The sequence below is a fragment of the Pseudorca crassidens genome, chromosome 4 (genome assembly GCF_039906515.1).
Source record: "Pseudorca crassidens isolate mPseCra1 chromosome 4, mPseCra1.hap1, whole genome shotgun sequence".
NCBI classification, from domain to species: Eukaryota; Metazoa; Chordata; class Mammalia; order Artiodactyla; family Delphinidae; genus Pseudorca; species Pseudorca crassidens.
The window spans coordinates 145,624,993-145,746,888 of record NC_090299.1 but is presented as its reverse complement, the minus strand read 5'-3'; the positions used below and the strand labels follow the sequence as shown (position 1 = coordinate 145,746,888).

General features: G+C 38.0%; 1 protein-coding gene and 1 pseudogene across 1 annotated transcript; one reads left to right on the top strand and one right to left on the bottom strand.

The window, feature by feature from the left end:
- Positions 1-348: 348 nt before the first annotated feature.
- On the top strand, positions 349-67,340 carry MMRN1 (multimerin 1). The gene is made up of 8 exons (XM_067736964.1): positions 349-1,153; positions 24,054-24,173; positions 26,846-26,952; positions 38,375-38,476; positions 39,805-39,978; positions 49,265-51,250; positions 64,823-64,975; positions 66,199-67,340. The coding sequence occupies exons 1-8, from the start codon at positions 567-569 to the stop codon at positions 66,618-66,620; spliced, it is 3,651 nt and encodes a 1,216-aa protein (XP_067593065.1). The 5' UTR covers positions 349-566; the 3' UTR covers positions 66,621-67,340.
- On the bottom strand, positions 44,756-45,417 carry LOC137223281 (ras-related protein Rab-5B pseudogene; annotated as a pseudogene).
- Positions 67,341-121,896: the final 54,556 nt, after the last annotated feature.

Below are 121,896 nucleotides of genomic sequence, written 5' to 3'. Positions count from 1 at the left end.
TGTGTGAAAGAGCAGAGATGTTGCAGATGAGTTTTTGTGTACATGCGTATATGTCCTTGAACAAAATGTGGCTCTCTGGATGGGGCACAGTGGAAAGGAAGCACCACAAAACTTTTTCTCAAGTTCCCTGTATAGTAGAAAAAAAATGTTAAACTCCTTGATTCAGCCCATCCAAACAAAATTCCATTATCAACGTGAAATTTCTCTTCAAAATCAGCAACACATGAAATATGAGTGAACCTAGGAAAGTTACTTCATGTTTCTCTCATGGGTTTTCCTGATAATAATTGCCTGTGTTTTTCCATTTACCCTTAGCCTCGTCAGACACCCTTCACTGCTTCCATAGATCATCCTCCCAGAGGTCACAGATCCCACAGAACCTACAGAAACAGGAAATCAAACTTCCTGAGTCCACTGCAAAACACAGAAACCTGTTTCCTCTACACATCTCAAATTGGCAAAGCTCTGTCTTAGCAGATTCAGTGTGGAAGCAGCCATCGAAGAGGCTAGAAGGACTTTATCCCCCTCCCGATTTCACACGAGCTTTCTAGCTTCAAACTACTGAAATGAAAGGAGCAAGGCTATTCATCCTCCTTTCTAGTTTATGGAGTGGGGGGATTGGGCGTAACAACACTACACATACTTGGACTACACCCGAGGATGAGAACTCCTGGAACTCCCAGACCTCTGCTCCAGCTCCTCTAAGCAAAATACAAAGTCTTCAGGTGCTGCCAACCACCCAGATCACATCAGTGGAGATGGCCACAGCTCCCGAGGCAAGCACTTCCGAGGAGAGTCTTCTGAAATCGACATTGCTTCCCTCAGAGACAAGTGCATCTCCCGAGCGTGTGAGAAACCAAACTCTCACACCCACAGGGAAGACAGAAGTGGTACTGAAGTTACAAACTCTTGCCCTCCCGACCAAATCGAGCATCAGGTTCAGTCCTAAAGCAGAGTCAGTGGTCCTTTCCAACTCCACCCTGAAATTTCTTCAGAGCTTTGCCAGAAAGTCGAATGAACAAGCCATTTCTCTAAACTCGGTTAGAGGCGTTGGAAATCGATCCCCACGGGAAACGTACCTCAGCAGAGGTGACAGCCCTGGAAGCCAAAGAACCAGCTACCAAAAATCAAGCTTTGAAACAACTAGAGGAAAGTAAGAAACATTCTTTTTTTTTCTTTCTAACTATAAGGTTTATAAGATTGCAAGCTAACAGTTGTCTCACTTCCAGAAAAGGATTTCATGTCCAAGATGAAACCAGATCATATTTCAGTTAGGTGAGGTAATTAAGTGTTACCTTATCTAAAAGGGAAAAGATGAACAAACAAAACGCAGCAATTTATTGTAATTGAAGTGGTCGAAGTTACTAATAGAGGTACTTTAACTGGGGATAGTCGGTAACAAACAGTGTAACCTCACAGTGACTGTTAGTTAATTCAGATCAAGGGTATGTTGGTTGTGCTCAGAACTACAGACACAACATGAAAGAAAAAATGTCATTACAGTTAAGGTGTGAACAGATTTAAAAACTGAAACAGCCTGCGCTGTGGAAAGCTCAAACTAAGCAGAGCTAGGCTGGAATCCTGGCTCCAGTACTGTCTAGATCCTTGACTTGAGCGAGTCAATTGATGTCCCTGAATCTCAGTTTCTTCATTTGTAAAAGACAGATATGGTATAAGGAGTACAGATAAAAATACCAACTTTGCAGGGTTATCATGCAAGATTCAAATTAATGAGATGTGCTTAGACAGACGCTTCTCACAGAATAGGTACTCAACAAGTCATCTTTTACTAGGACCATTATACTGAATTATGCCATCATTATGAATGGGTTGACTAGAAAGGCCAATTTTTCAAATTGATTTTGATTTAAAATGAGAGAAAATTCAATTTGAATTGTTGAAGCAAAATAATAAGACAAAGCTTAAAGAAGTATCATTAAAGAAGTCTTTCAAAAGGACCAAAAAACAAAAACAAAACCCTGGAAAATGCGCGTCAATGTTCTATTCATTTAATGTTCAAAGTTAAACGCCTGACTATAAAATAATTCAAGTTAATAATAGCAACTAACACCTGCTATGAAAGGCATTGTGTTAACACTGTTGTTGATATAAACATGAGACACTGGGAAGTATATAAGCCAATAGATTTGTATTTATGTATTCTTTATTATTCAAATCCATTTTTCACTGTATTTCAAAGGTTATGGCATTTTTTAAAACATGAAAGTAAATTTGATTTTATAAAAACTTATTAACATGGTGGAATTTGGAACATGCCAATTTACTGTAAAAACAAATGCTACAGATTACAAAATGTTCAACTTAGGATAGATAGACTGTCTAAAACAGACATTTTAACAGATATAAATTAAACTTTCTCATGTTTAGGAACAACAGAATGTGGTCTATTAAGTAAAAAATGTAATTTATTGAGAGTCTTTTCTGAGTCATGTATAATATCATTTCTATTAATCATATTTTGTTAGACTGTGATTTAATTTTTTAAACCAATTATATAGAAGTCTTAGGCACTCATAGGAAATGCTTTGAACCTTTTAGAGATGTTATTATAAAGGGATTTTTCAATAGACTAGTAAATATAACCAAAAGAAGGGAACAGTTGAAAGTAAAATACCAATTAAATTTTACATAGCATATAGAAAGTGGCATATGGTTGTTTCATAATTAGAACTAGTAATTGATAATTTGATGAATACTAGTTTTTAAATAAATGCTAGTTGCTTTATCCAAAGACCTCACTGTCAAAGCTTATGAACCCTTACTTATTTGATGACTGTTTATACATTGCTGGTCTCGGGGGAAACAGAATTTTTCAAATAAAAATAATTCCTGCTCCCAAGGAATGTGTTATATAAAAAGCAAGCACCAACATATCTCAGATTTTTAAAAATTCATTATATGTTAGGAGGAAACAAGATATTAAAGGTGTAACTTGCTGAGCCGAACTCCATCCCATGCATTTTCCAATGAAAAGAATCTTAAATTATTTCTAGAGAAAAGAACTAACTGTACTTAGAGATCTACATCCTGAGGTCCTACAGAGCTAAGGTTCTCTTTGGTAATACTTTTCTTTTCTTTTATAAATTTATTTCTTTATTTATTTTTGGCTGCATTGGGTCTTCATTGCTGCGTGTGGGCTTTCTCTAGTTGCGGCGAGCGGGGGCTACTCTTTGTTGCGGTGTGCGGGCTTCTCATTGCGGTGGCTTCTCTTGTTGCGGAGCACGGGCTCTAGGCACGCGGGCTTCAGTAGTTGTGTCACGTGGGCTCAGCAGTTGTGGCTCGCGGGCTCTAGAGCGCAGGCTCAGTAGTTGTGGCGCACAGGCTTAGCTGCTCCATGGCATGTGGGATCTTCCCAGACCAGGGCTCGAACCCGTGTCCCCTGCGTTGGCAGGCGGATTCCTAACCACTGCGCCACCAGGGAAGTCCCGGTAATACTTTTCATTAAGTATTCATTCATTAAGTAATACTTCATTAAGTCCCAGATTTCTTACTCATTAGCCATGCAATTGATAATGGTATTAGAGAAAACTTAGGTCCATCTATTATGGCCACAGTGCTGATGCAAATAAGCCTTGGTAAGGTCAAAAGAGGTCTTTCATATTTTCGTTTGATTAGCAAATAATGATAATAGCAAACACTTTATGGCATTTTTCCTAGTACTGTACTATTCTGAGTGTGTGTGTGTGTGTGTGTATATATATGTATACACACACACACACTCACATATTTTCAATCCTTTAATCATAACCATAATTCCATGAAGAAGATTCTGTTACTATTTCATTATAGAGAGGTTAAGAAAATTAACTAGGGTCACTTAGCTAGTAAATCCCAGGACAAAAATTCAAACCCAGGCTGGCTGGCTTCAGAGACGTAGCTCTCAATCCGTACATTATACTCCTTCAGCAAATACAGTCTATTATCCCAACTGGGAAAATACGAGTGGCCAGTTTATTTCCCCACTTCTCAGGCTTCGGAGGCTATTCTTTGCCTCCAGAATAAATTCCAGATTTCATTCCCAGTCGGTCATACGTCATCCTTGATCTGGCTCCTGCCTACTTCCCCAGCCTCACCTTCTGTGACTTTCTGGCCATGAAAATTTGTAGTTTTCTAGTCCACAATACGCTGTTTGTTAAACCTACCTTTGTTCCCTGTTTGTCCCTCTGGCTAGCATGGTCTTCTTTGCCCATCACCTACTTCTTTTACACCTGATAATAATACCTCCAGGAAGCTTTCTCAGGCTCAGTTATGTGGCCCCTCTAACTGCTCATATAGCTCTCTTTGAATTCTTCTATCATCGCACTTACAATGTTATAATTACAGTGAACTTGTGATCTCCTTGAGTTTAGGGACATATTTCCAGTGCTAGTAAGGTGTTTGGTTTACAATAAGTACACAGTATTTAACAAACTGAATGTAAAGTTTATGGATCTATATGTGAATATATAGATGAATCCTTCCCAAAGAAATATTTCTGTATAATAAAACCTTGTTGACTTGGGATAAACTCATCTCAGGTTTGGGGTTTTTTTTCCTTACTATTTTTGGAATTTTATAGTGGTTCTATGTAAAAGGAATACTTGAATACTTCTGTCAATAGAATTTTTCTGGCATATTTTTGTCTCATCTTGTACTTTCCCTTATCTTACCACCACAGGAACTCCTGGCTACACCAGAGCTGTGGTTTCCTGTCTGGAACAGTGGGTGTTGGTCAGTGACCAAGCACTTTGAAACAGGCAGGATAAAAAGAAGAAACTGGGATTAATGCATTTAGGTATTGAACCAGTATTTGCTGAGGACCTAATATGTGCCCAGCATTGTGCTTGTGCTGAGGGTAAAACAGTGAAGACTAACTCCCACCTGTTCTGTCCTCACGGAATCTGCAGTCCAGTGGGAAAAGGGCATGGGGAAGAAAAACAGTACATCACAAATGCTGATGTTGAATCAAAATGGTGATGAACAAACATTCTGAACGAAGTTTATGAGAGAACGTAACAGGATGAGTGGTCTACCTGGAGGCTATGAGCTTTCCCTGAGAGGATAGTAGGTGAAACGAGATATTGGCATTAACTGCCTACCTAACTTCTCTCACAATCCCAACCCCTGCACACACGTACTTGAATCTTCATCTCAGTGAACGGCTAGTTCCATAACTAGAAACCTTGGCTATACCCTTTATACTTTTTCTCTCCCGACCTTTATATAATCAATCAACAAGTCTTGGTGTTCCCTCCAATATACCCCAAATCTGCTAGCTTCTCTCCACCTTCACCACACCATGTTATTCTTAGCCACCATTATCTACTACTTAGTCTCTTAACTTGTCCATGTTTCCACTCTTGCCTCCACACAAGTGTGAGATCTTTCAAACTTTTTTTTTATTGAATACATTGGACATAGAACACTGTATACATTTAAGGTATTTAAACTTTAATTCAGGTTAATGCGTTTCATTGGATGTAAGACTTCATCTATTGTGATGTGATTTTATGTACTAATCAGAAAGTATGACATTATTTAAAGTTTTCAGATTTATCTTATTTATCTTATTTTATATCACTTTTGCCTCCTTGAAATGAAGATATAAATGAAACTGGTTAAGACATTTCTAAGGCAATGACAAAAACTACTGTCTGACTAGTAGTGACTAAAATATATCATTGATTTCAAAATATATTCCTGATTTCAGAGATGTTTTAAAACCTGTGAAATTTAGTATTTTGCTCACATGCTCAAAATCACTTAGTAGCTTTCCAATACATTTAGAATAAAATCCTAAATCCTCACCATGCACACAGGGTCCTGCTTGACATGACCCCTGCCTATCTTTATGATCTCATTTTCTACCATGCTCCAAGCTCAATCCTCTCAATCTCGTCCAGCCACACTGCCCTTCCTCCTGGTTACTGACCATGCCAAGTTAATACATATCTCAAGGAAACTCCTGTTTGCTCTTGAGAGAATGCTCTTCCCTCAGCATTTAGACAAAAGACTCCTTTTCTTATGCAATTTGAGCTTTAATGGCCCTCCCTCAAGTAGACCTTCTCTGACCACCGAATGGAAAGTTGCCATCCTTATCTTATCACCCTTATTGTTTCTTCAGAGCATTTATTTGAAATTATTGGGTCTATTTATGCAGACAGTTGTGTATTTTATATTTTTCCACAAAATACATTCTGTGAAAATAGGACCCTTGACCTTCTTACTTATTATTATTCTATTCACTGCCAACAATAGTGCCATGCACATAGAGAGAGCTCCACAAAACTCTGTGGAATGACTGATTATTGGATGGATTTGGAGTTCACAGCGGAGATAAACACTAGAAATATAAGTCTGGGAAATATGAGAACTATAGAAATATGGATGCTCAATTGAAGAGTTTTTCTTTCTTTCTTTAACGAAAGGGAGGAGGGAGAGGGCAGAAATCAGAGCTCTTCCAGAGAGTTTCCCACTTACTTGTTTGTCATTGTATTGATTTTGCATATAGAATGGCCATAAATATGGTAAAATGTTAATGAAAGGGCCAGAAGGGAAAAGTTGAATATGAAACAAGATGAATCCTATGTTTGCTGAGTTTATTGACTTTATTTATTTTAGAATTTCACTTGTTTATTCTTTCTATAAGCTATGTAACTTGCTTTATGTACAAATAGGTGGCTCAAGTTAAATGGATTCTGATTTCTAATATGTCTAACATGATAAACTCTACAAGTCTTTTATTAAACCACTTGTAAATAGAAAATTTAAATTTTAAAATTTAATGGTTTAAAATTACAAAAACTAACCATTAAATTAATTCTGCTGCCTATCGTAATATGCATTTTTCTGCTTAATTCTGTAAATTATGAGGTTTTACATGTGAAAAATCTGGTCAATTAAATTCAGATGCCACCTTAGTCCATTCAGGCTGTTATAACAAAATGAGCGACTGGGTTCCTTATAAACAACAGAAATTTATTTCTCACAGTTCCGGAAGCTGGAAACCCAGGAACAGGTTACCAGCATGGCCTTTTTCAGATTCCCGACTTCTCATTGTACTCCTACATTGTGGAAGGCATGAGGGATCTCTCTAGGGCCACTTTTATAAGGGCACTAATCCCTTATACCTAACCACCTCCCCAAATCCCCATCTCTCAATATTATCATAATGGGAATTTGGATGTCAACAAATGAATTTTGGGCTTCCCTGGTGGTGCAGTGGTTGAGAGTCTGCCTGCCGATGCAGGGGACACGGGTTCGTGCCCCGGTCTGGGAAGATCCCACATGCCGCGGAGCGGCTGGGCCCGTGAGCCATGGCCGCTGAGCCTGCGCTTCCGGAGCCTGTGCTCCGCAACGGGAGAGGCCACAACAGTGAGAGGCCCGCGTACCGCAAACAAAAACAAAAACAAAAACAAAACAAATGAATTTTGGGGGGACACAAACATTCAGTCTTTATCATGTATAGTTTGCAAAGTTCTTATCAGTGGCCTAGTAGCATCCAAGGGGATTATTCTCACATGCTGTTAAATTCTAAAAAGAAACACACCATTATATTAAAGAGTAGTTTTTATGTCCTTGAGAAATTAAACGTATCTACTACATTACTGCCAGTGAAAATACTAAAGTATATTCAGTACCTCAGTTTTTTTCTCATTAATCGTTTCCTTTTTTATTTCTTTGATATTTCTACTCACTAAATTGCCGCTGAATATACACACACATATTGTATGATACATGCCAGAATTTATACCGTCTAGGTGATTAAACAAGAAACATTTGTACACCTTCTGTTTCTTTAAATACCAAAATATTAATTTAAAAATGTGTTATTTCAGGAAATGCTAAAAGAGTCAGTTTACAGGAACAACTGGTTTAAGTATAGAATTAAGCATCACAGCACCTATTAGCTTGCCTTTCCCGAGGCTCTGTGGTCTGCACACTGGGAAAGTCTGACACCTACTGGAATAGAATTTACAATGTCCCTGAATACGCTGAAGTAACAGGATGGGGAAAAGAAACAAAAAAATAAAGTTAGGTAAAAGAAAACAAATTTGTGAAAAAAGTTTAATTAAGGTACCTTTAAGAATTGTTTCTTAGGTATAATATATGTATTTTTATATCTAATTCAGTGTACCTCTTAAAAATGTACTGTCATTGGCTTTAAAACTTTGAAAATAGGTTGGATCCAAAAAGCAAACTCCATGCACATCCCGAGAGGGGGACACACTCAGCTCATTCTCCTAAAATTTTACACTGAGAAATTATTAGTAGTATTATTATTGTATGTACACAATGATTTGTGACTCTGAGGTACTATACGGCATATATCATTAAAAACTCAATTACATACTACACTGTGCCCACCGTGGAAGGCAAATCAGTGCCTGACCAAAGATTTTCATTGCAAAAGTTGGTATATAAAAGGGGTTTCATCTTAAAACCTAAATTAACCAGAAAATTAAAGTATCAGATATTCCCCATAATCTGAGCTTTTCATGATTGCCTCTCAAGATTTGTTTCAAATATTTACATGATTCTTTTATAAAACTAATACTTCTATCCCAGTTTATATATTATATAGACTTTTGAAAAAGGATGGACTATATAAAGGTATTTACACTAAAATAAAATGAACCACAATATTTTTTTAATTTGAAAATAGTAATTTTCTTAAGGCGATTCGTATCAAGATGGACTTATCTTTTGGACTAATAGCCAAAACTAAATATAAAAAGTCTAATGCTTTATTTGTGTGTGATTTACATATTAAGAATCTTTTTACTAAATCTAAATGCTTACTTCCAATTTCTGTTAATATTTCTTTCACACTGGGTATATTTCCTTTCTCATTTATGACTGATGAACTACCTGTAAATCCTGGTCTCTCATAATAATTAATAATTTCATCTTTTCTTTTTAGTTTGATTGAAAAAAATAAAGATTCCTATAAAGATTCCATAACATTTAGGAAGTATTTTTGTTCATAACTACTTAAGACTATAAAGACATTTAGAATATATTTCTTCTGAAAGCTAAGCCTCATCATATGAATTGAACATCACCAATAATAGTCTTCTGTCATGGTTTTCTGGAACTTATTATTGACCTGATATACATAAGCAATTATGGTTAAGATGAATTTATCAGGTCATTACAGAAACAAGAAAGGAGCAACCTCTACTTGTGTACGAGGCCAGAAACAAAATGGGAGATATATACATACATATATATAGCTATATAGGTATCTATTCCCTTCATAAAAAATCCTACTGAGCTCTCTGAATCATCTAGGCATTACCAGCAGCAGCAAGTGTTTTACATATATTAAGTCATTTAATCTCACAACAATCCTGTGAGATAGGTAGGTAATATTATTATATTCATTGTATCGATGAGGAAGCCACACTGAACAAACAAGCTAATGGCTAATAAGTTGTTTCATTTTCTCTTGTTCCTCGTTGAATCCCTAAGTGCATCTCAATAACGGGATGACAGGAAACAAAGTCAAAATGTCCTTAAATACATCATCTCCCCAAGCAGAAAATCTTCTCCAACTTCCAAGAGAAAATCACATATCATTGGCTAGTTTATGGAGGGGATGTTGCTGGTTCACCTTGATTTCTAGTGAATAGCCTCAGGACTTGGTATTTTCATGCTATGGTGTCAATTCAAATCACAGGTTATGAATATAAATGTTTAAACATTGTCTTCTACGAACAGGATAACAAGCAATTTATTAATCTGTGTTCGAAGGACTAGTATAAATAAATAACATTAATTCTTAGATTGATATCTTCTATTTCTTAAGGAAAATACTTGTCATGGTCATTATTTAAATGAATCCTTTGTTGCTTCAGTCCACTCTCAATTCAGGATAAGAATGGATATGTTTGGACCAGGGTTTGGTCAGGGTACACTTCAAATGGCAAATGACCAATTAATGAAATCTTTGTTTTTAATTTAGTGTTTTCACGGCTCCTTGGAAGACCGGATTTCTAAAATGTTTCAACCAAAAGTACAGTGATTGTTTACTTACAATGCTTTTCTTAGTTCATTATCCACAAGACTTCAAGTTGTCTCTGTCAAAATAGAAACCTTTGCTCCCTTTTGTAAGTTCTGCAAGCCAGGCTCACGTTCATAAATAACAAAAGATGTCTGCTTTTTCTTCAAACAAACATTTTACCTATTAACTTGGAAAATCCAAAGGATCAATACAAGCTTTTTTCAGTACATGTTGCCGCACAAAAGCAACCATTAAAGAGAATCCCAAATGCAATCTGCTGTTTGGAGTGTTCGGACCCCACGGAAAGCTCAATACTTCAAAGAAACCGCTCTCCGTCGGCCATAATCACTCTGGAAAGGTACAAAGGATCTCTAGATTTAAGCAAAATACTTGTCTGGGATCATTACATTTGCTTTTATACTGGCCTGTCACCATTTCACCATGCTGAATTTTCTGTTTTTAAACTTATATTTTCAGATTATTTCGTTTTAAATTTATATTTACATTTTTAACATCTCTTGATGAGCTTATTTCATCGGTGGCATAAACCTAATTACAAGTCACACCAGGGGCTCTGGCTGTGGCTTGTTCTTCCAATTTACACTGGATCAAAGATTGCTGGGCCCCTGGCAATCTGCTTTTCTGCCTACTCAACTATTTTAGTCATGAAATGGTTTCACTATTTAGGGTTTTAAACAATCTCTGCAGGTGACACTGATTTATTCTCACAAACAATATCTTTCTGTTTGTCTGTCTGTCTTTCTAACAACCATCTCTTTTCTTTTTTTTTCAGTATCCAGGGTATGCAGGGACGGTGGTATTTTTTTCCTGCCTCGCCCCGTGCCCTCCATAGTCATTCAGCCAGTGCTCACGTGACAGACAATGTGTGCTTCTGATGAAGTTAGACATTCTCTGTAATTAGGATAATCAGTGGATTTGCAGGAGAAATCTATTTTTAAAATATCCCTTTATCATGGTGTCTTTATTAATTTTAAAATTTTTATTTCCTGTTTTTGCCATACTTAGTTTCACATTATTTTGCCAAGTGTCACCACGCTTGAACAAAATGTACCAACGTGTCTTTTCATGCCTTTACGGAGCTGAATTTTCAAACTTCTCATTCAAGAGAACCTTGCACAATAAGCTGTACAGTGCTCAATTTATCTGCCTTAGACAGATGAATGGCTGAGTCAGCTTTATTTGTAGAGGAGCATGTGGTCCAAAGAGGCCTAAATATTCCAAAGCAGATGTTTACTAACTTTAGTGACTCTACTCTGGGGAAAAATGTGTTCCTTCTTTGTTTTTCAACATTTAGGTTGACTTTTGCATTATTTTAATTATAATAATAATTATTATTTTAAGCAGCATAGAGTTCTTATGTTCTACTGATTTAGTGGCGTACATCTCATATTAATTTGAACTCATAGTGATTTGATTTTACAGTCATGTAGCATTTCCTTTAGTACTAGATTTTGTAAATCATTTCTGCCTCTACCCTCGATAAAAAACCTCAGAAAACAAATGAGAGGGAAGAATATAAATTTAACATAACAAGGTACATATTCACAATAGGGAAAAAATGACAGAAACGGAAAAGTAAAGAGAAAAAAATCATGCTATAATCCAATCATTCAATCTATAGTTATTAAGAACTTTCTATAGTTTAGTATAGGATGTTTTATAATAAAATAACTGGTATTACAACCAGAAACGAGGCTGATTTTTGTTTTCCTAAACAGTATCTATATGATTTTGGATGGCTTCTACCAGAATGTCATCTAAAAATAGGTATTTTAATAAAGGCTGTTTTTGTCTGATCATGGCATTTTTGTGGCAAATGCTATTAAAGTTTCTCAGCTTCACTGGAGCATGGTCAATTCATATTCCTCTACTATATGTTGAAGACAGTAAGCATACATGGATGGATATAAACAAAGGTTTTTAGAAACGGGCTTGAGAAAGTTATGGCTACAATATGGTCTAATTGATAAGACATGTGGATCAGAACAGCAATTCAGCTAAATCTTTCTGTAAGGCAGGATTTATTTGTTATTCTTAATCATATCATTTAAAATTGTGCTATATTTGATACAAAATTGATGTATTATAATACCTAATTTTACCATATGTATCCCTCACAGTGTATCATTCACTTTTATTTTTTAGCTTTATGTAAGAAAAAAGCATTGTATGGTATTATTTCTGTAACTTGCTTGTATCACACAAGTTTATTATAAGTTATATTTGGGTTATTGAATAGTACAGTTCATTTGTTTAACTGGTGAATAATACCTATGTGTAAATATTTCAATGTATTTCTCCATTCTATGGTAAATGGACATTTAAACTACTTTTAGGTTTTGATAGTTATGAATAATGCTTGCTACTATAAATACTCAACATGATTCCTGGAACACATGTGCAAGAGTTTCTCTAAAGTATATATCTAGAAGTGTAACTGCTGGGTCAGTATACGTATGTTCATCATTACATGATATCAACACATTGTTTTTCAAAGTGGTTCTACCATATATTTCTACGAACAGTATATATGAGATTCCAGTTCTCTATATCCTCTGAACACGTGAGATTGTCAAATTCTCAAAATTTGCTTATTTGGCGACATACACCAAGAGCCTGGAAAGGCCTTTCCTAGCCTTCATGAATTGGGCCTGGTGTCAACCAGCAGCTTTACCAGAAACTCGAGGTCTGTGTGATGCAGCAATGTTGGCTGCACCTGGAAAACCCTTGAGTTCACGGGAGATGAAGGAAGGCACATCTGGGGACTCCAAGCCCACTTCTTCCTTTATAGGAAGCACCTTGGCACACTAGAGGCTTGCCCCCTCAAAGGCTTTCCCCCTTAGTGCTAGTTCTGAGGGGTTAGCCAGCCCCTCTGAGAATGGAGGTTTGGAGAGAGAGAGCACGTGTGTGAGCACGAGACTCCTAGGTCACAGCTCGGTCAATATCCCAGATTTCAAACGCAAGAGCTGAGAACAGTCTATGGGTCGCAAATCTCTAGAAAAGGACCTTCCCTCACTCCCCTCAAAAAGCGGAGGGAGGGGCTTCCCTGGTGGCGCAGTGGTTGAGAGTCCGCCTGCCGATGCAGGGGACACGGGTTCGTGCCCCGGTCCGGGAAGATCTCACGTGCCGCTGAGCGGCTGGGCCCGTGAGCCATGGCCGCCGAGCCTGCGCGTCTGGAGCCTGTGCTCCACAACGGGAGAGGCCACAGCAGTGAGAGGCCCGCGTACAGCAAAAAAAAAAAAAAAAGCAGAAGGAAATCAAACAGCCTCAAGAGGCGTGAGAGAGAAAGCAAGAACCTGAGGGTTTAAGAACCCATTCCATCTTCTAGTTCGGTTTCTGGAAAGAAGCAAGCCAATATAGCAGGGACTATCTACAACTTGGCTATAAGAATTCCCTGAGAAGCCACTGAGGACCAAGTCTCCAAGACGACTGACTAGCTTGGACCTGAGGATTCACTTAGGGAACCCTGGAAAGCTTTCCATTGGAGATGGTTGTCAGAACTGTAGCCTACATGCATGCTTCCCAGCTGCCAAGGAATCCGTCCAAGCAGCTCCAAGACTGTAGCCAGTTTGGTCAGAGGATCCTAGTGTTTCTCCCCCATGTGCTGAGGTGGACTTGCCTACCGCAGAGGAGCCTAGGAAAGTCCAGCCTCTGTTTCGCTCACCACCCTGAAAAACGTACCCAATAGGGAGGAGGGTGGAAGAGGTGACTGTATCCCCTTGAAGAAAGTGAAGTGGGGAGTCTGCCCGAGACTCAGAGCTGAATTTGACAGAGGATATAGGCTGAAATAATCAAGGCCTCACTTCTTTCTGAGCATGCCGGGGTTTAATCTTCATGGGAGAAGATCAAAACATTTTACGTCCCCAGCAGAGATCACAGACGAGCTAATCTAGACGTCTGGGCAATTTCCAGGTAGAATGCATTTAGGCCTCCACGTAGCCCATGGTATTTAGCACCACCAATGTTTGTTCCTCCTGGAAGTTTCCTTTTAACATACATATTTACACACTTAAAAGCAGTTCAATGCCTGCTAGCTTGGCTCATACCAAAGAGGGTTAAAACTCTCACTGAGGAACAACCCAAATGTGTCCAATTGTATAAAGGCCTCTTCCCTTGCAAGAAACAGGGAGACAGCTGGTTGCCTCCCATTTTTCCTCTTTTGCAAAAGAAGTCTTAATTGTAAGTTCGTGTTGTTCGTAATTCGAAGACCCATTCTCAGGCCATTTTCCCCCTGACTCTAGCCGATGTTGGAGCTAGGCAGTGTTACAAAAGAAAGTCGTTTTCTTCTTTTTCGTAACTCCAGTATACCACACACAGTAGGAAGTCATATAGAATTAAGAACATAATACGTTACCATTTATAGAATAAAAGCACATAGCTAAAAGAGCCACATTACCAGAAAGGACAGGTACAAACTTACTGATACGAGTTCTATATCCAGTTTATTCTTAGATATTATCTCCATTAGAAAACATTATCTCCATCTTCAAAATACTTCAGCCCTCTCCAGCCACTCTCAGATGTGTTTAATACGTAAGAGAATTCTTAGTGAGATTGTTGAAAATAGCTCTTATCAAGTTTTGTTTGTGTTTTGGAAGATTTTTTTGCTTTGCTTTACAGTCAGCTAAATGTAGGCCAAGTCTGACCACCATATTTATTATTTAAACTGCAAGTAATTATACACAATTCCTCTTTGTCCTGTTACTGCCTTAACAATCTCAACCTTCCTTAAATCCCTATTTGTCTAATAACATTGTCCCACCTGTTTTGTTTCTTTAGTGTCTGCCTTTCATTAACTCACTCTAAAGACACAGGTGTGCTTTTTATTCCATGCTGGCCACCAATTTGGAAATAGACGATTTTTCTCTTAGCTCCCATTTCACTAATTTTACTTCTTACATTTCCTATTTATTTTTACTGTGCTTACTCCTTAGACTGACTGGTATGATCACGTCTCTTCTTTTCCCTTCCCGTTAAATTAGCAGGTATATCGTCGACATACCCCATTTTGGAAGGGCTTTTCCTCAGGATGACCAGAGCAAAATGACACCAAGGAGGCGTCTTGGGTGGAAATTCCTCTAACCCAGGCACAGAACATGTTCTGCAGTGGAGAGTTTTCCTGATTTACAGTCCCTCATTTCTCCTTTACCCTCTCACACAACATGGTAATCAGGGCAGGTTCCATTAAGGACACACACCTGTATCTATACCTCCAGGCGATCATATTAGGCATGGGTGAAAAACCAACCCCTGCGTAAAGGCAAGATTTCTAGTCAGGGAGCAATATCTTACCGCCTGATTCAGAGGACCCCCACTAATATCAGGTTTAATATTTTGCTACAGTCATCCGCGAGCCAACCCCTCTTAACCAATCCTAACAAAATAGACATAGACAAACATGGACACAGAAATCCAAAGTCTTAGGACTCCATCCTTTGAGTACCTCAGCAGCTGTAACCTTTTATATTGTCTCCCTCCCTTCTCACAATCCTGAGAAGGTTATTAGACAACTTTACGTGCTGGCACGTTTTAACGATGTTACTCACCCAAAAGACGTCTGATCCAGGTGCGGTTTCTTCTCCCAAAAGTGAAAGTAGCACCAAGGAGCCTGGAGAGCAGCAGCGGGAAGCAGCAATGTGACAGCTGACCCTCTAGACGAGTTTGGTCTGGGTGACCGCTCAGGGTGGGTGACGAGGGCCTGCACTCTGCCAGGGGCCGTGGTGCCTTTGGCAGGTAGTCATGAGATTTACATCCCTTTGTGGTGACCAACACTGCTACCGAGCAAGGGCTCCTTGCCCAATGCGCACAGAAGCCAATACCAAGGCACCGGCTTTGGAGAAAATAAAAGCTCTACTGCGAGATCGACCGGCAAGGAAACAGGAAGCAAGGCTCTCGCATCTGTCTGCGAGATCGACCTGCAAGGAAACAGGAAGCAAGGCTCTCGCATGTGTCTTCTCCATCCAGGGCTCGGGGTGAAGTTTAGGGGGATTAGGGAAGTTTCAAACTTGGAAGCTCATTGGCTAGGCTTGAATTAGTCCATATAAGCTCCCACTGTTGCCGGGAGCCAGGTTTTCCTTGTTGAAGAACTTCTCATTTCATAAAAGCCTCAACATGTCTATTCTTTGAGTTCCATAGACTGAAGATTCTCGGCTCTGGGGTTATACTGCACACGTGGGTTCCTGTCTTGCACACGCCCAGGGCTGTCTGTAAAATAACTCAAGGTTTGATTAATCAACATCCTCTTTAAGGATGCAAAACCAGTTTAAGCTGGTCAATGTTTTACATGCTGTTAAATTTAACAAGAACAATGTTATTTTTCCTATTATAAACAGTATCTCTCTTAAATTTGTTGTTAGCACATCAAACTATAACTGATCTTAACTGTATGGCTAAACTTTTGTATTAATTATAAAACATTTTATATTGATCTTCACTAAATTGATGAACTCATTCATTATAATCATTTACATATAGACTCCTTTATATTTTCTTTCTTCACAATCATGTCACCTGCTGCTAATAAGTTATTTTTTCCTCATTTTAGATCCTTACATCATTTATTTATTTATTTATTTATTTTCATCTTACTGCACATTGTTCAGTGGAAGTAACAGATCTACGTCTGAGTCACTACCTCAGTCTAATATTGATATCTGCATAAGGGCAATTTTGGATTTTGACTTAGCTTATAGCTAAACAATAGAGATTCTGGTTTTAGCTCTGATTTATTCTTAATTTACTTTTATCTTACAGTGGTTTTTTTAAAATATCTTTACTGGAGTATAATTACTGTACAATGGTGTGTTAGTTTCTGCTCTATAACAAAGTGAATCAGCTATACACATATACACGTTCCCATATCTCTTCCCTCTTGCGTCTCCCTCCCTCCCACCCTCCCTATCCCACCCCTCTAGGTGGTCACAAACCACCGAGCTGATCTCCCTGTGCTATGTGGCTGCTTCCCACTAGCTATCTATTTTACGTTTGGTAGTTTATATATGTCCATGCCACTCTCTCACTTTGTCACAGCTTACCCTTCCCCCTCCCCATATCCTCAAGTCCATGCTGTAGTAGGTCTGTGTCTTTATTCCCATCTTACCCCTAGGTTCTTCATCACCTTTTTTTTTTCTTAGGTTCCATATATATATGTTAGCATATGGTATTTGTTTTTCTCCTTCTGACTTATTTCACTCTGTATGACAGACACTAGGTCCATCCACCTCACTACAAATAACTCAATTTCATTTCTTTTTATGGCTGAGTAATATTCTATTGTATATATGTGCCACATCTTCTATATCCATTCATCTGTTGATGGACGCTTAGGTTGCTTCCATGTACGGGCTATTGTAAATAGAGCTGCAATGAACATTTTGGTACATGACTCTTTTTGAATTATGGTTTTCTCAGGGTATATGCCCAGTAGTGGGATTGCTGGGTCGTATGGTAGTTCTATTTTTAGTTTTTTAAGAAACCTCCATACTGTTCTCCATAGTGGCTGTATCAATTTACATTCCCACCAACAGAGCAAGAGGGCTCCCTTTTCTCCACACCCTCTCCAGCATTTATAGTTTCTAGATTTTGTGATGATGGCCATTCTGACCACTGTGAGATGGTATCTCATTGTAGTTTCGATTTGCATTTGTCTAATGATTAATGATGTTGAGCATCTTTTCATGTGTTTGTTGGCAATCTGCATATCTTCTTCGGAGAAATGTCTATTTAGGTCTTCTGCCCATTTTTGGATTGGTTTGTTTGTTTTTTTGTCATTGAGCTGCTTGTAAATTTGGCGGATTAATCCTTTGTCAGTTGCTTCATTTGCAAATATTTTCTCCCATTCTAAGGGCTGTCTTTTGGTCTTGTTTATGGTTTCCTTTGCTGTGCAAAAGCTATTAAGTTTCATTAGGTCCCATTGTTTATTTTTGTTTTTATTTCCATTCCTCTAGGAGGTTGGTCAAAAAGGATCTTGCTGTGATTTATGTCATACAGTGTTCTGCCAACGTTTTCCTATAAGAGTTCGATAGTGTCTGGCCTTACATTTAGGTCTTTAATCCATTTTGAGTTTATTTTTGTGTATGGTTAGGGAGTGTTCTAATTTCATACTTTTACATGTACCTGTCCAGTTTTCCCAGCACCACTTATTGAAGAGGCTGTCTTTTCTCCATTGTATATTCTTGCCTCCTTTATCAAAGATAAGGTGACCATATGTGCGTGGGTTTATCTCTCGGCTTTCTATCCTGTTCCATTGATCTATATTTCTGTTTTTGTGCCAGTACCATACTGTCTTGATTACTATAGCTTTGTAGTATAGTCTGAAGTCAGGGAGCCTGATTCCTCCAGCTCTATTTTTCATTCTCCAGATTGCTTTGGCTATTCTGGGTCTTTTGTGTTTCTACACAAATTGTGAAATTTTTTGTTCCAGTTCTGTGAAAAATGCCATTGGTAGCTTCATAGGGATTGCATTGAATCTGTAGATTGCTTTGGGTGGTAGAGTCATTTTCACAATGTAGATTCTTCCAATCCAAGAATATGGTATATCTCTCCAACAATCTGTATCATCTTTAATTTCTTTCATCAGTGTCTTACAATTTTCTGCATACAGGTTTTGTCTCCTTAGGTAGGTTTATTCCTAGATATTTTACTCTTTTTGTTGCAGTGGTAAATGGGAGTGTTTTCTTAATTTCACTTTCAGATTTTTCATCATTAGTGTATAGAAATGCCAGAGATTTCTGTGCATTAATTTTGTATCCTGCTACTTTACCAAATTCATTGATTAGCTCTAGTAGTTTTCTGGTAGCATCTTTAGGATTCTCTATGTAGAGTATCATGTCATCTGCAAACAGTGACAGCTTTATTTCATCTTTTCTGATTTGGATTCCTTTTATTTCTTTTTCTTCTCTGATTGCTGTGGCTAAAATTTCCAAAACTATGTGGAATAAGAGTGATGAGAGTGGGCAACCTTGTCTTTTCATGATCTTAGTGGAGTTTCAGTTTTTCACCATTGAGGTTTACGTTGGCTGTGGGTTTGTCATATATGGCCTTTATTATGTTGAGGAAAGTTCCCTCTATGCCTACTTTCTGCAGGGTTTTTATCATAAATGAGTGTTGAATTTTGTCAAAAGCTTTCTCCGCATCTATTGAGATGATCATATGGTTTTTCTCCTTCAATTTGTTTATATGGTGTATCACGTTGATTGATTTGCATATATTGAAGAATCCTTGCATTCCTGGAATAAACCCCACTTGATCATGGTGCATGATCCTTTTAATCTGCTGTTGGATTCTGTTTGCTAGTATTTTGTTGAGGATTTGTGCATCTATGTTCATCAGTGATATTGGCCTGTAGTTTTCTTTCTTTGTGACATCTTTGTCTGGTTTTGGTATCAGGGTGATGGTGGCCTCGTAGAATGAGTTTGGGAGTGTTCCTCCCTCTGCTATATTTCGGAAGAGTTTGAGAAGGAAAGGTGTTAGCTCTTCTCTAAATGTTTGATAGAATTTGCCTGTGAAGCCATCTGGTCCTGGGCTTTTGTTTGTTGGAAGATTTTTAATCACAGTTTCAATTTCAGTGCTTGTGATTGGTCTGTTCATATTTTCTATTTCTTCCTGGTTCAGTCTCGGCAGGTTTTGCATTTCTAAGAATTTGTCCATTTCTTCCAGGTTGTCCATTTTATTGGGATAGAGTTGCTTATAGTAATCTCTCATGATCCTTCGTATTTCTGCGATGTCAGTTGTTACTTCTCCTTTTTCATTTCTAATTCTATTGATTTGAGTCTTCTCCCTTTTTTTCTTCATGAGTCTGGCTAATGGTTTATTAATTTTGTTTATCTTCTCAAAGAACCAGCTTTTAGTTTTATTGAACTTTGCTATCGTTTCCTTCATTTCTTTTTCATTTATTTCTGATATGATCTTTATGATTTTTTTCCTTCTGCTAACTTTGGGGTTTTTTTGTTGTTCTTTCTCTAATTGCTTTAGGTGCAAGTTTAGGTTCTTTATTTGAGATGTTTCCTGTTTCATAAGGTAGGATTGTATTGCTATAAACTTCCCTCTTAGAACTGCTTTTGCTGCACCTCATAGGTTTTGGGTCATCGTGTCTCCATTGTCATTTGTTTCTAGGTATTTTTTGATTTCTTCAGTGATCACTTCGTTATTAAGTAGTGTATTGTTTAGCCTCCATGTGTTTGTCTTTTTTACAGATCTTTTTCTGTAATTGATATCTAGTCTCATAGTGTTGTGGTCTGAAAAGATACTTGATACAAGTTCAATTTTCTTAAATTTACCAAGGCTTGATTTGTGACCCAAGATAGGATCTATCCTGGAGAATTTTCCATGAGCACTTGAGAAAAATGAGTATTCTGTTGTTTTGGGATGCCATGTCCTATACATATCAATTATGTCCATCTTGTTTAATGTATCATTTAAAGCTTGTGTTTCCTTATTTATTTTCATTTTGGATGATCTGTCCATTGGTGAAAGTGGGGTGTTAAAGTCCCCTACTATGTTTGTGTTACTGTCAATTTCCCCTTTTACGGCTGTTAGTATTTGCCTTATGTATTGAGGTGCTCCTATGTTGGGTGCATAAATATTTACAATTGTTATATCTTCTTCTTGGATCGATCCCTTGATCATTATGTAGTGTCCTTCTTTGTCTCTTGTAATAGTCTTTATTTTAAAGTCTATTTTGTCTCACATGAGAATAGCTACTCCAGCTTTCTTTTGATTTCCATTTGCATGGAATATATTTTTCCATCCTCTCACTTTCAGTCTGTATGTGTCCCTAGGTCTGAAGTGAGTCTCTTGTAGACAGCATATATACGGGTCTTGTTTTTGTATCAATTCAGCCAGTCTGTGTCTTTTGGTGGGAGCATTCAATCCATTTACATTTAAGGTAATTATCGATATGTATGTTCCTATTTCCATTTTCTTAATTGTTTTGGGTTTGTTATTGTAGATCTTTTCCTTCTCTTGTTTTTCTTGCCTAGAGAAGTTCCTTTAGCATTTGTTGTAAAGCTGGTTTGGTGGTGCTGAACTGTCTCAGCTTTTGCTTGTCTGTAAAGGTTTTAATTTCTCCATCAAATCTGAATGAGATCCTTGCTGGGTAATCTTGGTTGTAGGTTTTTCTCCTTCATCACTTTAAATATGTCCTGCCAGTTCCTTCTGGCTTGCAGAGTTTCTGCTGAAAGATCAGCTGTTAGCCTTATGGGGATTCCCTTGTGTGTTATTTGTTGTTTTTCCCTTGCTGCTTTTAATGTTTTCTTTGTATTTAATTTTTGATAGTTTGATTAATATGTGTCGTGGCATGTTTCTCCTTGGATTTATCTTGTATGGGACTCTCTGTGCTTCCTAGACTTGATTAACTGTTTCCTTTCCCATATTAGGGAAGTTTTCAACTATAACCTCTTCAAATATTTTTTCAGTCCCTTTCTTTTACTTTTCTTCTTCTGGGACCCCTATAATTCGAATGTTGGTGCATTTGATGTTGTCCCAGAGGTCTCTGAGACTGTCCTCAGTTCTTTTCATCCTTTTTTTTTATTCTGTTCTGCAGTAGTTATTTCTACTATTTTATTTTCCAGGTCACTTATCCGTTCTTCTGCCTCAGTTATTCTGCTATTGATCCCTTCTAGAGTATTTTTAATTTCATTTATTGTGTTGTTCATTATTGCTTGTTTCCTCTTTAGTTCTTCTAGGTCCTTGTTAAATGTTTCTTGCATTTTCTGTATTCTATTTCCAAGATTTTGGATCATCTTTACTATCACTATTCTGAATTCTTTTTCAGGTAGACTGCCTATTTCCTCTTCATTTGTTAGGTCTGGTGGGTTTTTACCTTGCTCCTTCATCTGCCGTGTGTTTTTCTGTCTTCTCATTTTGCTTATCTTACTGTGTTTGGGGTGTCCTTTTCACAGGCTGCAGGTTCGTAATTCCCGTTGTTTTTGGTGTCTGCCCTCAGTGGCTAAGGTTGGTTCAGTGGGTTGTGTAGCCTTCCTGGTGGAGGGGACTAGTGCCTGTGTTCTGGTGGATGAGGCCCTATCTTGTCTTTCTGGTGGGCAGGTCCACGTCTGGCGGTGTGTTTTGGGGTGTCTGTGGGCTTATTATGATTTTAGGCAGCCTCTCTGCTAATGGGTGGGGTTGTGTTCCTGTCTTGCTAGTTGTTTGGCATAGGGTGTCCAGCACTGTAGCTTTCTGGTCGTTGAGTGAAGCTGGGTGCTGGTGTTGAGATGGAGATCTCTGGGAGATTTTTGCCATTTGATATTACATGGAGCTGGGAGGTCTCTTGTGGACCAGTGTCCTGAAGTTGGCTCTCCCTCTTCAGAGGCACAGCACTGACTCCTGGCTGCAGCACCAAGAGCCTTTCATCCACACAGCTCAGAATAAAAGGGAGAAAAAATAGAAAGAAAGAAAGAGAAAAAAATAAAATAAAGTAAGATAAGATAAAATAAAATTATTAAAATAAAAAATTATTAAGAAAAAAAAAATTTTAAGTAAAAAAAAAGAAAACGGATGGACAGAACCCTAGGACAAATGGCGAAAGCAAAGCTATACAGACAATATCTCACACAGAAGCATACACATACACACTCACAAAAAGAGGAAAAAATAATATATCTTGCTCCCAAAGTCCACCTCCTCAATTTGGGATGATTCGTTGTCTATTCAGGTATTCCACACATGCAGGTACATCAAGTTGAATGTGGAGATTTAATCCGCTGCTCCTGAGGCTGCTGGGAGAGATTTCCCTTTCTCTTCTTTGTTCTCACAGCTCCCAGGGGCTCAGCTTTGGATTTGGCCCCACCTCTGCATGTAGGTCGCTGGAGGGCGTCTGTTCTTCTGCTCAGACAGGACAGGGTTAAGGGAGCCGCTGATTCGGGGGCTCTGGCTCACTCAGGCCGGCAGGGGAGGGAGGGGCACAGAGTGCTGGGTGGGCCTGCGGCGGCAGAGGCCAGCATGACATTGCACCAGCATGAGGCGCGCCGTGCGTTCTCCCGGAGGAGTTGCCCCTGGATCCCGGGACCCTGGCAGTGGCGGGCTGCACAGGCTCCCGGAAGGGGTGTGTGGATAGTGACCTGTGCTCGCACACAGGCCCCTTGGTGGTGGCAGCAGCAGCCTTAGCGTCTCATGCCCGTCTCTGGGGTCCACGCTGATAGCCGCGGCTCGCGCCCGTCTCTGGAGCTCCTTTAAGCAGCGCTCTTAATCCCCTCTCCTCGCGCACCAGGAAACAAAGAGGCAGGAAAAAGTCTCTTGCCTCTTTGGCAGGTCCAGACTTTTCCCCGGACTCCCTCCCGGCTAGCCGTGGCGCACTAACCCCCCTCAGGCTGTGTTCACGCCGCCAACCCCAGCCCTCTCCCTGCGCTCCAACCGAAGCCCGAGCCTCAGCTCCCAACCCCGCCCGCCCCGGCGGGGGAGCAGACAAGCCTCTCGGGCTCATGAGTGCCGGTCGGCACCGATCCTCTGTGCGGGAATCTCTCCGCTTTGCCCTCCACACTCCTGTCTGTGGCTGTGCTCTCCTCCGCGGCTCCGAAGCTTCCCCCCTCCGCCACCCGCAGTCTCCGCCCGCGAAGGGGCTCCTAGTGTGTGGAGACCTTTCCTCCTTCACAGCTCCCTCCCACTGGTGCAGGTCCCATCCCTAGCTTTGTCTCTGTTTATTCTTTTTTCTTTTGCCCTACCCAGGTACGCGGGGAGTTTCTTGCCTTTTGGGAGGTCTGAGGTCTTCTGCCAGCGTTCAGTAGGTGTTCTATAGGAGCAGTTCCACGTGTAGATGTATTTCTGATGTATCTGTGGGGAGGAAGGTGATATCCGCGTCTTACTCTTCCGCCATTTTCTCAAATCTCCCCTTACAGTGTTTCTTTACTGTCCATCAGTACAGTAATGAAGTAACATATGTTTTCTGTCATTTCTAGATATTTTAAAGCCAGATATCAAGTTTTCAATGTATCTGATACACAGTACTGACAGTATAGGTCTATGCAAATAACTTTGATGAAAAGAATTCTTTCTGACAATTTTTTTCTAACAAAAATGATCTCTTCCTTAGGAACTGGTGTGCTTATGTACATACCAGATTATCTCCAACAGTGATACTGGACAACCAAGTCACTTATGTTCCAGCTGGTAGAGGGCCCTGTGGCTGGACCAGTGGATCCTGTCCTCAGAGGTATGTAATATTTTTTGAAAATACCTACTTCTTGTACCATAATCATGTGTGGCCTGGAATATATAGAGAAAGTTAATCATCCCAGGTACACGTTAAGTATAGGAGGGTCAGGGTAGGGTCATCACATTAAACTGGAAGTATGATCTTAAATAAGTTAAAATGCAGAAACTAATTATACTTGCCTCATGTGGGTGTTTTTAGAATATGTGAGATAAATGGAGTAATATGTTTAGCCTAGTACCTGGTACTCTGTGAGTCTTCAGTGAATGTTAACTCATGTGTCTTTCTATTTTTACTATTACTATTACTTTTATTCTATGACCTGATCAACAATCCTGCCCTTTAATTCCATTAAATTCATACACAGTTTTAAAGGGCTATTGATAATTTCCCTTTCATACTAGGCCAAAGAGAAGTCCATAACTTTGCAAGCCACTAATTGCTATTATGCATGGTAAAGCAGCTAAGTAGGGCCTTTCTTCTTGTGTCTATTGTAATGACTTATTTAGGGGGTTTTGTTTTAATTATGTAATTGTCCTAAAATGTGGGGCTGAGTAATTGATAAATTCTCTGAATTCATACAGTCACAGTAGCTCAGCTGGGGGTGTTTCAGGAATGCCTGCAATAAAAACTAAAATTGTCATTCAGGCCATGATGGCTAATGTTATACAAATAGTCATACAAATAACTCAGGCAGTGAATCTGACACGTTGGCAATCTGGAACAGTGTGCAATAAGGATACATAAAATCAAGGTGTTTCGTAGTCCCTAAAGAAATAGCTAGGGCTCATGGTCCAGAGAACTAAGCATATCTTAGGGATTTGGGAGAGCTGAGCTCCAGTTCTGTTTCTGGCATTTACTCCCTTTGTGACAATTTCCTAGTCAACCTGAGATACAAAGAATGCACTGTTAATTCTTTAGTAATGAAACTATTACCACAGTAACCCCCATCATACTGCCCTTCTGAGTTCAAGGTGAGCTCTTTTCTCTCTTTAAACAAACTAGGAATAGGTATCTTTATTCTCATTTCTTATCTTTCTCTGCATTTGAATGGTTCTCTCCATTCACTCACTATTTCAGTGCATATGCACTGTTTGTCACTTTTTCTTTCTGTCTGAGCCACATACACCAGCAATCCGGTTTGCCAAAGCAGGAACATTGAGTCCAATAATAATGCAACTAACTGCTTGAGTTCACCCTAATAAACTCTAAAGAATCCTTTCCAAGCTACCTTACTTCCTGTTTAGCACTAGCTGTTGGACTAGATATGATATTTCACTGAACAGAGTTATTGGCTGAGTATAATTTACAGAAATAAACACAGATGAATGATTAGCCTACTTTCAGAGATGGAAGGAGTCTTACAGCTCATTTTAAAATTGAGGAATAATTTCACACATAATTAATTGCCCATCAGGTTATAGCAGAAACTAAAACCCAGTCTGTTATAATACATAATCCATGAGAGTGACTACTGTGGTCGCCCCATAGTCATACATAACAAACTCTAGAGAATAACAGGAGAGGCTAACCCATGCAGAGTGGATTAAAATCCTAGCTCGATAACTTTTAGAGGTGGGACTTGCAGCAAGTATTCCATCTCTCTGTTCCTCAGGTTCCTCATCAGCACGTCAAGATAATAATAATACTTTCCTCATAGAACTAATATGAGGACTAAACAAGATAATACATACCCATTTCACAGAATCATTTGATAGATATTAGCTAAATGTTGAAGTCATGGGGATAAGGCTAATATGGCCAAATTGGATTTATGATTTACATTTACATACATAACGCCTGCAGTTTAGGGCCATTCACTACTTACATTGATTGTTAATTTGAAATGTTATAGTTTCTTTATTTCCCTTTCATGGTTTCTTCTCAAAAACAACATTTTCTCATGCTAGATCCTCTTCCCTTCCTCACCTCCCTCGCAGAGAAATACTAGATGAGAGAAATAATAGATGGTACAATTTAAAAACTTGAGATATGAGAAAGTACAGGTTGAAGTCACAGTGGAATATCTAATTTGTTTTGAGTTATTTGATATTGATCTGGAGGAAAACACATCCTTTTAACTATAATGATTTAAGAAATAAGAACTAAAAAAATTATTCCCATAAACTTTTTAAAAATTAGAATTACAATAAGTTTTAACATTGGTTTAGTGAAAAGCATTACCAAGGGAAAAGTTATAGAGTCTTTAGAAAACATAATGATAGGTATGAATTTAAAATACCAAAAAGTATAAACCTTAATGCTTTTTGTAATGTACTTAAGGAAATCTAAGTTTGACAATAATATTGATGATGAAGATTATTATAATAAGAACAGATAACACTTACTGAATGCTTATTTTTTAAAAATATTTACTTATTTATTTGGTTGCATGGGGTCTTAGCTGTGGCAGGTGGGCTCCTTAGTTGTGGCACGTGGGCTCCTTAGTTGTGGCATGCAAACTCTTAACTGCAGCATGCATGTGGGATCTGCTGACCAGGGATCGAAACTGTGCCCCCTGCATTGGGAATGTAGAGTCTTATCCACTGCACCACCAGGGAAGTCCCTGAATGTTTATTATATTCCAGGTATCATCCCAAACACTTTTATTCCAATTGATAATTTAATGTGAGACAAATAATCTGTTTTCTCCCAACTGCTCTCCTCTCTAGATCTCAGAAGATATCAAATCCTGTGTACAGGATGCAACATAAAATTGTTACCTCATTAGAATGGAAGTGCTGTCCTGGATTCAGTGGACCAAAATGTCAGTTAGAAGGTATATTCTAATCTTAATTTCTTAATAACAATGAGAAGCATAAAACTTCTAAAGAATAAGCAACTGATTCCAGTGAAGAAAAGAGTTACAATTTATCTTTTGAACAAAGTTAATTAACATGTAGCCAAACTATCAAGACTGTTACTTTCTTCGAGCTTCCTAATTTAGTAGCTGTGATATCTCATAAGCTGTCCTTTAACTTCTCTCATCATTTTTATGTTGGTTTCACAGGATGAATAATTGGAGACCTGACTATATACCTTACTGTTTCTTAGCTATATGGCATAGACACATGCCTTGTTAAAATATCAGAAATCCTAATTGTATATGTTTAAGTAAACTGTCGTTAGAAGTGACCTTATGTAAAAATAAGATTACCCTCTAGTTTTGTTCCAGTTCAGTTATTGGAAATAATATCGTCTATAAATGAAATTCAGTTGTAAAGAATATACCGATATGACATGAATAATCCTGCTTTTTAAAAAATCTCCTAATGGAGCCATTTTTTCAACAGATTTTAAGGATTTTCTGGTGGCAAAAGGCTGATCAAGTACATGGTAACCTGCTGTGGCGTAGCATCCATGTGGCTGTTATTTTGCTTTGGGCTTTAAACAGGTTCCCTGTGAAACATAAGATAGGGCCTCCGCATACATATTTTAAATGAATGAATATTACAAGGAAGGCTATTAGCGGTAGTGGGGAATTCAATCAGCAGTGTAAGAGACTGTGATTAAAAATTAATGTAAGTGTGGAGAAACCATTATGATTCACATTTTACAAAAAGAAAGTTGTAATATAAAAGCTCTAGAAAACCTGCAGTTTAGTTAAGGATATTATATATGGTTCTTCTAGCCCATTCGTTGAGAATCTATAGGCAAATTTCACTGTAACGCTATTTATTCTGGATATGGCCTTAATTTCAAAGATGTTATAAAAATTTAATACATTTCCAGAGTACAGCATGAATATGTACTTCATTTATAACCAGGTAAAATAAAGTTTTAAACAAAATATCATCTATACCGAAAATATTTGCGAACAAGATACTTTACCATATTGTAAAAAAGAAAAACTCCAAATATGATCCTGCTTTCAAAGGATTTCTAATTTCCATGAGGTGCACAGATATACTCACAGCGGTAAAACCTATTTGTTTATAGTCTGTGTATGTCAGACGGTTAAGAGTATTTAGAATTATATTTCTAAAGTCTAAGATTAATTTTTATATTTCTCTCCTTATGAAAAAGGATTTTAATTCCATGATCATTTCTTAAATATTCAGTGTTTGTTCACAATATACCCTTCTAGAAATTTCGAATGTCGTTCCACACCCTATCGTACATAAGAGATAGGAAGCAAAGTCTGTATGTCAAAGAATGTCATGGTGTCCAGCTGATGAGGACTGTGTTGTTTCATGCTTCTTCCTTTTATACCTGCTAATCGATTATTAATCACTATGATGGACTGTATATGCCTAGGAGGGAAAAACATAGAATTCCATCATTATAAATATACACACAAGAGACGAGACGAGTTGACAGTTTTGAATACCTGCTACGTACTATTTTTCCCTTTTTTAGAAAAGTATTATATGAAATATTTAAATGGAATTCAAACAGTTTAGCTTTGATTGCTTACTAACACCTCATGTTCTAATGGATGCAACCTGTGGATATCTTTAATAATGGATTCACAAATCGTTATCTTGAATCCCCATTAACAAAAATGTCCCAGAACAGTTCTATGACTCTCTGTCACAATACTGTAACTAGAATTACTCATAATTCAGGTATGTGCTGATAAGCTGCTGTGGGAAGGACTTCTTTCTATTGAAATCTATGGTAGGAATAATTTTCTGATGGCAGATATGCCCATTGTGTCATTTTGTCACACAATCAACTCTAATACAACTGTGATTCCAAAAGAACCGACTGTTGCTCCCTACGGCATCCTGACCATCCTCATCTTCCCTTTTATTGAAGTACATAAAAGCTGTTGAATTCTTTATTACTGCAGTTGATGCACTGGTAGTATCAAGAACTACTGAGTCCCTTTGTCCCTTGAGCCATTCTTCATTATCTCATCTATCCTTGGAGCAGGGGGTGGGGAGGTGCACATATTTTCCTTCTGATTCCTACCCAATTATGTGCCAAGGTCCCCCTCCCCTTTTCATCACACTTTATATATGTGCCAACAGTCTTTTATTCTTATGTGGCAGAGAAAATTGTCAGGTTTCCTTTGACAGCACTCTCCACACTGTCTCATATGACAAGCAGCTCCAAATATGGCAAGAATAATCAGTGTGACTGATCCATTCTTTAAAGCTCTTCAGAGCCCTCAAGGGTTTGGAAAACCTGGTTATGTAGCTACCGTGATAATTACTTCAGTGCTAGTCCTTTACAACAAGAGGAAATTATTTTATTCACAGAAAATCTGTAAACTATTACATGAATTTCACAACTCCCTGTTTCCCCAACAAGTTTCCTCCCCACAACAAAATTCATTTCATAATAGAAAAAGTAACCATTTTAATTTCAATTGCAGTAGGGAGGTCTTTTTAAATATACAAAAAAATCGGTAGATGAGGAATAAAATGGAATTGCTGGCAACTGTGCTTTTGTTTATTTCTCCTCCTTCACTTTCTACCCTCTCTTTTTCTTTTTCTGTCTCTCTCTCTCTCTCCATAGACCCATCCCCGACCTGTTCGGAAAGGATGTTGTGATTCAAAATTCGGGTCCAAAGAATTTGAAAAAGAACAGATCCATGTACATGTATAAATGAATCACTTTGCTGTACACCTGACACTAACACAACATTGTTAATCACCTATACTCCAATATAAAATAAAGAGTTAAAAAAGAATCCGTGGGGCAATTATTCCGTTGTCTTATTCTCCAATATGCTGTTTCTAATATTACTAACCCTCCACAGATGCTCTTTTTGCTGCAACTCAGATAATCAAAATTCTGGTAATAAGTTCTAGATCAGTTTATTAAAAATATTAGTCATACTGTCAAGAAGAAACTAAGTTTTAAGAAGTCTAAGTGAATAGAGTTTTGCTGGGAGAAAAAGGAGCATTAAGTCCAATGGCAAAGTAACACTTTTTATATATTTTACATTTGTTATATCTTTTTGAGGGTCAACGAGTTTGTCTCAGAAAGGGAGCTAGATTTGTGATATGATATGCGAGAAAGATTTTTGAAATGTCAGTAACAACATACTTTTTAAGCCAATTTTATAAAAATTGCAATAATTTGCTTTTCCAGTAGATGTCTCTAAAATGTTCTCAAGTAGTCATTGCTCTAATGACACAAAGTACAGGAATTTAAGTTCAAAAAATGTTAGATCAGAGAGGAGGAAAAAAAAAACTTCTTTGCAAATCTGTTTTTTAAAAATCTACTCAGCATATGGTATTTGTTTTTCTCTTTCTGACTTACTTCACACTGTATGACAGACTCTCGGTCCATCCACCTCACTACAAATAACTCAGTTTCGTTTCTTTTTATGGCGGAGTAATATTCCATTGTATATATGTGCCACATGGGAAGCATCCGCATAGCACAGGGGGATCAGCTCAGTGCTCTGTGACCACCTAGAGGGGTGGGATAGGGAGGGTGGGAGGGAGATGCAAGAGGGAGGAGATATGGGGATATATGTCTATGTATAGCTGATTCACTTTGTTATACAGCAGAAACTAACACAACATTGTAAAGCGATTATACTCCAATAAAGATGTTAAAAAATAAAAAAACAAAGTCCAGTCAGCTTTAATCAGATCCTCTATGTAGGGAAAAGATATTTCATAAAATTGTGCTTTATAAAATCTATCACAGTTATTATGAATGTTAAAAAATGCAATTATGCAGTAATTGGAATAAACTAACCCTGCCATATGTTATGAATATATAAAAATATTTCATTTCACAAGTGTGCACTAATTCAATAAATTATGTAAGAGCTATTGTAAGTAACAATATAAATATGGGGCTTCTCTAGTAAGATTATTTTAAATATTACTCCAATTACTATGCCATAAAAGTTATAATATTTAAAACAGAAAAAACCCTGTATTTCTTATATTTTTGTATATCTGGTTCTCCTCGGTGGTGATTAATGCTTTCCTCTTTGAAAAAGAACATTACCTCCTGTAAGCATCTTTGCTCAATAAAATTATGATACATTTAGTCAAAAAACACCAGGGACCTTTGTTGCATAAAACTGCATTCTACTGTCTAACTACTAAATCTCGGTAAATCTTTACATATGTACTGAACATCGTCATGCAAGCATTCAGTTGATATCAAAGAATCAGCTGGAAACCCGTCTTGTCAAGCCACACAGGAAAGTTTGTTTCTAAGGCAGAGAGAGCAAGCTTCCTCATTACTGAGTTGCCATTAATGACTTCCACGATATGCCTCAAAGGCCTGGAAGGAAACAAAAAAACACCTCACAAATAATACCTGTCTAATTAAAAAAAAAGAAAGAAAGAAAAAGCACCTAATAAGAAAACGGTTGCTCTTGACACTTGCTGACCTTGCTTCTCTAAGTCCTTGATCCACCAAGATCAGAGTTTCTAGTGCAAGGGAAAAAGAGTAATTGTATTGGGAGAAGAGAAAAAAGAAATCCAATGTTTAAAATATATTGAATTTTTTTTAAAATGAGAAGTACATAAAGATCTCTGGAAATTATTTGACTTAAATAAATGCCCTTCTGTCTCAGCTCCAATACCTTAGAAAGGATCAAAAAAGAAGAGACAGAAATTTGGGCCCTGTGGAACAAAGTAAAGGTCTGTGCTTAAGTGCAAGATAAGATACATTGCCTGGAAAACCTAGAATCGTGGCAGTCCTGTGGTAGAGAATACGTGGGGAAGACAGAAAGATTGCTAAATGAAAAAATAAAAGAGCATCGATCAACCAGGAATTTTATCACAGGAGAGTAACTGACTCCGCTGTCAGAGATCCTATCAGTGCTTCTCCACCAGCTAAATACTGAGAAATAAATTGGGATGAATGCAAGTATTGAACTCCAGTCAACAAACAGAGCTAAGAAAAGATAACAAACTATTGAATTTGCTAAACAGGTATTTCAGGTTTTCACAGACCCCATCCAATGAATTCCAGAGAAAAGAGGTTCCTATGACAACTGGATCTCAAAGATCTTTGTGTGATGCTTAATAGTTGTTTCTTTTACAATTAGGAGTATAATTTCCTCACCTATTTCCTCCTAAAACAATTAATTTAAAAATAACTATAGCTAAGAGCAAATGGAAAGTTTTATGCACACACACACATAATCACATTAGTTTTTGTAATTCAATATCGAAAGGATTTTTCCAATTACATTTTCTTTCAAATCAGTCTCTTTAAAACTTTACAAAAATATGGAGAAATTTTCATTTTTATTTCATAGATATTCTGTTTCCACATACTGAGGAGTGAATCACCAAAAACGAGTGTGCAAGAAAACTGAAGACTTCCACTCAATACTTCTGTGTGTTAATCTTTATCCCTTTCAGTTTATTTCTTTTTTTTCTTCCTGAAAGCTTTATTTAATTTCTCTTCTCCTACTTGTCACTGGTTTAAAATTTTTTTCTTCTCTTTTTAGTTTTTATTTCTAATTTGCTGATTTTCTCTGGTATGTCACTTTCTATCCTCTCATTTGCCGTGCAATAGGATTTTTCCAGATTGCATGAATAAGACTTATTTGAAATTCTTTTGACCCTAAGGTCAATAGAAAATTACTCTTGAATTCTTTTTGTTTGCCTCTTTTCTGTTCTTGACCCTTTCCCTCTAACCTAGGTTTGTTTTCACTTCTTGCACATTCAGGATCTTGCCTGGGCTGAGTGGCAAAGCGAGAACTACGACTTGATGAATTACCCCCCCTCAAATAGGAATGGAGCACACGTAAAATACCCCCTACTTCCTCTTGTGTGAGTGTATGTGTGTGTGTGCGCGTGATTCCCTGCTTTGCCAGTACTTTTCAAATGGAGAATATTCAATGAGATGCAATGTAATAATCTCTACATTAACTATGCAAGATGTAATACTTTGTAAAGAGATGAAGAGACCCAATTTCATTAGAATATGATAATGCAATATAAAATAATGCCTTATGATTTATAATAAAGCTTTAGCGTAGGATTTTTGAGCCCCTGGAAATAAACCCTGTGTAAAATGCTGTCGTGATTTTTATTGCGGTGGTTCCACCTTAGTCAGGATCGTGACTGCCTCAACCAATCTGCCTCTTGATTATGAGGATGGGGTAAGAAGGGGCAGGGGTCATATTCAAACATTTGACAACCGACTCAGTATCAATTAATATATACATTAATATAAAAATCAAAAATTAAGAATGCATTACTTTTTATTTTCTTAAGTTAATGCATATGTTTTCTATATTATAAACTATATACCAAGTAATATAAGCCATAACACAAATCACTCGTGTTTCATTCAAATAATTTCTAAACAGCTTATTAATTTCTACAAATTATTGGTGTGCTCTTTCTTTTGACATGGATGACACCAGCTAAATGATGTCAGAGAGATGATTTAATACAGGTCCATCTCCTTTAGAGATTTCGCCATCAGATTTAGAGCCATTAGGTGACAGGAAATCTCAGTATGTTTATAATTTCTTTTAACATCAATGATATTGCCATCCTGCTGAATTATCTACTGGCCACTACTGAGTTAACAGTGATTGCATTCCTTTTTTTTCAGTCCTTAAAAGAGTGTGTGCATTTTTAAATATTCAGTATATTTATTATTAACTAAATCATAAAAATTCTTGTAGGAATGTCCTATTTAATTAACTCATAGAGCTTTGCAAACATCATTTGGTCAAATTTAGGGCATCATAAATCAAGGAACTTAAACATTTATTATACTTTTGAGTTTTGTCATAAAAATTTCATTTTCATATGATTTATTAGAAAATCTGTTTTCTCATGTAGTTTATCCCTTATGAATTTTTGTGTCAAATACTATGTATAAACATTTTTCATATGTAAAATATCTTTTATCAGTTTTCAAGTTATCTCCAGTTTAAAAAGGGGAATATTTTTTTCCCTTATAAAGTTAAAAAAGGATTGACATTTCTATTAGACTGTCATTTCTGAAAACCAATTCTCTTTTTTCTTTTTGTAAAAAACTTGTTTTCCAAATGCTAAACGTAAAACTGATTTGAAATGATATTCTTATATCAGAATTATTTTGTCAGGTAACTTCCATAATATTTTTCTTTTCTGAAATGATCTACTATTTCAATTATATGATAATGTTAAAAGTTCTAGTTTTTTCTAAATATTTTTATTTTATTGATTTTTATTAACATACTTGATAAAGTGTTTTTGAAGTTTTTTATTTCAAAAGCTTTGCTTAACTTGAAAATTTTTATTATTACAAAAGCTTATTTCATGAGACTAATTTCATAAAGTTCTTTAATATTTTTCTCTTGATCACAAATGAATTTTAACAGAAACTGAATGTCATTATGAGGACAAATAAGTCTAGTAATTTTTATTTTACTTTTTTCATATAGGCTTGTATTGTAATTTTATTTAGATCAGTATTGAGGGTTTACTTTTTTTATTAATCAATTAATTTATTTATTTTTGGCTGTGTTGGGTCTTCGTTGCTGCGTGCAGGCTTTCTCTAGTTGTGGCGAGTGGGGGCTACTCTTTGTTGCAGTGCGCGGGCTTCTCATTGCGTTGGCTTCTCTCGTTTGGAGCACGGGCTCTAGGGCATGTGGGCTTCAGTAGTTGTGGCTCGTGGGCCTTAGAGCTCAGGCTCAGTAGTTGTGGTTCACGGGCTTAGTTGCTCTGCGGCATGTGGGATCTTCCCGGACCAGGGCTCGAACCCGTGTCCCCTGCATTGGCAGGCGGATTTTTAACCACTACGCCACCAGGGAAGCCCAATTTTTATTTTAAATGATACAAATTCATATCATTATTTGAAATCAACATTTATATATTAAGTAAAAATAGCCCACTAATTTTTATTGAAAATCAAGCTGATTTTATTTCAAAAATACTAATTACATTTTAAATTGAATTGATTTTTGATATTGACATTTTTGACTTTGATATTTTATATATCAAAAGATGTCCAGACTAACTGATTTCTGCACTGTATATTAGATAATCCAGGACTAGTTTCATTATGAAAACATTTGTTTTTTTCTCAGATTCAAAAAATTCCAACTCATGATATCTAAAAGAAATACTTTGAAAATTTAAACTTTTGTCTCTTCCAGTGTTTTCAATAATTGATTATAAATTCTTTAATAATATTTAGCAAAAATTATGTGCTGAGGACAATTAGTGCTAGCAAGTAAACTAAAGTAAGTACCAAACAATTTGGAAATTCTAACTACTACATAAATCACACATAATGATAAACTGATGATTCTGCCAAAACATAGAATGTTTCATAAACTCTATGTAGTGCGTGAAACGGGCCCAAAAAACTGCTAGTTCTGAAAAACGGTTCTCGGATGTTATTATAATAGGAATTCCATACATTTATCATGTATCCTACAAGATATATCTTTATTCTTTATCGTGCATCCACAATTAACTTGGAATAAGTTAATATTTTGATTTTTATAATTAATTGTATCACTTATTACACTTTATATATTTGCCAATAGGTATGGCTGTATTTCAGTATTTTAATAATTGCTAGGTCACACCGGTGCATACTGACTAAATACAGTTTTGGAGTTGGGGTATGTGGAATGTTACCAGGTGGGAGTCAGGAGCTATAGCCTAGGCTTTGAGTGGAAAGGCCCTTTTATTTCTGAGACATTCTACAATTGTAAGTGGACTCTGGGTTTGATCTCTGGGGAGGTGGCTCAGACACTTCACATGCATCCATGCTTAGGAGTCCCTCTTCAGGGATCCTGTGTCCTAACAACAGAGGGAATAATATCATCTATACTAGGGAGTCACGAACAGTGACAGTCATCCTGCACGTCCACCCCGCTTCACTGACTCCTTGTAAAGGCCTGCTTCTCTATGGAATGGTAGGAGACTAAAGGTTTTTATTCACTAGAGTTTTAATAAATCAAGTCTTTAACATATGCTCTTGTTATCAACAAGCACTTACGGCTGTTGAAAAATCTCTGAAGATCAATTTCTGGATTGCAATTTTTAACTTAAACATCTGGTATTTTCTGCCTTACACCATTGAATTTACTTATTAGAATTAGAAAATTTTGAAATTTGTTCTAAATTAGTGCTTTTTAACCAGGGTCATACATCGAAATCACCTGCAGAGTTTAAAAAACTCTGTACACACATGCTCAGTTCCCCAGAACAGTTACTGAATCATAATCTTCAGATGGGTAGGAGGAGGATGGAGAGAACATTAACACTTAGTGTTTCAAAGTTAACAGATGCTTCTAATTTCCACCCATGACGAAAAATCACTATTCTAAAGAAACGTAAATAAAAAAACAAAGCAAAAACATAATATGCATTAAAAGTTAATGATAGAAAAAGAAATTTGAAGAGCAACCTTGTTTGTATGTCACAAAACAACATGGTCTTTGTTTTACCATAATTACACATTGCTTCCTAACAAAGTCTTCTGCCTACCAAGTCGTGGTATGCATTTCAATACACCAGCCCTTTTTGTTTTCCTATGATCTAGCTCAGAAAGGTAAGCAGTAAAAAAATGAAAAGACCCATTTGTTCATTCTGTTCAACCCACCTGTTCCTTTTGCTGTAATACTGACAAGTCTGTATCCTGAACACTCTTCCACTGCTAAGAGAAACAGGGAAGGTAGCGAGGTGGGAAGTTGCTAAGGAAGATGTATCTTGATGCTCTACTCCAGTGGTTCTCAAACTTTAGTGTGCACTGGAATCAGCTGGAGAGCTTGTTAAACCACACATTCCTGCCTCACTCCAGAGTTTCTTCAATTAGCAGGTCTGGGATGGGGCCCAGAAGTTGTATTTTTTAAAGTTCCCGGGTGATGCTGACACTGCTGATTCAGAGAGCCTGGTTTGAGAATCATTGCTTTACTCTCTGGTAACCCTCCTGGGTAGATAGATTTTAGCTGCCAGGAAAATGCTTTATTACATCATCTAAGAAGGAACCTTGATTTTAAAAACCATACAATTATTTAGCAGATATATTTGTATGAATTCATTGGAATTGGGGCTCTAAGAACTTTATTACTAGGATCTAGCAGAAGTTTAATACTTTTCACCACCTACTGCAGCCCTCAAATGCATACACTTTTCCCCAAGCTACAGATTGTTTTCTTCCACCAAATTAATCAACAGTTATGCAGGACCATCTATTATGCAGTGGAGAAAAAGAAGAAACAAAATCAAAGCAAAAACCTTGGACATGAATGGAGATTCATTCATTTAGCTCAATGCCCTGAAGAAAGCAATGCAAAATTCAATCTAGCAATAGAGACTAACTCAAATTAGGGGCAAATATATTTTCTGTGGAGTAGCGATGCTTTAGTATTATTGTCGCAGCCACATATGCCTTAGGGAGCATAATTAACATGTGCCAGAGGTGCAGTTTCATTGGTACATAATTTCACACGGGAAGAAGCACAGTCAGACACCAAACGCTTGTTTTCTCATGTCCGATATGCAGACTTCCATGAATAAATTTGTTCATTAGAAGTCTGCAAATTACAGACATACATTACTTGATGTGTTCAATATGTTTAATAAATCTTCCCTCTAAACTGTTTTCCCCAATGAAAACTTATATTGCCATTTAAAATATTACTTGATTCATGGGAAATGAGAAGCAATTCTTTAATAGAGTAAATTTGCTTTACAAGAATTTCTATTCTTCTGAAATTTCACTGATTTTACAGATAGAACCCCTCGAGACATGCCCTATAATGGTTTACTTTTACATGCAGTCCTTAGGTTTTGAGCCTATGCATTTCTTAAAAATCTGGGAACAACCCATTTAAGTGGCACTACTACGCAGGTATTCTTTTAGTAAAGAACCTGTAGCTCTCCCTTACTTCCAAGTGGCCACCAGTTGGAAACTGCATTGTTAAACAAGCCATCTTTGTGACAGTCCACTTAGAAAGCTGCTCTAGCTTTTAACACAGCTGATTTTAAGGTTCCTCTCAATCATGCCGGCAGTTTACGTACCCCGGTTTACATGGCTTCCCCAAACTACCACCCATTTTCACCTAAAAGGAAACCTTAATAATTTTATTTTTTCCAAACAGAACTAGAGTCTTGCACTTCCAACACCAATGTGGGAGCACACCACCCTGTGGATGGGGGCGCAGCCTCTTATTCTGCAGTCATCGCTGACCGTCAAGCTTCAGTACACGGGAAAATGCACAGCAGCCATATTGCTGCTCAGGACTGGAAAAAAATGAGGCGGTCCCAGTGCTGAACTCTCTCTCTTCTCTTTTTGCTTCCCTCTAGCCCAGGAACAACAGCAGCTGATACACAGCAACCAGGCTGAGAGTCACACCGCAGGTGGCAGAGGGACGCCCGAGCAGCAGCAGCAAGACTGTGGTGACCCAGGTCACAGACTGTAATTACTGTCATCCCTAAACCCAATCACTGTCAACACTATTTATGATGACTTCCAAACAAGACATCACTTGGCTGTCAAACGTTTGATGGTGACATTAACATACCTCTCGATCCTTTTCTATTTGCATGTTGGGAGAAACTATGGGTGAGCTGCACGTTCCCAGCCTGAAGGGAACATGTGTAATTACTGGAGCTCTGTGTGCAGACACAGAAGGAGAATAAAAATGCTGTCATACTAGGTTGTAAGGAAATCACAGGTTTCCAAAATTAAATCAGACTTTTGTCCTGCAAAGAGTACAATCATGGAAGAACCTTGACATGGATCATTTTAAGGGAGCTAAGAAGGCTCCCTTCCCTTGGTTGACAAGAGATCACTGAGGGGTATTGCTCACCGAGTAGGGCAAAGAATGTGGCTCAGAATCAACGAGGACCTCGTGTTGATCTAAAGTTGGCATGTTACATATTGTCTCATCTTTCTAATCATAAATATTTTACCATTCCTTTTAGACTTAACCTCATCTCTTAGAAACATAAAGTTGGTTACTGCTAAAAACATCTCACTATGTTTGGCATATATCTAGTCATACAAAATAAGGCACTCAAATTGAGAAATCTGATTTAAGGGGATCTCTTTAAGAATGCAGGTGAATATAGCTTAGGATCTGTACTCAAATTTTTTTAAGGGATTGAAATTCAGTATTTTCACAAGATACCGTAAAATCCTCCTTGAATTATTGAAATGCATGTGTAATGGCATGGAAAGTATCGTTGCTTTATAAAGTGATTCTAACCAAATTCTGAATCTCTCTATCTCTCTAAAGAATACCTCAGTAAAGAATAAAATTCTCAGAATATAGATACAAACTACATACATACATGTAGTATATATACATATGTGTGTGTGTGTATCTGTGGTTACATCTATTTAATGCTGGAGCATTGGATTTGAAAGCAGAAGATAAAGCATTAGCTCTGTAACCTCAAGCAAGGTATTTCAGTTTTCTGACCCTCAATTTCCTCATCTATTGAAAGTTTAACAACAACTCTTTCAGGTTAGCAAAAGAGAGACTGAAAATTCTAGACAAAGTTAAAACATTTTAGAAATCTAAGATATTAGAATGCTTTTTACAAATTTCTACCCTTAAATATTAGTATAAAATTCAGGATGCCATTTGCTAAGTGCATATAATCTGTATTTTCAAATATGAAGTGCAAACATGGCTTATTTGAATTACCTTTCAATCTATCATGAAATTTGAGTGGTTTTTAAATATGTATGTTTAAACGTTTCCCATTTTCTCTTCTTCTATATGCAGCAGTGACACAAAAAATGACTGACCAGATGAACTACCAGGCAATGAAACTGACCCTTCTGCAGAAGAAGATTGACAATATTTCTTTGGCCGTGAGTGATATAAAGAACACATACTCCTCACTGGAAGGGAAAATCAGTGAAGATAAAGGCAGGGAATTTCAATCTTTTCTAAAAGGTAAAAGTAAAATAAATTATTCATTCAGTTGAGACAAACAGCAAATGACTCATTTATCTTTTCTCACATCATTTTGGGATTTTTGCTTTAGATTGGGTGATAGAGAAGTCTAAGATTTTTTTTGAATAAGATACTTTTAAATCCCTCAATTTCTGAAATAAGTTGAAGCATCTAAATATTGTTTACTAATATAGTCAACTTTTTGTCTGAATATTTCATCTGACTTATTGACATTATGTACCTAGTTACAGTCTAACTTGTATTCCTTTATAGTTAAAATGAGCCGTACTTAATCTGCTCCAATTGTGGTTCGCAGCTCAAGATAAAGGTGAGGTTAAGGGATGATTGTCAGGCACAGCTAGATCCATGGTTATCTTAATGTTGATGAAGATATTGAGGATAAATCTAAAGTGCATTATTATCCCAGAAAGTATCTCGCTCATGGAATATAATCAATAAAATATATTCTAAAACACATCAGGTTGTTATTCATAGAAATGTGAGTCAGTTTTGCCTGAATTTTGTGCTCTTAAAAATAGCAGGCTGTGTTCCTTTCTGGAAGATCTACAGGATGATCCATTTCCTGCTAATTTGAGTTATCAGAATTCATTTTCTTATGGTTGTAGGACTGAGATTCCATTTTCTGGATGACTGTAAGCTGGCTTTTTCCCAGCTTCTGGAGGCCACTGCATTTCTTGGCTTGTGGCCTTGTTGAGCCCTCATGGCAGCTCTCAGGCCCACTCTTCTGCCTTCTCCTTCCTCTGTAAGGACTCATATGATTACATTGGACCCATCTGGATAATCCGGGATAATCTCCTCATTTCAAGGTTCTCAACCTTAATCACATATGTCCAGGTCCTTGTGTCATGGAAGGTAACATATTCACAGGTTAAGGGCATAAGGGTGTGAACATCTTAGGTGGGGCAGCATTTTTCTGCCTACCAGAGAGATGTATGCTGAATATTGAGTGAGAAATTGCCATGGTAGTGTTCTGTACAATACAGTGGGGCCCCTTGATAGTTTCAGTAAATCCAGTCTTAGACTTCAGGGAAGGTTTCTGCAAAGAAAAACCATCTCAACTGATAAGGGATCAGGGGGAGTTCATTCGGCAGAGGTTTCAGGTAGCGCACAGATATTCCAGACAAGTATTTTGGTTAGTAAGCGCATCTCAATTCACTGGGCTTATTGTTTGTTCCCAAGTTTCAGGATTATTGGTCCCTTTCACTTTGTTTTGTGCATAAAACATACTCACTGTACACCCCATTTCTATCACTCACAAGTTATTTTTTCTCCATTTTATGTGGTTCACATGTAAAAGAAATAAAAAGGTGATTTCCATATCCTTTACCAGTACAGAGCAATCATGATTTTTTTTTAATCATGTAAATTATTGGTGCTATTAACCAACTGAAAGACTCTGTCCTACGTTTCTGGCATGCTCCCTATGGCTAAAACTTACCCATGGCAAGCATGAGAGAGGAATATATTTTCCCTGAAGTGAGCATGAGAAAGAAGTGAAATAGGAACAGTACATAATTGACTATAACCACAGTAATGAAATTTGTCTAGCAAAATTTGGTTATCATAGCCTGAGTGAATTAGGCCTGTCAGCAGCTGTTTGTGAACCTACTAACAAAAATTCCGACCCAGACATGGGAAAAAATACACACTCACAGCAACAACAACAACAGCATTCCCTCTTCAACAGGACACGTTAATCATTTACTGAGCACAATCAATTAGGAGAACCAGATGGCTTGCAGTTAATGAATGTTTATACAGGAAACAAAAACTAAATTCACCCCCAAGTCACTGTGTTTTCCTGAAACCACCACCCCTTCTCTCGCTTACTCTACATCCAAGTTGAGAAGCAGTGCTTCATCTGCTAGTAGCCAGAGAAACTGTTCAAAATCAAATGCCCCAACACCTTAAGAAGTATCTGAATCTTATGAATAGGCCATGCATTCACAACCACAGAAGCGACATGCCCAGGTGTCTGATAATCAAATATGTGTTGTTACCAAATACAATATCAAATCGTTTAGGAAGTAGAAGCACTTGAGTCACATGACACAGAATCAAATAGAGTTAAAATGATGTGCCCACTCATACACTGACATAAAGCACTTTGATGTATCCTTGCAAAATCAGATTCTTGCACGGTTGTTTCTTTAGTAACAAATTATAGAAATATTATCTGAAAAGCTTGTTTTCCTGAAACGAGCTTTTAAGCTAATAATCTGTTTGATTCCTTTTCAGACACTGCTGTGATTTTTACCCTGTGCCCAATGTAGTTTTCCACTGAAGGTTTTTTTTTTTTCTCCTTTTTTACTTCCATTAAATACATCGGTAAATCAGCAGTTGCATTCTGTTACCACGATCGTTATGTTGGGAGAGGAGGAAAGGGGAAAAAAGGCAAATGCTTTCTTAGAAGCCAAAAAAGAAAAAATGATACCCGCCCCTTAAAAAAAATGATCAGAAGAAAAAAATGAAGAGCTGGGAAATAAAAACTAAAATTCCCTAAGCCCAACAGAGCTCAAAGGAAAGCAGAAGAGCTAATAGAAAGTAGAAGGAAGGCAGCAGGTAGGCCCAGAAGCTAAGGCCAATCCTGTTCCTAAGGGGGGCAGGGGGTGGGAGAAGAAGCCTGGAGAAATGGTTTCCCAGCCCCAAGGCAATGAAGCATCTTTGCTACTGCTCCATGGGGAAAACTACACAGAGAAAGAGCTTCATTTCTAAGAAACTTAAGGGAGCCGGCGTAGGTCTTCCACTTGTAAGGATGCACTGGCTGCTTTGGGGGGCTAGTGGGCACTGGGAAAAGGAGGGGCAAATGTGTACGTGTTTCAGGGCCACGGGAACTAAGGCTGTCCCTGGTAAAGGAAGGGAATTTAGGTGTAAGTGGAAGAACCTAAGCTGGGTCCTTCAGAATCTCAGCTTCATGGATTTCTCAGCTTCTCTGGGACAGGAGGCAGTCTGCAAGCCAGAAGGGCAGAAAGGTTCCAATCCTAGGTCACTATGGCCTCTCCTCTCTTATTTCCTCCAATCTCCTCAAAACCCTGGGCTAGAACAAGAAGGGATTTAGAGTTCTCTCTTGCCTGGATGGCCTCCCAAAGACATCTTAAAATACCTGATGAGGGATGTGAAGAGAGACTAGAGATTATAAAGGACCAACATCCTCTGGTGATGTGAGATAGTTATGAGGGGCCCTCAGTGCCAGTCGTTCCCTGTCCACAGGAACAGGTGTTATGGTACTAGGGGGCCACAAGTAGGCCTCTGTGGTACCACCCTCCTAGTGGTATGCGGATTAAACCACTGGTTGCATGGTAATGGGTTTGGGGGGTAAGCATGGAGGGACCAAACCGAAGATACTAACAAAGGAGAAAAGAAATAGGGCCTGACGGGAGGTGGGGGGCAGAACAGACTGTACAGTGGAAATAAAGATCATACCTATTTACAGGGAAGTAGAAAAGACATGGTAACAGGTGGATCAAATTGAATGGGAACCCTGGGAAAGGACAGAAAACTCTTCCATCTTGCTGACTCCTTTTCACTCCCCTACAATGGCCTGTGCTATCCTGAGACTGCTCTCCAGCTGCTCAGTTAATTCCTCAGGAAAGATTAAACGTACACCCAAGAGTTAGGCTGACCAGAACATAGGTGAAGTAAGAATCAGAGTTGGAGGAAGCTAGCAATGGAGATTGGGCTTGAGTAGCTGCCACCGGTACTGTTCTCTACAGCCCCTCCCCAAACCTCATATACACCTCGGATTCCACTTAATTAAAAAGTTAAGAGGGCAGGTAAATCAATCAAACCCCCCATAAAACAGTATCACAACTGAACTACCATCAATTAAAGTACAAACTGCAGGGGGGATATAGGGTCTGGGTCTGAGGCCATCTGAGCGCCAGAGAGAAAAAAATGCATATGTGTAAGTCAGAGGCTGGTCCCTCCCTGTAGATCACAGTAGAGCCAAAGATGCAGGCAGCCAGTGAAGATTCTTTGGAGGACTCTGGGGTCCAGAATCTCCCCCACTATGGGGGAGAAGCTACCTAAGAGGCTGGGTGAGGGGACAGTAAGCCTTGGAAGAGTTCCTGAGCCACAGATGACACTGCATCTCCACCTCTGCCCAGTTAGCTAACAACAAGACTCCAACCTGGTGCCTGAGAGCTTGCCTTCCCATTCTCGCCTCTACCTAGAAACACCCTCCACAAGGCCAGCTCAGTGTTTCCAAATATGAGAACTCCAGCCACATAAAAACAAAAAGGAAATATTTCCTTACTCCCCTCTGCTCTGAGGCTTACTTTCCCCCAGGGCCCCTAATGTGACTGAACTGCAAACCTCCTTCCTCAGTTCCTGGGTTCACTACCTTCTCCATCCCGGGGAGGGGAAGAAAAAGAGGATCAAGAACAGAGACTGACCGAAAGCAGAAGGGGAAGGGGAAGGAGACAAAAAGAGAGTTTTCTGAAAAAATGGGGAGGAGGAGGAAAGATAAGTAGGTCACTGTCTTGCACCTATAATACAAAGTGAAGAAAGTTTGATTTGGAAGGTAAGTCCTGGGGGATCTGCCCCCCAAGCCCCAGAGTAGGGGTAGGAAGCCAGTGGCAACAGCTGCCTGTTGCTGAAGCGTTACAAAGTGCCGTGACGGAGCTGTCAAGGGGCAGCCCTTGGGAGCCAGGGCCCAGTGTGCTGTTACCGCAGGGGCTATGTGCTGAGCGGTGGGGATGGAGGTTAGTTCTGAGCTCTCGCGCTAGCTCCATCCTTGTTTGCCGCTCGCCGCCCCTCAGTTGCTACAACACTGGTCTTGTTCTGCTGGGACTGCTCATGGAGATCCACACCCCGGCTTCAGCCTGCTGCACCCCCCAGATCCTGGGGTTCACCCTTCGGCAACCTCTTAGCTATCGCCAGGAAGAGATGGTTCAGGTTCACAGCTGTCTTGGCTGAAGTCTCCATAAACAGTAAGCTGTTGTCATCTGCCTACGCCTGGGCCTCTTCGTACTCTGCCATGCGCTTGTTGGCCAGGTCAGCTGTGTTCCCCACCAGGGCAATAATGATGCTAGGACTGGCCTGTCGCTGGAGTTCCTTTATCCATGTCTTTGCTCGGGCGAAGGTTTCCTGATTAGTAACGTCATAAACCACAGCTGCAGCTTGGGCACCTCCGTAGTACACGGGGGCCAAGCTATGGTATCGCTCCTGCCCAGCTGTGTCCCAGATCTCAAACCTGACTGTTGTGTCCTCTAGACAAACCGACTGGGTGAGGAAGGCCGCTCTGGTGATGCTCTCCTGGTACTTGTGGAACCGCCCTTTGACAAAACGTCATACCAAGCTAGACTTCCCCACTGCAGACTCACCCAGCGGGACCAATTTGAACTGACATATTTTGCTGGCCTGGGGCTGCCCGCTGGGCCTGGCTGTGCTTTTGCTAGTCATGGCTAGATTATAAGAGTGGGAAAGGGTGGAGGGAGGGGGATGCCACAAAGCAGCAGAGGGGGGAGAGGGAGAGGGGAGGGGAGGGGAGGGGAGGGGAGGGGGAGGGGAGGGGAGGGGAGGGGGGAGGGGAGGGGGAGGGGAGGGGAGGGGAGGGGGAGGGGAGGGGAGGGGAGGGGGGAGGGGAGGGGGGAGGGGAGGGGAGGGGAGGGGAGGGGAGGGGAGGGGAGGGGAGGGGGGAGGGGAGGGGAGGGGAGGGGGAGGGGAGGGGAGGGGAGGGGAGGGGGAGGGGAGGGGAGGGGAGGGGAGGGGAGGGGAGGGGAGGGGGAGGAGGGGAGGGGAGGGGGAGGAGGGGAGGGGAGGGGAGGGGGAGGGGAGGGGAGGGGAGGGGGAGGGGGAGGGGGAGGGGAGGGGAGGGGGAGGGGGAGGGGAGGGGAGAGGGGAGGGGGAGGGGAGGGGGGAGGGGAGGGGGGAGGGGAGGGGGGAGGGGGGAGGGGAGGGGAGGGGGGAGGGGAGGGGAGGGGAGGGGGGAGGGGAGGGGAGGGGAGGGGAGGGGAGGGGGAGGGGAGGGGGAGGGGAGGGGAGGGGAGGGGAGGGGAGGGGAGGGGAGGGGAGGGGAGGGGAGGGGAGGGGAGGGGGAGGGGAGGGGAGGGGAGGGGAGGGGAGGGGAGGGGGAGGGGAGGGGACGTCCAGGCTTCAACAGTCCGGGCCTCCGTCTCCCCCGCCATAGGGCCCAAGCCCGTGTCAGACAGACAAACAGCTGCAGCTCAACCAAACCCTCTTGCCTCTCCTCCTCCCCTCCCTGGGGCGGGGCACCCGGCCTCCACTGAAGTTTTAAAGCATGAGAGTACCTTCTAATTTTTACTTTGATTGTTTACTTTTTTTCCTAGTTAATTTGATCAAGATTCTGTACTGAATTTTACCTATTACAGTGTTTTCGCCTATTTTCATTCTTTTTCTGACTTTCAGATCATGTAGTTTTTCCCTTGCTGTAGTTAAAATCTGTTGTTATTGTCCACAATTAATTAATTAATTTAATTACGCTTAAGTTTTATTTTACCTTGTCAATCTTGAAAAACATTTTAAGCCAGAATTATGAGGTTATAAATCCTAGGGAAGTCTGATTCCTAACCTTAATTATTTTATTGTGTTTCATCTAGCTGTTTTCATCATGAGAATTAAAGACAATTTTAACCCACAGGAAATGACTAAATGATCCTGTAGAAAGTGCAATAAAAATAACTTTGCTATTAAGTAGTTAATTAAGCAGTTAATAGCACTTTAAGTAGTATTAAGTAGTTAATAGCACTTACACTTAGTGAAGCTAATATATTCTATTTTAAGCATAAGAAATCTAATTTTCCAAATTTCATTTTCTGTGTAGCATCTAGAATGTACTCAACAAAGATTTGTTGTATAAATGAGTGACATGTCAAATGCTAAGTAAAATTTAGAAAATAAAAATACTTTAAAACTTTTCTTGGTATGATTATTCATGTTAGTAAATGCAAAAGTTAGGACTGTTTCAGTATAATTTATCTTAACTGCAGCTATATAATCTTTTCTAAGCCTTTCCTTAGTACTTTGGTGCTGTGTGTCACTGATTACTATTTCATACTTCATGTGCTTTTATTATTTTTTTCTATTACATACAAGTTGATTTTCACTTACTTATAGTTTCTAGACTTTTAAGTTTATATCAGTTTCCACTAGGTTTAGAAATGTAAAATAAATTTTTGTACTCTGGAAATCCTAGACCCTAAAGATCAATTAAAAACATGCATCTTTAAGGTCTAGGATTTCCAAGGAAATATTTATCCATTCACAGCTTTGTCTTTGTACCACATTAATTAGCATCAAGACCCTCAAGCAATATATCATTCTATTTGGTATAATTGCTCTTTCACAATATGTTTTATGGAGGTCTCTCAAGCAACTTAAATACTTTTTAAAACTCGCTTACAAAATAGAGACATGTAGGGACTATGTATTTTTATCCTATAATCATCTTTCTTGAATAGACTTCATAGTAGCCATAACTTACTTCACAATACTCCATTGTACAGACCTTCCTGATTAAAATGCTTTGTATTATGTTGCCTGTATTTTACCTTATAGATATTGGCTACATGTTTGAATGAACATATCTTCCATTTATACCTGTTTCATTGCCATGTACTATAAATATGCCTCAAGCATGTTTTATTTTTCCCATTTTCTGTTTTTGTATGTAACAGGTTTGTTTCTATGTTTTTACATGTTTGAATATTTATTTCCTGTTCTAAGTAGTTCTGAATAGTTCAAGACCCTTTTTTTCTTTTTCCTTTTTTTTTCTAATGCTACGTTTATAACTATCCATAATTCTGGCTCGTGATCAGTCTATTCTTTCTAAAGGGGAGATAACTAGTATGTGCTTCATTAGTGGCAAGTTTCCTCTCCTCTTTTTGTTAAGAATTAATGTCATGATATTTTAAATCAACTATATTTCAATAGAAATATTTTAAAAAAGAATTATCAAACTAAAAATAAATAAAATCACCTAAAAAATTAATGTCGGGCTTCCCTGGTGGCGCAGTGGTTGAGAGTCCGCCTGCCGATGCAGGGGACACAGGTTCGTGTCCCGGTCTGGGAAGATCCCACATGCTGCAGAGCGGCTGGGCCTGTGAGCCATGGCCGCTGAGCCTGCGCGTCCAGAGCTTGTGCTCCGCAACGGGAGAGGCCACAACAGTGAGAGGCCCGCGTACCGCAAAAAAAAAAAATTAATGTCATATTATGAGAGTCAATGTGTATCTTAAATTTCTGTCATTTGACTTAGTTTTTTGATCCTCAAACCTCTCATTATTTTTATTTTATTGTTATTATGAACTATTGTTGAATCTTGTGATTATTACTTCATATTGTTCCTCCTCTGGGAACCTCATTATATTTCGTCTCTGCAGTCAATATATTAAATTTTTTTTTTTTCTTGCGGTACGCGGGCCTCTCACTGTTGTGCCTCTCCCGTTGCGGAGCACAGGCTCCGGACACACAGGTTCAGCGGCCATGGCCCACGGGCCCAGCCGCTCCGTGGCACGTGGGATCTTCCCGGACCGGGGCACGAACTCATGTCCCCTGCATTGGCAGGCGGACTCTCAACCACTGCGCCACCAGGGAAGCCCAATATATTAAATTTTATAAGCTCGGAACACTAGTTCTGAAACCTAATTACAGTTGACCCTTGATCGACATATGTTTGAACCTCCTGGGTCCACTTACATAAGCAGACTTGTTTCAATGGTAAATACTACAGTGCTACACAATCCACAGTCGGTTGGTTGAATCTAAGGATGTGCAACTGTGGATTCAGAGGAATCTTGGCTATAATGGAGGGCCAGCTATAAATTATACGTGGAGTTTTAGCTGCGCAGAGGGTCGGCACTCCATTCCCTGCATTGTTCAAGGGTCAACTGTACTAGAAACCTAATAAACAGTCATGAGCTAACATCAGGTATTATTTACTAAGGCAGAAAGCCCCAAACCATTTATTTTTATGCAAGACTAAGGCTAGAAACATTGCATACAAGGGTGTATTAACTGAAGTCGGTAGTAGTTCCTTTATGCCTTTGTCCAGAGAACCTTAGTTCTATGATTCTAGCGTGTTCCCGGCAACTGATTTTTTTCCCTCAGACTTATCAGTTAAGAGGGTGATCACCTTATATGAACTCTAATTTTTTTAAAATTTCATAAGTAAATGTAGTCAAGAGATATTTTCATTATTTCATGTCATTAATGTTTAGTCTCAAACTTTTATCTTTTTAGAGCTATCTAAAGTTTACATTATTAAAATCATGTATCATTTATTGTTGTTTATTATTTCTTTCTCCAGGTCTAAAATCCAAAAGCATTAATGATCTGGTGAAAGATATAGTAAGAGAACAATTTAAAATTTTTCAAAATGACATGCAGGAGACCATAGTGCAGCTCTTCAAGACTGTATCAACTCTCTCAGAGGACCTTGAAAACACCAGACAGATAATTCGACAAGTTAATGAAACCGTGGTTTCAGTAGCAGTCCAGCAAAAGTCTGTTTTAATGCAAGAAAATAGGCCCACTTCGACTGATATACTGGATCTAAAAAATCGCATTGTGAATGTAAGACAAGAAATGACTTTTACATGTGAGAAGCCTATTAAAGAACTAGAAGCAAAGCAGACTCATTTAGAAGGTGCTCTAGAACAGGAGCGCTCAAGGAGCATTCTGTATCATGAATCCCTCAACAAGACCCTTTCTAAAATGAAGGACATGCAGGAGCATCTTTTATCCACTGAACAAGTATCAAATCAGAAGAGTGTTCCAGCCGCTGGATCAGTTAGCAATAACGTCACTGAATACATGTCTACTCTACATGAGACTGTAAAGAAGCAGGGTTTGATGCTGCTGCGTATGTTCGATGATTTGCACACCCAAGATAGCAAGATTAACAATCTCACCCTTGCTTTGGAGATGGAGAAAGAATCTGTCAGGGAGGAATGTGAACACATGTTATCCAAATGCAGAGATGATTTTAAATTTCAAATTAAGGACACAGAAGAGAATTTACAAGTTTTAAACCAAACATTGGTTGAGGTTCTCTTTCCAATGGACACTAAGATGGATAAAATGAATGAGCAACTAAATGATCTGACTTACGATATGGAGATTCTTCAACCCTTGCTCGAGCAGGGAGCATCCTTTAGAGAGACAATGACGTATGAGCAACCAAAAGAAGTAGTAGCTACAAAGAAAAAAGTGGAAAATCTGATGACTGCTGTTAGCAGTCTAAATTTGCTTATCAAAGAACTTACAAAAAGATACAACTTACTTAGAAATGAAGTACAGAGTCGTGGGGATTCCTTAGACAGACGTATCAATGAACATGCCTTAGAAATGGAAGACGGTCTAAATAAGACAATAACTATTATAAATAATGCCATTGACTTCATTCAAGATAACTACATGCTAAAAGAGACTTTAGATACAACAAAGTATAATCCTGAGGTCCATCACAAATGTACCCAAAATATGGAGACTATTTTGACATTCATTTCTCAGTTCCAACGTTTGAATGATTCTATTGAGATTTTGGTCAATGACAATCAGAAATATAACTTTGTTCTGCAAGTTGCCAAGGCCCTTGCAAATATTCCTAAAGATGAAAAACTAAGTCTGTCCAACTTTCAAAAGATTTCTCAAATGATCAATGAAACCAGTTCCCAAGTGATAAAATACCAGCAAATTATGAGTCATTTGGAGGAAAAAATACTCTCAGCCACAAACATTTCCAAAAATTTTGAAACTCGGTTGCAAGGCGTTGAGTCTAAAGTGACCAAGACGCTCATACCTTATTATGTTTCACTAAAAAAAGGCTTTGTGGCTACAAATGAGAGAGACCAGGCTCTACAACTGCAGGTACTAAATTCCAGATTTAAAGCACTGGAAGCAAAATCCATTCATCTTTCCATTAATTTCTCTTTACTTAACAAGACTCTCTATGAAGCTTTAACAATATGTCATGATGCTTCTACAAGTATATCAGAACTGAATGCTACCATACCCAAGATAAAAGGTTCCATACCAGATACTCAGCTTCTTCAGAAAGGTCTGACAGAATTTGTGGAATCAGTGATTGAAATAAAAACTCAAATTGCCCTATCTAATTTAACTCAGTATATAAATCAATCATTGTCTGGTAGTCTTGCAAACATTGTCAAGTCACAGAAGCAAATAAAACCATTGCTGAAGAAACCCAATACACTTAAGAAACCAACAGTGAATCTGACCACTGTCCTGATGGGCCGGACCCAAAGAAACACAGACAACATTCTACTTCCTGGTAAGCTATTGTTAAAAATTAACTTTTAATCTCTTTTCCTATTTAAGTGGTATTTAGTAGGTCTGTATGGTTTAGCAAGACCATAAGATATAAAGAACACTTACTTAAACTTGAGTAAATAGTTAAGAAATTCAAAGATCCCTGATATATTATTTGAAGCTGATTTTATCCTATATAAAGCAGGCATCAATACAAAACAACTGTTTATAGTGTAAATATTTTTCTACATATTTCTTAACTTTTTTTCTGACAAGACCCCTATAAAACAATCAAGTTTGCCCTTGTAGAACATTTTTCTTTACATGTGTAATTAAAGGAAGCTATTAGACAATGAGCTCCCTGATGAGTAAGACCAGATTGTATCCTATTCATTTTGGTGTTACCTGGCAAAGTGTCAGTATACAACAGGAACTCAGTGAATATCTGTTGAATGACTGTCTGGCTGAGTGAAGGTACAGTGAGCAGGTATTTAGTTTGGGCAGATCACAGAAGGCCTTGAATGACAAGCTAAGTATCTTAGTCCCTTTGGGCTGCTTTAACGAAATGCCACGGACTGGGTAGCTTAGAAACAACAGAAATTTATTTCTCGACGTTTTAGAGACTGGAAAGTCCAAAATCAGGGCCCTCTTTCTGGTTCACTTGGTTCCAGTAATTGCATGCTGTGTCCTCACATGGCAGAAGGGGTGAGGGAGCTCTGGGAACACTAATCCTATTCATGAGGGCTCCATCCTTATCTCCTAAGCACCTCCAAAGGCCCCACCTCCTAATATCAGCAACTGTGGAAGTTACGATATGAACATATAAATTTTGGGGAGATACATTCAAGGCATGTAGACATGATTTTGTAAAGAACGGTCTTTGAAAATTTCAAGCAGAGCATTGGGTATGGTGAGAACTGTGTCTCAGAAGCACGAAGCTAGGAGTAGCGTGTAGCATGACTACAAAGAAGAAATCAGAGATACCAGTTAGGACACTATTGGCAAGATCAGTGAAAGCCAGATCTTAGGAAGAGGTAGTTGCATCAGAGGAGATGGGTATGAATAGTATCATGAAAGTAACATCAACAGAAACAGAAAGATTGTGGGAAAATTAATGGTCTAAGGAACAACAAATCATGATTCTGGTCCTAGTTATTTCCGTATGTTTCTGTGTAGCCTTGAGTAATTCCCCTCTCTGGGTTTCGGCTTCTTCCTTTTATGAGATGGGATTGCAGTAGGTATTTTTCTGAGCTCATTAGTAGAAATATGTTGCAGACTGCATTGCTGTAAAAAAACATGAGCTTTTCACAGCCTGAATACACAGCATTTGGGGAGGGGAGAGATCTAGAATATTCTGCGGTTTTGCATTTGGGAAATGAGAGGGTCGAAGTACCATTGACAGATGTTGTAAACACCAGAGAAGCACACATTTGGGAAGAAAGAGGAATTTAGTGTAGTGCATATAAACTACTTAATAGTCTCTCTGTATGAAAGAAGTGTTTTATTAAGATGTCTGGCATATGAGTAATATTAAATAATCTTTCCACAATGAAAAGAATAGCTACGGACTCTTATTAAAAGAAATACAGTGAACCTCTCATATGAGTCTGCTGTTAAAATATACACTCATTTGGATGAATTTTGAATTTTATTGCTTTTTCATTACAGAAGGGTAATCATTATCCTAGCTTAACATGACCCTTCATGTTTAATCTCTGAATGTTCAGAGAATATGAAAAATCACAGAATAATACAAAGTTGAGTTGTCTCTTGACTATTTAAGCTATTGTATTTATTTATGACTCCTTCCAAATTAATCTGACCCAGGAGGACTAATCTTACCATGTGGGATCACAGAACAAATTATTTAGGCTTACATGTTTCCAAGAGAAAAGTAGTATTTCAGTACAAGATGTTCTTACAATAATCATTTTAGGAAAAATATTGAGTTGCTCTTTCTCCAAACTACTTTAATCCTTGGTTCTCTTGTGGACACTGCAAATGAGTTTCAGTTAAACTCTGCAGGATATGTGATCATACACCAGGCAAACTGGGTCATTCTTTTTTCCTTAAACCAAAAAATACCCGTATCTCTACAGTAAGTATAAATTTAAATAGCTTCAAAATTAATTGAGTTAAGAGACTCAGTAGAACATAAGAACTAATAAACTTTCAGAGTATAAAGAATGCATGTTAGGAGCTTATAAAAATTGCATTGAGACATTTATATCAAGTTGACTCAATATTGGGCTTAATGGGCTAATAATTAACTTAGTACTGATTCTCTTTTTAATGATGCCTTGATATAATTGTTTCTTGTTCCTTTATTTACTGTAAGTAGAATTTTTCTAGGCCTCAAGTTAATAATTAATTAAAAGTTCTTTATTTTATCTTTGTAAAGATAACCCATAATGATGTCAGGGCAATAAAGGTATATTGGCCTAATTTCATATGTGGGGCAGATACTCACTGTACCGCAGGATCAGCAACAGAAATGTGTGAGGCCCTTTCAAGTGGATGCGTAGATATGCGTGCTCATTAAGCCGGCTCTGCTTCTATGGGTCGTAAAACTGATGGTATTCATTGAACAGCTGAGCAGGTAAAGTCTATGCAAGATAATGAAACCAGTGGACTCAGGCTAAATTCTCCTCTAAGAATAAACCAATTGCAAAATAAACTACTTCCTTGGATACCAACTGTGAGACACACTGCCATACTAGTTAAATTTGGCTGTGTTTCCTTTGACCTTTGCTATGATACTGTAAATACTGTCTAGCCACATTACTCCCCTACCTAACACCAGAAGGTAATTTATCACGATTTTACAAATCTCACAATAATATTATTCAGATTATAGCCACCATCATTTGCAGAATAAATGCAGTTTGTAGAAAGAAAAACCACAGAAACATAGTTTTTAAAATTTAATCTTGTTTTTTCTTTTTTTAAATTGAAGTATAGTCGATTTATAATATAGTGTTAGTTTCAGGTGTACAGCACAGTGATGCAGTTATACGGTTATACATATATGTTCTTTTTAAGATTCTTTTCCCTTCTGGTTATTTCAAAATGTTGAGTAGAGTTCCCTGTGCTATACAATAGGTCCTTGTTTTATGTCTGGATTTTTTGTTTGTTTGTTTTTTTAAGATGTTGGGGGTAGGAGTTTATTAATTTATTTAGTTATTTTTGCTGTGTTGGGTCTTCGTTTCTGTGCGAGGGCTTTCTCTAGTTGTGGCAAGCGGGGGCCACTCTTCATCGCGGTGCACGGGCCTCTCACTATCGTGGCCTCTCTTGTTGCAGAGCACAGGCTTCAGACACGCAGGCTCAGTAGTTGTGGCTCACGGGCCCAGTTGCTCCACGGCATGTGGGATCCTCCCAGACCAGGGCTCGAACCTGTGTCCCCTGCATTAGCGGGCAGATTCTCAACCACTGCGCCACCAGGGAAGCCCTGTTTGTCTGTTTTATATAGAGTAGTGTGTATATGTTAATCCCAACCTCCTCATTTATCCCTCCTCCCTCCCCCTTTCCCCTTTGGTAACCATAAGTTTGTTTTCTATGTCTGTGACTCTCTTTCTGTTTAATCTTAATTTTAATAACTGATAACCTCCTTTGAAGCCTAATAATAGTAATACTATAATGATGTAATATTGGACACCATGTATTAACACTTACTACATCCCAGGCACTGTACAAATTATACTACATATGTTCTTTCATTTAATATCTATGAGGTAGCTATCATGATTCTTATTTTGAAGGTGAGTAAACTAACCCTCAGAGAGATGAACTAAGGGATCCTGCCTAAGGTCATGCAACTAGTAAGTGATGGAGCCTGACTCCTGGTCTGTTGGACTCAGGGCGCCGCTCAACTACTGTACTGAAGTAGATTGTGAAGTCTATTCACCTGCCTTTCTCTTCCTTCTGCTTGTGTTTGACGAATCATATCTATCTCAGAGTCTGGCCATATCTGAATATTCCGTATGGGCAGAGTTGATATTCCCAGGGAGTTTGCTTTCTTGAGGACCCAAATATTACCACTTGTTTCTGCGTTGACCAGAAGGAAGTGAAAAGGCTACTTTTCAGTTTAGCTTTTCTGTGTTAATGGCCAGTGGGCAGTTGTCATTGAAAGCTGGCATCAGTTGTTCACCATATCTTCTCTGAGCTGATGCAGTGGGAGGTAACATTCAGAGTTCTCTTCCATATCACTTTCTCCTGAGCCATTCCCACATCCAGTTATGCTAATTATGATTCCTCTCAGGCCAATTCTGATAGATAAACTGTTCTGGTTGAATCCCTAAATATTTGATTTGTTTCTAAACAAAAGTCCAGTAGACACCAAGAGGATTTTATTTCCTCTTTGAAGATTTGTTTGTGGAGCAATTGGCAGATTTGTCCCCGCAGAGCAGGTCGGGCTGCTTGCCTTGCAAGAGGAGCTGAATCCTGAATTGAATTGTTGTAACAATGTCAGCAGCATGGCTGACGACGCGCCTTCTGCTCCTGAGACCATTGACTTTTTATTTTAACCGTTCCTCCAGTGTTTACTAAGTATATTTAACTCTCCTTAATAAACCTTTTATTCATCATTGTCACTTTAACTACTCTTCTTAAGAAAGACTACGTTCTGTAACAGATTTGGCAGTATACCAAATACAACTTTTAAATTATCATTTCTGTGAATATAAGCAATTTATAAGAAAAAATAAGAACCTAGTGAATATTTTACTGTCTTACATCACTTTAAAACCATTTCTAAATTCTGTGACACAGCACAGAGGCAGTTGTGATGACTAAGAAGCACTGAACTTGGAATCAGGAAAACAAAGTTTAAGTCCTGCCTAGCAATGTGTTTATTTGTAAAAGTCATTTATTTTTCTAAAATTTACTTTCCTCATTTATAAAATTAGAATAACATATCTACCTTACAAAGTTTGAGAATCAAAGAAATCAACTTTCATACAGTGTATTATTGAGGTAGTTAGGACTATATGATACAATTTTCTCAGCTATATTCGATGTTTATATTTTATTTTCTCTAAAATTTTCACTTAATATTTGATAGGTAATTATTTCCATGTAGCAACGTAATTTAAATGCTCATCGTATTCCATTGTTCCATCGTTAATTTATGTCACTGTGTTTTAAACTCAGCATATGTTGATAAATGAGCTTATGCTTACCACATAATAAATCAAAAAGAACAGGATTAAAAATATAAAGGCTTAAATGTATAAAAATGCATGGGTACTGACAAGCACTAAAAAATATCCACAAAAGTGTTAACAAGAGTTTTTTCCAAGGTATTTCAACTCTTTATATGCTTTTCCATATCATAAAAAATAAACATTCTCACATATACCTCAGGATAAGTTGACTTCTATACAAAATATTGACTATAAGCTAATTAAATTTTGAAGGATAGCTACTTGAATTGAGTTTACGATGTGTTCTGTAAGGTATCCAAAATGACACACAAGCTTGCTATGCTAGAAGCATTCATGGGACTCAGCATTTAGTTATACACACAGCTAAGGATTATTACAGTGAAATAATAGATGAGAGGATCAGCAAGGGGGAAAGACCCAGGCGGAGTCTGGAGAAATCCATGCGTAGGCTTTCTTATGCTCTCTCCCTCCCATGAGGGGGTGTACTTCTATGTGTTCTGTTTTCCAGTCACTAAAAAATGCAGTCACATGTGTGCAATTTTTCTGCCCAGAGAAGACCATCAGATATTAAGCTCTCAAGGGTTTTATTGGGGCTCACACTGCTATAACAATGTACCATGGATAAAGTGGCTTATAGTCAAGAGAAATTCACTTCTCACAGTTCTGAGATCAGGCCGGCATGGTCAGGTTCTGATGAGAGCCCTCTTCTGGATTGCAGACTGTCAACTTCTTGTTTTATTCTCACATGGCAGAAAGGGAAGGAGTGAGAGAGTTCTCTGGGGTCCCTTTTAAAAGGGCACTAATCCTATTCGTGAAGGCACCACCCTAAATACCTAAATGACCTAAATACCTCCCACAGGCCCCACCTCCTAGTACCATCACCTGGGGAGTTAGGAATTCCACCTCTGAGTTTTTGGGGGACACAAACATTCACTCCATAATAGGGCTGGTCACGTAGGTACCCTCTGTTGAGCACATAACAAAACTCCATACTCTAAAAGGAAAGTAGACATTCAGCATAAACCATATAGCTTGTCTGAAGAGTCAGGGCACTGCAAAAGACACTTTTTAAATAGTTAGAGAATAGAGACAAGCCAAGTTCCCAGGCATAGATCAAGGGAAAATCCTTGCAAGTCAGCCTTTCTAAAGGCAGCAGTCTCAGGCCTGTTATATTGACTCTTTTCTGCTCATGATATTAAAGATATTCTTTGTGTCAGAGTTGGTTAGCAAACCTGTCTTCTGGGGACAGCCTCCCCAGTTTGTGTCAATAAAACATATCAGTATTGAAAAGAATATTAAATGAACTAGTTTTTGTTCATTGTTCCCTGGGAGAAGAAAAGACTCCCCTACTTTTCCAGAGGATGCCCCTTTGTATGGAAGGATGACAGTTGAAGAGAGGATGCTGACAAAATTAACAATCCTTTCCTGCTTCATGTCTTGCAATAAAGTGACCATGGTACCTAAGGTGAACAGTCAGAAACTCATGCACTTGACACTCACATCTGAACCAAAATTTATGACCCATGGTCTGACAATAAAAAGGAAATGGGACAGGATACCAGGTTCCATTTACATAGTCACTGCATATGCTGGGATTCGTTTTCTAACAAGAATCACAGGAGCTATTTCTCAACAATAGACTGTTTCTTTGACACCAAAGTTTTGACACCAAATTTGATTATTAACTGGTCTGTAATTAAATACACTGAATAGATGTCTTTCCACCAGTCCCTGACAACACTATAAGTTCCAAATTGCACATGATAGTATTATTTTGTGCTGTATTGATTATCAAACATGAAAAAGAAGGTGCTGGGATTATTAAATCACAGATTGTGACCATGTGGCACAGCAGTCTGAGTGGACATGATACTCGCACCTTGACAAAAAAATTGCAGCATAAAAAAATAGCTCTGCCGTATATTAACTGCGTATGAAATTTGAAAAACATACCCTAAAAGTTGTAATTGCCAGTTTTACTATACACAGCCTCAAAGTGGATCTGAATGGAAATAATAAGTATTTTATTATAAATTTAATTTGAATTATTCAAAGCTGTTTATTTTGAATATCATTGTTTTAGGGGAAAATATCACATGGCACTTTGTTGATACTATGGATTAATGAAAACTCAAGTCTCTTCACCTCTCGAACAAATTACCAGAAAAATTATTACACAGTGTTTGGACAGCTAAAGAAATCAGTGAAAGAAAGTTATTGTGTGTCAATGCGCCAGTCATATAGGAATTAAAATACACACCTAACTTTTACAAAAAAGGAAATCAATTTTTATAGTTAATCAACAGTCCTTTAAGAACTCTTTTCTAGGCTTTATAATCCTAAGCAAGCGTTAAATTTAAAATTTTTCATGGATATTTAGATTCGAGAGGCATCAGCACAAATATTGTGCCAATAAAATCAGGTATTGTTATAGATGCTTTGGATACATCATAACATGTTTAAAAAAATCTATCTTCTTGGAGTTTACACTCTAGCAAGGATAGAGAAAAAAAACATAAGTAAAAATGTAAATTTCATAGTATGTTAAAAGGTGATAAATATTATGCATAAAAGAAAAAGCAGAGAAAGGTAGAGAAGCAGAGTTTTGTGGGATGTGTTGAGTGTGTTGGGAGCCAAGTGCAGTATTATTAAATAAGATGGTGGGATAGGCTTCAACTGTGGGAAAAATAGTGAATTCTGCAGGCAACTGGGGATATAATGGAAACTTTGTTATTTTGTTGTAACAAAAGTTGACAGTGCAAGATGTACCTATAGAGTAATGTGATATTTGGTTGTTATGTTTTAAGTTTTAAAATTTTTTCCATGTGCTTTTGAACACTATGCTGTTATAAAGCTGTTTTGAATGTGAAAGAAAAGAAACATGCCACAGCATATACTAAGCACTAAATGAATGTTATAGGAGTTCATTATCATAAGAGTTTCGTGTCTCATTGAGAACTGGATGTTTGGACAAATCTCATGGAAGAGGTAGCTTTGGGCTGAGCATTTATTCAATCAACCGTTTACACACTGTGTTGAGTATAATATGTTTAAATTCATCCTATTGTTAACAATTAAACATTTTTGAGCAGGAGTATGACATCACCTCGTATGTGCATTATTACGATTTATTTTGCGTTCTTCCACAGATCAGTCAGAAAATTATTACAGCAGCCCTGGCTTGAATAGATTAAGACTTCAAATAGTGATAGAGAAAGGAACAAAATGGAAACTAGGAATGTTAGTTAAAAGTGAATATATATTCAGTAGAAAACAGCTAATTGAAAATACAAACTCTTAGAATAAAGAATAACACCAAAGTTTAAATAAAGCATCAGTGATGGGAAGTTGGTCAATTCCATTAATGGAAATAGGAAGGTTAAGGAGGAAGTACAGTTGTACACAGGAAGAGAAGTTTATTCTGTGATACATGAGTTTAAAGATCTCTTATCCCTATAGAAATGTCCAGAAGTCATTTACAAATGTAGGTCTGGAACCAAAAGAGGGTTTGTAGATAAAAAGTGGAAATTATTGCACAGAAGTGATATCTGAGGACAAAGAAGTGAATTAGGTAGCTAAAGAAAAAGAAAAGAACTGAAGACAGAAACATGGAGATTTCCTTTATTTGAAGAGAGCACGGGGGTTGGGGGAGGAGTAATCAGAACCATCAGAACAAGGAAAGTGCGTGATTCTCTGAACTCAAAGTCCTTAAGAAAAAGAAAAAGACAAGAAGACATAGTGATGTAGGAGACCTGTGCAAACAAAATAATAGAAGTAAAAATATTGGGGAGAGGTTTGAGTTTTATGGTATAATTTACATAGAGTTCAAGTCACTGTTTTTGATGTGTAGTCTATGAATTCTGACAGATGTGTAGTCATGCAATCACCACAACAATGAAGATGAAGTACAGTTCTATCACCCCCCCAAAATTCTCTTATGTAACTTTGTAGTCAAACCCTACCTCCACTCCCAGCCACTGGGATCTGTTTTCTTCCCTTACATTTTCAAAGTGTATTAAATCATACACTGTGTGTAAGCTTTTGAGTCTGGCTTCTTTCACTTAGTGTAATATGTTTGAGATCCATCCATGTTGTTGCATGTATTCCTCTTCATTACCCAGTAGTAGTCCATTGTGTACGGCTGTACTACAGTTTGTTTACCCATTTAGTAGTTGAAGGATATGTTGGCTGTTTTCAGTTTGAGGTGATTCTGAATAAAGCTGCTATAAACATTCACATAAAGGTTTTTGTGTACACATATGTTTTCATTTCTCGAGCTAATATGTACCAGTAGCATAGCTTGGTTGTAAGATAAGTACAGTTTTAACTTTATAAGGACAGGCCAATCACTTGCTATTTCCATGAGTAATGTATGAGAATTCTAATTGCTCCACAACCTTGTCAGCACTTGGCACTGTCAATGTTGTTTATTTTACCATTTTAATAAGTGTATTACTGTATCTAATTGTGATTTTATTTTGCATTTTCCTAATGACTAACGTTGTTGAGCATATTTCAATATATTTGCCATTTGTAATACTTCTTTTGATTGAAGATTATGAGAAAAAGGCAAAACAGATGATAATATCAAATAAAAAACATTAAATTTCCTGGGTCATGGCTTAAGATAAATGAAAATAGTTTAATGACAAGGGTTATAATAAATCATCTGGGACAGGGCTACTTCATTTGGTAAAGATTGTTGATATGATTAAATGAGCTTTAAATTATATTTGAAAGGTTGAGAAAAAAGATCCCAGAAACAATATCAAGAACAACAGATGCGATTTAAAAAGAAGAACAAAAATTAAAACTGACAATTGAAGGAAAAGTAGTAAAGATGGTTGGAAACAATATTGCCATCTGTCTATACACCAATGAACAGAATATGAGTGATTAGAGCAATGAATCTGAAAATGTAATATAAACAACTGTTCACATTTCTAGAAGTTGTTGAAAAGGGACATATGAAGTATTTTTAGAGCAATGGAAGGATAAGTATTATTTGATAGGTATAATTTTGATAAATGATGCAACAGAATAGCATTGAAAATTAATGTATCCATCGGTATGAGGGTGAAAACATGTTAGAGAGCATTGGCATCAGGATGAAAGATAAAGAAAAGTTCTAATGTTGTGTGGATACAGTATCTAGAGCAGATACTGGTGGATTTGTATAATGTTTTCCTGTGTATGACAAAACTCACCCAGAGGCAGTGATAGGTCTCCTCACTAACCTGTTTCAAACTCCATTTCTGCCCTAAGCAGAGATCAGAGTTATCTGCTCTCTACAACGTTACTGTTTAAATGAAGAAATAAAAAAATAAAACACTGAAGCTAAAATAGAACTAAGCTTTACGAATTTAAAAATAATTTAAATAAGTAATTAAGAAAAGTAAAACATTATGTTATGTAAAACATATTATATATGACATGTTAGGGGTACTATAAATAAAAATAGAAGACATCAATATAAAGTGGCCTTTCATTTTATTCATTGAATACCTATTGAGTAAGTGCTGAATGAGCGCCAAGAAAGGTTGAGTGGACAGAGTGGTAAATTCAACACAATCCCTCTTCTCACGGAGTTCAGACATTAAGCAAGTAATTAAAATAAAGAATGGTAAATACTGGCAAAGACAGTGCATTGAAAATGTAAGGCGCTCTTCAGTCAGTTCAAATTTAACATGAATATTTATGAAATATGGAAGTAGGATTAATAGAAAAGTGTAACTTGAGCACATATTAGGGCACAGAAAGCAAAGATCAGAACAAATTGAGACTTATGAAACGTTCCAAGACAGTGGTAAAAGAATTTTAGTCATGTTCAGAGCAGGGAAATGAATATTAAAAGATTAGTTATGCTCTTTGCACAAGACAGTAGAATGTTGAGTTGGCAGAACTTAACTAATTGTACGATCTCCAACAAAGAAAATAAATGGACTGGAAGGAGTTTAAGAGGTTATGGAAGCCCAAGGTAGAAGTTGTGGAAAGTCTGCTTGAAATAATTCTATGTCTCTAGAAAAACAAGCCAGTGACATCATAGCATCGAACTCTGCATGATGTTTTAGAACATGTGATGAAGGGATAAGAGTATTAGATTAAGGATGAGGTCATCTACTCCATCTTCCATTGATTTGTTTATTCATCTTTAAAAAGACAATTTAGCACTTCTATATGTCAGGCACTGTGCTAGTCAATAGTGACACAAAGTTTAAGAAATGGAGGACCTGAGCCCTCACCTCACAAAAGCCCACACTCATTGGAAGTAAGGACAAGTGAGCAATTACAGTAGGGTATGATAAATTCAACAGAACTTCAGAGCATCAGACAACAAGTAAGAGAATTCATACAATTAATTCTATCAAAAGGGATGAGGAAAGATGTCAAAAAGAAAATGATGCTTTATTGGAGTCTGATTTTTACTGTTAATTCAAGAAGAAATTGCCTACTGAGCACAAATATGTACAGGAACTTATTATAAAGGTAGCTAACCATTTTTAAAGTATTTTAGTAATAAAGTAAAAAAAATATGAGTCAGATGATATACAAAAGTAGATTTGTAGCTGGTTGCATAATGAAATACAAATAGTTTCAACTGACAAATCAGTGCCAACAAATCTTTGGTTGTATGTTATAAGGCTCTGTACTTGACACTATCCATTAAATATTTTTCTCAAAATGGGAATATAGTCAATATTTTATCATAACTTTATATGGAGTATAGTTTGTTAAAATATTGCATCATTATATTGTACACCTGAAACTAATAACATAACACCGTAAATCAACTACACTTCAAAAAAATTTTTTTAATTCTAATTATATAGGCATGCAGTTTGGTCACATTTTATATGAATTAGAATTATTAAATATGAGGTAGAATTATTTAAAATATTTATAGATCTCACTCTTGAGACAAATGTTAAAACAAATAACCCTACATTTAAAAATCATCAGTGACCATGATTTGAAATGAGTGAATTGTAAACTGTTTACACTATTTCCACAAGGTGGAGCCACAGTGGTAACTGTGGCCAGTAATGTATTCTTCCAACCTTTCCTCTCCACGTAATTATGAATTATGTTTATAACCATATTCACAATTTGAGGCTTCCTAAATAACTGAAATTATTCTATACCTAATAAGTGAACTGAAACTTGCCGTCTTCAGCAAATCAAACATATTGGGGATTTACCCCACTCTTTTACTGCTGTCTAATATTCCTTGATGAAAAGATACTATAAATTCATTTAATAAGTCCCTCATCAATGGTCATGTAGGTGTCCTACAATTTTTCACTAGTGCAAGTAATATCATAAAGAACTTTCTTGAATAATTATCTTTGTATACATATGCAAGGGTATCTGGAATATATATTCTGGCCAGGAGAAATTTCTGACTCCAAAGCAAAAGAACCTTTTTAATTCTGTCAAATATGGTCAAATTGTCCTCCTATTCGAAGGTTCCAACAATATAAGCTCTAACCAACATTGTATGAGAATGCCCATTTTCCTTCATATTGCATGATTATTTTGTTTTTAAATGTTGCCACCTGATAAAATGTTGTTGGTGGTAATTTGTTATTCCTTAATTAGTAGTGAGGTTGAAGAAGTTTTGAAAATTTTAATGAGCTTTTGTAGTTTTTGTTCAATGATTTGCCAGTTCATATTATTTGCCCACTTTTCACTATTTTTACAGGTTTACATACTTTTTCTTTTGGATTAGTCAGAAGTTTTCATTTGCTATAATTAGTCATTACATTGTTGTAGCTGTTAAAAAAAATAGTTTCTCTTAATCTGGCACTTTGAAATTCAATAATGGGTGGTTTTCATTGCAAATGAGTTTTAATTCTTAGGTGGTCAAATGTCAGGATTTTTCTTTTATGGCCTCTGGGTTTTGTTTATTTTGTTTGTGTTGAAAGAGCTTTCCAAAATTTTAAAGCTCAACAAAGATATTCCTTTTATTTGACTGTAATGCAATCATATATGTTTTTTTCACATTTAGTATTTTTACACACATGGAATTTATATTTTTATGGATATCCAATTAGCTTAGCACCATTTATTGAATAGACTTTTTTTTTTCTCCAATGATTTGAAATATTACTTTTGTCATGTACTGGTTCCAAATATACATGATTGTGTGTCCAGATAGTCTATCTGTTCTACAGTTGACCAAAGTCTTAATATTTACCACACATAAATGCAGTGAATCACAGAATTAGTCCCACTTCCAAAAAGCAGGAAAGGGCTTCAGAAGAAGCCGCTCAGGTAGTTCAGAGATTTGCATGAAGTCCCATGATTACATTGGTGGGTGTCCTGGGCCTGGGAATGCATTTTCCTTAATTCTAATTCTGCTGCAAACTATGATTTGAGATCAACAGGAAAACAGGTCACTTTTACCCTCTTTCATCTTGATTCTTTTTCAGTAACAGAGGAGTATTCAGACTGTAGTAGATCTCCATGCCAGAACGGGGGCACATGTATAAATGGAAGAACTAGCGTTATCTGTGCTTGCCGACATCCTTTTACTGGTGACAACTGTACTGTCAAGGTGGTGGAAGAAAATGCTTTAGCTCCAGGTAAGAAAGTACACACATCCTTGGATTTGCTCAAGGTCATAAAAACATTTTTTGAACTGTTTACGAATGAATGTTTAGACCTGCTTAATCTGGACTCACTTGAGGATTAATTCCTTTTACTTCTCAAATTAAGTGAATAACATACATGATTTTGTCAGGTAAACTCACTGATATACACAAGTTGAAATTGTCAATATTGGTATAATAGAGGCAGTTTAGTGAAAATCCCCCCCCCCACTTATTTTTTTCCTAGTGCATCTTAAAAGAAAATACATATATATATATATATGTCGAACTAGTATGAACTTTTTCTCCTCAAACAAGTTGTTAAAGAATACATCTTTGATTCATATCAGATCTGATCCTTTAAATGAAGCCATAATAAGTGAATAGCAGTATGTCTTCTATGAAGGTCAAGTTCATAGTGTCATTTTGACTGGCTAAGGGCTGTTAGAACATGCTCAGATGTATGGAGTAGAACAAGATGCCTTTTTGCCCATTTACTTTCGTAAGTATTGGTTGCTATAGATTTACTTCCAGAGCGTACCATTTCTGATTTTTATACAAGAAAATGTGTGCAGGGCTTAAAATATATTCTCTTTAAAATGACAGCAAAAAAATATGTTGCAGATCAGGCTTTTCTTAATAGTGCGCTGCATAATAAAGAGTACATTTTTTAGTCTGTTTTTAAATCTCACTCTTTGTAAGTACATTTGGCATTAATTACATAGAAGATTGCTTTTGTCTACTTCTCGATAGTGCATACAATTTCATTGGGTTTCTGTTTTAGCCTCTAGAAACTGTTTGACAAGGTGCTGGAAAAATTGTTTCTGCATCATATCAGTTTTAATTCCTGCAAGAGGCTTTAAAACATTCTGACATACCATAATAATCAGAGTGCTTTGAATTCCTTCATCTCTGGAGAGATCAAAGCAACATGCAAATTAATCTCTGAGGCATTTCTATGAGGAAGGTATTGAGTGTTACTACCACCATTCTATCCTGATCTAAACGGAGAAACAGTCTCAGAGAGGCTAAGCAATTTTGGGTAGTTCAGGCAAGAAAAGGGGCAAAAACCCAGACACATATGCCCTTGTTAAGTCTGATGAATGACCTTTTTTCTTCTACTAACGCTTTTTGTAACCGAGATAAAATGATAAAGATATAAACAGAACAAGATCAAAACATGAAAATTAACTCTTTCCATTTTTTTCCGCTAACAGATTTTTCAAAAGGATCTTACAGATATGCACCGATGGTGGCATTTTTTGCATCTCATACATACGGAATGACTGCACCTGGTCCTATCTTATTTAATAACTTGGATGTCAACTATGGCGCCTCATATACTCCAAGAACTGGAAAATTCAGAATCCCCTATCTTGGGGTGTATGTTTTTAAGTATACCATTGAGTCATTTAGTGCTCATATCTCTGGATTTTTAGTGGTTGATGGAGTAGACAAGCTTGCATTTGAGTCTGAAAGTATTAACGGTGAGATATGCTGTGATAGGGTTTTGACTGGGGATGCCTTATTAGAATTAAATTATGGGCAGGAAGTGTGGTTGCACCTTGTAAAAGGAACAATTCCAGCCAAATTTCCCCCTGCTACTACATTTAGTGGTTACTTATTATACCGTACATAAATTAGTGTGAAAGACAGACTGTCACCTTTACTGAGAAGCAGCCAGTGTTTTTATTTATCTTTGCATGCACATTTGCTCTGTTTTTGGTTTTTCCACATGAATGAAAACCAACTTCTTTTTAAAATCTGAGTAAGGCTGCAAGTTTGTTTATTTCATAAATTATTTGAATATCTTTTGGACAACCTGTATATGGAGTTCTTGCTCCTAAGGAGATTTAGAGGCATGGAAAACAAAGTGCATTTGTTAGCATAACCATTCCTATTTTTGTCTTTTCATGTTAAGGCATTTCAGTGTAAAAGAAATATTATAAAATGACAATCACTCAATATTGCCAGTCACAGTAGTCTTTCCAATAGAACATTTAATTTTTGTTATTCTCTGTGTACATAAATATATAACATATGTTTCTTAAATTCACAAATTCAAATAAAGTACTCAAAGACCAAGAAGTTTCTTTTAACTTTGATTTTTATTCTTTCCTGTTGAGTTGATTAATTTTACATATTAAAATTTTCATTTGTAATGAGAATTTTTAAAGCTGAATTAGAAACTTAAAATATGCTTAACTATTGTTCCCTTCCTAAACTATATTCAATATCCTGTGATCAACCATAATGAAAAATTTGACAAAAGAATATATATATGTATTACTGAATCACTTTGTTGTACTCCAGAAACTAACACAACATTGTAAATCAACTATACTTCAATAAAATTTTAAAAAAAGCTATTGTTCCCTTCCTATAATTAGAGAATAAAGTAGTACTTGACACATTTGAACACTTACACCCAAGTCTAAAAATACAGAAGTGGACATTTTACCTGCCTCCATCATACAATATCTACAGGGGAAAAAAATAACACTTTTCTCTAATGAGTATCCTGTGGTAACACATGCAGACCTGCCTTATTCTTCTAACAGGTGCATATATGCCATGGTGATACTACAATTTATGGATTTATGGGATGCTCCCTCTGCTTTGGTTTTCTTCTAAGCAACTTATACTGATTCCTTACAAAAGCTTTTATAAGGTGGGTATTATTATCATCATTTTTATGGTTGAACAGCGATTGACTAAGGAATGGACCAAGCTTCACAAGTAGGAAGGACTGAGGCAGTATTTAGAATCAGCCATTCTTCTCCAGCACCCACATCCATCCTTTCTGTATGTTACCTCCTAAGATGTACCATAATTGATTTAATACTCTCTTATGAAGGCCATTTGCATTATCTCCAATGTTTCATTATAACAATGTTATTGTAGTGAACACCCTTCAACATATATTCCCTATGTATTTAACAAGATAGTTTTGAACAAGAGATTCCTATAAGTTATCCTAAAAATAATAAGTAAGAAGTTTTTGGTATGGCAAACATTTTCCATGAATTAATTACTCTAATGCTTACTATAATCCTATGTATAACATACTAACCGTGTGAGATATGTATCATGTACTATTCTCCTTATACTTATGAGGAACAGAGGCAGGAAGAAGGTAATTTTCCCAATAGTTCAGCAAATTGTGAGAATTTCAGGAACAAAGGATAAGCATATATTTTTATTTTCTAACGTACTATCAAGGTGCCCTTGAAAAGATTTGTACCACTCCATAGGCCCAGTTTGCTCATGTTTAAAGAGTACTCATTACCCCCAACACATACTCATCAAAACTCACAATTTTTAAAAATATTGCCAATCTCGAAAGTGAAAATATTATCTCCTCATGGCAGAAACTTAAAAATTTTTCAAATTTGCTGAAACTTGAAAGCATATGTTCGGACAAAGAGTTGTACACAAATGTTCAGTGTAACTTTATTTATAATAGCCAAAAACTAGGTTCCACCCACACGTCCAGCAATAGATGACTAGTTAAGCAAACTCTGGCATACCCATACAGCAGAGGACTGCCAATCAATAAAAAGGAATGAACACACTACAACACATATCACAGATAATCTGTAGAAGATTTCAAACTGCAGCCTAATGAACCTGGAAGAACCCTGCAGGTAAGTGTGAAGTGACTATTGCCCATCAGAATGTCTCATGTTGAGCCAACATAACTGTGCCTTCACAGCTGAGCCTCACTCAGGACACTGGGGAAGAGTGTGAGCCAGAGGCTGACAAGTAAAGGCCGAATGACTGACAATTTCTATTCTGTGTAAATGTGTCATTTTCAAAAACATTGGGAAAGTTTTGATAATTTCTTTAGTCCCTTCCTGAAATTACATCACAATCTACAAGAGAGGCAGGTGGGAGGGGCCCTCCAGGACCTGAGGAGTGGAAGAGGAGCAGAGGATGTTTGCCCCACCCACTCGAGCCCGGGAAACCTGATGAGCGCCCAGGCTGGTCCCCCACCCTCTGAGACCAGAGGCAGGAGACCCGCCTGGTCCCCTTCTGTTCTGTTGAGCCTAAGCTCCACACTCCACACCCCCCAGGGCCTTTTCCAGCCCCGTGGGTGCTAAGTATAGGCCCTGCCCACCACCCAAACCCCACCCCTTCTTAGGCCTCACCCTCCACAGCAAGGCCTTCCCCCTTTTTTTCTTCTCCTTTTTTACTATTGTGGTTTTGTTTCACCTTCCAGTTGTTGTTTCATCTATATTTTTATTTTTATATTCTTTCTAACATAACTGTTAGTTTCCTAGTCTAATTTTATTTTTTATTGTTCTCCTTTTTTTTTTTTTTTTGTCACCCCGTATGGCTTGCAGGATCTTGGTTCATGAGCCAGGGGTCAGGCTGAAGCTGCTAAGGTGGGAGCTTCAAGTCTGAACCACTGGACTAACAGAGAACCTCAGACTCCAGGAAATATTCATCGGAGTGAGGCCTCCTGGAGGTCCTCATCTTGGCACAAAGACCCAGGTCTACCCAACAGCCTAGAAACTCCACTGTTGGAATCCTCAGGCCAAACACTCAGAAGGACAGGAACACAATCCCACTCATCCAAAAAAAAAAAGAGAGAGACAGCAAAAGAATATGTCACAGATGAAGGAGCAAGGTAAAAACCTACAGGACCAAATAAATGAAGAGGAAATAAGCAACCCACTTGAAAAAGAATTCAGAGTAATGATAGTAAAGATGATCCAGAATCTCGGAAAAAGAATGGAGGCACAGACTGAGAAAATACAAGAAATGTTTAACAAAGACCTAGAAGAACTAAAGAACAAACAAACAGAGATGAACAACACAACAACTGAAATGAAAAATACACTAGAAGGAATCAATAACAGAATATCTGAGGCAGAAGAACAAATAAGTGAGCTGGAAGACAAAATGGTGGAAATAACTGACAAGGAGCAGAATAAAGGAAAAATAATGAAAAGAATCGAAGACAATCTCAGAGACCTCTGAGACAACACCTAAGTGCACTAACATTCGAATTATAGGGGTCCCAGAAGAGGAAGAGAAAAAGAAAGGTCCTGAGAAAGTATTTGAAGAGATTATAGGGGAAAACTTCCCTAATATGGGAAAGGAAATAGTCACCCAAGTCCAGGAAGCACAGAGAGTCCCATATAGGATAAACCCTAGGAGAAACATACCAAGACACATATTAATCAAACTAACAAAAATTAAATTCAAAGAAAAATTATTAAAAGCAGCAAGGGAAAAACAAAAAATAACATACAAATGGATCCCCATAAGGTTATCAGCTGATTTTTCAGCAGAAACACTGCAGGCCAGAAGGGAGAGGCAGGATATATTTAAAGTCATGAAAGAGAAAAACCTACAACCAAGATCACTGTACCAAGCAAGGATCTCATACAGATTCAATGGAGAAATCAAAACCTTTTCAGACAAGCAAAAGATAAGAGAATTCAGCACCACCAAACCAGCTTTACAACAAATGCTAAGGGAACTTCTCTAGGCAGGAAACACAAGAGAAGGAAGAGGCCCACAAAAACAAACCCAAAACAATTAAGAAAATGGTAATAGGAACATACATATTGATAATAACTTTGAATGTAAATGGATTAAATGCCTCAACCAAAAGATACAGACTGGCTGAATGGATACAAAAACAAGACCCATATATATGCTGTCTACAAGAGACCCACTTCAGACCTAGGGATGTATAGAGACTGAAAGTGAGGGGATGGAAAAAGATATTCCATGCAAATGGAAACCAAAAGAAAGCTGGAGTAGCAATACTCATATCAGACAAAATAGACTTTAAAATAAAGACTATTACAAGAGACAAAGAAGGACACTACATAATGATCAAGGGATTGATCCATGAAGAAGATATAACAATTATAAATGTTTACACACCCAACACAGGAGCACCTCAGTACATAAGGCAAATGCTAACAACCATGAAAGCAGAAATCGACAGTAACACAATCAGAGTAGGCGACGTTAACACCCCACTTACACCAATGGACAGATCATCCAAACAGAAAATAAATAAGGAAACACAAGCTTTAAATGACACCACAGACCAGCTACATTTAACAGATATTTATAGAACATTCCATCTGAAAGTGGCAGAATACACTTTCTTCTCAAGTGCACATGGAAATTCTCCAGGATAGATCACATCTTGGGTCACAAATCAAGCCGCGGAAAATTTAAGAAAATTGAAATAGCATCTTTTCTGACCACAATGCTATGAGATTGGAAATCAATTACAGGAAAAAAAAACTGTAAAAAACACAAATACATGGAGGCTAAACAGTGCACTACTACATAACCAAGAGATCACTGAAGAAATCAAAAAAGAAAGTTAAAAATACATAGAAAGAAATGACAATGAAAACACGATGACCCAAAACCTGTGGGATGCAGCAAAAGCAGTTCTAAGAGGGAAGTTTATAGCACTTCAATCTCACCTCAAGAAACGAGAAAAATCTCAAATAAACAATCTAACCCTACACCTAAAGCAACTAAGAAAAACAGAGAAAACCCAAAGTCAGTAGAAGGAAAGAAATCATAAAGATCAGAGCAGAAATAAATGAAATAGAAATGAATAAAATAATAGCAAAGACCAATAAAACTAAAATCTCATTCTTTGAGAAGATAAACAAAACTGATAAACCCTTAGCCAGACTCATCAAGAAAAAAAGGGAGAAGACGCAAATCAATAAAATTAGAAATGAAAAAGGAGAAATCACAACTGACACTGCAAAAACACAAGGGATTATAAGAGACTACTACAAACAACTATATGCCAATAAAATGGACAACCACGAAGAAATGAACGAATTCTTAGAAAGGTACAATTTTCTAAGACTGAACCAGGAGGAATTAGAAAATATAAGCAGATCTATCACAAGTAATGAAATTGAAACTGTAATTAAAAATCTTCCAACACACAAAAGTCCAGGACCAGATGGCTTCACAGGTGAATTCTATCAAATATTTAGAGAAGAGCTAACACTGATCCTTCTCAAACTTTTCCAAAAAATTGCAGAAGGAGGAACACTCCCAAATTCATTCTACAAAACCACCATCACCCTGATACCAAAACCAGAAAAAGATATCACAAAAAAAGAAAATTATAGACCAACATCACTGATTAACATACATGAAAAAATCCTGAAAAAAATACTAGCAAACAGAATCCAACAACATATTAAAAGGATCTCACCATGATCAAGTGAGATTTATCCTAGGGATGCGAGGATTCTTCAATATAAGCAAATCAGTGTGAAACACCATATTAACAAATTAAGAAATAAAAACCATATGATCATCTCAATAGATACAGAAAAAGCGTTTGACTAAATTCAATACCCACTTATGATAAAAACTCTCCAGGAATTGGGCATAGAGGGAACTTACCTCAACATAATAAAGGCCATGTATGACAAACATCATACTCAGTGGTGAAAAACTGAAAGCATTTCCATTAACATCTGGAACAAGACAACGATGTCCACTCTCACCACTGCTATTCAACATAGTTTTGGAAGTCCTAGCCATGGCAATCAGAGAAGAAAAAGAAAGGAATACAAATTGGAAAGGAAGAAGTAAAACTGTCACTGTTTGCAGATGACATGATACTATACATAGAAAATCCTAAAGATGCCACAGAAAACTACTAGAACTAATCAATGAATTTGGTAAAGTAGCAGGATACAAAATTAATGCACAGAAATCTCTTGCATTCCTATACACTAATGATGAAAAATCTGAAAGGGAAATTAAGAAAACACTTCCATTTACCATTGCAATGAAAAGAATAAAATATCTAGGAATAAACCTACTTAAGGAGACAAAAGACCTGTATACAGAAAACTATAAGACACTGATGAAAGAAATTAAAGACTATACAAACAGATGGAGAGATATACCATGTTCTTGGATTGGAAGAATCAACATTGTGAAAATGACTATATTACCCAAAGCAAACTACAGATTCAATGCAATCCCTATCAAAGTTCCAATGGCATTTTTCACAGAACTAGAACAAAAAATTTCACAATTTGTATGGAAACACAAAAGACCCCGAATAGCAAAAGCAATCTTGAGAAAGAAAAACGGAGCTAGAGGAATCAGGCTCCCTGACTTCAGACCATACTACAAAGCTACAGTAATCAAGACAGTAAGGTACTGGCACAAAAACAGAAATATAGATCAATGGAACGGGATAGAAGCCCACAGATAAACCCACGCACATATGGTCACCTTATCTTGGATAAAGGAGGCAAGAATATGCAGTGGGGAAAAGACAGCCTCTTCAATAAGTGGTGCTGGGAAAACTGGACAGCTACATGTAAAAGAATGAAATTAGAACCCTCCCTAACCCCATACACAAAAGTAAACTCAAAATGGATTAAAGACCTACATATAAGGCCAGACACTATCAAACTCTTAGAGGAAAACATAAATAGAAAGCTCTATGACATAAATCACAGCAAGATCTTTTTTGACCCACCTCCTAGAGAAATGGAAATAAAAACAAAAATAAGCAAACGGGACCTAATGAAACTTAATAGCTTTTGCACAACAAAGGAAACCATAAACAAGATGAAAAGACAGCCCTCAGAATGGGAGAAAATATTTGCAAATGAAGCAACTGAGAAAGGATTAACCTCCAAAATATACAAGCAGCTCATGCAGTTCAATATCAAAAAACAAATAACCCAATCCAAAACTGGGCAGGAGACCTAAATAGATATTTCTCCAAAGAAGATATACAGATTGCCAACAAACATATGAAAGGATGCTCAACCTCACTAATCATTAGAGAAACGCAAATTAAAACCACAATGAGGTATCACCTCACACCGTTCAGAATGGCCATAATCAAAAAATCTACAAACAATAATTGGTGGAGAGGATATGGAGAAAAGGGAACCCTCTTGCACAGTTGTTGGGAATGTAAATTGATACAGCCATTATGGAGAACAGTATGGAGGTTTCTTAAAAAACTAAAAATAGAATTACCATATGACCCAGAAATCCTACTACTGGGCCTATACCCTAAGAAAACCATAATTCAAAAAGAGACATGTACCACAATGTTTACTGCAGCATTATTTACAATAGCCAGGACATGGAAGCAACCTAAGTGTCCATTGACAGATGAATGGATAAAGAAGATGTGGCACATATATACAATGGAATATTACTCAGCCATAAAAAGAGATGAAATTGAGTTATCTGTAGTGAGGTGGGTGGATGGAAATAGAGTCTGTCATACAGAGTGAAGTAAGTCAGAAAGAGAAAAAGAAATACCATATGCTAACGCATATACATGGAATCTAAAAACAAAAAAAAATGGTACTGATGAACCTAGTGGAGAGCAGGAATAAAGACCTCGACATAGAGAATGGACTTGAGGACACGGTTGTGGAGGGGGAAGCTGGGGTGAAGCGAGAGAGTGGCACGGACATATATACACTACCAAATGTAAAACAGATAGCTAGTGGGAAGCAGCTGCATAGCACAGGGAGATCAGTTCGGTGCTTTGTGACCACCTAGAGGGGTGGGATAGGGCGAGTGGGAGGGAGGCTCAAGAGGGAGGGGATATGGGGATATATGTATGCATATAGCTGATTCACTTTGTTGTACAACAGAAACTAACACAGTATTGTTAGCAATTATACTCCAATAAAGATCTATTAAAAAATAAATAAAAATAATTTTTTTTTAATTTCTTCAAGTACTCCTAGATTAAACAGAATCTTTTTCTTCCAAATATACTTCAACAGATACCAGTGATTTCAATGTCCTGCCTTTTCTGTAATATTAGCAAGAACAGAAGGAAGTAAATCATTTGACAATATTTTTATTGCCCTGCACGATTTAATTTTTGATTTTGTAATTAGATAATTTAGAACATTTAGCACTAAATGATGCTTCGGTGTTTGGAGTTTTAATTACTAATATTAGTCTTTATTTTCATACGTATTTGTAAAAATACCCAGTTAAATGACAAATTGCCACCCATAGCCAAAAAGCATTCCAGCCACTTCTAAGTTGCTGTGACCTTGTCTCGGTATCTTTTAAAAAGCCACCCAATAAAATGTAGGACAGCTGTGTAATATATTTCTAATCATCATGATCAAACTTCCCATGTATAAAAAATATAACACTGGGATTTTCTTGATTTTTCCTATGGAGACAGCAGACTTTAATGGATATTATTTCCTAGATTGAATTCCAGAGCTCTACTCTCTCACCAGACCTTCTTGCCCAGCAAACTCCCAAAGTATACTAAGACTCTAATTACTGATGACAATTTCATACCCATTCATTCATCAATTATTTAATAAACACCTACTTTGTGACAGGCAGGATAAATCATATATTAAATAATGTAAAAATAAGTATCAAGTAAATCAGCACAGATAGATACTGCATTTTAAATACATTATTCAGAGTCATGCTGCGATTTACTCCACCAAATCGTGAGTAATTCCATAAGGATAGGAAATGTATCTTTAATAACCAACCCCTCTTTTTTCTGCACCTCTGACTGAACTTCCATTACTTGCTTTTGGATCACTCTAAGAATTAAGAAACTTCATATTCGAAGCCAAGTGTGCCTACATTGCTCTTTCTTACTGTCTCTTACCAAATTTCTCATTTTGGTAGAATGGGCTAATATCATTTGGGCATTAAGATGCTAAAAATAAGCCATATTGATTTTCGGCTGACTGGTTTAATGCTCTTAAAGGGGATTTTTTGAAGTTGTTTATCTGTTTCAAAATAGAAATTTACTGAATTTCTAATTTGTAGAAGTTCAGTTATATAGAAACATTTTATATATAATACGTATACATTCAGTTATGTTATATATATATAACTTAAGGTTTTCACTTACCTAATATATATCTAATATAAATATTTTTCTATCTAATATATATAAATTATGTATATTATACATATACAACTTAGGATTTTTATCATGTACTTTTTATCCAAGTCTAAAGAAAATGGGTATACAACTTGATACTTTAAAAAAAAATTGCTATGGTTTATTACTGTCAACTTTTTCACATTAGAAACTAGCTGAGTAATAATCTTTGTCTTCCAAAGCAATTTTTGATGCAATAAAATTCTCCTTATTCAAAATAGTTTGCTTATCCTCTATCCTTGCAAGCACGTGTGGGATGCATTAGAGCAGAAATGATAGCCCGCCCTTCCTAGATTGTACATTTAGTTAGGTTGATCCTCCCTGTAAGAGGCAGAGATGTTTGCTGCCCCAGCGGTTTCAAACCCAGGGTTTCATCAATGAGCAGAGGAGTGTTATAAAGCACCTTCCCTTGGGAGCTTTTATCACAGCTCAGTGAGAATCTTCAATGAGCTATACTGCGTTTGTGCTTGGAGAAAAACAACAACAAACTAGTGTTCATTTCTCTGGGCTGGCATCGTGACTAAACAATCCCAAACTCTGGAAGAAGTCCAAATTTAGGATTTTGTTAGTACTTTTAGTACTTTTTAGTACTTTTATTCGTGGGTTTCTTCATGAAATATCAAAGCCCAGACTTTGGTCTGGTACCAAGTGTCGTTTGTAGTAATATTTAGTATTACGTAGTAATATTTAGAACATTTAAAAATGTTATTCCCATATTTTAAAAAATATTAGTCCATAGCAGATCCTGGTGGTAACACGATCTTCTGTTGGATTCAAATAAATGCTTACATCCAAGCCCATTGAAGACTACAGTTAAAATGCCGCAAGACTGCAACCTAGGAGTTAGTGTGTTTTTTTCAATGTATTTAAATCTACATCCAAATATTTGTATTCAAACACTTGAATTCCCTATATCTTTTAGATTCAAACAAAAACTGTATCAAGTCCACTCAGGTTAAGAATGAAAATACTACATGACACAACCCGAGGGGTGAGTGTTCTTATAAATACTACTCTACTTGGCTTACTTTAGCCACTAGTGAAGAATTTGACTAGATCCTTCTTACCAGGAAACAGACAGTTACAGATAGTTTCTAAAATTACAGATAGTTTCAAAAATTTTTTTTGTAACTTACTTCCCTCCATTGATCTTTGCTGTCACCATCATCACCACCAATGCGTTTAATTGTACACAATGTGTATAAAGAGGACTGCATATCTATTTCTTCATCTATATGAAATTTGTGAATTAAGGATGACAATAATTTGCCAGAAAACATGTGGAGAAAAAAATACACTTATTTGTACCACCTAGCCATTTCAAAAAATCATTTGAGGTGGCTAGATGAATGATATATGACAGGAAAAATATTAAACTTTAACAAAGATAGTTGCTGCTTACACATCCAAAATATGTCAAGAACATGGGCTTTTCTTAGCCTAATTTCTTAGATATACTCACATGTATATGTCACAGAGTAATCTTGTGCTTAACACAGAATACTCTACAGAGATGCTTCCCGCAATCTGAAACCCTCTTTCAATCCCCTACTGCACCTGATTCCCTATCCCACCATCGCAGAATTGCTGTTTAACGAACATGTTTAGCTCTCTAATCCTGCTGAGGAGGCAGCTAAATAGTGTGGAAATTATTCTGTAGATTTAAAAGATTCTCCAGAGATTACATGTCTTTTTAATGCTACTTTCATTGCCCTTTCTGAAGCTTGTCATTAAGTTTTTGAATTATGATTCTATTTCATAAACACTAATTCTCATTCCTTTAAATGGTTGGCAAACTGACAGGTCATACGTGGGTTTTAGCCTTTCACAGAGTTCCCTATTAACAGCAAACTGTGAACTCCACCCCACTCAATGAATGGAAGCAATAAACAAAGACCATCACTGCATGTCTGTATAATTTTGGCTTCTCTCATCCCATGTGGTATACTCAAAGTACAGCATATTCGAGAAAGCAGCCACAACATCATCATTACCAACAATGACCACCAACATCCCTAAAGGCATTCTTGGGTATCACAAAGGAACCTATCTTTTTATATTTCAGAAATGCATTGTTACTAGAGCAGTACCAGTACCTGAAAACTGATTCTGTAGTGTATTCTGAAAAATGGGCAGACTAAGATGCCTATAAAGCATCTTACAATAGAATTCCACGAGGTCGGGTACCATTTGCCCATCAATAAAGTTCTTGGCACTGCAGCTAGTGGAGGATCACTGAGATCAGTAAATACACAGAACATGCTGTAAACCGAAAAGAATTAAATGTCTTAAATTTATTAAGTAAATTTTACTAAAAGAAAATTTTCTAGTAAAATTCATTTTACTGACTTTAATGGAACAAAAATAATTTGAATATTCAAATTTGTGATCACCAACCCCAAAACTAGTCCCGATTTTCTTTTTTTTTTTGATGTAGAGATTTAAAATGTGACATCTATATTTGGCTAATGTTGTTACCTTTGTTAGACAGAGGTTTTAGCCCTGTGATGAAGGCATCGAATTTTCTCATTCTGGGCTGTAACAAACAGCTACTTATTTGCCCTAGATACATCCTTAATACACTGATGCAGTTTTGCCAGCAAGTTATGTCTTCTTCACACCAATGGAAAAATTATCTTGGCAAGTAACCTTGTGAGGAAACTATTTGCAAGAAGGCAAAATAGCTACCACCTCCGGAAGAACGACTACTTTCACTAGTAAGTAATTATGCAGAACTTGAATTGCCGTTCTCTTTTTGAAGTACACATCACACCAACTTACTAACCTCCCTTGTATCACTACACACACAGACCTACTAGAGCATGGACTTAAGGATATGGGGAGGGGGAAAGGTAAGCTGTGACAAAGTGAGAGAGTGGCATGGACATATACACACTACCAAATATAAAATAGATAGCTAGTGGGAAGCAGCCGCATAGCACAGGGAGATCAGCTCCGTGCTTTGTGACTGCCTGGAGAGGTGGGATAGGGAGGGTGGGAGGGAGACGCAAGAGGGAGGAGATATGGGGACATATGTATATGTATAACTGATTCACTTTGTTATAAAGCAGAAACTAACACACCATTGTAAAGCAATTATGCTCCAATAACGATGTTAAAAAAAAAAGTTATAACATCATTTTTTCCCCTACAACTGTAAAATCAAAAGCAACACAAACTACAAAGAGAAAGCTCCTAAATATTTCCTTTCCCTCTTGCTTCTGACAGAAAATGTATGGAGACAAGAGAAAGAAGAAAGATCAAAACAGAAATAAGGGGGCTTCCCTGGTGGCGCAATGGTTGAGAGTCTGCCTGCCGGTGCAGGGGACACGGGTTCGTGCCCCGGTCCGGGAAGATCCCACATGGCGCGGAGCGGCTGGGCCCGTGAGCCATGGCCGCTGAGCCTGCGCGTCCGGAGCCTGTGCTCCGCAACGGGAGAGGCCACAGCGGTGAGAGGCCCGCGTACCGCAAAAAAAAAAAAACAAAACCGAAATAAGGAGGAGGAAAACGAAGATGAGTAGAAGGGGGAGGCTGCCCATGAGAGGAGGAGAGTGCTAAGAGGGAACAGAAGAAAACACAGGGTGAGATAGCGTGGAGGAGTGAAAACCATCTGAGATGTAAGGTACTGGTACCATTTCATCAACTTACCTCTAAGCCCAGACGACATCGTTACCCAGCAAGGACTCGCCGCCTCTCACACACAGAAGCAAATACTTTGGCATTGGCTTTTGAGAAAATAGAGCGCTTTCTTCTGAGGTCCACCAGCAAGGAGACAGGAAACAAGGCTCAAATCTGTCTTCCTGCTCTAGGCTTCAGGGTGAAATTCAAGGGGTTTGGGAAATTTCAAACTTGGAAGCTGACTGGCTAGTCTCAAAGCAGTCCATATAAACTACTCGTGCTGCTGGAAGCCAGATTTTCCTTACCGAAGGAATTTTTGATTGCTAAAGGGCTCTGGTGGCAACACTTCTATTCTTGGAGTTCCATAGACTGAAGGTCCTTCACTCTGGGGTTATCCAGGAGACATGGGTTCTCATCTTGCACATGCCCAGTGCTGTCTATGTAAAATAACTCAAGGTTTGATTAATCAACAGCCTATTCAAGGAGGCAAAACCAGTTTAAGCGGATCAGTGCTTTACCAGCTGTTTCAGTTTGATTAATCAACAACCTATTTAAGAAGACAAACTGGTTTAAGCTGGTCACTGTTTTACGCAGTGTTTCAAAGTGTTTTCTCTAGCAGAGGAAGTCTACAGTGCCTACTGTTACTGTCTCTCCTCACTCCAGCTGCCTTTTCGAAAACCTGTAACTTTGTCTTGAAAAAATTTTGACATTGTCCTTTGGGCTGTGTGGAATACTATTCTCTGAGTAATGTAACAGTAGCTTCACAAATTGGGAAGCAAAGGGGAAAGTATTACTCCCTCATTCCAAAAATTCTTTATGATTGTTTTCTCATATTTTGGTTCTTGAAACTTGGTAATGTGTCTAAGAAGAGAAAAAGTTAGCGTTCCCACAGATTTTCATTTAGTGGATTTTAAGATTGTTTCCTGGTATAACATGATTATTAGTGTGTTTATTCAGCATTCTCCTTGAAGTCCTGTGAGGCAGGTCTGCACATTAAAACAAACGGCATGAATGGGTAACGTGGGCACATTTTCAACAAACGAAGCTTATGCTCCAGTAATGCTAAGAATTGCCAAGCATCTAAACTGGCATTGCTACCGAATAAATGTAGGAAGTTAGCAAATATAAACTTTCTATATGTTTTCTGAGATCTAAAAGCGAAGAAAATGCTATCGAATTTTTTAAAATTTAGAGTTAATGGCTTTAAAATGAATCTGCATTTAATTCGGATTGCTCTTAATATAAAGTATAATATGTTCTATATAAATATTGATCATAGAGCTTCCCTGGTGGCGCAGTGGTTGAGAGTCCGCCTGCCAATGCAGGGGACACAGGTTCGTGCCCCAGTCCAGGAAGATCCCACGTGCCGCGGAGCGGCTGGGCCCGTGAGCCATGGCCGCTGAGCCTGTGCGTCCGGAGCCTGCGCTCCGCAACGGGAGAGGCCACAACAGTGAGAGGCCCGCGTACCGCAAAAAAATAGATAGATAGATAGCTAGCTAGCTAGATAGATAGTTAGATCATAAAATGATGTCATAATATGCATCTCTCCCCCAAATTTCTCTGTTTTTTCTTAAAAGATAAAAGAAATTTCCACCTAAAGTAACATTTCATTGATTTCAGCCTGCATGTCTTTTGGAAAAGGAAAGAATTTGATAATCAAATGCATTATATAAATAATTAACTGTAGGGGTGGAGTTTGGGAGAGGAAGTTCTTTATAAAATCTCAGAACAGGTATCAGAAGCACATAATTCTGATTTTCCCTCCCTGAAATATAACATCATCCGGGATTAAAATGACAATTTTTTCAGAATAAATGGAAAGACATTCTGGAAGGTATATTATTTTATTTTCCAACCCTTTTGTTGGAAAAGGCAAAGAAATAAGGGCGACTCTATACCTTTTTTTGCCCACTTTAAATCTTACTTTGACCTCTAGATTCACCCTTCCTGTGTTTCTCGGCAACTCCCCACATTTCCTCAGGAGCCTCTCAAACTGCTGTCATTTACCCAGCAACCAAGACGGTTCCAGGTGCAGACGAACGGCCTTTGCAAGACCTGAGAACCAGCCAAGACCTAATTGCCTCTCCCCAGGTCCCATTGGCAGGAGCTTTCATTCATTTCTCCCCCTACAACCACTCCTTTTCTAGGAAAGCAAGCCTCCAGGCAGGACATCACCTTCTCATTACGCAGCAGCTTGGCGAGCTGCAGGAACGTCTGAGCCTTAGTCTGAGAATGTCTGGCCTTGCGAGTGAAAGGAAGAGCTTTGGTCTTGAACTTTCACGATTCTGCTTCTCCTTTGGCAGGTCCCTTCTATTTCCCTTTCCTTTTGCCCTCGCCCTCCGACTCTTCCTCTCCTCTTCTTTCTTTTCTTCCTCTTCTTTTGGTTTTCTAACTGCCTGTGTTTTCTCTATTTACCCCTGTTGGCCTCTTCTTTCACTTTCATGATCTCTTTGGCTCTCTCCTTTGTCCTGCTTTTTCCTCCCCACTCTCCATTTCTTACACACGTTTCCATAAACCATCATTTAAAGAATGTACAGATTATAAAGTCCTGCTGTCCCTTTTTTCCCTATTTTATTTTTCGCCCCATATTTTCTAAGGTCCAAGAATAATTCAAAACAAAACACTCTCCAGGAAATTCTATATTTTCAGTGAAATTTATTTTATTGTGTAATAGACCTGAGGGAAGCCTAATTGTATTTTCTTTTTTGCAAGTATTACTACTAATGTGTTGTTCAATAGGATTCTGTAACTGTCTAAATTAATTAAACTGCCATCTGGGTCGTATATTTCAAAGAAATAATTTAACATCGTTATTTACAAATTGCATCCGGTTTAAGCATAAATTTTACTTATTTAGGTGAAATTTTTATCTTATGCAGAGAAATACTCTACTTATTTAGGTGAACTATTTGTCATGTGCAAAAAAATATATGGAATGAATGACCAAAAAAAAAGGACTGTATATGGCCACCTTTATAATCAAGTAATATGAAAATAATACACAACTAAATAACATGATTTGTAATAGATGAGGCAATCCTTGGGGTAAATTAGCCACTGAAGAAAAAATGTCCCAGTCAAAAGATTTTCTTCCTAAGTATCCGAAGCCTTTTGAATGTACAGAGCTCACATTATTGAAAATCAGTAGAGTTCAATCGATGAAGATTAAGCATGATGAATGCTTGATTGTCTCAGATGAAATCACATGTGCTGACAGAACATCTGTTACAGCCTTCCTGTTATTTTATTGCAAATTTACAACCTATTGCAACTAAAATAACATGATTAAAATTATAGACATTTTGAATAAAGGATAATTTATAGACCTCTCTAAATAATCAAACTTATGGCTCAAATAACCAAAATTTTAAAAAAGAAAAGATTTCTGAAACCCTATACGTGTTGCTTTTCGTTACAAAGAAACACTGGTATTTGGTATCTACATTCAGGCATCGCTACTATAGGGGGGAAAAAAAAAGGAATCCCAGAATCAGAAATCTTCAATGTTCACTTATTTGTTATATTTATTAAAGTTATTTCACAGACAGTTAATCTTGGTTTTTCCTGTTTGCAATACCCACAGGACTAACCCAACGGTCAACATACAGTAGACATTTATTTAGTATTTGTTTACTGAACACTTGACTTGAATAAAAATGTCTGAGTAAAGTGTTCATAAGGTCATGTTTTAGGTAAGTACAAATGTTTCATGTTGTCTAAGAAAGTAACTAAAATTACTTCAAACAGAAAGATGCCATAAAGATTTGCATAATTTATACATGCAGGTGTGTGAAATAGTAAGTGTAATATTTAATGTTTATAAAAACAATCTCCCTTATATAATTGCAGTTCCCTGTAACCTGTCTGTGCTGTGTAACAATTAAACCTATGGAACTGGGTCGACTCCCAATAAAAGGCTATAAAAACCATTTGTAAACCACAGCTTGACTATTTGCATATTGCTAACTAAAAGTTCCAATTTCATTATTTATTTAAATCAAATTTTCTGACTAGAATTAATGATATATTTAGGAGCCAAGATGGTCAGGAGTTTCTTTAACAAGGCTTGAAATCAGTTGTCAGTTGGTCAAACCCAGAGGTCACACCTATTTTACGGGAGAGGCAGTCTATTGGGGGGCCGATCTTATGGGCATGGATTACTGAGTTCAAACTCCAGTTATGAGCACTGGACTCTTTTGTGCCTCATTTTCTTTATCTGTAAATAGACATAAAAATAGTTCCTATTTATTATTAAGATTTGTATACAGATTAAATATGATGGTTCATGTAAAATGTTAAATGCAATGATTAACACCTAGTAAGTACTCAATAAATGATGAGCTTAGCACTGTGATGCTGGAAAGAAGATTGTGAAGGGTAAAGGGGAAGGCACAGAAAAGGGGAGGAGACAAATAGCAAGCTCGCAACTACTGTTGGATTCAACTTTTAACAAAGAAATAAAAAGCAATTATTAGTACAGTAAGAAAGCTTATGAAAACAGATAAGACAAAATATACCCTGTTACCAGAAGAAACTTGCATAGTCATCATGTAACAGACTGAAAAACTGAAAGAAAAATAAGTACAAAGAAACCCTTGCACACTGGATAGCGTACTTCTGAATTGAAATGTATCCTTAGCCTGTGGTGATACATCAGTGTTTGGGGCAAACATAGAAAATGAGGGCATATGAAGAAGAAAATGCAACAGGAAATTATTTGTTCAACTTCAAACGCTATATTAATTCTTCACGTTTCTTTAGGTCATAGTGACACAAACCTCGCAGGGAAGTAAAAAAGTTTTATCTACAAAAGGATATGAAGAAAAACCTTGCCGAAATGAAAAAGGATTTCTCATATAGGTAAATTTTTTAAAATTGAGATATAATTGACATATAACATTATATTAGTTTCAGAAGTAGAAATAAGCTGCTAAATAAAGTTTTAGCCTGATTATTTGGCTTTTTCTTTTTTTTGTGTGTGTGGCTGTGTTGAGTCTTCGTTGCTGCGCGCGGGCTTTCTCTAGTTGGTGGTGAGCGGGGCTACTCTTCGTTGTGGTGCACGGGCTTCTCATTGTGGTGGCTTCTCTTGTTGCGGAGCACGGGCTTTAGGCGCACGGGCTTCAGTAGTTGTGGTGCGTGCAGGCTCAGTAGTTGTGGCTCGCGGGCTCTAGAGCACAAACTCAGTAGTTGTGGCGCACGGGCTTAGTTGCTCCGCGGCATGTGGGATTTTCTCGGACCGGGGCTTGAACCCGTGCTCCCTGCATTGGCAGGCGGATTCTTAACCACTGCGCCACCAGGGAAGCCCTATTTGGCTTTTTAAAATCAGTTTTACCATAGTATTTATATCTTCTTTAGGTATTATATTAACCATAGTGTCAAGATAACAGATTACATAGAACGTATAGAAGTTAAAACTATTGAACTTCACAAACTGTTCTAATATATCAAAATTGCATGAAAGTTAAGAAAATCATTTTATATTGCTAAGAATTGTTTGGTTCAGTAGTGGTAAAATGCTTCCCTAAAATTTCTTGATTTATCTAAAGTAAGAATTTTTAAAAGTTGGATTAAAAATGTTTTCCCCCGCTCTAGCACACTAGAAAAGACCCGAAAGAAAAAGCAGAGCAGGAGCAATTAAATAAAAGATTTTTAAGGAGGTAGAATGCATAATATTCACAAGTAAGATTGCTTAGCTCAAAACCTGACTCTGCCACTTACTGGCTGTGTGCCCTTAGGTTAGTTACTTAATCTCTCTGAGCCTCAGTTTCATCTTCTGTAAAATGAGTGGTAATAATATTTACCTCATAGAGTTGGTGCAGGGATTAAATTAATAGACATACAGCATTTAGAATATTAGCTGGCATATAATCAGTACTCTTGAAATATCCACTATTAGCATTTCTGGAGTTTCACTTAAAGGTGATGGCAAAAAATAAATGAAATAATCTTAAAGTTAAAAAAATGATAAAAACTTTTTGGACATCAGTACAGTGTTGCTCAGAGTTGTACACTCCAATTTATTATCTAACAAAATATTTGTTTCTAATCTCAGAGATATCACTTTAAACAAAGATTTTGAGATTCCCAGAAAATCTCACTTGAAACAAATACAAGGAAAAAACTACAGGAAATATTTTATTAAGAATATCTTGAGTAAGCTAATGTAGAACAGAAACATTCAGATAGTACTAAAATGATTTCCACTTATCTCTGTTGCCCACCTGAAGCTTTTCCAGTATTTAGTCTATGGTACAGGTAAGTCACAGATTTCAAACTTAATCCACTTGGATTCCTGCATGCTTGATTTAATTATGTTTCACTCAAACAGAAGGTCAGAAAATATCTAATTAGCTATTTTACAAAGTGGTTAAATCCACTATGAAGTTGTGATATAATAGAAATAGATATTTGGTTTTTACCCACAGTTCCTGGCATAGAGCTTCTAAAACCCTCATAATTTCTTGAATGAAAAGGCTGAGTAGATTGTCTTTTGTAATTCATAATAAGTCCCTTTCAAGTACACCTGAGTATATGTCAATGACATGACTGGTGGCTGGAACCCCTAGATAGCTTTCGGATAAGGTTCTGGTTGCCAGAGGGACCAACCATATGACTAGAGGCCTGAACCTTTCAGTCCCATTCGCTGGACCTCCAGGGATGGGAGAGGGGCTGGGGACTGATCTAATCACCATAAGCCAGTGATTTAATCGATCATGCCTAGATAACAGAACCTCCGTAAAAACCTTGAACAAGGGGATTCGGACAGCTTCTGGGTTGATCAATGCATCCTTGAGTGCCAGGAGGATGGTGTACCCCAAACTTCATGGAAACAGAAGCTCCTGCACTTGGGACCCTTCCAGTGCCTCCATCTGGCTCCTCATTTGCGTCCTTTAGAGTATCCTTTACAATAAACTGGTAATAATAAGTAGAGTTTTTTCCTGAATTCTGTGAGCCATTATAGTAAATTATTAAAACTGAGGAGGCGGCTGTGGAAACCCCCAGTTTGTAGCCAAGTCAGACAAGAGTGTGGGTGACCTGGGGACCTACTACGTGTGATTGGCATCTAAAGGTGGAGGGCAGTCATGTGGGACTGCTCCCTTAAGCTGTGGGTCTGGGTAGATAGTGGCAGAATTGGTGTAGGAACTGAGCTGGTGTCCACAGAGAACTGGAGAATTGCTTGGTGTGGAAAATCCACACATTTGGTGCCAGAAGTGTTCCATGGAGGTAAAAACAGATCATAGTAGTAGACCCCTATAAAGAACAAAGGAGGGCTTCCCTGGTGGTGCAGTGGTTAAGAATCCACCTGCCAATGCAGGGAGCACAGGTTCAATCCCTGGTCTGGGAAGATGCCACATGCCGCGGAACAACTAAGTCTGTGTGCCACAACTACTGAAGCCCCGCGAGCCTAGAGCCTGTGCTCCGCAACAGGAGAAGCCACTGCAATGAGAAGCCCGTGGGCACCGCAACAAAGAGCAGCCCCTGCTCACCAAAACTAGAGAAAGCCCACGTGCAGCAATGAAGACCCAATGCAGCCAAAAATAAATAAATAAACAAATAAATAAATTTAGAAAAAAAAGAACAAAGGAATATTGATGAAAGAATAAGCATATTAAAACAGTCAAACACACCTTGACAATGAATGCAGTTAGATAGAGTAAAATGGAAATAGAACTAGGTTGAGACTGACTCTGTTGTCTAGTGACTGATTCAGATTAGTGATTTGGCAAAGAGAGAAAAGAGCAACGAGGTGAGAATGGACACACATTCACAGAAGATACGGTTTCTTTTGTCATATACATATACATCTGAAAAGTTGAAATATTGAAAAAAAAATACTGGGAGAAAATAATTTTGCACTCTAGATTTCCCATCTATTTTTGAAATGCACATGTATCATTAACCCCTAGGAAATCAGTCATTCTGTGTTTGGGGGAAAAGTTGGGTACTTAAAATGAGAGCATAGACAGAAGAAGATGTAATAGATTACTTTCTGAAATTCAGAATTCTCTTATCTTTATGCTGTTGTATAAAGCAAGTAAATACCTTGTTCCATTTAAAGTAATAACATCAACATGAACTATAACATGTGTTTATAGATTTAAAACATCTTTATTCACAAAGCACCGAGCTGATCTCCCTGTGCTATGCGGCTGCTTCCCATTAGCTATCGGTTTTACATTTGGTAGTGTATATATGTACATGCCACTCTCTCACTTTGTCCCAGCTTACCCTCCCCACTCCTCGTGTCCTCGAGTCCATTCTCTAGTAGGTCTGCATTTTTATTCTCATCCTGCCAATTATACTCCAATAAAGATGTTAAAAAAGAAGATTATAAACACAGGAAAAAAAATAATAAACTATCTTTGTTATATATCTCAGATTTGGAGAAAAATCACAATTTTTTGTTTCATTATATGGTATTTGTTCCCTTTACTATATCAAAATGTTGGGGAAAAATTCAACTCAACATCAAATATGGGAGAGAAGGATCAAATAACTTGCTAGGTGTAGCAATATGACTCTTAGGCCAGGAATGCAGGGTCAAATCCATTTCCCTTTCTCCTAGAACTGGTTCTGCCCAAGCTAAACCTAACTTCTGAACTCATGATCCTATACAAGGTACACAACACTCTGGGAAATGTAATTCAGTCCCTCTTCTCAATCCCCATGCCCCCATCTTCTGCCCTATTATGCCTGTTTCTCTTTTGGAGAGCAGTTGCCCAAGCAGGGTCCTTTCTAAATCACTGGGAATAAAAATTTCTTCAGTTAATTTGGTCTCATTATTTGATTTGTCATGAATTAAGAGACAATACAAAGAGAAGATGCACAGTCAGAGGGTGTCAAGCTTTTTGAAATTATTCCAAAAAAATCCATTTATATATTATACTAAGCTACCATAGCTCTTAAGCCATACAATGGACTGCACAGTTAATTCTTTGGAAAAAAAGAAAAATAATGCACCAGCATATATTTGCTTTTCCATTGAGGATAACATAACTGCTTCATATAGAAAAAAATCACTAAAAAGAAGGAGTTCTCTTGTTGATTTTTAAAATTTATTAAATTAGTTTTACAGTTAAAAATCCTCAAAATATTGAAAAACTGAAGGAGAATAAGATGATAACTGTCCCATTATATTTCATAGTCTTTGACCTTCCAGAAACCCTGATGCTATCAGATGTAAGCTTTCCACTTATCTGCAGATTTCTTTTCTCTGGGAGGAAACAAATCAGTAATTACGTGCACAAGTTAGATCCAGTTACAATAACAGTGGAAATTGAAAGAGTAGAGTATTTCATGGAGGGTGGCCTGGGGATTATCCTCCCTCTAGATACTTATTGGACAAGGGGTTAACCACATAATAAGAAGCCCATTCTATTTTAAGCCACATAGATTGTTCCCAATATTGAGGTAAAATACATTTCCCTGTCATTTTCACAAGTTAGTTTAGTTCTGCCATGCACAGTCATATAGAAAATAATCTCTACATTCTTGCTGTGGCTTGTTAATATCTCTTGTAGAATGTCATACCCAGAAGGGAATGCTTTGCTTCAAGGACCAGTTCAAACACCATGTGGTAGGATGCTCAGAAGCTATGCCTAACAGGAATCGTCAGGGGTGTGGCAGGTTTTTGACACTGAGATTGCTAATGTCCACCCCTTAGCACTTCCAGTTTCCCTGGGAGTGTCACTCAAGGATCATTTGACAGGACGGTAGGCATCTTGTTCCACTATTGTAGCAGCTGAGACCTAAAAGGAGTCTAGAGCCATTTCACATTAAGATATTCTACAAAAGAAAATGGAACACTAAACTTACTCATGTAAAACTTTTAGCAACTATAATCAAAGTCTATTAATTATGTGGTTATAAACATAATTAATATGTAGTCATACACATAATTAATATAAAATGTATTGTTATGGGCTGAATCAAGTCGCCCTCAAAATTCATAGGTTGAAATCATAATCCTCAGCACGTCAGAATGTAATTGTGTTTGGAGATAAGGTCTTTAAGAAGTGATTAAGTTAAAATGAGGTCTTGAGGGTGGGTCTTAATCCACGGACGGGTGTCCTCATAATAAGAGAAGCACCTGTACTGAGGAAAGACCATGTGAGGACACAGCAAGAAGAGGCCATGTGCAAACCTATGGGAGAGGCCTCAGAAGGAACCAAACCTGTGAACATCTTGATCTTAGACTTCATGCCTCCTGATGAAATAAATTTCCATTACTTAAGCCACTTAGTCTGTGGAATTTTGTGATGGCAGCCCTAGGAAACTATACGTGTATGTTATATATAATTATTTATATAATTATTATACAATCATATACATGTATTTTTGATTATATACATAAATAAATACATTAATATATAACAATTAACATAAATTGACATATAACGTTAATATTTATATATTTAGTTATAGATAATTAAAAGAGTTTGATAACATTAAATCTATGTCTATATCATCTATATCTTATCTATAAATGTTCCAGTGGGGTGAATTCCCTTAGAAGAAACAATATTAAGGTCAGTATAACTTATTTATGTCAGTAATAAATTTTTATTAGTTTTCATCTATCCTGGAAAACACTAACTGTGAATTGAAAAAACAACAGAATGCAGAGATCATTCCTTATAGACAGCTTGTAGGGGACATATAATTTACTTTGCTACCAAGGAATTTGCCTTTTCTAGCCAAGAGCATTTTCAAGAGTGCTGACAACACACTTACACAATTGCCTCCAACCTAACAAACTTAATGAGAAATTTCTATCTGTGTTTTGATCTTCCCACAGCATGGTGGCTGCCTCTCTCAGAAGAATGTACCAATCATTCGCTCACGTATGCTGATAACAGCATGCTGTCAACCTCCACATTGTTGGACAGGTCTATTGTGTTTGAATCCTTAATCATGGGTCCTCACATTCTCATAGAGCATACGTTTTCCCTTAAATAAAGCTTATTCTTTGCTCATGCAGTACATACGGTACCTTATTGTTAATATTGCCAAGCATTTTCCCATTCGTTTTAAAGATATCGTTAAGACCCATGGGATTTAATTCTTGAGAAAAAGTGGCTCCGGAATTGTTGAATCTAATTTATATTTTCCTTCCAAGACTATCATCTGAAGTACAGTTTCAGCTGACATTATTACGTTGATAATATGTGAGTTTATTTTTCATCTCTCAAAGAGCAATTGAAAAACTGATTAAGTACCTGAGTGTCATTTGTAAAGTAAAATTGTGAGAATCATTCCATCACCTGAAAGGTGCTTTATAATTCTCACTTTCATAGGAATTGTATTTACTCCATAGTTATAGGGATATTTTGATTCATATATTTTAGTGACAGCAGGAAACTTCACTGGATTCTACTACACTGCAGGTTTCAAATATTTTGGTACTCTACTTCTCTAAAATCTTACGTAAGTGGTATCTTAAAATGACATTATAAGGCATCTTATATACAATAACCATTTAAAACTCAAAATTAGCCTACCAGTAAGATATTATTATCCCGATTTTACATAAGCAGTTACTGAGAGACTCAGAAATGTTAGACTATTCACTAATCTGAACCGGATGTCAGAGGAAAGATATGAACCATGTCTGACTCCAAAATCCACTCTCTTGCCTACTATGCTACACGAATACATAACTCTCACTAAAATAATTGTGTATCAGTTCTATTTGGGTTCTGCATTGTAAGATTTTTATTTTCAGGTTGATGTTATTTAATAAACCAGGGTGTTGAAAACCCTTATTTAAAATTATACAGCTGGCTGATCAGGTGATTAAAATCAAGCATGAAAAATGGTTGGATAAGCCAGATCACAATAGAAAAAATCTGATATTTTGTTATTAAAATTAATGATTGGAGGGCGTTCCCAAGACAGCACAGCAGAAAGATCCTGAGTTCACCTCCTCTCACAAGCACACCAAAATGATGACTATTTACAGAAAAACTATCAGCGAAAAAGACAAGAACATACCAGAAAAGATCTTCTCCAGTTAAGGGTATAAAGAAGGGACCCCAAGGAGATGACGAGGAGAGGCTGAGTCACGGTATCGTCAGGACCCACACCCCCGGGTGGGTGACCTACGAATGGGAGAATGATTACAGTTGCAGAGGTTCTCCTCAAGCAGCAAGGTGTTTGACCCCATATCAGGCTCCCCAGTGAGGGAGTTCTGCCCCAGGAAGATAGGCCCCGTCCAGTGTTCGGCTTTGAAGGCCCCCTGGCTTACTTGCGGGAGACGTAGAGGGCTGTGGGAAACAGAGACTCCACTCTTAAAGAGCATCACAAAATCTCACGTGCTCCAGGACCGTGGGCAGCAGAGGTCTTTCCTTTTGCGGTACGTGGACCTCTCACTGTTGTGGCCTCTCCCGTTGCGGAGCACAGGCTCCGGACGCGCAGGCTCAGCGGCCATGGCTCACGGGCCCAGCCGCTCCGCGGCATGTGGGATCTTCCCGGACCGGGGCACGATCCCGTGTCCCCTGCATCGGCAGGCGGACTCTCAACCACTGCGCCACCAGGGAAGCCCAAGCAGAGGTCATTTGATAGGAGCCTGGGTCAGGCCCATCTGCTGATCTTGGAGAGTCTCCCAGGGAGGCAGGAAGCAAGCGGAGCTCACCCTTGGAATGCAGACCCTGGCGGCAGCCGCTTGGGGAGCTCCTTCTACCACAGTACTGGTGTTGGCAAGCGATGCTTTGGAATCCTCCCTCCAGCCTATTAGCCTCAGGCCAGGCAACTAACTGAGCAGGGCCACAGCCCCACGCAACAGCACACAGGCTTCTCAGAAAACCCCCGAGCCCACAGCCTGCCCAGGACGCCATGCTGCCTACCAGAGGGTGCAGCCTGGGACCCAGCTCTGCCCGCCAGTGGGCAGGCACCAGCTCCAGAATCCCCTGGGGCCTGATGCCACTAGCAAGCCTGCTCTAGACTCTGGGACCAGACACACCAACCAGAGGGCAGATGCCAGCCCCAGGACAACCACAGCTCCACAGCCTGTGGTGGCAGGACCCCGCCTACCCACCAGCAGGCCAGCACCAGCCTTTGGACCGGATGAGCCCCGGTCCCACCCACCAAAGGTCCACACAAGCTTCAGGACACCCCAGATCCGGCAGCAAGCTGTGGCAGGAACTGGCCGTACCAACCAGTGGTCCGACACCAGGTTTGGGAGCCCTGGATCCTGCAACCAGACCCCAGGACGCAGCTCTGCCCGCCAGTGAGCAGCATTAGCTCTGAGCCCCCTGGGCTTTACAGCCCGCCACCTGGTGACCCGGACCCTACAACCAGGCAGGGTCTGGGACGGCGGCCAGCCACACCTGCTAGACCACCCACAGTAGTCAGCCCACCAGAACAGAAGGACCCAGGCAGCCCACATTCTTGCAAACAAAACCATAAAACGAGAATCAGAACATGGCGTTTGTTAGGCTCAGCTTTCAGACAAGGTATGGTGGGGCTGAACACGTTAAGAAATGGAAAAGTTTCTTCGACAGATATTTACAAATGAGGTTTCCAAATAGCATTAGAACTGACCCAATTATTTTGAAGATATGCTGATATTATCTCTTCATCCCTCCCTGTGGCAATTTTGAGTAACTGTCAAATAAGCGATTTGAATTGAGTATTTTCCTCTTGTACTATACGGTTTTTTCACCTAATAGGAATGACGTGACACTTGGAAAAGTCTGCAGTGATAACTGACAACAGCAGTTTTACCATTTCAGCACCGTCTGTGGCATGATTTAATCATCCAAGACATTGTTTTTAACTTTTTTTTCTCCCTTTGGCTAGGAAACCTTATGTGTGGAACAAATCTACAAATAAAATGGAAAAGAGTGTACTGCAGTGATTGTAAAAAAAAATGGTTCGGAAGCATGAAAACCCTGCTAATGTTCCCTGCTCCTTCAACAGGAGGGATCTTGGCCACACAAGGCTTATTTCTATCTCTCCTGGTGTGAGGGGAAATAATGTTTCATTATCTGAATGATTAATATATTGACACACTGATCAACACCACTGTTTTCAAACATTGTTTCTTCAAAAGAAGAAAAAAAATTTTTCATTCAAAAAAAAAAAGTTGGAACAAGTCTAACCAAAAAAGAAAAAAGAGAGAGAGAATAAAATTTTCCAGAACCCTCAGGAAAATTGCCCACACATCCCAGTTAAGAAACACTAATTGGAGTCACCACATCCTTAATCTAACAAAACATTTTAAAGTATGAATTAGCACCACAAAGGAGAAGCTTCATCTGTACAACTGTTAAAAATAAGGTTTCGGTTTATCATCCAAATAAAACCATAAATTCATGATTTCTTTTCGAATCTTTGATCTCCAGTCTCTGTAATTCATGAATCTCTAGTTTGCCTGTACAACACCAGAAAAAAAGTGTCCTTCTGCTTCTAATTCAATGTGAGGTTTCCGCAGCAAGGGGCTGGCATCTGGCTTCAGTCCTGTTATTAGGTAAGTCTGTGTAGTTTCCTTCAACTCTGCATCTTTTCCCTCATGAACAAGGAGAGTTACACTCAATGTTCTTTGAGGACTTGTTGTCGGCCAAGTGATGCCCCTCTCCCCTAAACATAAACCCTGGAATGTGTAAAAGTTAGCTAATATGTATGGCAGATGTGCTTAAGGTAATGATCCTGAGATTGGGAGATTATCTCAGATTATCTGGTGAGCCCCAAATGTAATCACAGCATCTTTATAAGAAGGAGGCAGAGGGATAGTTGGTACAGAAGAGGACGAGGCAATGTGATCATGGATCGATACAGCCACAAGCTAAGGAATGCCTGGGTCATAAAAAGCTGGAAGAAGGGAGGAACAGATCCTTCCCGAAAGCCTCCGGAGGGAGCACGTGTCAGCAGGTGTCTGCTGACACCTTATTTTGGCCCAAGAAACTGATTTTAGAGTCCTGATCTCCAGAACTGTGACAATAAATTTCTGTTGTTTAAAGCAACCATGGTTTTTTATTTGTTTGTTTTGTTTTGTTGCGGTACGCGGGCCTCTCACCGTTGTGGCCTCTCCCGTTGCGGAGCACAGGCTCCGGACGCGCAGGCTCAGCGGCCATGGCTCACGAGCCCAGCCGCTCTGCGGCATGTGGGATCTTCCCGGACCGGGGCACGAACCCGTGTCCCCTGAATCGGCAGGCGGACTCTCAACCACTGAGCCACCAGGGAAGCCCCGCAACCATGTTTTTGATAATTTGTTACAGCAGCCCTATGAAACTAACACAGGATCTTTCCAGTTTTAAAATCGTATGATTAACAAAAACATATCGAAGATGTGAGAGTCAATAGGCACTCAAAATAGCTTGCTTTTATGAACTAAAATTCTAAAGTACTACTTGGGTGTTAAGAGCTCTGGGTTTCTTGATGTCTATGAATCTGGTGGAGAGACTGGCTCTGATTTTATTTTGTTTTTTTTACACTTATTTGAATGCTTTTTACTTGAAAAATAAAACTAGCCATTTGTTACTAGTCTGGAGCTGATCTAATGTCTAACTTATGAGGCTTACACTACAATCTCCTATGATATAGGATTTTCCTGACCTTTGTTATTGCCTATCCTGCAACTCATCCTGTGGCCTACTCAACATTTCCCATTTACTGAGGGACCAGTCAGTTGTTTGGATATCCAATTTATTCAACAAATATCTCTTAGGAAATAACCCTTTCTGTTTTCTACTGTTTTTAATTCTTCACTCAGCTCTCACTCTTCAACAGCTCTGATTGCTGCCTCCACCATTCTGGTAAAGCTATTTTTTTCAAGGTCACTAATATCCTCCATATTGCCAAATACAAGAGACACATACCTGTTCTCTTCTTACCTTCCCCCCAGCAGTATTGAACATAGTTGATTTCCTTTCTCAATCATGAAACAATTTCCTCTTTGACTTCTACATCACCGTGCTCTCCTGCCCATCTCTGACGGCTCCCTGACGTATGTCTGAACTCCAGATTCACAAATCCATCTGCGAGATTCACGGCTCCTCTTCAGTACCTAAAGGCATCTGAAATTTAAATTGTGCAGAAAAGACTCTACTTTTCTACTTGCACGCTCCCCTTCCCATCTGTTCTTTCTCTGTCATTCCCTGCCTTAGTAAATGCTGCCGTCATCTCCCAGCTTGCTCCAACCAGAAACCTGTTATCATTAATACTTCCTTTTCCTTTAAACACCATGTTAGATCTATCACCTAATTTTGTACATTATGACAAATATGTTTTCTATTAAGTCATGCCTCTCCATTTCCATGGCTACCATTGTTTCTTGTCTGGACTACCTCCTTCCAATCTTGCCTGTGTCCAACCCATTCTCCATTAGGCAGCCAGGTTGATCTTTAGACAAGTTTACTTGCTTGCTTAAACATCCTAATTTCCTCTAGATATAATTTTATAAGTGAAATCCATGCCTAATCTAGCCCCTTCCTGTTTCTCCAAACTCATCTCAAACACTTCATCACATGCACAATGAACACTTACGAATTTCTTCAGTTTCTCTAAATGTCAAGTTTTCTAACTGACATTTCTTTCTACATAGAACATTCCTCCAACCCCACCTCCAGCTATTCCTATGTATGACTTTTTTCGGGGGTTTTGTTTTTGGGTTTTTTTTTTTTTTTTTTTTTTTGGCTTTGTGGCCTGTAAGATCTTAATTCTCCGACCAGAGATTGAACCTGTGCCCCCTGCAGTGGAAGTGCGGAGTCCTAACCACTGAGCGGCCAGGGAATTCCCACCACGTATGACTTTTTATTCTAACTTCAGCTTACATTTTACCTCTTTAGAGACATTGTCCCTGACCACCCAATACAGAAGGAAAGAAATAAAGGAAGAGAGAAAGAGAGAAAGAAAGGAAGGATGGATGGAAGAAAAGAAAGAAAGAAGGAAAGAAAGAAGGAAAAGAAGGAAGGAAGGAAGAAAGGAAGAAAGAAACCTCCCCAGTTATTCTCTATCAGGTACCCTGTTTGCTATTGTTCCATTATTTTATTTATTTAGTTATTATTTACCTGTTTCCCTTACTGGACTGTAAGTCCCATGACTGACAGGGGTGAGACCTCATTAGTCCCTGTAAATGTTTTGTCTTTACTGTGTTTTCTTTTCACTGTTATTAAAATTTTGTGTGTGCAGAAGTTTTTTAAAAAATATTTATTGGATTATAGTTGATTTACAATGTTGTGTTAGTTTCAGCTGTACAACAAAATGGATCAGTTATACCTATACATATATCCACTCTTTTTTTTTTTTAGATTCTTTTCCCATATAGGTCATTACAGAGTATTGACCTATGCTGTGCTATACAGCAGGTTCTTATTAGTTATCTATTTTATATATAGTAAAGTGTATACGTCAATCCCAATCTCCCAATTTACCCCTCCCCTCCACTTTATCCCCCCACCGTAACCATAAGTTTGTTTTCTGCATCAGTGACTCTACCTCTGTTTTGTAAATAAGTTCATTTGTACCCTTTTTCTTAGATTCCACATATAAGCGATATCATATGATATTCGTCTTTCTGTGTGTGACTTACTTCACTCAATATGACAATCTCTAGGTCCATCCATGTTGCTGCAAATGGCATTATTTCATTCTTTTTTTTATGTCTGAGGAATATTCCATTGTATATATGTGCCACATCTTCTTTATCCATTCCTCTGTTGATGGACATTTAGGTTGCTTCCATGTCCTGGCTATTGTAATAGTGCTGCAATGAACATTGGGGTGCATGTATCTTTTCGAGTTATGGTTTTCTCTGGGTATATGCAGAAGTTTTAAAAAGAAATAAATGCCTAAGTTTGGTAACAAAGCAATCCCGTGGACGCTTTCCCCACGTTTCTCCTTTTCATAGGCAATGATGTTCATCACTTTTAACTGATTACTGTGGTATTTAACTCCATGGTTTTCATCAAAATGTTGGTATTCCTACTTCTTGATATTTCAGTTTTAGGAATCATTTGATCAGTTGCTACTGTGGAAGATGAGTCCCACAAATACACAACCATCCCATCACTAATCCTCCCAATATAGCTATGTCATTTGGTTGATTAGATTAATATTTTTGTTTACATTACAATGATTATGCAAATGCTAGTAACAGATGAGTTTCCTCTGGAGTTAATTATCTTCTTTGTTTGCTTAGCTTTCTCTATGCTCATCACTAATTCAATCCCAAACCTTTTGCCAAATGTTTAAATCTTCTCCTAAATGATCAGATTTATGTCATTCTATCAATTTCATTTTTTGACTCCAATCTAGTCTCATTGCCCCCTTGGCCTGGTGCACAGCTGTCTTCCAGAGACGCTTTGTACTCTCATTGTGGGGATTCCTTTCATGTCTTTCCAAACAGAATCTATTCAGTGTTTTCCTCTTTCTTGTTTCAGTCCTTTGTGTGAATGGATCATCTTCTCTGGCTTTCACAGAAAGAGTACAAGGGACATAATTTGTTGCTACCCCACATGACTAAAATATCTTTATTCTATCCCCATCCTTGATTGAGTGTGGTTTGATCTCGAATTCTCAATTTAAAACAACTTTCCTTCAGCCATCTGAGCATGTTGTCCGTGATCTTTCAATGTGACCATGGAGAAATTCAAAGTTGTTTTGACCCTTCACCCTTTATTAGTGTCCCTCCATTTTTTTTTTTTTTTTCCTCTCTGAAAGCTTATAGAAGTTTCTCTTTGTCCAGAGTGTTCTGAATATTCACTATGTGTCTAGGTATGGATTTATTTGTATCCATTAATTCGGGCACTCCATGAAAAAGAAGGGAAGGATAAAAGTAGCTGAAATGACAAAACTGAGGTAATTTCTCTTGGAGTTCATTTTTCAGATAAGGTAAGGTCTCCTACCAAGGCCCACAAGAATTGTTTGGAAAATTATTCAAGTCTCTTGTGGAAAATGGCAATGAGTTCTTATTAGGCAAGTTTATTCTTATCTCAAAATAAGAAAATGGGCCTCTTTGGACCTTGAGGATAGCTGAAGGCCCAAAAGTTTGAGAACTTGTTGCCAGTTTGAGAATTAACACACAGCTTGCAAGTATTTCCACATTTCATAGTCATGTGCTAGACCTCTATGCAGGACTTGTAAAGCAGGTGATCAAAAATCAACTTTGTGCACTTAGCCAATACTTCTTCCTATGCCATTCCCTCTTTGAATTCTAGAAGTCTGAAGTTGAATGAACAGGAGAGAAAGAGTTTCTTGGAGGAAAGCTAGTGAACTACTGCAGCATTTTCTCCTCCCTTTCCCTTTTCTCCCAGCAGAAGAAAGGGTCAGGTTATTGGCCTTTTAACATGAGCAAATCGAGTGGGTAGTCAGGAGGACTACTCAGAGTTTGACTTGTACTGCCTAGAGTTTTGGGGAGGTACTACGTCAGTGTCATTCACATCTGGAAAAGTTTTAAAATGAGATATTAGAGATGACTAGCTTTTCTGATCTTTAAGTAGATAGAGGCGGCTATTGGAAAGAAAAACTGTATCTGCAGGTCTGTAGGGGGGCTCAGGATTAATGAGTCACCTTGAAGGGACCTTCCCCAAGAGGGTGACTGCCTGACACAAGGGACCGTAGGAGTAAAAGTATAGATGTGGGGAGGGGATGCAACAAGAACTCAGCCAGGTATATATCACTCGTGTAAAAAAAAAAGAGTACATTGTGCAAGTCCTCACAGAAATAACCAAGAGTGAAAATCAGCTTCGAACAAAGGCCAACCATAAAAAGCTTCAAAACCAGATTGTATCAGTACTGGTAAATATCAACAGATTCCCGATCCGTACGGATTATAATCCAGTACCGTAGTTGTGTATATTGCCGCTTAAATAGGTCCAGATATGACCATTAGGAGCTCCTTCAGGTTGGCTCTTATGTCCTTTCAATCTGACCCCAGCGTTTTTTCTTTTTTGTGCGTGGGTTTGTACATTCTGGCACCATGAGATGCTCTAGGCTTCTCTTGCATTTTTCTCAGCACAGCCCTGGAATCAGCTTCTCCAAGGAATTCTGGGTTCTTTTATTGGAGAATGTGTTCGAAACCAAGATCTCGATGCTGGGTGTGCTCTTTGACAAAGAGCTACTCACTGCTTCCAGACCCTCTCAGTGTTTGAGCTAGGAAATATATGCATGTACCCTGAAACTTTACTCACATACATACACTTATGTTTTTTATCTATCTATCTATTTGTAAATAACTATTTGTAATTAGTTCCGCTGATTCCTATCTAATGCAGTACCACAGGGTGCATTCTAGCATTCCCCTTTTGCTTAACCTCTTTCTCAGACAGTAAAAAAAATGTATTTAGACCCTTTAAAGGGCTTTCCCCTAGTACTCAGAACATTATTTGCATGGATTACAAGCCCTGTATGATCAGTCCTGCTCACTCTACTTACTGTTATATATGCGACTCTGAGCTCATTGGCCTCATTTCCTTGATTTGAAAGCTCCTGTTCTATTATGAATCTAGTTATTTGCTCTAGAGATGCCCTCCCTGTGTTTTTTGTCTTGCTGGCTCAACTCAAGTCACCTCCTCTAAGAAGGAGACCTTCCCTGACCGTGACCAACCGTGGCACTCTCCATATACCTCTATCATATCATCCTGGTGACCCTTTTTACCGCATTCAACAGTAACTGAAACTTTCTTTTATTCTGGTTCACTCGTTTATATTCTCTCTCCTCAACTGGAATGTGTTGTGACAGAAGGGACCCATTCCTGTTTTCCTGACAGCTACCTCACCAGAGCATAGACTAGCTCCTGGCACGTGATAGAGATTTAATAAATATTTAGAGAACTGCTCATAGAATGACTGACAGTCAGCAACGGGAGTTTGTTCTATCAGGATTGGACACAATGAGTCTGCTACAGTATCAATTTATGCAATTATGACCATTCAGTATCTCCTGCATGGGAAAAGAAAGGTGGAACTACACTGATCTAGGGTTGTCATTTTGCCAAACGGACACAACAAAAAGATAATAGGATAAGGCTGTTCTTGAACATTGGCAAGAAAGTAGTTGGGTAGCAGGAGAGGAGGGTGCATAGCGTGGAGGATGATATGGGTATGAACTTTCCAGAATTATTAGTCAAAGTAGTATATGCCGCTGGTGGTGGTGAGAGGGAAAAGAGCGAGGAGGCAAAAGGGCTTAGATCTATCCAAAATTACATATTCTGTACTGAATAATTTTATTTATGACTGAACCATAGCACAGGTGGGCAGCAAATAATGTCATTTGTAATTTCCTGGCCTCTACCAAGTTTTGGAAAGAGTAGCAGTCTCTGATGCTTGCAGAAGATAGATGTCTTGGGACTCCATAGGAATGAACATTGGTCAGCTTTTGAATTCCTAATTAGTACATAGTTGTCTTGATAGGACACCTAAGGCATTATCATGCAAGCAGCTACGAAAAACTCAATTTTTGTCTTCCTCCAGCCCCTATAGAGCTGCAACTTGCTAGAATGAATTCTTCCTGGTGGCTGTCATTAGATCAATGAATGCAGTCCCTGCCTTTTCCTGCTATAATTAACTATGTGTTGTTTGGTCATTCCCCAAGAATAAGTTTTAAAATCATCTGTGCTTAGATGAAGATATAGCTGGCAAATGATTTTCAAGGTTCATAATAAAAAATTAGAAAGAGGGACCAATAACATGTGATCCGTGACCTAGTCCGATGGGAATAAGCAAAAAACCAAAATGAACAAACAAACAACAACAACGAAAACCTTTAAAAACCCAAACTGTACAGAATGTCCAGAACCTAATAGAAAGAATGGAATGAGACATGGGTTGTTTTCTCTTCTGAACTTCATGATCTCTTTCAGGCTACTAAAGTACAATTTACTTCACTAGAAGTAATTTACTAACTGTATTCTGGAGGAATCCCTGAATCCATGTATCACTGAAAATGAGCAATTTGTTCCTTTCTTGTAGTAACAGGCTCAACAAATTATATAGAAATAGGGGAACAAGAAATGTCATTAAATATATTGAATTGGTTGAAGTAGCAGTTTTCAAACTGTGTTCCAAGGTCAGAGGCCACTTGATGAAGGGTAAAGCAGGGGCAGCTTCAAGTTGCTCAGCTCCATGTTTATCTGTTTTCTATATTGAGCTCCTGCATGAGATTAAATTTAAAAACAGGATTCTGCTCTAAAATGAATTAGAAAATCATCGGTCTTCTAAGGATAGAAAAAAGGAACATTTTAAAAATATACCCACAACTATTTTCAAATATACTATATATATATCAAAAACATAATATTTTAAACTTCTATAGCTATCATTTAAAAACATTCTCATATATTTGACTTAGTAATCTTGAAATAAAAAGGAAGTAAGAAAGAGAAAAAGAGAGGGAGGGAGCGAGGAAAACAAATGTTGGGCTGGATTCCAATTCCAACTTATTCATCTTTTAAGCAAACGTTCTTTGACAATTCCCCTTAAAGTCTAAGACTACATGAAAATAGATTTTAAATAGACATGTAATAATTTGTTTTTATCCACAAACCTAATAAAACATTGCTTAAAAAAAAGAAAATTTCCCCAGAAGGATGAACCAAGTGATACTAAAATGTAACTAGAATATACTAGGCACTCTATGAATATTTGTTAAATAAATAAATGATGAATAAACCTTCAGGAGAAGATGTAAAACTACAATTTCATCTATTCATTCAAATGCAAGGTGATTATTAAACTTTTGTGGAAATATACATTTCCTCACATTGTCAGGAAAAATTTTATCTTTCTCTGGATCTCCAAAAAGACTTGATTCTCTCTCTCTCTTTTTTAAATTAAGGTGAAATTCACAAAACATAAACTTAACCAGTTTAAAGTGATCGATTCAGTAGCATGTAGTACATTTACAATGTTGTGTGACTCCAATCTGTACCCCATTTCAAAACATTTTCATCACCTCAAAGAAAACCCCCATGCCCATTAAGAAATCGCTTCCCATTTCCTGCTCTCCTCAGTCCCTGGCAACCAGCACTTTGCTTTCTGACTGCATAGATTTATCTATTTTGAATATTTCATATAAATGGAATCATGCAAAAATGTGACTTTTTCCATCTGATGTATTTCTCTTAACATAATATTTTCAAGGTTCATCCATGTTGTAGCATATTCAGTACTTTATTCCTTTTTATTACTAAAAATATTCCATTGTTTGTATACACCACATCGCATATATCCATTCATCTGTTGATGACATTTGGACCATCTCCACCTTTAGCTATTGTAAATAGTGCTGCTATGCACATTCATTTACAAGTGTTTCCTTGGGTACCTGTTTTCAGTTTTCCAGAGCATATACCTAGGAATGTTGCTGGGTCATATGGTAATTTTATTTTTAATTTTTGGGGGATCTGCCAAACTGTTTATCACAGTGGTTGTACCATTTTACATTCCCCCAGCAAAATATGAGTGTTCCAATTTCTCCATATCCTCACCAGCACCTGTTATTTTTCATCTGGTTGTCTTTTAATCAAACATTTTTGTGATTAAATGTAATTATTGGTTTAATAGAATAAATTATTCAAAAAAGGATTTTCTTTTTCATATAATTCCTTTGCTATTTTTCCAAAATTGAATTTCTTGCTCCTCTTTATTCAACATATATAAAAGAATAGTTTCTGACTTTATTAAGGCCCAGATGTAGAATACCATACCGTTATACTGTAGGGACCTAGGCAACATTCCTCGTCGTTTTTATCACTTCCCACTCCATTCTCATCCTCTACTCAATGGCTTTGCTGTAGAGTATCTAGGTCCGTTCCAGTGAACGTGGGGAGAGACTAGGGAACAGAAACACAGAGATGAGAATTAGAAAATATTTTTTAAAAATCAGTTTGAACAGGTATATCCACACTATATGCTGTTTCACATATGTACACCAAATTATTTCATAGCACAAGAAAATGTAGTCTCAGAACAATGAAACATGAATGTTTTGGTCCATCTTTTGACACTTTACCATTATTTTATGTGATTTCACTGGTAATTTTGCTTTTTGTTCATATAATTTTATTTTTCTGCTCCACGGCTACTTTATCATCTATAATCAGCTGTTTAGGTGACAGTAATGTGGCCACATATCAGTTTAATACATTTCTGCTCAAGCAGTGATCAGTCACACACCACCTGCCAAGCATTGTAACCGATCGCCAAGTAGACGATTTTGACAGGCTGTTCCCAGGAGATTCCTGCGTTGCAGTTTGTAACAGGCAGTTGCCCAGCAGGATCACAGTCTAGGAATGTAAACCCAAAAGCAAGGATGAAAAAAGAGAGAAATAAAGCATGAAAGTGGCTAAGCACAGAATAAAACCTTTAAAAGTTAGAAGTGTTGAAAGATTTTAAAACCGTGAGCACAGGAGAGAAACATTATAAAGAGTATGGCCTCAGAATTAAAAATATGTTAAAAATACTGTACCACATTATGAACAATGAAAATCAAATATGGCAAACAGAAATTCAGAAAATGACAAGGGGGAAAACACATAGCATTTGGCAATTTTTGCCAAACAAGTTGGAAGGATAGAGGATATAAAGTCTAACGTAGCAGAAATAAGCAAGGAAACACAAGTAAAGGAATAATTCCTAGGGGCTGTAGTCCACTGATAGAACACACTTTCCCTGTATGAAGCATAGGGTTTCAGTCTCATCATCACCTGCTCATGTGCACTTACAGGAGCTCAATCAATATTTATTGGTTCTGTAAGAAACAAAGACACGTTTTACATATGTTTTACATATGTAAAACATAAAGAAAAAAACGTTTTTTTCTTCTTCTAACCTGTGGAAACATATTAATTTGTGTGTGTTGATATTTCCTAAAGGTGTCCTTCCTCTGAGACAGAATAATGTGCCTTTACTGTATGATGTACTTATCAGGAAATAACACCAAGTAAACCACATAAATATAACCAAAGGAAAGCTTGCTTCTTTCAAGACTCCTGTTAAGAGTCGTAAGCTGCACTTCAGAAGTGGGATGAGGGTCCCCAACAGTTTGCTCCCAAGTGACTCAGAGTAATGTGGCAGGTGGGAGGACCACAGACACATTCTGCTTCCTCCTGTCACGCTGAACAGCTTGGAGAACCTACAAGCAAAGAAACCAGGGCTGTCGCCTTGAATCCTGTTCAAGAGGAAGACAAAGCGCCTTTGTGCTTGCTTCTGCCCAAGGGAGAGTCTTGTGGGCACAGGATCTGTTACAGAAAACCTGCCTAGAAGGAAAGCATATTTGAGACCAGACTCTGGGTAACTGGAGAGTCAAGCTTTTGTGTGATGCTGGAACCTACAGGGGACAGCCCTGATTTGATTTGTACATGTCTGCTCTCTCTAAACTGAGCAGTGACATCTTCTTTTGGTGAAGACACCGAAGTTGGCTTTGTGGTACAAAATGATTTTAGTGTTACACTTGCTAACTAATTTTTATGAGTTGCAGAACAGAACAAGATAAAGTCACAAAGCCCAAAAGTCCATGGACCTAGAAGAAAATGACCAAATAGTTCTCTGAAGAGTGGATGGAAAAATATTGGGTAGTTGTACTAAAGTGGAGGTGGTGGTGAACACATAAGAATCAAAAGAAGTTTGAGTAAGAAGCGCCACGGAACTATTAAAAATACCTCTTTGGAGAAGAGACTATTATAACAATTTCAAAGACTATATCCTCTAATGCTAGAAATTCCACCTTTAATTATTTAGAATTTAAATATAATCTTGTATTAACATACCACATGGATTCATTCTTTAACAGCCAGTTTACATAAAACCTACCCAAGATGATTCACAACAAATTTATCTAACAAATACAGAGACATAGTGTGATTAGCTCTTCACACTGAATAAATTTTTTTCCATTATAGCCATTAACAGATACGTTAAAAATAAGGTATTTCTGACATCTATAAGTTTAAGGTATAACAGAAATAAGCATAGACAGATCTGATTCAGAAATCTTTAGGTAAATGATGCTGCTTGCCTGGTCAGCCCACATGTACAAATATGGGGGCTGTTTTTGCGGTTACAACTATGAGTTTGGCACGTGAGTTCAGATATCTCTCTCAAGGTCAACACAATCATGTCGATAATCATTGATGAAATATTATGGGTTTGGAATTGGAAAATGGAATGAACAGGTTATAATTTACTAACCAGAGCAGATGTTGTATAACAAATTCAAATAATATGCAGATATAATTACCATGACATTCTTGCTAATCACCACTACCTTCTTACTTAGTCATTGAAAACACCTTAGCCCAACATACTAATGGTTCTATGAGGATCCTTTTGTCCTTTCTCCTTCTGTTTCCTCATTTTGTGATAATTTATATTCTACATAGGATTTTGGAAATAATATAATATCTGTACCATAGAATTTTGCTGAAACATGTCAGTCAGATTGAGCATTTCCTTTTTATCAGAATTAATGAGAAAGTTTCAAAACTTCTCAGCAATTGAGAAAACATGGGCCTTTAGCCAGACCAACCTGGGTTTGAATCTTAGTTCTATAGCCTCAGTCAAGTGACATAACCTCTCTAACCCTTGGGCTCCTCCATGCAAAATGAGACTATCTACCATCCAAGGTTGTGTTAGGATCAGGACACCTTGCTCAAGGCCTGGTGAGTACTTGGGTACTTGTACTTGTACCCACTTCCAAGAATGGGTACTTGGAAAATGGCAGATTTTTGTTTGCTTTTTATCCCTCCAATTGTTCTAGGTTCAATCTTAAAATTGCAATGATTTTCTTCCCTAAACAGATTTTACTCATCCAATTTTCGTTGCTCTAGTCCTTTAATAAATTGTTGACACAAATATCCATGCAAGAAAAGACATCTGGCAGTAAGGTTCTATCAGGTGTGTACTAACATATTTAGTGTGTCTTCACTATCTCAAAGGGAAATGAGTTCAAAAAGCGGTTCTTTCGCTAAATTCTGAATTATAATTTCATTATTTATTTTAAAACTACTATATATGTTTTCACATGTATCAAATCCATGGAATTTTATCACCCCTTAAAAACTACTGATCCACAGAGCTCCTATTTGCACATATGCTCTGTCAGCCCATTTATGAATCTCAAACTTACACCTTAACCTCCACTAAAATTACGTAATTCATGCAGGACACATGCATGAAGTAAATTTCATTAAAGACTTTCACGGGAGTGAGGGAGCTGAGAGAGGCTGACACTGAGGCAACAGCAACAACTTCCAATCAGATATTGACAACTATGTTCTTTAAAATCCTTTTGGCTCCCATGCCACTTGGGGTTTCTCATTGGCACTTTGTTCCACTTAAACGAACTCACTCAGTCCTTCTCATTCCCACCTCATTTTCTCTGCTCTTTCCCCCTGGGCGCCCCCCCCCCCCACCTAATTCAGTCTCTCAAATTGTTTTCTAAAGGAGACCTTTCATGTCGCACATCAGAGTATTATCTAAAGACCTTAGTTGGCAATAGTCATTAAATTCCCCTAGGAAATATTGGCCTAACTCTCTTTGCTAAAAGGCACATTTGAACCAGTTTGGTCTTGTAGTGGACACTATGGTGTGGCACAAAGATCCCCCATCAGGAAGGAAAGACTTCTCCCCTAGCCGTTGGTAGTGCTGTCTCTGTGAGTCCCGGAATTGGCTTGGCCCCTTGTAACCGAGCAGGACCCTATGAGGCCTTCCCAGAATAGATCCCCACCCGTGTCCTCTGCCTGCCTTTTGTCTGTAGAAAAACTGTGGTCAAAGAATACATTTAATCAGAGAAGTGAGAAAATGGAGAAAGAAAGGAAAAGAGTCAAGCAAGACAAAATAGTAATACTTTAGCCATGAAACAAAGTCAAGAACCTTTAGTTCTTCCTCAGGACTATAGATAATATTCTGAGCCATGTCCTTTGAGCTGTTCTGCAGATACTGAAACCCCCATCAGGTGGGAGAAGTGAACTGTATGTGAACTGCCCACAAGCAAGTAGACCCCAGACTGGTTGGAACCAGAAGGTTGATGATGCTGACTCCAGATTACCTCACCACCAACCAATCAGAAGAATGTCCACGAACTGACCACGCCCTGCTCCTTGAACACTATAAGACTCTTCACTACGCCCTCCAGGGCAGGACACACATTCTTTGAGGGCATCAGCCTGCTGTGGCCCCCTTTGCCTGGCAAAGCAATAAAGCTATTTCTTTCTACTTCACCCCAAGGTTTGTCTCCAAGATTTAAGCCAGCACCAGTGAACAGAGACCGAATTTTGGCAACACCCACATTTAAACTCAGGACTGATGATGGGTCATCTCAGCCCCTGTGCTCCCTATGGGACCAGCTGACTGACTGAGCTGAAGACTTGGATGTGGCTATGTTGCCACTCAATCTTTTCCTCTGCTCAGTCCTGCTTTCCTCTCTTTTCTTTCCACAGTTGTCAATCTAGAGTCCACTCTCTAATAAACCTTATGGAAAAAAATTGGATCTCAGAGTCTGCTTCCCAGCCAATCCAACCTGCAAAAGTCCCTTGCTAGTTAAGAATATGAAATGAGTAAGATAAAAATGCTTGAGACAGATGGAGAAAATAAAACTGTGGAGAGACCCAAAAATTTGTTTAGGAAAATAGAAGTGTGAAGGGGAATAATCCAATTTCAACATTTAAGAATGAAAAATTCAGTTGTAACATCTTGGCAGTATCAGCCTGGTATTAAGAGAGCAAGTAGCAATTGATGGAGATAAAATAGTAAGAAAGGAAATGACCCAAAGAGAAAAGTTTCATTACATAACAGGAATATTTCTCTGCAGCAGTTCAGAATGGCATAGTGGCACAGTAGGGTTTAAATTATCTTTGTGCTTCCCGTAGTTTTTTTTTTTTTTTTTAGTATGTGGGCCTCTCACTGCTGTGGCCTCTCCCATTGCGGAGCGCGGGCTCCGGACGCGCAGGCTCAGCGGCCATGGCTCACGGGCCCAGCCGCTCCGCGGCATGTGGGATCTTCCCGGACCGGGGCACGAACCCGTGTCCCCTGCATCGGCAGGCGGACTCTCAACCACTGCGCCACCAGGGAAGCCCTTTCCCGTAGTTTTGAAGCACACAACGCTGTACTTCCATGAGACACAATTTTTGGCTTATTGATTACGAGCCCAAAGATTCTTACTTCGCACCTAAATATAGAAGCAGAAGATAAATGCCTGATTATGAAAACTAGGAATATTTTAACAACCTATTTGAAAAATGATTCCGCAGAGACATTGACTGTGAAAACCACTGAAAGATATTTCCTTGGTTTTGGTCACGGTAGGTTCACATCTGGCATTTGGTCAATCACTCATTAAATATTAATTAGCATTATCTATGCAATTTCAATGCTCTTCTACCCTTTTAACGGGAGAAACCTGAAGAAAAGGGCTCTTCAAAGGACGTCAGGTTCTTTCTCACTGATCTGCAGATTGCTTATCCAATTTAAATAAATTTGTTTTTCTCATTTCCCTTTACCTTAAGCCTGAAGTAGCAACAGTTAATTAAACACAAAGAAAAGACCTTTCCTTCTCAGCATGGAATTTTTTCCAAATAAAGTTATCCAGTTAGTTTTTATAAATGTAGAGAAGAAATCACTACACTACTGAGCGTTTTCTGAGTCTGCATTTTCAACTTTTTTAAATATATAGAATAATTTTAAAATAACATAACTCTAAAACTGAAGCGTTTTATCCACAGAAAGCTGTGCATATGTCTAGCAATAGCCAAAACGTGCTACACGCAGTTGGCTCCTTAACGTTCCAAGAGTTTAAAAACCAGTTAGCGACAATGCAGGGATCTGGAAATATTATGGAATAGTAACATCTTCACGAAATCATAAAATTCTTTTTTCAATACATAGTTGAGCCTCTGCTGTGTGTCAAGCGTGGCGGACAAAGGGTTTCAGAAGTAAACATGACCTCCTGCCCACCCAACAGGAGCTCACCTTCTAGTGAGGAGACTAATGAAAAGTTAGCAATTATAACACAGGGAGAAAAGTACTGCAGTGGACCTAGCACAAAGAGTAGAGAGAGGGAGGGTCTAATTCATCCTGAGGAATGGGGCACGACCAAGAAACACTTGCTCATAGAGCCTAGAAGAACAAGTTAGTCATACACAGGTGTGGAGTGAAAAGAGGGAATAAGACAAGGATAAGAAGAAGGAAGAGCATGTTCAAAACTGAGAATGGCCAGTGCGTCTACATCTTTGAGCAAAAGATGTGTGTGTGTGTGTTGGGGGGGGGGGGTTCATGGCAGCAGCTCAGGCTGAATATACCTCTAGTGAGAAATCAGCGAAGGGTCTTGAATGCTCTGTGAAGAATTTTAACTTTATCCTGAAGTCCATGGGGACCCAGCGAAAGATATTCCAGATATTCTAAGTATCTAACTCAGGAAAGATAAAAGCAGCCAGGGCTTTAAAAGATTGATGGAGGTTAATCTGTTCCATGCTCATGGCCCTGGGGCAGGGTAGGGGATTGTACTGCTAATTCTTTCCAGGGGTCTTGGTTTTACCCAACAGGATACTCCTTAGACAGCCTATACCAGAGCTCCTTACACAAGAATCACCTAAATGTCTGCTTTAATTGGTCCAAGGAGGTCTCTGGGTATGGGGTGTTTTTATTGTTGTTGTTGTTGTTTAGCCCTTTAGGTGATTCCAAAGGGCAGTAAAGGTTGGAGTTGCTAACTTTCCCTAAATCATGGAAGGAAGTGAATAAAAATATGAAGTTGTGAGGTTTCTAAAGAATGGAAGACAATCGAACTATAATGTTCAGCTATTTGAAGTTTGCATATCCCCCAGAGTCTAATGCCTAGTAAGTGCTTAACAGGGGTTGTAATAAATGAACACATTTAAAAAGAAGGTTTATAAGCTAAAGTAGAAGAATTAGATAAAGTCAGTGTTGAGGGCTATCATTCCCCCAGGATACTCTGTGAATACTGTTCTTCAAACATCCTCTGAAGTTTTATACATTTCTGCCTTTGACATCTAGAATAAACACTCCCAAACTATTCACATGGGAACATCTTATCCTCGCTTCAAGGCTGTTTTGCTGGGTCTTTCCCAAAGCCACTTTCACATCCAGGAAAGAAGAGATCGTTGCCTTTGCTAGGCTCCTGCAGGAGTGCTATTACTTTGATAAAGCACTAACCACTGCTGTCCTTGCTGGACTGTGCACTCTGGCAAGACTAACTCACCTGGAATTCCCTCTGCAGCGCCTAGTAGCAAATGTTTGTTGAATAGCTTTGAGTATGTAAAGGAGAAAAAGAAAGTTGCAGATTATATATGCAAAGATGCATAATGGGAAAGGTGGGTGAGCAGAGAGCAAAAGGGATGAAAGTCATTCTGAGACCTATTTTCCCAAACTGAGAGATTACACAGAGAGTTGGAAGAAAAAGAACTATGATTGTTAGTCAATATCACAGTGTTGACAGGGAGGGAAATCATCATGCATTTCTATCTGTGGTGGACTTGGGCTGTTGCTGAATTGAGTGGAAAAGGATAGAAGTTTCCTCAATCCCAGTTTTCAATTGCATCAAGCAACTGAAGTATGGGAGTGAACAGGTCCTCAGGGAAATTCTCAAAACTATTTGTGATCTAAATCATAAACAATTAACTTGGTGAAACTCAGAATGGTTTAACTATAATCTACTATTTTGTGACTTCTACAAAGTAAGAAGCTTTTCTATCTGCCTTCCTTCCTTCCTTCCTTCTTTCTTTCTTTTCTTTTCTTTTCGACTTGAGATTTGGGGGAGCACAGGCAAGGCAAAACCCCAACATCTTGTGCCACTTTGGATAGGGAAAACAAAAACAAACAAAAGCAAAACTAAAACCACCATGTGTGGTATACTGTTACCTCCTTGTTCCTGAAAGCATATGTTCAGACTCAGTCTCTAATCACACCTGTGGTAACAGGGCCCCTATGTCCCCTCCACACCTGTGGGCATGAATAATTCACATAGGCTTGTATTGGGCATTTTGCCTTTGATTTTCTTTGTAATTTATTTCTGAAATTACATTTAGCAAATCAAATCTATACTTTTCCTTAATGTATGTTGTGGTTATGTTGGGAAAGAAGTAAGAATATTCTATCCTCTTTTGGATAGCAGTATCTCTACCATTTGAAGATTATTTTTTATTTTGTAAATAATACAAAATCTGTACCCTAGGCTGTTTGTAATGTGCTAGAGATTAATATGCCTCTGGGTTATTATAGTATTTGCTAAAAATGGAAGACATATAGATTAGATGTTTGAGATTCAAAATATATAAACATAATATGTAGGACATAATCAAACTTAAGTCTTCAGATTTTATTTTCTACCACAGAAAATCACTATAAAAGACTTCCTTATTAAGGATTAAGTAAAACTGGATAAAGGGCCGGCTTCTTATTTTGTCCCTCTTTCCTGCTGATCTGATTTAAACGAAGTTCAGATGTCAAAGCCGCCGTTGAGATAAAATAAGGAGTTTGATTTGATCCTGCCATCGATATACTGTGCAAGCATGGAGCAGGACTTTAACCTTTATGAAATTCGCATTCACTAAGTCAAAAAGGACTTTGTTATGAGGTTAATAAGATTGTGTCTGTAGCATATTTTAAGCGCTCTTATTTTCAGAATGATAAGCAAACCTGAGGTTTTATTATCATTATTATCATTGGCTTCAAAGGGAATTTGGCTTTCATAGCTCAGTGGGGTGAAAAAAGATAAGAAGCTGGCTACTGGTGTTCAAATAAACATCAGGGTTAAAAATTCAAGGAGAAAGTGAAGAGACAGAGGGAGAAAAACCTCATTTCACTGATACATCAGTGATGAGAGTCAGCTTGAGCAAGATTGAATCCTAAATAAACTAACAACAGGGCAAAACATACATATCTCATCTCCTCTCCTCTCTCTCTCTCTCTCTCTCTCTCTCTCTCTCACACACACACACACACACACACACACACACACACGCACTGGCTCATGTGTAATATATTATTCATGCTCCCATGTTAAATTCAAAAGGTAGTAAAATTAAACGTATTCCTGACTGCTTTTCTTAATGCATGTGTTCATGGCATTTCCCTCATGCTTAATGTTGCATATATTAATGAAAAATATAGCAGACCGCTTCTGTTAGATTAGCCCACAACAATTTGGTCCTAAGAAGTAATACCTGTAATCTCTCAGTTTGAGATGGATGATAATTTTGAAAAGAAAACCTTAACCTTCTAGGGATGTTGGTTCTCCCATGGTAGTGAAATCAAAAGTGACACATTTTTAAAATGGTTTAATATTTGCATTTTTTTTAGCTCAACTGAGAGCTAAAAGAAAAATCTGCCTCATATATCTAATACTGCTCATTGAAATGTAAATCACAGTAAATGATACATGTAGAAATAAATGGATAAACAGCAGAAAAGATAAAAATGTATTACCTCTATGCAGCCATTCGTCTTCTGAGAGCCTGAGTGAAGCTTAAGTCAGATACAATTAAATGGACTGAAGCTTTAACAGTGACTTTTGAACTGCTTGAATTAACAAAGTCAATCCTCATACATTAAGCTATCAGTGATCTACGATACAATTAAGTTCCATGATCAAAAAATGCTACAGTGCATGCAGTGTCACTTGTGCTATTTCTAACGCTGAATTTTAAGTACTGCTGGCTAACTCTTCCTGCAGGGTTGTGCAAAACTCCATCTGGCACACTAGACACTAACACTATGATACAGGGTTTCTTTTCCGTTCTTCAATTTAGGCTGACATCTGGTGGTCTAGGGAAACGACAAGTAATGCTTCTGAATGTCAGCCAATTCACAAATGTGGCGTTTTTCAGTTTTCCCTTTGTCTTTCTGAAGTGCTTGAAATTGCGACCAAACCAGTTAATTACATGGAAATTCATATAGAATAACTATTTAAACGGCAGGACAATAAGGGTGAAGAAAGTGACTTTCGTGTGATGAATTATATACACGTAAGTACACCGAACTCTGTAGTGACGAAAAAGCATCAATAGAAAGCACCATATATCGGCCAATTAGACCCACTCAGAAAGGGGACTGTTTAATGGCACCCCACCGGGGATCATAATGGGGATGCGGTACAGGTAAGATTTCCTTCTTTCTCTTGTCAGGATAGTTGGAGGGAGGGAAACGAACAGAATGAGGGGGAGGGGTAGAAGAAGCTACTGTGTATAGTCAGAAATTGATGTTTAAACAGGCATAAGGTAGTGTTCAAAAGCATTTATCTTTTATTTTTTCTTCGGGAGGAAGGGGCACTTCCTGCAGTTTGTGGGCATCCAGATGGTAAAACACAGTGGGCCAGAAGCAAGAGCCATTCAATTCTCCCTATGCCGAGGATTAAACAAAAACATATACGCAATTAACTTACTGTCGTGTATTCCAGTAATTAGCAGGTCATGGAGGAATAGAACGGTCACTGTCGGCCCCATGACGTGCATACCAGTTAAGAAAAATAAAAAAGCACCCTGATGTTTCTTGCTTTCAACACGTAGCTATATCATTTGTAGTGTTCTGACCACGAGGAGACTTAATAAATGGGCGTTTTTGTGTTCAGATCTGGTTACTCTTTTTCTGTGTGTGTCTCTCTTACAGTGATTCTAATACAGGAAATACATGTAATGCCGGATTGACTTTGTTCTATCTCCATATTTATAAAAGGTTCTAGATTGACAGAATTACGGGCAAAGCTCCCTCTTATGAAAAACAACCACGCAATAAAACAAAACAAACAGACAAAAAAAGACTTTAACCTTGTCCAAGAAAGACCATTGTGAATATTTGCTTTGCTCTGTTTCCACTTACCCTTGTGACTCTGAAAAGGTTATTGGAAGGAGCGCCAATTACGCTGGTGTTTTGAAATACGGCCAGTTCCTCTAGGAAGTACCACAAGCTGCCAATGCCCAATTTCAGAAAGGTCACTGAGAAGTTCAAATGAAATTGCTTTGAGGTTAGTTTACTATAAAACTCACCTGAGCTGAAATGAGTAAGCAAAAGGTGAAGTGTTTGCATCTGCTCTCACCGGTCCTTTCTTCCCTTTAAGAGTGAAGTTTAGTTCTAATCAGTAGCCGTAAGTTCTCTCAAGAAAGGAGGATTTTATTTTCTTCTAATAAGCTTTAAACTATTATATAAACTTTTAAAGAGGGGAAAGAATGAATACATGTGTGTAAAGAAAAGTCTACAAGAAGTTATCAACTGGAAAAGCAGCGCCGTTCAGTAGACTTCATGGGACTATTACATTTATGAAGGGCTGTGGCAGAGGAAAATGTACTGTGAGTTTAGGAGTGCTCAGAGAGTCTTTGTATCTCTCACAAATATCTTACATTGACTGCTAGTAAAAGTGATCTCAAAGCTAGACATTGGCTTTTATTTTTTTGGCTTTGGGTTTTGTGGCCTCCTTGAATGTGAATACTTTCCCCCCAAATCACTTTTTGAAATATAAGTCTTATTTTTTACCAGTCTAATTTCCTCTAGAAAAAAAAATTTTTTTCACAAATGTAATTTCCATTTCTTCTAGTTACTCCAGTCTAGGTATAAATATGGTGTCATGTTCAGACTAAGTAAAACTATTTCTTTGAAAACATAGTATTTTATGTTCTTCAAAGACTTTTTCACATACTAGGCAGGGTCCCAAGAAGTGGCTCATGTGTACCCTTGGATAAGCCGTCTATTCTGAGACCTCCATTCTGAGTAACCCATAGGAAACCTCTTCATCGCCTCTACCAGCACCACTCCTCACTGCCACCTACTATCACCTCTATCACCACTGCTTCCGGCTGAGGTTGACCTGGGTGATGCCAACAAAACCCACAAATGCCGGCACTAGGTCCCAAGATGAGAGCACTTCTGCTGTTGTCCACTGAAGATGGTGTGGCTTTGGCATGGGAGCACAGTGGCAAATCCTCTTCTAATTTCAGATTTAGGCTTCCTTCCTTCCTTCCTTCCTTTATCAAGGAAAGTATTGCTCAGCTAATATGTTTAGATGCTAAGCTATTTACATAGAATGGAAATATAGTTACCATGTAACTTTGTAATATGATCCCAAGCTTTTAAAAATACAGAGCGTGCTCAGAAGGAAGCAGGGTTCTATAAAATATTGAGGACGAGAGCCAAGGATTTATCTTTCCATTCCTAGTGGAGTAGAGCTAGATGAATTTTAGATAAACAGATTCCTTAATTGGTGCTATTTCTGTTGGGTGATGCTCTGGTAATCCTATTTTAGAATCTATTTCTTAGAACTACACAGACCCATTTTTGAAACTTATAAACAAATGATAGCATAGTAAAATAAATACTGGGCAAAATGTAAAGATCAAATAATATACTGTTATGTTTATGTATATGAATTATTTTAGTGTCCCTCTTATTTTTTTCAAAACTTATATGAAGCATGATTTACAGATGTTGCCAGGAAGGGAAAGGAGAGAGGGAATCATTGAATCAATAATCACTGAATACTTTGTTTTTCACATAGTCCTCAGATTCTCATGAGATTGTGGGAAGGGGAGGACAAAAGTAACAATTTTTTTTTCCGATACAACTCTTAATGAAATGGCTTCATTGCTTGTCTCCTATAAGATATAGAAGTCATAAAAAGGGAACTAGAAATGTGGAATATGTTTTTAAAAGTAGATTTACTGTATGTTGCAAGTTCGGTTTTATGTAAAAATACAGAGACTATGTTTATATATTAAAGAGCATCTATAATACATACATTCATTAATGTTTGAATGCCATTATTTTCAAATAACAATCATTTCATTTTTTAATGAAACTTGACCCTTTAACAAATGAAATTCAGTTTAATATTAGTTCATAGGTATTAGGGGTTCATTCCGGAAATGTAGAGCACTTTCTGTAACTCTAGCAGTTGGACCCATTATATGCTTCTAGGTTCAAGATACAGGAACCCTGGTTTTGGACCAGGGCTACAGTGCCAGTGTGTCTGGATGTGTACACACAAGGTGGCTCATCTTAGCAAGCAGGTTCGTTTCCAGATGGTTAGCTTGAGCAGACAGTGAGATTAGATGAGTCTTGTCAGGAAGCCAAGAATTCCTGAGATGGTCCAAGATTTGTGTTCCAGAAAGCAGTACCTGGATGAAGGAAGCTGTCATGGCTGCTGACATTTCCTTGGTACAGAGGGAGCCAAGTAGCTCTTTGTTGAGAGGCTGGGTTTTTGCTGTTATTGTTTGTTTTTTTTTACCTGCATAGTCACAGCAAGGATTAAAATGGTTAGCATTTGTTTCTCTCCTTTGAGAGCCAGTGATTTTCCTGCCCAGCTGTCTGTACTTCCAGAAGCCATTATGCATGAGGTTGCAGAAGCCAAGTAGCAGTTTCCTTGATTCATTCCTGAAAACTTTTCCTTCCCTCATCTTTCGTTCCTAGGTGTCCACGGGAGCCAGAACCCAGACAATGAGTCAGCCAAGGGCTGATTGTTTCCTAAATGTACCGGTTGAATAGTAGTGATTAAGCCTGCCTTAAACATATCTGGCACAGTTTGAAAGACATTACTTTCCCTTCTCACATATGTAACCTGGAATTTCCATCATTTGAATCATCATTTGATTAAAGGTATTATCACTGTAAAAACCAAATTATGCACCAATCACTATGTTATACATTGGAGATAAAAGATGACCAAGAAATTGTCTAACCATTACTATGTAATGAGATAATGTTCAGTAGAAACACAGGAAGGAAGAATATGCCTAGGAGGGGCTTCCCTGGTGGTGCAGTGGTTAAGAATCCGCCTGCCAATGCAGAGGACACAGGTTCAATCCCTGGTCCGGGAAGATCCCACATGCCGCGGAGCAACTAAGCCCATGTGCCACAACTACTGAGCCTACACTCTAGAGCCCGCGAGCCACAACTACTGAAACCCGTGTGCCTAGAGCCCGTGCTCCGCAACAAGAGAAGCCACCGCAATGAGAAGCCTGCGCACCACAACGAAGAGCAGCCCCCGCTCGCCGCAGCTAGAGAAAGCCCACACGCAGCAACGCAGACCAAACACAGCTAAAAATAAATAAGTAAATTTATTTAAAAAAAGAATCTGCTTAGGCAAGAGAAGGGAGTCAGTGAAACTAAGACAAGGAATGAGTGCATTTAGCAGGTAGAGAGAAAAGCATGATGTTTCAGGGAAAAAAATAAATAGCACAACCTGTGAAGGTAATGGGAAATGAGAAAGTTAATAGTGTGATCAAATTTCCAGCAACGTGGAAGGTAAATTTTAATGCTGAGGGCTGAGAAAGCAGTTAGGACATAGATGTAAAGAGCCGATTGAGATGGAGAAGTACCATTGAGAGTGGAGAAGAAGGGCCTGAAGTGAGAGGCATTCAGGAAGGGATATACCTATGTTTAGGGGTGGGGACCTCCTTTGGAAGAACATCCATGAACATAGTATAAGGGACATATGCACTGGATCAGTTACATATCAAATTGCAGAAGTTGAAGGAATATAGCACCTGGACAGGTAAGTTCAAGGGGCAAGATAAGAATCTAGGACTTGCTCAAGGAAGAGAAGGGATCCCTGACTTGGGCCTGTAGGAACAGAGCAGTAAGGGCATCAAATTCACAGCAGTGTGCAAAGAAATTCAAGTGTGCAGAGCATCTTCTTCCCAACTGCTGAATTACATTGCAATACTAACAATTTCTCAAATACTAGCAGCTAACATTGCCATTAGTTCATTTCTGATTATTAACTATGTTAGCTCATGATTCACCGTATATTGTGGCCCTTTTGCCACAATTTGAGACAATGAAAGTAATTCTTTACCATTTTGTTTCCAAAATTGAGTATCTAGCATGGTACTGGTGGTTTATAAAGATAGCATCAATATTCTTAAAGAATTTTTCCATGAGAATTTAACCAATGAATAATTTTAAGTATTATTTTCTACTGAAATTACACAGATAAATTATTGATGAGAACACAAAATGCACATAAAACATAGGACTTAGAATTAAGGTGAGAGGTCAGTTCTCAAGGTGACATGTTTATTTCTCTCTGCTGCAGGGAACAAGTCAGTGAAATATTTCAAATAATTTCCATTAAGATATTTTCCAAATAACATTAATTTTCTAGCTGAAAGTGAAAATATTTAAGTATAGTCATGGCTAATCAAAAGAGTAAAAACTGGTAAGTAATGTGTTACTCATCAGTAAGTATTTTGTCTTATTCCAGTACCTCTAATGGGACTAAGCAAATAATGTCCCATCATCTTTCTCACAGTCAAAAGCATTCACAGTGGCGCTGGTAGGCAGAGAGAAAAGATGACCGTTGGATTAAAGTTGGAATTGGTTGGGGCATTGGTGGTGAAAGCGTTCTCTCTTTAATGCAGTGAGGTTATCTCAGCCCACAAAATCCCACTATTTGAACTTGTTTAGTTTTAAAAAAGAACATTTTTCTCTTACTATGATACTTGATTTCCATTTCAGCAATGCTATCACACTGTAACATAGTAGCCGTTACTGACGGTATTTGAACATAATGAGATTGAATGCTTCTTTTCATTCCCCAAAACCGTGCTTCCAGTTCAAGACCTCATTAATTCTTGTCTTATTTACTATAATAACCTCCTGACTGGTCTCTTTGCCTTTAATCTATCCTGACTTGAATCCATCATTCTGTCTGCTTCATCTTCCTTCAACACCATTCTTCTCTTGCTTGTCTCTTTATCAAAAACTTCAATACCTCTCAACTCTGCATTTCAAAAAATACTTTAAATTCTTTAGATCAACTCTTTGCAGCATTTTGGGTTCCGGCTCCAAGTAATCTGTTAATCTGCTGAAAACCATAGACCCTCTCCCAATAAAACTGCAATTATCTTTACATTTACACCAAAGCTCCGTAAGATGTCCAGCTAATTCACAAGACTCTGAAACACCTATGAATAAAAACCCTTGTCTTTCATTTATTTAACAAATGTTAGTAGACTTTATTACACGTCAGTCACTGTTCTAGGTATTGAGGATAATGTAGTAAACCTTTATGTAAAATTCCTATCCTTATTTGGCTATATTCTGGTGTGGGGAGGTAGACAATAAAGAAGATAAATAAGTAAAATATATAGTATGTGATACAGTGATGAGTGTTAAGGAGAAAATAAAAATCAGAGAAGTGGGAGAAATCAGAGACATCCTGAAGGGCAGCTGAGAAATTAAATAGGTCAACCAGGGAAGGTCTTCTTGAGAAAGTGGTTATTAAGCAAAAACCTGAAGGAAGTGAGTGAGTTAACCGTAAATCTATTTGGGAAAAGTATCCAGGCATTGGAATTAGTAAGTGCAAAGGCCCTGAGGTGAGCATGTTTGGCAAGTTTAAAGACCAAAAGGAAGACCATCAGAGCTATAGTGGAGAGAACGAGGAGATGAGTAATTAGAAATGGAGTCAGAGAGTAACATTATATGTAGGGCCTTATAAGTCATAGTAAGTACTCTAAGGACTGTGGTGTTTGAGTGGGATGTCAGTCTTCAAGGTATGTTCAAATTTCTCCACAGCTGGTTTTAGCCAACTTTTTGTCTCAACTGTGACTGCTCTCCAAACCATATAATTTTATTTAATCCTCACAACGTAAAATTTAACCACTTGCATCTATACACATACATACATACACATATGCACACATAAATACACACATATGCATATATACATGTAGTTTTAAGTGTGTATGTAGATAGGTATGCAAAAATATTTTCCTGTCTTTCATAATTAGTAATTAACTCATGCAAACTAAAATTTCAAAATTAACACAGAACCAAAATGATACTTGATCTTTATGGCTTATAAATCGCACACAAGTTTAAGAAAATAGTATTTATCACACTGTTACCAAGGCAGAAAAAAATCATATCAGATAATTCATGTTATAGTAACTGCTGAAGAAAAGTGTTTTCTTATTCAAAACATTAAGTTTTAGCAATTAATCCAACCACATAGTGTTTTAAGGCCATTAAATAAAGATTCAGACTTCTTGGAGTATGTATCTATCATCTATTATGTTCCAGGGATCTTGCTACGGACTGGAGATACAATGATACATCAATTAAATGATTTTGCTGCTAATAAACTACTTAAAAACGTAGTGACCTAAAAACAGCAAACTTTTATTCTTTCTCTTGAGCCACAAGATCACTGGGCAATTCTTCTGGTCTGAATCAGTTTGGGTGATCTCTGTGGTCAGGTAGTGTCTTAGCTGGGGCTGTTTGGTCTAGGATGACCACCAGAAGTGTGCTTGGGCTTGGGGGCTATAGCAGAGATAACTCAGCTCAGTTGTATGTGATCACTCATCCTCCAGGAGACTAGAGTGGACTTCTTTTCGGGGGACAATCACAGTGATCGCAGGACCAGCAAAAAGGGAAACCCACAGTGCAAGTGCTTTTCAAGCTTTTCCGCTTAAGTCATATTTGCTATTGCATTGGCCAAAGCAAGTCATATGGCCAAGCCTGGAGTCAGTGTGGGAGGTGACAAGTGGAGGCCATTACTGCAATAGAGTACCATAAACAGAGCATTGCTGAAGGTGACAATTACAGTAGATGCTCTCTCTTACAGTAGTAACAACAAGACATTTAATATTGCAACATTCATGAGTGACGTTTTGAAGAAAAGCCAAAATGCAACTCAAACTTTGTAAGACAGCTTTTTTTTTTCCTAAAGAAAGTTATTCTTCAGGGAAAGAGGTTACTAAGAATAGCTTCTATTCGTTAACTACATTTTCTAATTTAACATTTACAGAAAATCTGCCAGGTAGCAAGTATTATTCCTTTTGCATAGACAGTAATTCGAGGGTCTCTGGGGTTAAGTTACTTGTCCAAAGTTACTTAGCATGTTTTGAAATCAGGATTTAAGCTGAGGACCTACTGAATATAAAGTCTATGCTCTTTTCTCTCTCTTCCTCTGTAATAGAAAGAACATGGGCTAGGAATCGAGAAAAAAGATGCATTCTTGGCTAGACATACTTTCCTCATGTACACAGCATTTTACCTCCTAAGTTCTCTTGACTCCATCCTCTGCTTTCCACCTTGCCCTCTGTCACCCTAACCCAAGCTGATAGCCTTTGCCTGGATTATTACAGTGACTAATCCCAGAGGAACTTTTTCAAAATTTATATCTGCTCATGTTCCACTTCCTAAAATCTTTTAATGGTCTCTCTCTCCCCCTCCCTTTCTCTCTCTATCTCTACCTCAGTTACATCACAAGACTGCCAGGTTTGGCCCTTAACTTCCTTTCTAAACTTCATGCTCCAGACACAAGCCTTCCTTCAGCAATCAATAAATCAGTCAATTCAACCAGTAAGTATTTTTTGAATGACTACTATGTATCTGTCTGTGGTATTTGGTATACACCAGAAAAATTTGGTATACGGCAGACAAATATTGTTGCCCTCAACAGAGCCTATGTTCTAGC

What these genes read in the sequence shown, in the direction of transcription:
- MMRN1 (XM_067736964.1), top strand. Translation starts at nt 567, where the DNA reads ATGAAAGGAGCAAGGCTATTCATCCTCCTTTCTAGTTTATGGAGTGGG. An exon ending in AGTGGATCCTGTCCTCAGAG is followed by an intron (nt 24,174 to 26,845) that starts GTATGTAATATT and finishes TCTCCTCTCTAG; the next exon opens with ATCTCAGAAGATATCAAATC. An exon ending in AGAAAATGCTTTAGCTCCAG is followed by an intron (nt 64,976 to 66,198) that starts GTAAGAAAGTAC and finishes TTCCGCTAACAG; the next exon opens with ATTTTTCAAAAGGATCTTAC.